The sequence below is a fragment of the Dasypus novemcinctus genome, chromosome 9 (genome assembly GCF_030445035.2).
Source record: "Dasypus novemcinctus isolate mDasNov1 chromosome 9, mDasNov1.1.hap2, whole genome shotgun sequence".
Classification (NCBI taxonomy): domain Eukaryota; kingdom Metazoa; phylum Chordata; class Mammalia; order Cingulata; family Dasypodidae; genus Dasypus; species Dasypus novemcinctus.
Genome location: NC_080681.1, coordinates 7,389,593 through 7,532,632, shown reverse-complemented (window position 1 = coordinate 7,532,632; position 143,040 = coordinate 7,389,593). Strand labels below are relative to the sequence as shown.

Sequence of the window (143,040 nt, the reverse complement as noted above, 5' to 3'; positions counted from 1 at the left end):
CATATTCTCAAAATGGGCCGGGTGTGGAGCTCACAGCTCTATGGGCAGAAAAAAGTGTGGGCAGTATGGTGGTCAACAAAATGACCACAAGGTACTAGAAGTAATTATTTCAACATGGATTGTCAGCTGCATGCTGGGCCCAATACAAAACCTGGAGTCCAAAATTGCCTTCACTAAATAAACTCGGCATAGCTGGTGAATTCACTTTCTATTAAACTGTTGTAAATCTTTGCGTTTCCCCCCAGTGTTACTTGTTTTCCCTTTAAAAAAAAAATTGAAAACCTCTGCTACTATTTATATGAACATTCTGGTACAAGTAAATTTCCACACAGGAAATGAACACATTAAGTGTAGGGTCTGAGTTTTGGCAAAGGCACACTCCCGTATAACCCACAGTCCTGTCAAGGGTAGACATTTCCATCACCTGAGAAAGCACTCTTATGCCCTTCCCAGGCAATCCCTGCTCAGAGTTCCACCTGCTCCAACTGCTCTGATTTCTATCATTGTAGATTAGTTTTGCCTCTTTTAGAACTTAGTTGGGATCATGTACTTTTGTGTTGGGTTTTGTCGGGTTGCCATTCTGATTTTGAGATACATCCCTATTCTGGTGTGTATCAGCAGTTCACTCTTTACTTTTGCTGAGTAGGTGTTCCACTGTGTGAATATACCACAATTTGTTACCCATTCTTCCAGTGGTGCACATTTGGGGTGTACAGCTTTTGTCTATTGGGAACAAAGCTGTTATGAACAATATTGTGTAAGTCTTTTTGTGGACTTATGTTTTCATTTCTTTTCGGTAAAAAAGATGTGGAATGACTAGGCCATACTGTTACTGCATATTTAAATGGATAGGAACCTTTCAGGTAGTTGTCCAAAGCAGTTGTACCGTTTGACACTCCTGCCAGCAAGGTATGCGTGCCCAGTTGCTTCTGGCTGTTGTCACAAACGACATTTTCTCTCGTGGTATGTGATAGCTACAGCTTCCAAGTGAAGAATTATTTATTCATTGGTCAAGAGCTTCTCTACTACCAGCCCTATGTATTCCTTTAATCTTATTATTTTGATCATCATCAGATTTAAGGTTATTTTGTTCTGCCTCTGTCTTGCTGATTCATCTGTTAACTTACCTTAGCTTTCTCTGACTTGATAGTCCCACACATTAATTTCCACCCCCTCTTGCCATTGCTTCTGATGGGTTTTTTTTCCTTGAGATACTGGGGCCAGGGATTGAACTGGGACCTCCTATGTGGGAAGCCTGCATTCAACCACTGAGCCACATTGGCTCCCCGAGCTGGCTTTTTTGTTTGATTGCTTGTTGTTTGTCTTTTATTTTCAGGAGGCACCAGGAACCAAACCTGGGACCTCCTGTGTGGGAAGCAGGTGCTCAACTGCTTGAGCCACATCCACTCCCTGATTATTTTTTTCCTACTTAAACCTCTGAGGCAGAATCTCTTTGGGCCCCTATAGCTCTTTAGTGCCTTACTGCTCTGCTCTACATTGGAACAGTATTGGAAAATATTGGTATGTTGCCAAATGGATAGCAAAATGGCTTAAAGTCTTAGCAGTTGGACCTTGTGATATGAGTAGACTGATTACTCCAACTAGAAAGAGAGCAAGAAAGAGAAATAGCCACCATAATGACCCTGGTTATTTCTGTGCCTTGTTTAGTTTGTCACAAGAACATATGTTTGGGAGGGACTTTTGAGTGATTTTGTTCACAGGTACATTCTTCAATTCTTCTTAGCTTGGTCAGTGAGAGATGTTGTCAAAGAGTGTTAGATGTTAGTATAGTGTAAGCAGGTCTTGAAAATATCACATGCTTTAAAAAGAAATGCGTGAGATGGTGGCGATGGTAGCAAAATGTTGTGAACGTAATTAACAGCACTGAAATACATGTGAATGTGATTAAAGGGGAAATGTTTAGACTGTATATATGGTGACGGAATAAAATTTATTTTTAATCCATGGAATTATTAATACACAGTGTACCCCTAAGTTAAATCATGGACTATAGTTAGTAGTATAATTATAAAAATGTGCTACCATCAATTATAACATGTTCCACCTACCAGTGAAAACTGTTAATAACAGGGTGGGATGACAGGACTCCTGTATTTTATGCATGGATGTTCTGTAAACCCACAACTTCTCTAATAAAGGGGGGGAATGAAATGCGTAGACTAGCAGCAGGCGCATTTTCTGTGTCAACAGCGATGGAAGTTCTCTGGTTAGGCATTAGCTCTTCAGCTCCTGGAGGGCACAGTACCCTCCGCACACAAGTTGGCCTTGTAACCCTTTATGACCCACGGCGAATGGAGAAGAAATGCAGAGGATTTTCTTGCACCTGCAGAGGTGAGTTCTCACGTGGTATTTCCTAACTGCAGGATTGTTTATCCCCGGGCCGGCAGCCCCAGGCCCCTCAGAGCCTCTCGGCATTTCAACACGGGGATGATAATCAGTGTTACTGTAATGAGTCAAAACAGACAGTTAGGTTTTGTTTTCTCTGAACAGGTAATAGAACACATTTTAAAAAAAGGTTTATGTATTTCTCCCTCCCCCTGTTACTTGTGCTCGCTGTCTGCCTTCTGTGTCGTTGTGCACTCTCTGTGTCTGCTCATCTTCTCCTTAGAAGGCACCGGGAACTGACCTTGGGACCTCACACGTGGAGGGAGGTGCTTAATCGCTTGAGTCACCTCCACTCCCTGTTCACTGTGTTTCTCATTGTTTTTCCTCTTTGTGTCTCCTTGTTGCATCATCTTGTCGTGTCAGTTTGCTGCGCCAGCCCTCTGTCTTGCTCGCCCTCTCTGGGAGGCACCGGGAACTGAACCTGGGACCTCCTGTGTGGTCGGCAGGCGCCCGAACGCTTGAGCCACCTCCGCTTCCCTATAGAATATGTTTTGAAATTTTTCACTGGGCGTATGAACGCTAAACAGCTGTCCAGTTGGAAGGGCTGAGTGCCCGTGTCCTAGGAAGCCCCCGTCCCCGGGACGGAGTGGTCGGCCTGCCCCCTGCTGCTCCTCAGCCCCCCTCTCTCCTCCCCCGCCAGGACGACAACTGGGGAGAGACCACCACGGCCATCACGGGCACCTCAGAGCACAGCCTCTCGCAGGAGGACATCGCCAAGATCAGCAAGGACCTGGAGGACAGCGTGGGGCTGGACTGCAGGCGCTCGCTGGGCGTCGCCGTGGCCGCCGCGCTTGGGCTGCTGGTGTTCCTCACCCCGATCGCTTTCCTCCTGCTGCCCCCGCTGCTGTGGCGGGATGAGCTCGAGCCCTGCGGCGCCGTCTGCGAGGGACTCTTCATCTCCGTCACCTTCAAGCTCCTCGTCCTGCTCATCGGGACCTGGGCGCTCTTCTTCCGCCGGCCGCGGGCCGCCGCGCCACGCGTGCTCGTCTTCCGGGCCCTCCTGCTGGTCCTCATCTTCCTTCTTGTGCTTTCCTATTGGCTTTTCTACGGGGTCCGCATCTTGGACGCCCGGGACCGGAACTACCAGGGCATCGTGCAGTACGCGGTGACCCTGGTGGACGCGCTCCTCTTCGTCCACTACCTGGCCATCGTGCTGCTGGAGCTGCGGCAGCTGCAGCCCGTCTTCACACTGCAGGTGGTCCGCTCCGCCGATGGCGAGTCGCGGTTCTACAGCTCGGGGCACCTCAGGTAAGCGCGCCACGGGCGAGGTGGGACGGGGCCCCCGCGCCTCGTGGGGGGAGAGCTGTCCTCGTCGCTGGAAGCCGGGCGCCAGCCCTGGGCCGACTCTCCTCCTTCTGGTGTCAGAGGAGCCGCGCGGGTCCAGGGGGGCGTGGGGCGTCCCTGCACCGTGACCGTGCTGGCCCGGGAGTGGGGTGGAGCAGCTCCTTGGTCTCGCCCACCGGAGATTTGGCTGTGTCTGTTCTCAGCGTGGTCGGCAGCCCCGAGGGGGTGGAGAAAGGAGGCGCACAGGGACGGCGGCTGACCTCGCCCCCGAAATTGGCCTGTGGACACTGAGTAGGGGGCTCCAGAGTTCTGCTTTGCTCAACACCTGGATGCCCTGTTGTTCCACTGTAGTTATTAATTGCACCCTCTTTCCCCATTCCCAGAGGTCTTGGTTTGGCCAGTAAATACATGGTCACCCTAGTGACCCTCTAGTAAAAAGTCAAATGTAGATGAGAGACTCTGAATGTGTAGGGATGAGTGTCTTAAAAATATCGGCTTGAGTAAAAGAGATCGATTAGGGTGTCATACTTTACATCTGTGCAGAAAATATATTCTGTGGTTAAGGCTGAGGATCATCGTTAATTTTCACTTCCCTTACACACTTTGTGTGGACTCGTCTTCACAGACCCCCCGACGCGATCTAACTAATCCCCGTGTTACAGATGAGGACACTGAACCCAGAGGTTTAAGTAACACGCACAGAATGAAACGGCTAGCCTCGCCTCGGGTTCACTCGGACCGCCGGCAGCCACGGCTGGCTCGGTGCTCCCATGACAGCCTCCTTTGCTTTGGGCCAGTGGCCTGTTTTTTCCCATTTTCTGTGAACTCCCTGGGAATAGGGGCTGGACAGCCTCTGTGCCCAGCGTGGAGCACGGCCCGGAGTTGGCCTCAGGCAGTCACCGCATGAAGGAATAAGCTGGCGTGTCTGACTTCCAAGCACGGGGCTCTTCTGCCTCCTTAGGCAATATGTGCCGGTCGGTGTAACCTGCTTGGCGCGTGGTGAGGGCTTAGCAAGTTGGAGCTATTACTGCCGTGGTGTTGGAGTTGGCAGAGCGGCTGAGATCAGCCAGGGCCCCTCAGTGGGCATCGGAACAGTTGGCTTTGTCGTGCGTTTGGCTGGGACACAGACACGTGGCCCAGCCCGCCTGGAAGGTCAGGTCCCACTGCCAGACCAGCTCAGGCCGCTCCGCATTCCTCCAGCGCAGCCCGTACCACCTGAGGACTGGATGCTTTATTGCTCGCGGGAACTGCCACCCTGACAGATGCATCAGGGAAGAGGTTTCTTTCAGGCAAGAATCTGGTGTCTCGTGTTCTTTGCCGATGCCTGCAGGGCTCTGAAGGCAAACGGGTCACCGGCATTTATCAGTCTCCGATGACTTTCTTTCCAACCATGTTTTACGTTGGAGAATGGCCAGGCAGACTTGGGTTGAATGTGTGCCATACATTGGGTTGAATGTGTGCAGAGCCTGGGGCTGGGGCTCTGGGGACTGAGGGGTGGCCGCCTCCAAAGCTCTGTGTCGGAGCTTCTGGGCAGAAGAGCGTCGCAACCCAGGGAAGGGAGATAGCTGCTGAGACAGTCTTGGGGACAAGGTGTTGGAACACGGGCGTGGATTTCGGGCAGCAGCAGCAGCAAAAAAAGCCCCGTGCGAAGCAGATCTCAATCAGGACAGGTTTTGCTGGTGGTTAGGGCAGTGGAGGGAAATCTGGCGTTGGCCACAGTGGAAATCAGCAGCACTGGGGACGCTACGGCGGTGTCGTAGCCAGGCGCAAGGTCTGCCGTGGTTTGGGTTCTGCTCTTTGGAGCGGCAGCCCGAGGCGGTGTGAATCGAGGCTGTGGAGGTGGAGAAGGAGGAGCGGTCTTCTCACCAGCTGGACCAGGGGCGCTGGGTCCAACCTGCCCTCCACGGGCTTCCCCGTTGGTGGGATGAGAGCTCTGCTCTTCCCTGGAAGACTGGTTGCTCTGCACAGGAGACTGGGATGGGGCTTGGGAGTGGGGGTGTCGGGGGAAACAGCCCCAGGAAGGTCTGCCTGCTCCTTGGCAGCAGCCCTGGGCTCTCTGCACCCCTCTGCTGGTGAGGGGTGGGAGACGCAGACCTGATGGGGCTGCGTCACCTGAAGGCCAGTTGCAGACCTCTCAGTCTGTCCTCACCGTGACCAGCAGCTGCCGGTTTGCACTTGCTAACGCCGATGCCAGCAACCCCAGCTCCCCCCCGGGGACACCCAGAGGGTGGCAAGTAGCCAGCAACCCTGGGAGGGGGGCCTTTTGGGGTGGTCCTGGATCTTAACTCCGCTCTTCTGGCTTCCTCCTCCCCCTGCCTGTTAACCGGGCTCGCTTTGTCCCTCACATCGAGACCCCTGGGTGACGGGGGAAGGACGGCTGGGGACGGGAAGGTCTTGGCTCACACGTGGAGTGGCCGGGCAGGGCCGGGTCCCCGTGTGGCAGGCCAGTCCGCGAAAGCTGGGGCAGCCTTGGCGCCCGTCCCTGCTGGCGTTGTGTGGGCTCCGTCACCCGCCGGTCCTCGGGCTAAATTTGATCTAAACCCAGCTGGTGACGGGAAGCGTCACTGGGCAAGAAACAGAACTTGTAAGCGCCTTTTATGCACTGTAGAAACTGACAGGAGGGATGGGGGAGCTGGAATAGACCAAAGAGTGGGTTTCGGGGACCTGAATAAATAGCCCCCATCGGACCCAGCCAGAATCACCAGCCGCCCCCCTCTGCCCTTTAAGGCCCTAAGCTCGGCCCCCCACGCGGAGGGGCAGAGGTACGGTAGGTTCTTTCTTCTGTTTTCAAAGATGATTCTTATTGAACTGACAAGCTATTTTCGAGCCCAAAGGATGCCTTCTTTTTCTTTGTTTGAAAATAGGCTTCTCGTTAGCTCTCATCATGGGTCCTCTCTGAGGCCCGGCTTGTTGGCAGAACTGGACTTTGGGGTTTATTTGAAAACTTTCAGAAATATGAAGGCTGCTGTCCTGGAAAGCGAGTTACCGTAAATAGACTAGGATGCATCCTGACCTTTGCACGGTGCCTTTGGGGTGACAAAGGGCTCTTCACATGTTCAGTCTCCTGCACTCCTGCTTGCCTGGCACGTGGCAGGCACCGGCGAGGAATCGCGCAGGTGATGTCGTGGTGTCTCCACTTACAGGGGAGGGTCCTGGGCTGCAGCTCAAAGCCACAAGGGCCAGGCAGCCTCCTGTTGCATTACGCCCCTTGCCCCACTGTACTTCCTACAGCACCTGGTGTCAGCATGGCTGTTGTCACTTGTCACTTTTCTTGGTCCCTTTTCTCACACTGAGTTGCTAACTTTTCTAGGAATCGAAGTAGGGTGGGTGATTAGCATCAAAGTTAGGAATCTGACTGATGCAGTACTCATGTGAGCGGAACACGCTGGGTTCTGGGCTTCTAGGATCTGGGCTTATGTCATATAAAAGAATTTAAGGACACTCCATAGGGTAGGCAGGGGAGTAAGGAGTTTATTAAGGAACAAGAAAAGAAAAACACGGGAAGTGGATGTGGCTCAAGCAATTGAGCTACCGCCTACCATATGGGAGGTCCTGGGTTCAGTTTCTGGTGCCTCCTAAAGATGACAAGCAAGGCAGTGAACTGATGTGACCGACTGGTGCAGCGAGCTGATGCAACAAAGTGATGCAACAAAAAGAGACACAAGGAGGAAAACACAATGCGAGATAAAGCAAGGAGTGGCGGTGGCACAAGCGATTAGGCACCACCTCCCTCCCACATGGGAGGCCCTGGGTTTAGTTCCTGTGTCTCCAAAAAGGAGATGAGCATAAAATGAACAGAAATAGCAAGCTCCAACAGTGAGAGGTGGGGGTGGGGGGGAATAAATAAATAAAATAAATCTTAAAAAAAAAAGAAAAACAGTGCACAATCTGAGACGTTGCAGGTGTGCCACAGGGTGAGACGCACGTGGGGCCCCGGGTTTAGCCTTTAAGAACCTCCCTCCTCCCCCTTCCTAACGTTGGGGAGGGGCCCCAGCTGTTCGCTCTTCTGATTGGTTGCCTTACAATCCCCCCAGGGGACCCGTGGGGAGGCCTGCTGTTTGGAGGTATCCGGGGATTCCCCTCGACCCCAGAAAGAGATCCAAATGGGTCCTCGTGGCCGGGGTCTGTGCAGCTGCCTCCGTGGCAGGGGGCTTCCGGGCGGGGTCTCGTGGCCTGTCCCCTGCCCGCCGTGTTCCCCGCCGGCCTCGGCTGCCTGCCCTCTTTCCCTGCACTAACCTGCCTCACTCAGAAGAGGGAAGAAACCCAGGAGAGACGGAAAAAATGCCACTTAATTTTCCTAATTAATAGTTTCTCAGTTTTGAAGTCTTTAAAGGCAAATACTGGGACCACTGGCACATGGAAGGCGGGATCTGGGATATAGAACCAGAGTGACGATAAGAACCTAGCGAACGCGGACACCGTCCTGTGTCCCAGGCCTCTTCTCGGCGCTTAGCAGGTGGCTCGTTCAATCTTCACAACCATCCAGTGAGGAAAGTACTGGTGTCCCCGTTTGCAGGGGGAGAAACTGAGGCACAGGGAAATCAAGTTGCCTCAGTGCGCGCCGTCTGCAGTGGGGGAGCCGTGACTTGAGCCCGGGTTGTCTGGTTCAGGAGTGAGCGTGGCCTCCTCCCCGTCCTGCCGGCCTCTGAGCTGAGCGTTTCCGTCCAGGTCACTGCCCCGAGAACGCACCGACAGGCACGTGAGCATTTCCTAGGTGTTTGCCCTGTGCCAGGCCAGTGGGCGCTAATGTTGTGTAAGCTCTGTATTTCACTTAATCTCTCAGTTCTGGAAAGAAGGGAGTGAAGAGGACGTCAGTGGCCGGCTGCGCTCTGCGGGCCACGCCTTAGCCCGCGGGTTCTGTCAGTCAGTCAGCAAACAGAACCAGTGCTTAGAACCACTGGAGGGGTCGAGCCTTTGGCCCGCGACCTTAAGCCTCCAGCCTCTGTGGACATGATATGCTTCCTGTGTCGTAGAGCGGAGCTCTGTAACCTCTCGCTGTGTAACTCCCGCCCCGCAGCGCAGGGGCTTAAAGCCACCACCCTTGTATCTATCGATGCTCCTAGTTCTGCCTGAGAGGACGCTCCGCCGGGAGCTTCCTCCGCTGTGTGAGCGCACCTGCTCACCTGCGGAGTCAGCCTGCGCGCATCTGCTCACCTGCGGAGTCAGCCTGCGCGCACCTGCTCACCTGCGGAGTCAGCCTGCGTGCACCTGCTCACCTGCGGAGTCAGCCGGGGCTGGGCGCTCTCCTCTCGTGACTCTGAGGCTCTCTTCCCACCCTACATGAGGCCTCTCCTCGTTGTTCCCTTGTTAGGGTAATAACTGGACTTCTCACGTGGAGACTCGGTGCCTCCCAAGAGCACAAAAATGCTTCCAGGCCCTCCTGGTCCAGCCTTGCTCCCGCCTCGTGAGCGTGGGCAAAGCAGGCCACGGGCTCAGGCCACGTTTACGCCGATTTAAGACAGGATGGGAACGCTGCCCACTGGGGCCCATCGGTGTGCTCTTCATTCTTACTTTGCATAAAGCTCTGGCAGATTTAATTGTTTCTATACCTCAAAGTCCAGAAGTAACAGACGAGGTGGGTGGGGTGGGAGCTGCTCTGAGGAGGCTGGAGAACGTCAGTGGAAAGTGATAGCCGTGATAGTCGCCAGCAAAGGAGAAAGGCAGGAAAAGGACAAAGGCAGCTATCACCCCCACTCCCCTGGGAAAGCTGTCTTTGAACAATGACCCATTCTTTAAGACTTTCATATTGCTAAAGCTCTATTGTTCCTAACTCAGCCCCAGGTTTTAATGATTTGGTTTTAACTAGTTGGTTGGGATTTAAGCTCGCTTTATCCATCGAGACTGAGACTTATCTTATAAATTGGCGTTCACCGTGGCCTTTTTTATCGAAGGTCTGGTTACTGATCACAGACTCCTGGGCTTTTGAAGAAGTGATTCTTCGAATGCTTTTCAAACAGTGGAGGTTTATGACTCTGCATGATTGTCGCATTGTGTTGAAAAAAGAACATTGCACTCACTGTAACGTCTGCTCCCGCAGCCCCCGGAACCCACGGGGGTCACAGCTCAAGCCTGAGGAAACAAAGCTCCTGCTGTCCTCCCTGCAGCTCACTCCCGCGTCCTCCCAACTGGAGTGGGAGCCTTGCTTCTCTCAGCGGCACTCTGGTTTCTAGTTAGGACAGAGAAAGCGCGCGTCCCCTGGGTGGGTTGAAGTTAACCGCGGTAATTCTAGGACACACCCAGCTCCCCTGGAAAGTCTGTGTCTGCCATTCCCGGTCAAGTCGTAACCCGGCCAGCGTGACCACCCCGCCGGGCAGCCTCGGCCGCCACGCTGGGCTGTGGGCCCTCCCTCCCGTGTTCCAGGCTGACACCGATACCTGGGGAGGGCCCCGAGCCATTGGCCGTGATACCGGGCAGTATTTTCAGATGACCCCGGAGCTTTTGGTTCCTGTCGTTTGCAGCCATGGTTTTAGTGCGTTCTAATTTTCAGCACCATATGTTGTTACTTACATAACTCCTTTTCAGTAAAGATATTTTGTAAGCTCTGCCAGCCCCCCTCCTCGCCCCTTCTCCCTAAGAAAGCAGAGGATAAAAACCCTGTGGGAGCCAAAACGGACTCGGCGGGAAAGGCTTCTGCCCAGGTCCGCTGGGCGGTTGGAGACTTTGGGAGGCAGGAGCGGAGCTGCCGTTGGTGGTTGGCGCCTGCGGTGCTTCCTAAAAGTGCCTTTAATGAGCGTGGAAGGTGCTGGACACTGAGCCCTGGTGTTTGCACAGCTGCCTCCCTGCAGCAGCCGCGGCCTGGAGGGCGTCCCCCCCCTGGCTGAGGCACGGAGGGGCAGCCCCTCTCAGAGCCGGCGGCAAAGAGGCCGAGGCCAAGGCCAAGCCCGGGACAGGAAAGCTGGTGTCGGCCGCCTTGCCCGGGGCCGGACAGCAGGGAGGTGGCCCGCACGCCTTCGGGGCTGTGCTGTCCCTTCCCCTGAAGGGCTGGGGCTGGGGGCGGGCCAGGGTTCTCCTCACACTCCCGGAGTCAGTGGGCATGACCTGGTCCGGGACGCGGCGGGGGCTACCCCTTGCTCGAGGAAGCAGCTGCGCAGCGGCCCGCCCCTTGTCGCACGGCCCCCCTCTCCTGTGCATCCAGCCTGGCCCCGTCTCCACGAGCAGAGATCGGTCAGACGGGCCGGCCTTAGGCTCCGGGCTCTGGGTCGGGTGTTCCTGTAGCTTCCCCGGGGCCAGAGGTGCTGTGTGGAGGACCGTGAGGCAGGATGAGGGCCCCCTCGGTGGGTCGGGAGATGCCCTTCACCCCTGTAAATACACTTCTTAGGGAACACACGTCACCCAGCATCCAGAGCCCGCGGCTGTCTTTGATCCTGGCGTCTGCGACGTTGGTCTTTGTGGGATTTTCTAATTTAAAACTTCGAGCAACACTCTTGCCCAGTGTATCGTGGCTGGCCCCCCTTTTGGGCCCGCCCTCCACCGTCATCCTTATCCTTTTAAGAGCACCATGGATCTTCAAAATTCTAGTTAAGTTTGTTTCTTACAGAATCAACACCTTGTTAGCTATGCGGGGATTTCATCCAGTTCCGGCCAGGGTGCCAGACCCGGCTTCCCTCAGCCACAATAGAGGTTTATGCCCTGTCAGGCAGGGACTGCTGCCCCAACCAGCAGGACGTAACTAGAGAAGAATGACCATCGCCACTCTGAACCCCCTTAAGATAAGGGCGTGGACTCTCTGGGGGAGGGAGGTTGAGGCAGGTTAGAACAGGAAAGTGAGAAGATGAGCCACAACATGGCCGACAGACAGCATGGCCGACAGACAGCATGGCGGAGACCTTGACCTTGAGGTCCCAGTTGGGGCTCTTTCTGGGCCAAGAGGAGTTTCCGATATTCCACACAGGCCTCACCATTGGCTCCCACCCTTGGTGGGGTAACCAGTAACATCTGGAGCCCCTCTTCCTAGTGTTAGCAAGGGGAGGAGTAATTGATAGCTTAAAAGGTGACCCCACAAGCTGAAGTCTGCTTTCTTTGCCTAAAAGAGCCCTCACCAAATCTCGGTGCATATTTCCAGCCTTCTCTCCCATTTCTCAGCAAGCCCATTTCTCAAAAAATTATTTTTAGTGGCCTAACTAAGAAAAGAAACTTGGGGCAAGCTAAATTTCCACCCAGGCCTGGGTAGGCGCGGCATGGGTTGGACCGGGCAGGGGGATGGCGACGTGGTGGGGGGTGCTGCCGCGTGGAAGCAGGATTGCGAATTCTCCAGACAGGCTGGCAACAGCTCAGAGGAAGGGTCTCTCGTAGGCACCCCCAGTGCAGGGGGAGGTCTGCAGGGGGTGACCAGCTCCCTGGGTCATCTGCTTAGAAAGAGGCTCCTCTGTCAGGGTTGCCCCTCAGGACAGATGTCATGGGCAGAGTGTCCTGGTGGGTCATGGCTGTATGCCCGAGAGGAAGGGGAGCACGCCTCTGACAGCTTTCGTTGTTTAGTGCCTGAGACCAAAAGAAGCCGGTCATTGCCAGTAGCGGGTGGCCACTTCCATCTCACAGGCTCTTCCTCGTGCTCATAGAGTGGGCTTCTCTTGGTGTGGGTTAGAGCGGGTGTTTTCCAGGGTCATTCTGTATTACTTAAAGAGGGCACAATAGAAGGTGTGGAGAGGTGCTGTGAGATGTGGGTTTTCCCCCAGTCTGCACTTCCATGACGACCAAGTCCTGCTGATTCTACCGCCTTCGAGGTTTGGAGTTGGATACACTGGGGTTCCAGTCCCATTTTCTTCATCCTTCAGTGGGGATACGCTGCAGAGCTGTGCACAGCCTGATACTCAGCCCGTAGGTCAGGGACACTTTCCAGCTTGTGAATACTGACTAAAACAACTTGGTCACCAAAGCCTCCAAGTAGCTCAGAAGCCAGCCACCCCGACAAGCCAGGGCCATTGGCACCTTCCATACTGGGGTGGAGACACCAGTAACACCAGAGGAGCTTGCAGGGCGAGCAGGACAGATCGCTGCGTTTCTCCTCTCTGGTGATGGGCAGTGCGCCTTAACTTCTCAAGGGCTCAAGCAGCAAGTGCTTGCCTCCTGCTCTATAACGAGAAAGCCCCAGAAAATCCAATGTGTTTCTCTAGATCATTTGCAGTCTAACCCAAACCTGTCCGTAAACACAAACTAATTCCAGTTTTGGTCCCTCCTCCTCAAGGAGATCGTTGCCAGTTATCTGTGAACGATTCCTGTAAGCTGACTTCTCAATTGCAGCTGTAGGACAAACATTTTCATTAAAAGGCAGACAGGTCAGAAGATAGAAACCTGGTCACTGGCATCCGGGAGTAATTATATTTGCTTCCCTGGGGCTCGCGTGAATGTTGCCGCAAGTGGCCCCCGACTCTTCCATCAGAGAGAAGTCAGTCTATCTTCAAGTCCTGGGAACGGTGGAGCCACGGATTCAGGTAGATGTAGCTCCTGCTGATTCTTCTTGGGAGAGACAGCAATCAAATACAACGGGGTGGGCAGCGGGCTCTCACGGGCTGGGCGTTTTCACAAAAAGCTGGATTGACTTTCATTTCGGGTCCTGCATTTTAGAGTTTTTGCAAAGACCTGGAAGCAGGCTCCCAAAGGCAGCTTCCTGCACGGGCACACCGTGAGGAGGGGGTGACCCTGGTACCTGGTGGCCTTTCTCACCAGCATCCTGTGGTCTTCCCAGCCTGCTCTGCCCCTGCCCACGCCCTCCAGGCTCCGGCCCCACCTGTTCCCTCCTCCCCCTTGCTTGCCCCCGCTCTTTCCTCCCTCTTGCTCTCATCCTTGCCATTTATCTGGAGCCTCAGTCCTGCTGACTTGAGCCCGGCCTTGCCCTTCACCTGCTGCCAGTCTTGCCCCGTTGCTCGCACCCTAGACGCTTAGGAGGGTTCTGGAGTCCTCACCTTTACAGCCATGTCCACAAGGACCTTTTTCATCCTTTAAAGACTTACCTAGAAAACTCAGCACGGCCTCATTAGCAGAAGGGTCCTCTGTCACAGGCTCTGTCACGTGCTCTGCCAGAGCCCTCAGGCTGTACCTCCTTCTTGGGAGCTGTCACCAGAAGGTCTTGTTGCATTCACATCAGAGCAGGTGCTCGTAGTTCATAACTGCCTTTGGCTGGGGTTGGGTAGCTAGATACTAGGGTATTTTTATGAGTGTCAGTATCCCCTAGTTGGATCACAGAGTTACGAGTACTTCCCCTGAAAGGAGGTCTCTGCATATTTTACTCTGTGACTGCGTAACTCTTTTTAGTGCTTTTTCTGTCAGCACATGCCTCGTAATCAGAATAATGACCACTGGCCTACAGGTGGGGCATTAGCAGGCTAATTGTGTTCACGTGTTTCACCCAGGAAGGAAGCCATTTTTGTGATGGACCTAAAGGGATTACATTCATATTTGAAAAGAAGCTAGCTAAAACTTGAAAAGGCTTATTTTCCCTTTCTCTGGGAGAATTTCATAAGAGAAGTTGTTCTGCGATTTTCCTCTAGTATCTTTATCTGCCTTTGGCATTAGGGCAATGTTGGCCTCATAGAATGACTTAGGTAGTGTTTCTTCTTGTTCACATTTTTCAGAGAGTGTGAGTAGGACTGGTATTACTTCTTGGAATGATTAGTAGGATTCACCTGGGAAGCCTTCTGGTCCTGGGCTTTGCTTTGTTGGCAGGTTTTTGATGACTGGTTCAGTTTCTTTAATTGTAATTGGTCTGTTGAGATCTGTTTCTCCTAGAGTCAGTGTAGGTTGTTTGTGTGTTTCTATTTATCCATTTCAAGTATACTGTCTAATTTGTTGGCGTGCAGTGTTCAAAATATTCACTTATGATCCCTTTTGTTTCTGTGGAGTCAGTAGTAATACTCCCCCATTTATGATTTTATTTGCATCTTCTGTCTTATATTCTTGTCAGTCTAGCTAAGGGTTTACCATTTCTATTGATCCTTTCAAAGAACCAAATTTGGTTTTGTTGATGTTCTCTATTTTTTATTTTCTATTTTTTATTTTGGTGTTAATCTTTATTATTTCTTTCCTTCTGCTTGCTTTGGGTTTGATTTGCTATTCTTTTTCAAGTTCCTCCAGGTATACAATTAAATCTTTGACTTTAGTTCTTTCTTCTTTTCTAATATAAGTGTTTAGGACTCTAAATTTCTTTCTCAGCATTGTCTTCACTGTGTCTCATAAGGTTTTTTTAAAATATATTTTTATTGAAATATTCATACACGAGCATGCATAAACAATAACTGTATAGTAAAGGTTGTGAACTTACAAAATAAACATGTATTATAACATGCAGGGGTCTCATACATCACCCTTCCTCCAACACCTTGCATTGTCGTGAAACATTTGTTACAAGAGCATCATCAAAATATTATCATAACTCTAGTCCCTGTCTTACATTTGGTGTATTTTTCCCCCAACCCACCCTATCTTTTTAAAAATAAATTTTCATTACAGAGGTGTAAACTTGCAGAACAGTCATGCACATGTGTGGAGTTCCCATACAACAACCTTTCACCAACACACCACACTGTGGTGAACCATTTGTTACAGATTATGAGATAATATCATCAGACTATTACCACCAACCATGGTCCATAGCATACATTTGGCACACTTTTTCCATACCCCCCATTAACACAGTATGTCTTTGGCATTGATATCAAAATATTACAGTATTGCTGCTAACCACAGTCCATAGTTCACACAATTGTATTTTTCCCATGCTTCTCCACATTCCCACCACCCTGTAATAGTGATGTACATCTGCTCTAGCTCATTAGTTTTTGATATATTATGTTCTCATTTTTACTCCTCTTAAGGTATTTATTGATTTCCCTTGTAATGCCTTCTTTCACTCATTGGTTGTTTAAGAGTGTTATTTAACTTCTGTATATTCGTGGATTTTCTAGTTCTCTGCCTGTTATTGATTTCCAGCTTCATTCTGTTATGTTCAGAGAAGAGGCTTAGTATAATTTCAATGTTTCTAAATTTATTGAGACTTGTTTTATGACCCAACATGTGGTCTATCCTGGAAAATGACCATGTGCACTTGAGAAGAAAGTTTTTCTTGCTCTATGGGGGTACAAAGTCTGAATAATATGTCTGTTAGGTCTACTTCATTTAGCCTATTATTCAAATTATTTCCTTATGGTCTTCTGTCTAGATGTTCTATCTATTGGTAAGAGTGGTTTTTTGAAGTCTCCAACTATCATTATAGAGATGTTGAATTTTCCCCTCATTTTTGCCAGAGTTTGCCTCATGTATTTTGGGGTGCCATGGTTAGGTACATAAAAGTCTACTGTCCAATATTAGTGTAGCTATCCCAGCTTGTTTTTTTTCTTATTTCTCCCCACTTCCCGGCTCTTCCCCCCCCCCCCTCCCCCCCCCGGTCTGGTCTCTGTGTCCATTTGCTGTATTTTCTTCTGTGTCTGTTGTGTTCTCATTTGTGGCTCCAGGAACCCATCCAGGGGCCTTCCCGAGTGGAAGAGAGGCAGTCATTCCCTTACTCCCCCTCAGCTCTCTAGTTCGCTGCATCTCATATTTTCTCTTCTCTGTGTCTCTTTTTGTTGTGTCATCTTGCTGCGTCAGCTCTCTGTGTGGGTGGCACCTCTCCTGGGCGGGCTGTGCTCCTTCCCATGGGGGCAGGTGGGGGCGGGGGGAAGGATCCCTTTACCCCAGCTCGTTTTTGGTTAATATTTGCATGGAATATCTTTTTCCATCCTTTCACTTTAAAACTATTTGTGTTCTTGGGTCTAAGCTGAGTCTCTTGTAAACAACATATAGTTGGATCATGCTTTTTAAACATTCTGCCAATCCTTGTCTTTTGATTGGGAAGTATAATCCATTAATATTCAGTGTTATTATCGTCAATCCAGTACTTAAGCCATTCGGTGCTTTGGTTTTTATATGTCATATCTTTTCTTTGTCTCCCTTTTCTTTTATTGAAACCTCCTTTTCTGTGTAGGTGATTTTGTGTGGTGTTTCTGACTGATACCGCTCTCATTTGTTTCTGTATATTTTTAAATTTCTTTTTTTTTCATTACTCTGTGGTTTGTATTTTACAACTTACATCTCTAATCTAATTTGAAATGATATCAACTTAGATTCACTATCATACACATTCTGTACTTCTGTTCCCCTCTATTTCCCCTCTTTATTTTGTTTTTGTCCCACATTACCTCTTTATATTTTGTGTGCCCATTATCAGGAAATAGGACTTTTTCTTGTTCAATTGTATTCTGACTCTTGTAGTAGGATACAGTACTAAATGGGTTTTGCATTTACCCTTTTAGTAACCTTTACTGAACGTCTTTATTTCTTCTCACTACTCTTTCAACCTGTCTTTTCCTTTCAACCTGCAGAACTCCCTTTAGTAATTCTTGTAGGGCAAGTCTTTTGTTAATGAACTGAGTTCATGTTTATCTATGAATTTTTTAAACTCTCCCTCATTTTTTGAAGGCCAGTTTTGCCAGATAAAGAATTTTGGATTGGGAGTTCTTCTCTTTCAGTAGCTTAAATATATCACATCACTGCCTTCTCACCTCTATGGTTTCTGATGAGAAATCGGCTTTTAGTCTTATTTAGGACCCTTGTTTATGATGAATCATTTTTCTCTTGCTGCTCTCAGAATTCCCTCTTTATGTTTGGCATGACATTCTGATTAGTATGTGTCTCTCTTAGGGTATATTCTATTTGGAGTATGTTTTGCTTCTTGGACATATATACTTATGCCTTGGATAAGAGTTGAGAAATTCTTCAGAAATTTTTGGTCATTATTTCCTCAATTATTCTTTCTACCCCCTTTTCCTTCTCCTCTTCTGGGACAATCATGATTCATATGTTTGTGTGCTTCATTCTGTCACTCACATCCTTGAGACACTGCTCAATTTTTTTTCTATTCTTTTCTCTATCTGTTCTTCTGACTATATGATTTCAATTGTCCTTTCTTCTTTTTTACTTTCAGTGACTTTTAGTATATTCAGTGTTTTGCATTCATCACCACAAAAAATTTTAGAACAATTTCATTATTCCTAAAAGAAAAACGCCACCCGCTTAGCAGTCACCTCTCAATCCTTCTACCCTTCCCCAGCCCTGCATGACCACTACTCTAATTCCACCTTTATAAATTGATTATTTTTATATAAATGGAATCCTGTAATATGTAGTACTTTGTGTCTGGTTTCTTTCACTTAGTATAATATGTGGTTTTGTTTTTGTTTTCTTGCCTGATAATTAACGTACATTTGTTCAATTTGAAAGAAAAACAGTCTTTTATATGTAATATTACCCATATTCATATTTCACATGAGGTTTTACTATAGTATACATTCCCATGTTACATTGTTTGGCTTTCCTTCTAGTAAATACATGATCTTAATTAGACTTTCCCTTTCAAGCACTGTCATCCCCATGTAATAGCCCTGCTAGTTAAAAACACTGTGATGTGCTTTCTCCTTTTCTGTTAGTTTCCAAATATTAACAAACAACCTTTTTACCCATTCTGCATAGATTAACCCTCAACTTTCCATTCTGTACCCTCATTCTCTTCTCTGGTGACCTAGATTCTAGTACAAACTCTACAGGTTTACACAATATGTTTAGTTCATAATAGTGCAATCATATAGTATTTGTCCTTTGGTGTCTGGCTTTCTTCACTCAACGTAATGTCCTCCAGGTTCATCCATGTTGTCACATGCTTCACGATTTCATTTCTTCTTAAATATTCCATCTGCATAGTATTCCATCATGTGAATACAGCATAGTTCATTTATCCGGTTATCAGTCAATTGGAGCCCTGGGTTGTTTTCATCTTTTGTCAATTGTGATTAACGCCACTATGAACATAGGTGTGCAAATGTCTGCTCTCAGCTTTTCTGGGTATATACCCAGTAGTGGTATTGCAGCGTCATGTGGCAAATCTATATTCGTCTTCTTTAAGAACTGCCAAACAGTCCTCCACAGTGGCTGTACCATTCTACATTCCCACCAACAGTGAATAAGTGTTCCTATCTCTCCACATCCTCTTCAACACTTGTAAATTTCTGTCTTTTTAATAGTGGCCATTATAGTAAGTGTGAAATGGTATCTTATTATAGATTTTGATTTGCATTTCCTTAATCACTAGTGATGTTGAGCATTTTTTCATGTGTTTTTTCACCATTGGTATTTCTTCTTTGGACAACTGCCTTTTCAATTCTTTTGCCCATTTTTCAAATAGGTCATTTTTCTTTTTGTTATTGAAGTATAGCATCCCTTTATATATCATAAATATTAAACCCTCCTCAGATATGTAATTTACAGATATTTTCTCAATTGAGTTAGCTGCCTTTTCAACCTTTGGGCAGAGTCCTTTGAGGTACAAAAGTTTAATTTTGAGGAGGTCCCATTTGCCTATTTTTTCTTTTGTTGTTTGTTCTTTAGATGTCAGATCCAGGAAACCAACATCTACCACAGGTCTTTTTTTTTTTTTCTTTTTAAAGATATTTGCTTTATTTATCCTCCCCCCCCCCCCCACACACACACGTTGTTTGCACTTGCTGTCTGCTCTCTGTGTCTGTTTGTTGTGTGCTTTCTGTGTCTGCTCATCTTTTTAAGAGGCACTGGGAACCGAACCTGGGACCTCCCATGTAGGAGAGAGGCACCCAGTCGCTTGAGCCATCTCCACTCCCTGCTTATTCTGTCTTATTGTATTTCCTTGTTGTGTCTCCTCATTGCGTCATCATGTTTCGTCGTCATGTTGTGTCAGCTTGCTGTGCCAGCCCATCGTGTAAGCTTGCTGTCTTGCTTGTCTTCATTTTTATTTTTAAAAGATACTTAAATTACATAAAATGTTACATAAAAAATATATAAGAGTTTCCCATATTCCCCACTCCCCACACCTCCCACCTTTCCCCACATTAACAGCATTGGGGTGGCACATTCACTGCCATGGATGAACACATTTGGAGCATTGCCACTAATCCTAGATTATAGTTTACATTGTAGTTTACACTCTCTCCCACTCAATTCTGTAGGATATGGCCGTATATATAATGACCTGTATCTGTCATTGCAGTGTCACTCGGGACAATTCCAAGTCCTGAAATTGCCCCTATATTACACCTCTTTGTCCCTCTCCCTAACTTCAGCACCTCCAGTGGCCATTGTATCCACATCAATGATATAATTTCTTCTGTTGTAGAATCATAGTAAGTCTATAGTAGAATACCAGTAAGTCCACTCTAGTCCATATTTTATTCCCCAATCCTGAGGATTCTGGGATGGTGATGCCCACTCCACCTCTAATTGAGGGGGGTATTCAGTACGATACGGCTGATGGATGGGACTCTCTTGCTTGCAGTTGTAGACTCTCTCAGTTCCCTGGTATGGTGGTTGTCCATCCTTTCTTCCTTTAGTTGTCCTGGATGAGTCCAATGAAGAGTAGATTTTGCAACTCCACTGAGGCTCAGGGTCCAGCTGGCTTATGGACAGCCCAGAGATTCAAGTCTCTTGGATGTACACCTCCCAGCTCCAGCACCAATTATAGGTTCAAATAAAGGGGCCCAAAGTGTCGAGAAGTCATATCTGAGTCCAATTCTGTCACACAGGAGCACAAACTCCAAAGTAGTGCCCACTGGTGAGGCACCAACCGCCAGAGCTGTCTGCCATTACCATAGGACCTGGTGTCCCCAGAGCCCCCAGGAGCTCCACTATTTGGGGTACTATCTACCTTGGCTGTCTTTGAGAGCCTGCTGAGACGTGCATAAGTGTTACCTCTGGGAAGACTCATTTTGAAGTCTCTTAGCCATATAAGACTCATTTTGAAGTCTCTTATCCGTATAAACTCATTTGTTGTTTACCTCTCCCCCCTTTTACTCAAGCTCTTTTTCCAGTTGCATTGCTCATTGGTGTTTGGTAGTAATTCCTCAGTGCCAGGGAAGCTCATGTCCCACGTTGAGGGGAAGGTAATGCATTTCTATGCTGAGTTTGTCTCAGAGAGAGGCCACACTGAGAGCAGCAGGGAGGCTCTCAGGAGGTGACTCTTAGGCACCTTACAGCACTAGGCTACACTGCAACTTCAAGGACAAAGGCTCATAAGGATAGTCATAATTATCAAGGGCATATCCATGGCCTCTAGTCATTGCCTCTGTACTTGGGTGATTGTTGCTGTTCCATTAGAGAATGTGACAGCGCTCCCCAGGATGGAAATTCAGTATTCTTTCAGTTGTTGTGTGACTCTCTACCCACTGTGGCAATGCCCCAGGAAAATTTGAACACATTTATATACCTTATATGTTTGCCCTGGTGAACTTCCTCCCATGCATCCCCCATCGCTGACACCCCACATCCATGATCCTCTCCTCCCATAGTTGTAACCCTTCTGTGATCCAAAACTTCTTAAAAAATGAAACACAGAATATTGCCAAATACAATTATTGGAAAAATGAAATAATAATAATTGGTTTAAACGTAAGAAATAAAATACATAATAATTGAGAAAAACTGAAACTAAAATAAAGTTTTAAAAAATTGGGATATTAAAAAATAATGAAAATTTTTTTAAAAAAAATTTTTTGACGTTTCGCCTTTCATCACTGTAATATCTGTCATCCTGTATGTCCTGCTACCACAGATCTTGAAAACGTCTCCCTACATTTTCTTCTAGTAATTTTATGGTCCTGGCTTTTATATTTAGGTCTGCGATCCATTTTGAATTGATTCTTGAGTAAGGCGTGAGATAGAGGGTCCTCCTTCATTCTTCTAGTTACGAATATCCAGTTCTCTCAGTACCATTTGTTGAAGAAACTGTTTTGTCTTGGTAACGTGGACTTGGTGGGTTTGTCAAAAACCAATTGGAAACAAACAGAAAACAACAACAACAAAAACAGCCATTTGGCTCTAGAGGTGAGGGTTTATTTCTGGACTCAATTCTATTCCAGTAATCAGTGTGTCTTTATGTCAATACAGTGCTGTTTTGACCACTCTCGTTTTGTACTGTGTTTGAAGGTCAGTCAGTGAAAGTCCTCCTACATAGTTCATTGTTTTAGGATGCTTTTGGGCTATTTGGGTGCACTTTCCCTTCCAAATAAATTTGGTAATTGCCTTTTCTATATCTGTAAAATAGACTGTTGGAATTTTGATTGGTATTGCATTGAATCTATAATCAGTTTGGATAGGATTGACATCTTCGTGGTATTTAGTCTTCTAGTCAATGAACACAGAATGTCTTTGCATTTGTTTAGGTCTTCTTTGGTTTCTTTTTGCATTGTTTTGTAGTTTCCTGAATATTGATCCTATACGTCTTTGGTTAAATCGATTCCTAGGTATTGAGTATTTTTGTTTCTACTGTAAATGGAGGTTTTCCTGATTTCCTTCTCAGGTTGCTCAATAGTAATGTACAGAACATGGCTGATTTTTGTATGTTGACCTGGTATCCTGCTGCTTTGCTGAACTCCTTTATTAGCTCAAATAGCTTTGTTGTAGCTATTTCAGATTTTTCTAAATATAGGATCATGTCATCTGCAAATAGTTACTTCCTCATTTCCTATTTGGAAGGTTCTTTTTTTCTTGTCTAACTTGTCTGGCTAGAACTTCTAGCACAACACTGAATAATGTGTAGACAGTGGGCATCCTTGTCTTGTTCCTGATCTTAGAGGGAAAGCTTTCAACCTTTCCCATTGAGGATGATGTTGGCTACGGGTTTTTCACATATGCCTTCTATCATATCGAGGATTTTTCCTTCTATTCCTGTCTTTCAGAGTGTTTTTTATCAAGAAAGCATGCTGGAATTTTTTGAATGCTTTTTCTGCTTCAATCAAAATGATAATGTGGTTTTTTCCCCCTTCAGTTTGTTAATGTGGTGTATTACATTAATTGATTTTCTTATGTTGAATCACCCTTGCATACCAGGAATAAATCCCACTTGGTTATGGTGTATAATTCTTTTGATATGCTGTTGGAGTCTATTTGCAAGAATTATGTTGAGAATTTTTGCAGTGATGTTCATTAGAGAGATTGGTCTGTAATTTTCTTTTCTTGTAGCATCTTTTTCTGACTTTGGTATAAAGGTGATGTTGGCTTCATAAAATGTGTTGGCAATTTTCTCTCCTCTTCAGTTTTTTGGAAGAGTTTAAACAGGATTGGTGTTCATTCTGGAAATGTTTGGTAGAATTCATCTGTGAAGCCATCTGGTCCTAGACTTTTCTTTTTGGAAGATTTTTGATGACCATTTCAATCTCTTTAAATGTGATTGGTTTGTTGAGTTCTTATATTTCTTGTAGAGTCAGTGTAGATTGTTTGTTTCTAGGAATTTTTCCATTTTCATCCAGGTTATCTTGTTTGTTTGCATACCATTTTGCATACTATCCTCTTACGATCCATTTTATTTCTCTGGGGTCAGTCATACCTTCCCCCTTTTCATTTCTGATTCTATTTATTTGCATCTTCTCTCTTTTTTCTTTGTTAGTCTAGCTAAGGGTTCATCAATTTTATTGATCTTTTCAAAGAACCAGCTTTTGGTTTTGTTGCTCTTCTCTATTGTTTTGTGTTCTCAATTCCATTTATTTCTGCTCTAATCTTTATTATTTCTTTCCCTCTGCTTTGGAATTGGTTTGCTGTTCTTTTTCTAGTTTCTCCAGTTGTTCAGTTAGGTCTTTGATTTTAGCTCTTTAAGGATTTGGGGCTATGAATTTCCCTCTCAGCACTGCCTTCACTGTGTACCATAAGTTTTGATAAGTTGTGTTCTTGTTTTCATTTGTCTCTATATATTTACTCATTTCACTTACAGTTTCTTCTTTGACCCACTGATTAAGAGTATGTTGTTTAGCCTCCACACATTTGCCAATTTTCCCCTTTCCCATCTATTACTGATTTCCAATTTTATTCCATTATGATCTGAGCAGATTCTTTGTATAATTTCATTCTTTTTATTTTCTCTCTCCTTCCCCTGACCCCCCCACCCCCAGTTGTTTGCTCGCTGTGTCCATTCTCTATGTGTTCTTCTGTGTCTGCTTGTATTCCTGTCAGTGGCACCAGGAATCTGTGTCTCTTTTTCTGTTGTGTCATCTTGCTGCGTCAGCTCTGCATGTGTGCGGTGCCACTCCTGGGCACTTTTTCCACATGGGGCAGCTCTCCATGAGGGGCGCACTCCTTGCGCATTGGGCTCCCCTACGCGGATGACACCCCTGCATGGCCCGGCACTCCTTGCGCACATCAGCACTGCACGTAGGTGAGCTCACCACACGGGTCAGGAGGCCCTGGTTTGAACCCTGGACCTCCCATGTGGTAGGCGGATCCTCTATCAGTTGAGCCAAATCTGCTTCCCTCATTCTTTTCGTATTTACTAAGACCTGGCTTGTGACCTAACGTATGGTCTGTCCTGGAGAAAGCTCCATGAGCACTTGAGAAGAATGTGTAACCCACTGATTTGGGATGCAGCATATTTGTCTTAGGTCTAGCTCGTTTATCATATGGTTTACGTTCTCTGTTTCCTTGTTTATCTTTTGTGTTTTGTGAGTGGTGTGTTGAAGTCTCCAGCTAATATTGTAGAGATGTCTCTTTCTCCCTTCAGTTTTGCCAGAGGGTGCATAGGTATTTATGACTATTATTTCTTCTTGGTGAATTGTCCCTTTTATTAATATATAATGGCCTTCTCTATCTCTTATAACTTTTTTGCATTTAAAGTCTGTTTTGTCTAATATTAGTATAGCTACCCCTGTTCTTTTTTGGTTACTGTTTACTTGCAGTATCTTTTTCCAGCCTTTCACTTTCAGCAGATTTGCATCCCACGATCTAAGGTGAATCTCTTGTAGTCAGCATATGGATGGCTTGTGTTTTTTTTGTTTTTTGTTTTTTAATCCATTCTGTCAGCCTGTTTCTTTTGATTGGGGAGTTTAATCCATTGTCATTGAATCATACTACTGTAAATGCATTATTTACTTCCACAATTTTATTCTTTGGTGTTCATCTGTCATATCTTATTTTCATCTGTCTTTTACTCTTTTGGTTTTCCTTTCTGCAGTCTTGCCTTCTCCACTCTCCTCCAAGCCTCTCTCTCCTGTCTTTTTCTTTCCAGCTGTAAGGCTCCCTTTACAAAGGTGGATACTTTTTTTGCGAACTCTTTTAGTGTCTGTTTATTTGTGAATATTTTAAACTCACCTTCTTGTTTGAAGAACAGTTTTGCTGATAAAGAATCCTCAGCTGGCAATTTTTCTCTTTCAGTATCATAATTATACCACTGTCTTCTCACCTCCATGGTTTCTGATGAGAAATCTGCACTAAGTCTTATGGGCATCCCTTGTATGTAATGGTTTGCTTCTTCCTTTCAGCTCTCAGAATTTTCTCTTTCTCTTTGACATCGCACATTTTGAGTAGTATGTTTTGGAGTATGTCTATTCAGATTTATTCTAATTGGGGTATGCTGTGCTTCTTGGACATGTAAATTTATTTCTTTCATGAGGGTTGGGAAATTTTCAGCCATTATTTCCTTAAATACTCTTTCTGCTTCTTTTCCCTTCTCTTCTCCTTCTGGAATTCCCATGAAATGTATATTCTTGTCCTTCACGTTATCAATTCCTTGAGCCCCTGATCATTTTTTTCCATTCTTTCCTCTCTCTGCTCTTCTCTCTCTTCAATTTTAGCTGTCCTACCTTCTACATCACTTATGCTTTCTTCTGTCATTTTCAGTCTGCTGTTTTATGACTGTAATATATTTTTTTATCCACCTATTGTGTCTTTGATTCCTATAAGCTCTGTTATTTTTTTATTCAAGTTTTCATCTTCTTTGTGCTTGCCCATATTGTCTCTCAACTCATTGATTTTATTTTGGAAATTGTATGAACTTCATTGAATAGTTTTCTCATATCCTGTGTCTCATCTGGGGCTTTGATATTTTCCTTTGCTTGGACCATTCCTTCCATTTTCTTAGTATGGCTTGTAATTTTTGCTGATGTCTGGGCATGCAATCATGATGGTGAGTTTACTGTGATGCTGATTTCTTTCTCTTTCATTGGGATTTAATGGCAGGAGGCTGTGTGTTACTGCTGTTCTTTGATTCTTGGTTCCACCTGTTCTGGGTCTTTAGGATTGTCAAATCTCGGCCATGGACCCAGTAATGGGTTGCAGACCCACTTCCTAGGGACTTGGGGAGGGAGGATATAAAGGCTGGATAAAGTCTCTCTTATTTACTTTTAATTTCCTCACATACACTTCCTTGGTCTGCAAGCAGGTGGTGCTCTTTGGCAGCACTCTCAGTTCAAAGCCTAGTCGCCTGTGCTTGCTGCAACATCAACCGCAACAATGTGACAGAGGATCCTGCCTCAAGGCTATTCAGAGCCTCACAATTCAAACTTTCTCAGAGGCTGCTTCCCAGACTTTGCTGGCAGCCCCCTCCCTTTTCCTGTATAGGAAACAATTCCACTCCCCTCTGCATCCTTAACAACTAGCCCCAGTTAGTAGAGAGGGTGACTGAGAGGGTCACATTTCTTTACTCCTGTGCTGGCTGCCAGTATAAACAATGGTGCAGCTGCACCTGACCTGAAAGTGCTCGTGGGATACAGCAGACCAAATTTGTTGGCCAAAAGCGGAATCAGCCTTAGGCTGTGTCCCTTTCTAACCTGTTTACTGGGCATGCAGATCCCTGCTGCCTCCTCTGTCTCTAGCCACTGGCCAGAGACTAGAGAATTCAAAGCTGTCTGCTCAAAGTGTGCGGGGAAGGGTACTGGAGGCTGCAGCTGCAGCTGCTACTCATGGTCTTTCCACTGAGATTGTTTTCTTTTGCTGCTCTCTCTTCTGGGTGGTATCCCACCTTTCCCTGGTGTCCTGACCCCTATAACATCTTTTCTCCAGGCTGTTTCTGCCTGTCCTTTAGTTATTTTTCTGGTGAGAAGTGAGTCCTGGGTATCTCTAATCCTCCATCTTCCAGAAGTCCTCCAATTGTCCTGTCTACTACATCGATGATTCTTTCTTCTCCCTGTTCAGATCTGGTGTTGTATGCCTCTAGTGCATTTTTAATCTCTTCTTTTATGCTGTTCATCCCTATAATATCTTTTATGTTTCTTTTTAAACTTTCAAATTCTTTCTTATCTTCACACATTGTCTTGTTAATATCCTTTAGCTCTGTATCCATATTTGCCTTCATCTCCTTGAATTGATTTAGGAGATGTGTTTAAACTTCTTTGATTGGCTGCTCCAAATTCTCTGTCTCCTCTGAAGTTTTCATTTTTTCCCTTGACTGAGTCCTATCTTCCAGTTTCTTAGTGTGGCGTGTAATTTTTTGTTGTTGTTGCTTATATCTGGGCATCTGATTACTTTGATTTGTGTATTCTGAAGGTCAGTTTCTCCCTCTTGCCTAGGGTTTTATTGTTGATTGGCTTTGTGTTAAGGCTGTTCTTTGATGCTTGATCCAACTTATTCTGGACCTTTAGAGTAGCCTGTGTTTAACTGTTCATATTTTCTCAGCTCTTCTTTTCCCGATCCTTGCCCTAGATATGTGATACAGGCTTTAGGTTGTACTTTTTTATGTAATTATTTCACTTCCAGGAGAAAGTTTCCTTTCCTCTGTTCCTTCTCAAGGAATCTTGATCTGTTTGTTTTTGTGCAGAATTTTTTCCCCCAGCTCCTGTGATTTGTTTAAATTCTCTCCTTTACTAACACAGCCTTTTCCTTACCCTTTTCAATTCTGAGACCAATCCTTTCTTACAGCAGCAGTTTAGTCCCCATCCCATGCCCTCTTTTTCCTTTGTGGGGTTTTTCTGCCTCCAACATCTTCCCTCTTACGGTATCCCACCCCAGGGAGCTTGCTGGTGTCAGTCCTGAAAGGTCCATTTTACGTTTAGGTGCTCTAACAGAGACTGGATTGAGTGTGCACAGCTCTTGTCAGTGTTCTGCCATGGTCTCTCCCTCACCCCCCACTTTTTTACATGGTGCTCCTCAGCCACCTTCTGTTTTACCCAGGGTCTCAGTGGAAGTAGATCCATGTGTCTGGATATGTGTGGATTCTGACTCGCTGCTGCGAGTGGCTCTCTAGCTGGGGCATGAACGACCCAGGCTGTGCTGCTGCTGTGCAACTCCCAAGCTGCATGGGACCAAGCAAGGGCGAGGGGCCCAGGCTGGTGGCCCAGGGGATTTCTAAAATCTCCTACCTGATTTTGGAAATTGTTTTTCTTTTTCTTCGGTTCAGCATTTGTGGAGCCCTGCTCCAGTCTCTACTATCCTCCAGAGATACAAACAAGTGGAATTTGTCCTTTTATTAGTTGATTCTGAGGGCAGACTTCTCCAGGGGAGATCTTCCATCACCATGTTAATGTCACTGCTTTCCAGTTCTTTTCAAGAAATGTAGCACAAGGGGGGCCCCTCTTCTCTGTTGCCATGGCAGCCATATAACCATTGTCAATGACAGTGGAAATGTTTTTGTGGCTGATTAGACACAAAAGACCACAGCATTTCACATTCATCTTCTTTGTCCTAGAAAGAAAATAGGTCAGTAAGGCAACACGATAAACAGTGAGTTTCAAATTAAAATGTGGCTGTGGAAATCCCTCAGTCATTTGCTGCTCCAGAGAAGGAATATCCTTCCATGCATTCAAATTTGGATTGGCCTGGCACAAGTAGAGTTGAGGTGGTTGGTTTCCCATTGGTGACAGCCTCAGCTTCTTCTGATCCTAGTATTCCATTATCCGTTGTCTTTTTATGTGTCTATCCGGGATACCTGTATTTGTGTTTTTTAAGTGAAATCTCAGGTGGATTTCTGTTATACCTGTGCATGGAAGGTTGTATTGAAATGTGTTGTTAATTGAGCTCAGGATGTGCCTTGTGAGAGTGTTTCTTGCCATGTGTTTTCAGCGGGGCCAAGTCCACAGTCTACACTGCAGGCCTCTAATACAAGGTTTCTGCATAAGGACAGTCTGTGATTATGAGGGTGGTGAGAGAGGTGGCAGGTTTCTCACCAGCTTGGTTTTTGTTGCTTCCCTTCTTCCCCAGAGATCACCTGGTCTAGAGAGTTGGGGCCACTGAAAGATTTGCTTTTGTTCCTCTTGAGGCCCTTTTTGTCTCTGAAGTTCCATGGTTTTATGAAATATCTTCCCAGGACTGATCCTGGACCAGTGAGAATTCTAGGGTGGAATGAACATTAAGCCAGCAAGGACGCGCCAGAGGGCAAGTCAGAGGAGAAGGTCCCGCTTGCACGGAGGAACCTGCTGCCCCAAACCAAGTGTGGTGGCTGTTGGTGGGGTGGGTTCAGGGAGATCAGCGGGGACTGAGGAGTTGGACAAGGCCTCCTAGAAAAATTGTGTTCTGGTGTGGACCTTGCTGGGGTGCCATTTTCAGAGGCTACAGAGGAAAAGAGGCAAGAATCATGGACCCCAACATTCGCTAAGGGAAAGGGGGCTCCCTGCACCCTGGCATTGTGAGACCGCGGACGAGGCCAGCGCCAGGGTGCCCTGCGAAGGAGTCGCTCCAGTAGGTGTGGAAGTGTTCTTTCTTCTTCTGGGAAGTCAAGTCATACTTAGTAGTGTGTTGTTTTTACCCTAAGTCAGTTATCTTACAAGCTCAGCTAATCCAGAATGCAAATCAGGAGCCAGAACCGAAGTGAAAAAGGCCTTAGACTGTGGATTGAAAAAGACATCAGGCTCCCATGCTAAACCTGGAACCACGTAGCCAGGGAAGAGCTCCTCACTGGTGTGTCTCGTTAAGCCTATTTTCTCTGTTTTTTACCCAAGTTGAGAAAGTATGAGTACAGGAAGACGATTGCCAGAGGCAGGTAGGTTGACAGCAATTAGGAATGACTTTGAGAACCAATAGTAAGGGAGAGAAAAGGAAAAAAATGTTTAAAAAAAACAGCAGACGTGAGTATCCAGACCGCACTGTGCTGCGGGACCTTAAGCCTGGGAACAGGTAGCCTTCGCCTCCTGATTGGACCAGATGCCTTTATTGTAAACACCGCAAAGCTCAGTGGTGAAGGTGTGTGACAGTCATCCCACGTCCTCCACAAGCGCCCAGTCCTAGTTTGTTTACTCTCTTTAAAATGATGAAGAAAGGTATGTTGGATTCAAATCCAAACTGTCACAGCCATTTAATCTTTCAATTAGGTACTCCACGCATGTGTTGTTTCCACTTATGTGGCGCCACTTGCTAGCTGGGTCAGGGGTCAAGCAGACCATTTTCTCAGAGTGTGAACGACTCTCAGAGGCGGTGAGAGATTCTACCCTGAGAGCCCGCAGCTCCTGCGTCCGCTCGACAGCCTGCAGGCCGCCAGGCCCGTGGCCGCTTCTGAGTCCTGCCGACGCCACTGTGACACGACAGCGCTGGGGGAGAGAAGTCCGTCTAGGTTTTCCCTTGTTCCACTCTCCTGAGCAAATGGTCGAAGCTACAGGACATCGACACGTCCGGGGCTCCTTCCATCCAGTGTGACCCACCCCTTCCCTGAGCGCTTGCCAGTGGCCCCCCAACTTTGCGCCAAGCCATGCCGCCGGGTGGGCTGTAGACTGCCTGTGGGCTGTGCCCCTGGGATGGGGGCGCCCCGCGGGAGCTGAGGGGAGCAGAAGCCGCCTCTTCAGGCAGGGCGGAGCACTGAGAGGTGCAGCTGCTGGGCAAGCCGTTCGCTCGGGGCCTCCCGGCCCTGGGGTACCCTGGGCTCCTTCTTGTGGCCTGGCTGGAGAGAAAAGCAAAACCCAGCAACCACAGGCCCGTTTTGCTTTGAAGACAGACCTGAGAATAACCTTGGAGAATTGCCTTGTTATTTTTAAATTTTGACCAAGGGAAATAATTTTCCGTTGCAATGCAGGCTCCTAGCGATGTCTTTCTGCCTGTACGCAGGCGTGGGGTGAAACGGTTTGCACCCCAGTGTGTGTGTGGATATAAACGGGGACTAAAGGCCAGAGTCTCCCGAAAGGCAGGCTGCAGGGCTGGTGTGGTGGTGGAGGTGCGCGAGAGAGTACGTGCATTAGTCAGCCAGCGGGGTGCTGATGAAAATACCAGAAGTCTGTTGGCTTTTATAAAGGGCATTTATTTGGGGTAGGAGCTTACAGCTACCAGGCCATAAAGCATAAGTTACTTCCCTCACCAAAGTCTGTTTCCACGTGTTGGAGCAAGATGGCTGCCGACATCCGCGAGGGTTCAGGCTTCCTGGGCTCCTCTCTCCCTGGGCTCATTCTCTCCGGGCTCAGCTGCTCTGCTCCTCTGTGTGCTTACTTCCCCGGCTCCAGCTCAAAACGCCAACATCATCAAAACTCCAACGTCAGAACTCCAACTAATTCCTCTGCTCTGCCATGTAGTTTTCTCCAAGGAAGCAGGGACGCAACACCCTACTGACATGGATGGCCCAATCAAAGCCCTAATCATAACTTAATCACACCCAGGTACAGACCAATTTACAAACATAATCCAGTATCTTATTTTGGAATTCATAAACCCTCCTAAGCTGCTATAGTACATTTGTGTGAATTTTCAGGGGGGAAGCAATGGCACATCCCAGGGGCTAGAAGGAGATGAAGTAGCACATCTCACCTTAGGAACACACCACGACAGCTGCGTAAGGAGGCTCTGGAGGCTGCTGACAGCCGGAGATGGGTTACCCCGGCTTCAGAGCTGGGTGAGCACCAGCACTACTGAAGCACGCAGGCCTCTGCTCCAGGAAGGCCTCCTCGGGGAGGCTGCTCTTGCACCCCACCCTACCCAGGCTTCTGGAGGTCCTCCAGTAGTGCTGGCCCAGCCCCGCATGTCAGCAGGAGAGCACGCTGTCCCATGGCTGACGTTCTGGAGGCGGCTGAGGAGACGCTCCTTCCATCCCATCCTTGTACTCCCTGTGCTCGGCAGGTGTAGCTGCTAATGTATGAGAATTGTGAGTGAGCACTTGAGAAAGGGAACGACTAGGACTCTCGGTTATGGATTTAAGACTTCCATTGTTCTAGGTGGGCCTCACCAGATTTCTCCTGACAGTGCTGACCAGCCTCCCCTGAGCATGCGTGTCTGGGTTAATATATATATGTATTTTTTTTTTAGGAGGTACCGGGGATTGAACCCAGGACCTTGTACATGGGAAGCAGGCGCTCAACCACTTGAGCTACATCTGCTCCCCTCTAGATTGGCATTAAGCACCAGCTGAATGCTCATCACTGATAAAGGCTGTTGGGGATGTCCCTAGGAAAACTGTGCCATGACTGCTCGCAAGGAGATTCGCTGGCTGCCTTCCAGGTCATTTTTTTAGTCTTGTGTTGAACTCTGGGAGCAAAGGCCCAAGGGGCGCCGAGGGGGCAGGTTGACTAAGTGTCCAGCTGCCTTGCCTTGGAGCCGCTCTGAGGGTGGTGGAAAGCAGTGTGGCCATCTGGAACCCACCCATATTGGTGCCCCGGTTATTATAAACTAGCTTTGCAAACAAGCTTTGTACGCTCATCTGCTTAGCGGAGAGCTAAGAAGGTGGAAACAAAGGGCGAGATAGGGATTTGCAGTGCTGAGCACAGTGGCAGGCATCTTGGAGGGCCGGGATGTCGAGGCGCAGCATCTCTTGCACGTTTGTTAACAGAGACCACGTGTTCCAGGGGAGAGCACCAGATGGAGGTGGGTGAACCCAGATTGGAGACCCAGCTCTGCTGTTCATTAGGTGTGTGCTGTTATGCAGACGATAGATTTCTGGGCTCCGGTTTTCTGTAAAACAGGAGTTGCGTCAATATCCACCTTAAAGGACGGAGGGTCAGATGAGGTGATAGACCCCCACTGTCACTGCAAGTCACTCTTGGAAGTGATGAGTGTCCTGCATCTAAGCCCGGGGCCTGGTGGCCTCAGTGCCCTCCCCGCGTCCACTCCCCTGCCCGGTGGCGTTAGGCCTGTCCTGCTGACCCAGCTCCCCCCATGTGGTGGTCAGTGGAGCCCTCAGCTGCGGGAGGGCAAGCAGTACCCGGCCTGACGCCTGGCGGGGGGCTCCCAAGGCCCAGCTTCAAGGCGGGCTCGCCCTGAAAGCAGCCGGGCGCATGTCTGAGCAGTGGAGGGGGTTGGGAATGCCCGTCTGAGCAGGGTGATGACGGAGGGGCCGTTTGCTGGTCTCGGTTGTGCATACCTTGGCCCCAGGATCGTCTTCGACCCCCTCACCCGTCCGTTCTCCACGCCAGCAGCACCGTGATCACCTCTTGCCCGCCTTTACACTCTGAGAGCATGCTGTGGGGACCCCTCTGATGGGCCCACGGATGGGAGGGGGCTAAGCGTGTGCCTTCAGACACAGCCCTGCTGGAGCCTTTGTAGTGCCTCCTTCACTCCAGCTCCTCCTCGCTCTCCAGGGGTCCGGCAGGTGCGGGAGGGGATGGGGGGACATCGGGGCGGGAACGTGCTCTCCTCAGGCCTCTGCTGACGCCGAGGCAGCACCCCAGTGGGCAGAAGGCCTTGGGCCCTGGAGCGGTGTCGGCGGGGGCTGGGGAGGGGGCGCTGGCCGGGCCAGGGGCCGACAGGGCGGAACGGGAGGAAGCAGGGCTGACCTCTGTCCGAGTCCAGCTGCTTTGAAGGGGGCTCTGCCCGTGAGGAATTAATCCTTCCGGCCTGTATATACCGAAGTCCCGGGATTCCTTCCACTAAGGGATGTGGGGTGTAGGGGGAAGCCCTGACCAGGGCTGGGAAACTTGGACGTGCCTTTGGGAGCCCTGTCCCGTCAGCCTCTTGGGAGCCTTGGCTGCGTCTTGATAAACCGGTGAGACAGAGTTCTGTGTAATCTGTGCAATTGTAAGGGATCAGTTGTGATTTCTCCCTCTCAAGTGTCGGCTAGATGTGAAGTGCTGAGGACATAGGCTGGGGGAGGGCACAGGAGGCTCTCAGCATCAGGACTCAGTTTACCTTTCACTTCTCATCCCAGAGGCACAGAGGTGCAGCGCATCCCAGAAGCCGACTATGTGAAGTTATCCTTGGGGTTCTGTTACTTTACCAGACTCAGAAAGAGGATTTTCCGGCTCAAGCGATTGGGCTCCCACCTACCACATTGGAGGTCCCGGGTTTGTTTCCCGGTGCCTCCTGGAGAAGGTGAACTGGCACGGCTGGCAGGTGTGGGAAGCTGATGCAACAAGGTGACACAACAAAAGAGACACAAAGAGGAAAGACAATGAGAGGCACAACAGACCAGGGAGCTGAGGTGGCTTAAGCGATTGAGTGCCTCTTTCCCCCATGGGAGGTCCCTGGTTCAATTCCCAGTGCCTCCTAAAGAGAAGACGAGCAGATACAGAGAGCATACAGCAAATGGACACTGAGCAGAAAGCAACCTCGAACAGTGGGGGTGGGGGGATAAATAAATAAAATGACTTTAAAAAAAAAAAAAAGGATTTTTTCCCTTAGGACCTGCTGATGCAATTGAAAAGCTTTGCATTAATGCTGCCCCCTTTTCCCTCAGTATCCAGCGAGCAGCATTGGTGGTTCTGGAAAACTACTACAGAGACTTCACCATCTACAACCCCAACCTCCTAACAGCCTCCAAATTCCGTGCGGCCAAGCACATGGCTGGACTGAAAGTCTACAACGTGGACGGTACGTGCCTTCCCGCGGTTGCCGTGGTGGGGGGCACGGTTGGGCCCGCTCCCCAGCTTCAGCCTCTCAGTCCCTGCTCTGCCTCCTCTCCCTGCCTGTCTTTAACGGCACCCTCTCATGTCAGACCAATTTTGTGAGCTGTTCGGGCATGAATGTTCATTTACCGTCTGCCCGCGTGGGCGCTTGGTTCGTTTGGGGCTGTCGTGGTTGAGAACAGCTGTGGCGTGTCCGCCTTCTGCTGGGAGCATCTCCCAGTGGCAGCACCTAGGAAAGGGCTGCTTTTTAGAGCTGATTGGGGTGAATTTCCCAGACACTCAGTCAGTGAAGACTGGAGGTCAGAGGGGTCTGGGCACGCGGCGAGCTGTCCCAGGCATGTCTCGGTCCTGGCCAGGAGCCACAGCAGGTGCGCGGAGGCCACGTGAGGCCAGGCGGGGCAGCAGCACGGCGCTCCGGGGTGTGGGCCGGTTAAGTGCAGGAAGCAGGATGCGGGGCCGTGCCGCGCTGGCACGTGGGCCAGGGCAAGCGCCCTGCCGTCCCCGAGGAGGACCGAGTCGTCAGCAAAGGCCAGCGATTCATAGCGTCAGTTTTTGGCAACGAAGGCCTCACCTTTCTAGGGGGGCGGCGGGGGCGGGCTTGAGAGGTACGTCCCCCCGTGACTCCTGAAAGACAAGTAAGCCCCACCTGTATTCTGGAAACTCCGCAGAGGTCCCCACTAGCTAGGGAGGTGCCGCGTAAGGAAGCACGGACTCGGCCTTCTGAAAAGGCTAGATCAGGGGACCATAGCTGGCAGGCGGACGTCCGGGTTAATCAACAGAGCCTTTTGCACGGCCTTGGGAACTGGTGCTGCCTGTCAAAGTGGTGGCTGCCGTGCCCGTGTCCCCGGACGTCCGTCCTTCTCCTTCTGTCCTCGCCCCCCACCCCGCTCGTTTGCTCTCGTTGTCTTGCTGCTGGAATGTGATGTTCAGCTGCCCCTATGGCCACACTGAAACTCTGCGACGGGGGTAAGTGTCATCTCCAGCGCTGTGACCTGGGGGAGCATCTCGGCTATGGCTGCTCCTCATCCCCTCCTCCTCCTCCGGCTGCACAGGGCAGGCTGGGGCCAGGAGGGCTTCCTCGCCCTGTGCCTCAGGCATCTCGGACACGGGCCGGGGAAGCGCTCCTCCTCCTGGGAAGGCGCTTGGGGACTCGAGTCTACTCCCAGCCGCCCGCGGCGGTGCGACCGCCCGTGGCGCTGGTGCCCTGCCCTGGCTCTCGGCCTTGGGGCGTTTAGTCTGTGCTTCCCCTCTGCCCCCTGCCCGCAGGCCCCAGCAGCAACGCCGCAGGCCAGTCCCGGGCCATGATCGCCGCAGCCGCCCGGCGCAGGGACTCCAGCCACAACGAGCTGTATTACGAAGAGGCCGAGCACGAGCGCCGGGTTAAGAAGCGGAGAGCAAGGTATGGGGCCTGCGCCCCGGCGCAGCTCCCGTGCGTCCCTGCCGCGGGGGTGAGCCCCGGGACGGAGTAGCGGTGGACCCGCACAGCCCGTGGGAGCCCCCCCTCCTGCTCGTGTTTCTCAAACGGCAGCATGCCCGAGCCTCGCCTGGAGGGCTTGCTAGAACACGGTCCCGGGCTCCCAGGGCCTCGGCTCCAGCGTCATGGGGCGGACCCCGGAATTCCTAGCAGATTCCTGGGTAACGTGAAGCGCTGCTCCTCGGCCCGCCCTTTCTATACCCCAAGTCCTTGTGGTGTTCAAGGTCTGAGCACGTTAGCAAGCTGCTTGCCTCTTCCTCCCTCCCGGGGCTCCAGTTCTTTCTGAGGCTCCGGTTCTTTCTGAGGCTCTGGTTCTTTCTAAGGCTCCGGTTCTTTCTAAGGCTCTGGTTCTTTCTAAGGCTCTGGTTCTTTCTGAGGCTTCGGTTCTTTCTGAGGCTCCGGTTCTTTCTGAGGCTCTGGTTCTTTCTGAGGCTCCGGTTCTTTCTAAGGCTCTGGTTCTTTCTGAGGCTTCGGTTCTTTCTGAGGCTCTGGTTCTTTCTGAGGCTCCGGTTCTTTCTGAGGCTCTGGTTCTTTCTGAGGCTCCGGTTCTTTCTAAGGCTCTGGTTCTTTCTGAGGCTTCGGTTCTTTCTGAGGCTCCGGTTCTTTCTAAGGCTCTGGTTCTTTCTAAAGCTTCGGTTCTTTCTGAGGCTCCGGTTCTTTCTAAGGCTCCGGTTCTTTCTAAGGCTCTGGTTCTTTCTAAAGCTTCGGTTCTTTCTGAGGCTCCGGTTCTTTCTAAGGCTCCGGTTCTTTCTAAGCCTGCTTCTGTCCCACCAGCCACCTCCCAGTGCGTGTAGAGCTCTATTTTTTAGCACCCGTAGACTTGAAACCTGCCCAAGTTTGAAGGGTCTTAGACCTCTTTTCCTCTAAACTCTTCTGCGTCAGGGTGGGAAAAAGGACTGAGGGAGCTGCCAAGCTCCCCAGCACCCAGCCAGAACTGAGAGCGGAGCTGACCTCCGCGGTCTGGCTCCGTCCCACATGCCCCCTCGGCCTCCCTGCTCCACGCCCCCCACAGTGATGGCTGAGGGGCGGGCGGCTTGGCAGCAGGCGGGCCTGGGACGCGGGGGGGGGGGGGGGGGGGGGGGGCGTTCCCGGTCCCTTAGCACGCCGCCCAGCCCCGCCACGGGCGCCGTCCCGCTCACCGTGCCGCCCCTCGCCCCCCAGGCTGGTGGTGGCCGTGGAAGAGGCCTTCCTGCACATCCAGCGGCTGCAGGCCGAGGAGCAGCAGAAGGCCCCGGGGGAGGTGATGGACCCCAGGGAGGCGGCCCAGGCCATCTTCCCCTCCATGGCCCGCGCCCTGCAGAAGTACCTGCGCACCACGCGCCAGCAGCACTACCACAGCATGGAGAGCATCCTGCAGCACCTGACCTTCTGCATCACCCACTGCATGACCCCGAAGGTACGCGCGCCGGCAGCCCCCGCCCAGCTTGCCGCGGAGCTCCGCGAGTCACCCTGGAGCGGGCAAAGACCAGACGCTTCTCTGCAGCGCCATTTAATTAAAATGCACGATCTCACTTTTATTATGCTGTCTTGGTACAGTTTTTTAAAATTATTATTTATTTCTGCTCCACCCCCACCCCTGTTGTTTGCACTTGGTGTCTGTTCATTGTGTGTTCTCTGTGTCTGCTCGCCTTTTTTTTTAGGAGGCACTGGGAACTGAACCCGGGACCTCCCCTGTGGGAGAGTGGCACTCAATCACTTGAGCCACCTCTGTTCCCTGCTTGTTGTGCCTCTCATTGTGTTTCCTCCCTGTGTCTCCTCATTGCATCATCTTGTTGTGTCACCTCACTGCACCAGCCCATTGTGTCAGCTTTCTGTCTTGCTCAACTTCTTTAGGAGACACGGAAACCAAACCTGGGACCTCCTGTGTGGTAGGCAGGCACCCAACTGCTTGAGGCACATCCACTTCTCTTAGAGGTGCAGTTTTTTTGTTTGATGTGTCTTTCAGACGCCTTCAGATTGAGGCAGAGGAACGTATTTCACTTAAGGGCAATAGAGAGTAGTGGTCAGGATGCTTTGAACACTGGAGCTGCAGTGACTGCATCAGCTAGCTGTGTAACCTTGGGGAGATAGCGTGAGGGCTCTGTGCCTCAGTTTCCTAATCTGAAAAATGGGGATAAGGCTAGTATCTGTCTCATGGGGTTGTTGTGGGAACTGAAAGAGTTAATTTGTGTGAAGTGCTTAGAACAGCATTGTCGTAAGAGCTCAGGAAATGGCTGTCATTCTCAGTGGTAGAAATAATCCCATTGCTTCATTAGGCAATTTGAATGTTCTTTTGTGTTATAGTATCAGCACGCTTTTAGGATATTTCAGGGAAGAGCCATGCACCACTAAGGAGTGTGGTCAAGGAGGCAGACAGAGGAAGGGCTCAACAGATAGCCTCTGGTCGAGCGGAGGGGGGCTCGGGTGCTGGCTCCACCACTCGGTTGGTTGGTGACTTTGACCATTTCTTTCCTCTTCTATAATAGCCTCTGCCTGTTCGTGTTGTTGGGTGAGAATTATATCGACTGTGGCAACTTGCCATAGTCAAACAGAAGCGAATAAATGCCCTTGGCACACAGCACACACTTAACCTTTGGTAGCTGTCGGTCCTGGACCGTGTTTGCCAGCACGTGCTGGCAAGGTGGAGGGGGCAAGTCCGCATCTCCACTGCTGTCACTGTCAAGCAGTGACAACCACTGAGGACAGCACTGCAGAGATACTCAAGGATTTCCATTTTCTTTGACTCGGTGGAATCCCATGCCCAGGAGTCATCCGAAGGCAATAGCACAATCAGAGACGTACACAGAGGTGTGTTTTTCTTGCAAAATGATCCATAATAATTCCAAAGTGAAAAGAGCCATGGGGCGGTGGCCTATAAGTTGTGGCATATCACCTGTTGAAAAGTGGGATAGTACTCCTGAGAGTATTATTAGGTTGGAAAAAGCAGAGTGCAAAATAGAATAAACAGTCTGGTTACAAGTCAGGAAAAGACATCTGCCTGTACAGACAGATGACAGGTAATATGCTGACCTGAAGCATTTTTCTTTCTTTTTTTTTTTTTTTTTAAAGTTTCTTGGCATTTAAAGCATTTTTTTCTAGGTTAAAAATAATAAATATTCAATGTGTAAACATCCCAACATAAAATGAAGTTTTTTCACTCCCCTACCCCACAGAATTCTTACTTATAAAGGCTTGGCATGTATTTTCAGGTGAGTGTGTGTGGATATTTTTTTTTTTAAGAGAAAAAAATGGAAAAGAGAGGGGTTATACTCTCTATATGTATTTAGAAACTTGCTTTTTTTCAGTTAAAAATATCCCTTGACTGTCTTCCTATGTCAGTACTGCAAATCTAATGCTTTCTCTTTAATAGCGGCAGCTTAATTCCACTATTTACCATGATTTGTTTAATTGCTTTTTGATGGACCTTTGGATTGTTGGAAGATTTTTCATTCGTCTAAGCCACGGGTTGGCAAACCAAGGCAGGCATGGCCTGTTTCTGCCAGTCAGCTTTCATTGTGACGCAGCCGTTTATTTTCATATTTCCAAGGCTGCTTTTGTGCTCCCGGCCAGAGGTGGGGTGGTGTGGCAGCGGCTCTCTGGCACACAAAGCCTAAAAGAGTGGCTGCCTGGCCTTTTACAGACAAGTTTGCTGGCCCCTGTCTACGGTCATGTGAATATCCTTTTTACATACACATTTGTGCAGGTGTTTATGAGGGGTAAATGTCTAACAGAGGAATTATTGGATCAAATGCGTAGACCCTGCCAAATTGTCCTTCTAAGGGATGTTACTTTCTCTTCTTTTGCCCCCAGGGTACGTGACTTTATTTTCCCCCCCGTTGGCAGCACTGGGTGTTACCATTCTTTGGAATCATTGCCCATCTGATAGGAGGAAAATAGAGGTTTTTAAATTTTTAATTTGTTTCTTTAATTATTAATGCAGTGGAACGCCCTTTTGCATGTTCATCTGTCATCAGTATTGATCCTTCTGTAAGTTATCTTATTAACTTCATTTCTCTCTCTGTTGAACTCTTTTCCTTATTGATTCAGAAGAGTGATTCTTCTGTTAGAAACGTGTTTTGTGTTGAGGATGTGGGCTCTGCTTTCTGCCTTTGGATCCATGCCCCACAGATGAGAAATACACCTGGGGGACTAGGAAGGGGACGGAAGGAGATCCCGCTTAAAACCCATCCTTGCCCCGTGTCTAGGACCCGAAGGATCTAGCCCAGCGTTTTCCTGTCTCTCTTATGGCTTATGCTTGCTTCATATTCTCAAAGCGCCATCAGCCCATGGGACTGAAACCCCCTCTCAATTAGAGACAGAGGGGGCATCACCATCCCAGAATCCTCAGCCTTGGGGAATGAACGATGGACTCGAGTGGACTTATGCTATTCTACTATAGGCTTATTGTGATTCTAGCAATGGAAGAACTTCTATCATTGATGTGGAGGCCATGGCCACCAGAGGTGCTGAAGGCAGGGAGAGGGAAAAACAGGTGTCATACGGGGGGCATTTTCAGGACTTGGGAATTGTCCTGAAGCACGTTGCAATGACAAATACAGGCCAATATGTATCTTGTCATAACTTACAAAACTGTGCAGGAGGGAGTTCAAACTGTAATGTAAACTCTAATCCACACTTAGTGGCAGTGCTCCAATGTGTGCTCATCAACTGTAACAATTGTACCACACTAAGGAAGGATGTTATTAATGTGGGAAAGCGTGGGAGGGGGAGGGTGCGGGCATATGGGAATCCCCTACCGTTTTTATGTAATATTTATGTAATCTAAGTATCTTTTTTAAAAGGAATTTTAAAAGTATTAATTTCTTTTAAAAAGCTAAATCAGTGCATTTATTTGTTTAATACACGCACTATTGTGATTGTGTTCCTACTGTGTGCCAGGCACTTTGGAAATTCAAAACAAAAAAATCTACATAGTTCCTGCCCTCCAAAAGAATAACGTCTAGTGTTGGGGAATGACGAGCAAGTCAGTGGCAGTTATTCAGAAAGGAAAATGTCGCCCTAGAGTCCTGCCGGGTAATTGCGGGGGCTTGAGGAGGCTCAGGGGTGTGGTTTGAATGAAGATGTAAAGAACAAGCAGGCGGAGCTGCAGGTGCAAAGCCCAGAAGTCAGAGCCCTCCAGGGAGCTCAGAGCCCCTGGAGCAGAGCACTCACGAGAGGGAAGGTGGGCACCGCCCATTGTCATCCCTCGGCCTTGCCAGTGTGCCCCCGGTCCACCCGTCAGTGCACTGCCGGTACACTTACGTGTGCCAGGTATCAACCTGTGCTTTCTAAGAGCCCCCCATTTAAACCTCACAGCAGCCCGATGAATTAGGTACTTCTATTAAATCCACTCACCGATGGGGAACCAGGTAACAGGTTAAACGATTTGTCCAAAGTCACACAACCCAGGTGGCAGAGAGTGCACTTCTGCATGGGCAGGTGCCTTCGTTTAATTCATCTGCCGGCGTTGACTCAGCGCCCCTTTGTGCCAGGCCCTCGCCCTCGCGCTGAGAAGCTCTCAGGTTAGCAGGAGGAGGTGGATCTGCAAACACGTAAAAGTGGTGACGCGTACAGGGGGCCCATGCCCTTGGGGTGGGTTGGGGGGTCAGCCGTGGCTCCTGGGCACATGTGGGCACCAGCTCTCTACCTTCCTTCGCCTGCGTGGCTAGCACTGCCTCCGGCCTGCGCCTGGAAATTGGCAGAAGCGAGTGAGAAATCCAAAAGTCTTCCCTCTCTGGGACTGCCTCCTATGAGGGTCCGGTGGGAACTGGCCTCTGGCGTAAAGCCTTGGTTTATCTGGAAAGCATTTTTCCTGGGCCTGCGAATGCAAAGCCGCCTGGGAGTCACCGAGGCAGGCCCTGCTTGGAGCTGGGAGTTTCCTCCCCTGACCCGCTCTCTCCTCTGTTTTCAGGCCTTTCTAGAACGTTACCTCCGCACAGGGCCCACGCTGCAGTACGACAGGGACCGCTGGCTTTCCATGCAGTGGAGGCTCGTGAGTGACGAGGCCGTGACCAACGGACTAAGGGATGGGGTCGTGTTTGTCCTTAAGTGCTTGGACTTCAGCCTCGTCGTCACTGTGAAGAAAATTCCGTTCATCGTACTCTCCGAAGAGTTCGTAGATCCCAAATCGCACAAATTTGTCCTCCGCTTACAGTCTGAGACGTCGGTTTGAAAGTTCTATATTTGTGGCTTTATATATAGAAGTATATATATAAAAGAATCTATAGAGAGATATATGTATGCCAGAGAGGTGTCTCTTTTCCTTTTCGTTGGATTCTTCCTTGCTGACTGAAGCTGGCAGTATCCTGAGTATACTGAGAGACCAGTATCCTTTGACCATCGGCACTTTATTTGGAAGGAAGCGGGGGACGTCCGCCCTGGACCTAACGGCTGGCGATGGCCAACTCTTGGAGATGGGACTTCTCAAGACACAGGTCCCTGGAGTTTCTCTGACAGCTGCAAACCAAATCAGAGCAGGTGCAATCGTGGGAACCTTGCCTTACAACCCTGTCTTTCCTCCGTCACCACATCCTCCCCCTGCTTCTTTTTGACCCACTCGTAGACGTCTAGGGGACTCGTCTTGACTGTTCCAGGAAACCAGACACTCCATGCCTAAGTGTGTATTTGTGTGTGTGAACGGCCAGCACCACAGCCCCCTTACGGAGCCACGGGCCATGCAGAAAATGCCTTGTTCTTTGTTGCCTTGGGTTCTTCCAAGGAATATCACAACAACAAAAATGTGTACCATCAGTTTACAGCTATTACATGATTTGATTTGATGCTTTCCCCCCAAAGAGAAAACCTCCCTGCCCTGCCTCTCACCCCGCTTCCCTCCTGGCTGGAAGCAGGCGGCCCTCTCCTCATCCCGTGGCTGTCCACCCCATCCCCCTCCACCCCCCTCCCAGCACATCCCTGCCCCCACCCTGCTGACAGCTCTGACCAGGAGTCTGTCTGCAGAGCTCTCTGGGGCCGGGCTCTCTGTCTGTCCCTCTCTATTTGCACAGCCCGGGTCTGTCCCGTGATTGTCTCCTTAAGGGAAATCTAGGAGTACCCGCCAGGTAGCCCACAGGGAGAGCAGCCCGGCCGGAAGGTCGGTGTCCAGCCGAGGCAGGAGTGCTCGCCCTCCCCGATCTCCCCACTGCGCCGCACCAGCCGGGGCGAGGAGCCTAACACTGTGACGCCGGCACGGGCAGGTGCGGCTTAGCGCCGTCCAGTTTCCTGGGGAGATCACTTCTCACGAAGCTTGATCCCCAGCCACCCTGCCGAGAGAGACCAAGCGGTGCCTACCACGTGGCAGCTACCCGCGTCCAGTCCCTGTGTTTTCGGACCATTGTCACTGTGCAACTGATCACCTCTCGTGGTTACTACCAGTGAAGGAACTTGTTTAGCCCCTAATGCTGAATGTTACTTTCCATAGATGGTGAAGCAGGGAGAAAGCAGATGGGCAAGCTGTAGAGTTTGAAGCAGGGAAAGTTAGGGAGCCACCCTTTTGGTCCAGAATTATCCGCACGTGATATGCTCCTTAAACACCACGGTGTCAGCGGGCTTTCCCCTGGCACTGGGTGGTTGTGGGCACAGAGGCCGTCCTGCTCGAGCCCTGCTTTTTGGGGCTGCTTTCAGAGCCTCCGTTTGCCCTCCCGTATCCACAACAAACTCTTGACAAGTATTCACACTCGTGCTTTTGCCAGCACTTCCCTTGCTTTAGTACAGGATGACACCATCCAATCTCTTCGTGTGCACGTGTACCCTTACCGTTTCATGCCTTCTGGAAGTGGGACAGTATTTTGTATACCATTTTTAAAATAAAAACCGGCATTGGATATTTGTAATACCCAAGTACCTGAAAAAGAAACCAATGTTCTGGAATCAACAGCCTTCAGCTCAAAAAGGGAATACCAGTGGTATGTCATGGACCTAAGATGTATTTGTTAACTGCACGGTTCTGTTCATGAGACACTCATAACCATCGGATCATGGTGCTCTGGTTCTTAGTTTTCGCCTGTAGGTCCCTTCAAACTGGAAATCCCTGATGATGATGTCTTTCTTTCTCAGGAAATATATTTTGGGAGATGGGGTAGAAGATGGTAAATGTGTATGAGACTTTGGCTGCATAAGGATTTAATGTCCCAGACTATAGAATGTGTTGCTCACAGCAGTTGCAAGTGCCATAAATGTATATGCATGTATCCTGCTCAGTATTCTAAAATACTGTGCTTCCAACCCTGTCTTAAATGATCAGTCCAGAAGGGGTTAAGTTGGGTTCATTTACTTTCACCTCTGGTGTGTGCATTCCCAGCAGGGTGAAATAAGGTTTAAATTAAATCCCTCTCCCAGGCTTTGCATAGAAGAATGTCAGACTTTCTAAAATTACTGTTTTTGTTTTAAATTGAGTATCGATTTTTTTACACTGACTTTGTACTGAGTCCTTTTGGAAAGAATAACAAAATAAAATGCAGAATCTTTGTAAAGCCTTTGCACTTTCAAACTCTTAATAGTCTGAGCTACTGGTGCAGTGGGAACAAATGGAAATGGCATTAAAACTTTTCAGGTTTCAGAAAAAAATGTACTTTTATTCCGCTTCTTGGAACCAATAGGCTGTTCTTTTTTAAAGGGAGTGAATCGTGCTCTGAAGCCAATAGAGTGTACATCCACGTAACAGGAAACAGGATTTTGTTTGCCTTAAAGGTTTATAGATTTTCTTTGACATTCAGCCTAAGTTAGGAAGGTGTGAATGTTCAGTGTTGAAGAGTAGACGATCTTACTGTCTGGAGTTGCTCTTCCTGGACAATGTTTTATCCACTAAATAACTTTTTCGTTTTGAAGCGTACTTTTAAAAATGTAACAATGGTCACATCAGTTTATGGTCCATGAACTGAGCGTTAAAAAAAAAGTCTGCATTCTTGGAGTTGGAAGGGTTTTAAGGTTATTTAGTTCATCCACCCTTTGTGTGTTCAATTAAGCTGAAATGAATAGTATTTTTATTGTAGTTCAAAAAGTGAGCCCCAAAATGTTAAAGCTATTGTCCTGTGATTGTTTGACTGCCAAGCTTTTGCCCATCTCTTTCCTCCCTTTCTCTCTGTCCTTCCTTTTTCAAATCTACGTACGAGACAAATTCTATATAGCAGATGGTAAGCGGTGGCGGCCCCGGCGTGTCTGGTGTGCTGCAGCTCCTTGCCCAGAGCCTGAAAACCCTTTCTGTCGGATCAGGGTTATGGGCCGACCTTCCTCTTCACTGTAGTGCGTTAGCGTCGAGTCTGTTCAAGTTTGACATCTCGTCTTGACTTTTGAGCGCATGTAGTAGATAGAGCTGTAGCTCAGTGGGGTACCTGAGCCTACTGGGCTGACAGATTGGTTACCTTCCCTTTCTAGCCCCAAACCACAGACCAAGCATTGAATCACTGAGTGAAACTGGCCAGGTCAGGTCTTTGGTTTCTGTCCTTCATCGGGATCTTGCTCTGTAAGGTTCCCTGAAAGAAACTGTATATTTGCTTGTAGGTATTAGTTTCCAAATACGTGAACATTGCTCTGAGTGTCCATTACCAGACGGATGGCATGTTTATATGTTAAGACACCCCAGCGTCCGTGTTCTCTGTAGTCGATGGGAGTGGATCAGCAGATGTCTATGCGGGTGAGCGTAGGAGGGTACAGGCTTGTGCTTCTGTGCGTGCTCTAAGTTTAAGGGATTTCCCAGGAGCACCTGTATTCTGGGAGGTTGAAGCCAGTTCTGCTCTTTCCTCTCCTTTTTTCTTTGCCTAGTTACACTGGCTTTTCTCCAAGAATAGATGGCTTTCGCACAGAATGTCTTCTGGCGAGCCCGGCTGTCCTGCTGGCAGGCCGATTGCTTTAAGACCCTAACACCCAGAAATAGAAAGAAAGGTCAAGTTCTATGATAATTACCTTTTAAACCGCACTGTCCTGGGAGCCCTGACTGTGTCTATTGCAATGTAACTTCACCACTGGGCCTCCAAAAAGAACTGGTTACTCGAAAGTTGCACAAAAATGTATTGATTTAAGTAGCCCCACCCAGGGACACTGGCCACTGTAAAGTGATGAACATACTTCTGGGTAGTGTTTGGGCTTCATGAATCATGCTACAAAAAATAAGTCACTACTGTGAATTTACTACTGCATGGACTCACAGTCGTATCCCGATACAAATATGAATTTTCTTAAGCCCATGGTGCAGCTCTTGAATGATATTCAGTGCAGTAGTGAATTGAGTTTAGACACTTCATTGAAATTCACTATATTGAGCTTTATCCAAATGGATGCTCAGAAAATTAGCTCTTGGATCTCCTACCGTCCTCAGCGGCCACGCTAGCCTCACAGTCCTTGAAGGTCGGGTCATCTCCATTTTGCAGGTGAGAAAAGGAAGGTCCGAGAGGGAGGGAGTTGCCCAAGATCTCATGGCTAGTCAGTGGACTTCCAAATCTCCATATTTGATTCCAGACCCTTAGTCCACTGTACCTTGAGGGATGCACTAAAGGCTCTATGAGGTGGCAGTTTTGGATGTGGAGGAGGGATTGGGGGACTCTGCCCTTGAACAGGCGCCTGGGTTGAGGGATTCGATGGGGGTAAGCCCTTCGGTGCCTCCACTTGGCGCCCGAGTGGCCCAATGGGAAGCTTCTCGCCTCTGCTGGCCGATTTCTTAGGAGATTGCAATGGAAAGATGTGAGAACCCCCCTTCCCCCGGGGCAAATCTGGCTGTGTTGCACCTTAAGTACAACACAGAGGTGCCGTCCTCTCGCCGCCCTTTGCTGTTGCCGTCTCCATCCCCCATCCCACCTGCAGGCTCGGGCTGGGTATGGAGCAGGAATATTTCCCGGGAGATGCGGGAAAGCGTGCTGGAGCTGGAGCTGGTCTCTGCTGTGATGCAGAACCCTCTCCCTGTGCCATGTGTCACATCCCAGCCCCTTAGGCCTATTGGGGTGAGAGAGGTTCAGAAATAGAGCCCTGAGTCCCCCTCTTTGAAATAAGTGCCCCCAGCAGGACGCTCGCGTCCCATCACCCTTCCCCACACTTACCTCAATAGTTTTCGGTAGAACAGGCGTAAAGACTCTGAAAATGCAGTGTGTTTTTCTCTATTCCAGTGTCTTGAGCCGATTGCACATAGACTATCTTTTTCTTTCCTGCTCTTTGCTCTCATTGAAGAGCAGGGAAAGGAAGATGGAGCCTCCATCCCTCAGGGTTGCTGCTCATTAGGACTTAAGACAAACTTTCAAAAGGTGGGTAAACTTTTTTAAAAACTACTGAAAAACAATTAGATCTTAGGATCGTTGAGTCCCTTTTACCAGGCACTGCACCATTTCTACTTAGTCAATTTGTTTAGTTTTACCTGTAAAATAAGTCTCTTTAATGGGTTGTTTCAGAATTCTCCAACAACAGATTTTTAAAGCCTGAAGCAGCACACAACTTCCAATAAGAGCCTGTAGATCCATGTGCTAGCTGATGTGTTTTGTCCTGTCTTAGTGAAATAAAACAGTTTTAGCCTAAGCCTTGGGGACAAATGTGACAAACCAAGCTTTTATCTGAAGTGGCACTTCTTTTGGAATGGAAGTAGTGCTTGAGTAAAAAAAAAAAATACTTGAATGTACAATTTTCTGGTTTTGTTGGCTGCTTAAATTTACCTGAACTTTCACTTGTGGACATGAGCTTTCACTCTGCAGGAACTCATCATCTAAGAGTTTTTAAATCCTAAAAAGACTTTGGCACATCAAAGCGTCATCTCTGAGGACCAGAGGCTATTGCTCAGGGAAATAGCAGTGGGACTTGGGGCCTGTGTCTGCAGGTGACAAGTTTAGATCAACTCATGCCGTGCTGATTCGACATTTAGAACAGATGCACGTCACCACCATTCCAGGGACCAGGTGGGAAGAGGTGGCAGTAACCTTTCATTTGGTAGCACTCTTTGGTTACAGAAATAATCATGGAGGGGGAGGGGGGAAGTCCAAGCTTTGGTGATAGCTTCTTATTTTTAGAATAGGTTTGCTGTAGGGCTCCATTACGTGGCACACTTCCCTGGGACCCCTGCATTGCAACGTGACTAACCACGTTTGGTTTCTAGGCAGTTGATGGCGAGTACAACTTGCAGAACACTAGTCCAGGGGCTACACCAGCAAGGGTGGGGGGACAGGGGGAGATGGGCTCACTGTGGAGGTGAACTGGCCTCGCCTCGTGCATAGATAGCTTCTTCAGCAGTGGGCTAGGGAGAAGGTCAGTCCTCAGCCAGGTCTTATTCAGAGAAGCTTCTTCCATGTGTTTTTATGTCAGGACTTCACATTTCTAGATTTAGAACCCAGCGTCCGCCTGACAGTGACGAAACCATTTGTCTCTTATCTGATGGAGTCGTAGCCCTTTGTGCAAAGATGGGGCCCAGAACATTCATGTTCTCTGCAATTAGTAAGACTGCCCTTTGTGGCCAGGTAACCAGCCACCACTCGCAGTCACCATATGCTTATGACAAAGCCTGAGTGTGATTTCCTGCATAAACTGGGCGGCGGGCTCCACTGAGACATTTTCAAACGTGTAAATGAATGCATTCCATGACCAGCAGCCATCTGCACAAGTATGTTTACTTAGAGTCCTAAGGTTTATGCTCTGAAACCTCTTCTCGTTGTAACGATGTTACGTTTGTGGCAGATATATAGTGTACAAATTATTTTGTTCCCTTTTGGGTCCTCCATTTATAGTCTTCCCTCCATCCCAGTTAACTGTAATACATTTTACACTTTACATTTTTTATACTGTAAAACTCGGAAAATAAACTGAAATCCCAAATCATATATTCTCCTTGTGATTATTTCAATCTGAAAATTTGCTCACTCTTAAGGGAACAGGTTCACTCTTGCATAATTTTGATACCATCATAATGGTTGCCTGTCAATTTTCTGTAAAAACCAAGACAACTGTAATGATAGATTGAATGGAAAACTAGAATTGTAACAAAAACTACTGGTTGTCAGGATCATTTTATGGTTAAGGAAAATGTTTTAAATGAATAGATTACTAAAAATTAAATCCTTAGACCCTAAAACTTGAAGGTGAAACAGACCTTTTGAGTGAATCATCCAGTGAAAAAATAGATCTCTGAGTAAATTTAGGTGGGAGATAAGTGTCAGACACCCAGATTTGGGAGGAGGGTATGAGTATTGGCTTGTTGCTTTGAGGGGTGGTTTGGAATTCAACTTAAATTATTGATTTATTTTAGCTAGGTCTGTTTAAAGGGAACTTGCTTATTTGAGGAAGACATTTTAGAACTTGTCTTCTGCTTAACTTTACCTGTGTAGAGTACTGGTGAAGCCTAAAATGTTTTCTTTTGCATGAATGGGGATCAGAGAAAGTTGATTTGAAAAGATTTATTACTTTATTTCTCCCCTCCCCCTTGTTGTTTTTCACTTGCAGGGTCTGTTCATAATCCTTGTTTCTTTAGGAGGCACCAGCAGCCGAACCAGGACCTCTGATGTGGGAGGGAGGCGCCTAATTGACGGAGCCACCTCCACTCCCTGCTTTGTTGTGTCTCTTATTCTATCTCCCCACGTCTCTTGTTGTGTCAGCTCGCTGCACCTGCCCATCATGCCAGCTCGCTGTCTCTTTACGGGGGAACTGGGTTCTGAACCAGCAACCAGGCGGGAGCCTGGTCACCTGAGCCACGTCTGCTTCCCTGGATTGTTGATAAGCTCTGTTTCCCAAGATCATGCAATTTATAAATCTGCACTAGCAAATCTTACTAGAGAGAAAAGTAAAGTCTTGTGAACCAGAAGACTCCTTCGAGTCTCTTTTTCATTCTTAATAGAGCTATAGACTTTAGATAGGGTTTTTGAGAGCCTCAGAGGACAAACTATCAGATGATGGAAGTGGAGTGAGGGATATTGGAAGGACCGGGTTAAGCCACTGCCTGCCCACCAAGTGCCAGAGACGGGCACCAGCCATCCCTGCATGGCAGTGTCCCCAGTTTTGGAGTGCCTTGGTGACCATTACTGTCAATGTGTCTACAAACATCTAAGGATACAGCGAGGTTGGCACGGACAGTCCGAACTGTATTTGACTTTTGGGTGTGTTCTCTGTCTTACCATCTGAATATATTTCTGCAGTTCTGAGAATGTATAATATTTCAGACAAAATAAGGAAGCATTCTGTAGAACTGACACAAGGGGCTTCAAACATGTTTTCCTTTTCTGGCTTCCTGCTCGGCTCTTCTGTGTCACCCACTCAGGTTTGCCTCTGTCTCTGCACATGGTAAGCTTTGAGGGTACGTGGGTGGAAGGTCTGAATGAACAAATGAATGAGAACGTGACGGTCCACTCAATTCTAAACTACTAGCTTGTAAGCCTGAGCATATATACCGACCTTAGGGGAATCACTGGGATTTTGCAGGGCGCTTGTCATCACTGCTCTCAAGAGTTCAGACTGATAAAAAGTTTGAAAAGATCCTCAGTTCACCTTGTAAGCATTTGGGTCTACAGATGCATTAAAGCAAGTGCAAGGGCATGTCGGCGGCCGTGGTCATTCCATCCCTGGAGCCTGCGGCTTGGCACAGCTCCTGTCCGTCCCAGGCTGCTTTGCTTCCCGTCACGTAATGGCTGCATTTCAGGGGATTTGGATCATCTGAGGAAAGAAGGCATCCATATTGGAAACTTTCTTACTAGCCAAGGAGAATATGTTCCCTTTTTTTTTCCAGAAGGTACTGGGGATTGAATCCAGGACTACATGGGAAGCAGGCGCTCAACCACTGAGCTACATCCACTCCCCCAATGACAGTTGGTTTTTTTCATTTGTTTTGTTTTTTGAGGAGGTACCAGGGATCGAACCTGGAATCCCCTAAATGGGAAGCAGGTGCTCAACTATTTGAGCTGCATGTGCTCCCCTGTTCCTATTTCTTTAGCAACTGGCTGTCCTAAGGAAGTCTCAATAGATGATACTATGTTACCAAAAACTTACTGGGAGAAGACTGGCTTTTGATAAACACTAGATTTGTTTTTGTGCATCCTGCTGGGAACAATGGCTGTTACATTAGCCTTGCACAGTGCTTAGAGAGTACTTAGGCAAACAAGATCTGTTAAGTACCTGCCACAGTTGAGGCAGGGTGGATAGAGCAGGGTCAGCCAGAGCCTCTTTCCTATGGTTGCTTTCACACTCACAGGGGGAGGAGGCCATACAGTAAAAGTACAGTAAATTGGAGGTTCCATTACAGAGCTCCACACGAATGGCAGTGAGGGCTCAACAGAGGGGCGTGACAGTCACAGAGCAGGTAACTTGGAGGTGAGGTGGTGGGGGATTGCCAGGCAGCACAGATGGGGAAGGGCAGGCACTGCAGTAGGTGAACGGCGACCTGGCGGTCCTGGGCAGCCGAGCACCAAGTGCAAGTTCCGAGATGACGGGCAGGTGGCTGGAGGCGTGGTGAGCGGCAAGGCTGGTCTAAGGTAGACTAGGGGCCGCTCAGACTGTGTCCTCCCAAGGAATTGACTCCCCTCCTGGCCACCTCGCTGCTTGCCGGTGGGGCTCACAGGCTGCTGCTGAAATAACAACGGGTGCCAGGATCCCAGAGGAGGCAGCACACATCACCCCAGAGGCAGATGGACGCCGTAATCCCGAGGAGGGCTCCCACAGACAGCAGAAATCGCCGCCGGCCGCTCCGGTGCTTATCCGATCGGTCAGCCCAGATGGCGCCCGCCCATCAGCGCTACTCAGACTTCGTTTCCCTCGTGTGATGCAGAGACAGTTCAGGACGTGGGGTTTTATGAGACCTCCCTGTTTCTCTCCCCCCGCTTCACACCCGGCAGCCTAGACTGGCAGACAGAAACGTTTCCATGCAGTGCTCCTTCTTTGACCTCTTAGTCTTAAAAAAAGTTTCTATAATACCCTTGGGAATGAAGAGTTTTAAGCATGGGTGTGACACAATCAGTTTTGTTTTTCTTTTAATCACTTTGATGACAGTGTGGAGGCTTCCTGGAGGGGGAGACTACCCAGTACTTGCCATCATCTGGGTGAGAGATTGCAAACGCATTAATGAACATGAGCAGAGGAATGACGAGAGGGGGGCAAGGCTTGCTCCCCAGGAGATGTGGGCGAGAGAAAATGAAGTGGCTCTGAGGTGTTTGCCTTGAACTCTGTTAGAGGGCGATGTCCCTTCCCATTCTCCTGCTTCTATGAAAAAGGACTTTTTCCTAAACACGCTTGGCCTTTTGTCCAACCCTTTTACTGGTCTTTAGGTGGAGAAACTAACCTGGTTGGTGGGCAACGGCCTCCGTATTTCTTAGGTGAAGTTAGTCCCTCAAATTTCTCCTCTCCTCTCTACCCTGGGCCCCTATAAGCCAACAGCACATTTGATTTCCTTGGGTGGGCTGCCCTGGGAGGAAGGAAACTAGAAAGCCCTTGCTCCTATGCGCTCGTCTCCAAATCACTGCTCTTTGGTAATAATCGTGATATTTTGGACTCTGCCGACATTTTCCCCTAGTTTCCCAGTTGGTTCAGATCTTAAAAAAAGAAAAGGTGGTTGGTTTTTAAAGGGCACCCCTTTAGAACCCCATGGCTTGGCCGATCTCGGGTGCCTGTGGGAGATCGAGGTGGGCTGTCGGGGCGGATAGTTGACTTCAGGAGCCAGGAGCTTGAGAGCGAGCCCTGGCTGGAGGCACAGCCGGACGAGTCACCAGAGGCTGGCGGCGTTTGAAGCCACAGGCGGGGCGGCTGGTCCAGGGCAGTGGAAGGAGCTGCGATCCCCAGCCCTGGCTCGTGGCAGTCACCAGTGATGCTTAAAGATGCGGAGGTGCAGGCCCCCTGCTCTGGAGGTGGTAGAAGTTTCAGTGTGATTCTCATGTTCACCAGGGTAGAGAAGCCCCAGTGCAAGTCAAGTTCAAGGGCAGAGCTGCAGGAGCCACTGGCACTGACTTCCTCAGGATGTATGTGCCTGAGTATATCGGGGATTGTTTACTGAAAGTCATTTGATAATGACCTGTGACTGGTGGCATTATTAACAGTTTCAACTAATAATGGGCTCCCCGGGTGTGATGCAAACTCGGCCTGGACAGAACAAAACTGTTTTACAGCAAGGATGTGTGCACTTTAAGAAATGATTTTGAACAGAAATATATTAAAAATGATTGGGAATTCTTAATAACATAATCTTTTTTTTCTAAATAGGATGAGCAGATCTTGCAGTGCTGTTGAGCCTCCATCTCCAACGCTGCTTAGATTGATTGTGGCGTCCAGAATAGAGAAGAAAGGGTGTCCTGGTTCAAGCAGTAAAGAGGATTAGGGGAAATCAACTCATGTCCATTTCGACACTGTCTGAGAAAAAAAAAAGGAATCCTTTGCCTTAAGTGTAAAAATCAGGTTATATTTATATCCCTTAGAAGTGCTGTATGACCCTGGGAAAATTATTTGATCCCTGGTGTCTCAGTTTCCTCATCTGTAAAATGAGGATAATATCTACACATAAGAACATCTCCAACATATGGAAACTGCTGAGCGCAATGTTCCAGGCACACAACAAGTGCTCACTAAGTATCAGCTTAAAAAATTTTAGACCAGCAACTAAACCCCACCAGCACTTACAGATATTCCCGCTTAACACTCAGTGCTTCTAACCTGGGAGCACCAGGGCATGACTGAAAGTTAATGCACATTACTGAAAATGAAGGGGTTTTCCAAGGCTGGGAAGCCGGCCACTGTCACGCTGGAACAAACTCTTTGGCTGTTTGAAAGATTAGCTTTAGAGATTGCATTGAAAATGTACTTCCTCCAGAGCTTACTTGAGGTATAGCTGGACCTGGCTGAATAGCAGCCCAGCCCAGCCTGCGAAACATCTGCCTTGTTTGGGAGAGGGGAAGAATGAATACGGGGCCTCCGTAAGCTCTGTTATCTCACAGGCAGGGGAATTTTGGATATTATGGTTAATCAACGGTTCACCCTTCAATTAAGTAAATGGTCGTTTATCTATTTTGTGCTGGGCAAAGCGCTAGTTGCAGGGGATAAACTTCTTGCCCCCAAGGAGCTGGCAGCTTAGTGGAAGGACAGGCGTGCAAGTAAATGTAACAAATCGAGCAAGTGCCATGGCTCAGGCTATGCACACAATGCCCCGAGCTCAGAGGAGACGGCGCCTTCAGGTCACCTGGGCAATTGACTGGATGGTAACATCACACAGGTCTGACATGCCATAAAGAGGGGGAATGAGTTTAGGGGAGAAGATAATTTAGGTTTTGTTGTGTCGATTTTGAAGTGTCTGTGCAACACCCAAGCCAGGATGTCCAGAGGCAGTTGAATGAGTAGTTCTAAAACTGAGAGACTCAGAATTGGAGATTATTAGCACATAGGTGGTAGTTGGTGGTATGGATGAGATTGCCTTGGAAGAATGAGCCGAGCTGAAAGAGAGCCCATGAAACACCAACATTTACAGGGAAAGCTGAGGGAGACGGGCCAGAAAGAAAAGCCTAGAAGATCAGAGAGATAGGACAGGAGCCAAGAGAGAATGAGCAGGATCTGAAAATCAAGAAAGGAGTTTCAAGATCATTTCAATATTTTCAAAATATGAGTTTAATTACAGTGTTTCTATTCCATGAAAGGACTGTCTTATTTTTAAAGAATTTGCACAACGTCTTCCACATGTGTTAAAAGGAGAGAATAAATTAGAACATTGTAAAGCACACTTAATGCTAAAACCATTGAACACAATATATTAAGAACTTTTATGACAGTTCAGAAGGCACTTGGGGATTTTTTCAGTGCCTCGGGGCATTCCTATGAAATCCAATTACCATTGAACTGGTCAGTGGTGCTAGTGCCGATAAGGAGAGAAATAACTGACTTTTGGATAAACCAACGTTCATTCTAAATGGAAAGGCTCACTGGCAATGACTGGGAAAGGTATCCAGCTCCCAGTTCAGGCTGGCAACCAAGCTGACCTAATCAGAGACATGAACCCATCAGAAAAATTAAGAACCTCTAATCCTCCCAGATGTCCCGACCCCTGTCTATGTAAGACGCCATCCAGAGGGAAGTTCAGAGAGCAAGCCAGCCCCTCTTCCCTGTACCCTAAACCACTAGAAATGATGATGCTTTCAAGGCCCTCAATGGCCACCCGAGGTTTGGGTTTGAGTTCCTCATGGCCTGACCTACATTTTAAATCATCGAGCCGAGTGAAGCTGATTCATAAACTTGCTTCCAAGCCTGAGCCCTCCCTAAGAAGGGTCGTCCTGGTGAGAGAGCCTAACTCGCTTTCCAGGCGTGGGGGCTAAATGCATTCGTCGTGTGTCTTTCCTGGGCTCTGAGGATAAGGCCACGTCACGCTTGTGAATAAGCAAGCTGTCAGTTCCATTACTGTCATAGGCAAAGACAACAGTCACCTTGAGTAGAGGTGTCAGGGGATTTTTCTCCCCAGACTGCCAGATTCCATCACTGCCGGGACCCCTGGTAGTCTGGCAGAGAACAAGAACTGTTTCCATTGCCATTAAGACAGTCAACATGGGAAGAATTCCCTTCCGGTCCCTGCTAGGTGGGCTCTCTGCACTTAGGAAGGCATTCTTTGCTGAATTGTACTGCTCCTGATGGCAAGGGGTGGGAAGGAGAAGTTGGAAAAGGGAAGGTGCTGGCTGGGGGTGGAGCAGGCTTGCTGCCGACACCTTCTGCTATATGGTGATGAGCAGACGTGAGGGTGTCTCCATTGGGAGCTGGGGCTACTCATCATCATCGCTGTCCTCCTCCTCATCAGAATCCTCGTTGTCATCGTCGTCGTCATTGTCATCATCGTCTTCATCTCCATTGTCGTCATCTTCGGTATTTATCTTCCCAGAAAGCACATCCTCAATCCAGTCTTCCAGCTCCTCGGCAGTGGGGAGGTCATCGTCGTCGGGAATGTCCATCCAGACGCTGTCAGCCTGCAGGGAGGGACAGAGCAAGTGAGCGAGTGAGCACAAGACCGCAGGGTTGCTAGGAGCTCCGATGAGTGTGCCCCAGGTCGCTTCTCTTTACCAGGAGTGTGGGCACGTTGTAAATGGAAAGGGCAAGCTGCAGACTGGCGTGTATAGTATCCCATACGTGTAATATAAAGGAAATGTGTATTTAATCGTATATATATGAAATTTCTGGTAGGACACCCATGAAACTACTGCCAATGTTCTTTTAGGAAATGGGACTAGTATCAGGGCAGAGGGAAATACCTTTCCTTTTCACTTTATACCCTATATTTCTGTTTTTAGCTGGAGAAAATTATTGTTATTAATAACTGATAAAGCAGTTTACAAAATCAATGAATGTAGTGTTCCCAGGTGGTTGAGCTCCTCCTAAGAGAGCTAAAGGATGCGGGGAGCAGATGTAGCTCAGGTGGTTGAGCACCTGCTTCCCATGTATGAGATCCTGGGTTTGATCCCCAAGACCGCCTGAAAAATAATTTTTTTAAAAAGGATATTGCTAACTGGTTCATGTTCACAGGACATTCCACCACTATTAGTTATGGCTCTCCTGGATCATCTGTGACTACTACTTTCTGTCCTTTATGTGCCTGGTTGTATCTGTCCAGGTTTGTTTGCTAGGGAGGAGTTGCATCAGATGTGGTGGTCGAGGCCTCAAATTCCTCCGACTCTGCCAGCCCACCTACTAGCCTTTTCCACCCTCACTTCCACGTGCCCGAATGGTTCCTGCCCTGACTCCTCCCTGACTCTTCCTTCCCTTCTGCAGCTTAGCCTCTGCCTGGAGTCTGGGCTGTAGGATGATTGCCTGCACGGGCTTCTAGGTCACAAATGTCTCATCACTCACTATGCACTGGCAGCTCCAGCTGCAGATTTCCCTTGCAAAGGGGCCTTGTTGTGAGGCTTTGGGGAGAAATAACAGAAGCCTTTGCTCGTTTACTTGGATGGGAAGTTCCAAACAGTCAGTGAATCATGGCGGGCTGGCTACATAAGCAAGGAATGGTGCCAAGAGCCACAGAACCCCAGATTGGGCTGAGTACAGAGAACAGGGTTGGGTCACAGTGGTGAGTCTCCTGAGCTCTGGACTCCCATCCATGATCCTACAGCTTAGACTGAGGGTACCCCAGCAACCTTTCATGAGAGATACTCACGTCTGTCACATTCACCACCCCAATCTGTGGCTTGAATAGGTCAATCTTGAAAGTCTTTTCCCAATAGGCAACGAGCTGCAGCAACAAAGAATAAGATCAGACAGCAGACAGAGAGCCTGTCCAGTTAAAGCCACTCTTCGTGGCTGGCCCCACCTGTGATCCCATCTCAGTTAAACTAGGTCACCATCAATTAAAGCTTTCCAAAACAGTTGCAGGCACTTAGGAAATTGAAACCTTGGTCCCTGCCTCAAGCACTTTTAGATGAACATTAAAAAGTGATGTCAGAACACAAACTATGAAAACATGTAATATAAAAGCTTCTATAGCTGTAAGGAAGCACGTTACAGAGACGGTCCAAAGTTGATTCCCAAATTACTTGTGGCTCTTTTATTGTTTATGTGTGGCAAAAGAGCCATTTCCCTCTGTTTCTGTTTCAGTGTCCCATTTTAAAAGTACCTTACCTCGTACCTCTTTGCTAGATGAGATTGCTGGGAAAGCAGTTATCTGCCATAAATTGGTATACAAGTAAGTAAGAAGATGGCCTTTGCATTTCACCTGGTTTTGAGATCCATCTGGACAACTCTCTGACTCAGCAGGACTAAAGAGATAAGGGGGCACAGGGCTAAGAAAGTGTAGATATAGAGGTAGAAAATCTCCTAAGCCAACATCTAGTCTGATGGGGGGTAGGATATGCAGGAATCTGAAAATCAGAATAGTCGGAAGATTTCTCCCTTGGAAAAACCAAAGGAAACATTTGAAACAGGTCAGGAGAACTGCCTACCCTCTGCAAACTTGCATAGCGAAATAGTCCAGATAAATGGGAAATGCAAACAGGCGGAGGCTAAACAAAGGTATGCTCTATGGGGTCTTACACAGCCATGGTTTTGTTACGACTACCCGTGGTCCCATTAACCTCAGGTGCCATGAAGTCTCTGCCTTTGATTCACCCATCCTCTGCGGAGGATTGGTTTTTAGTATCTCTGAGGTCAATAAAGCCCCTAATTTTTCTCTCTTAATTCATAGTATGCTTGGTCCCAACAATATTTCAACTAATGGCAATTCCTGGAAGAAGATCAAGTTATCATTTAAAAGCTAATGATAACTAAACTTGTACTGATTACCAGCAGTTAACTGTTACCTACATCAGTCAATAGGCCAAGTCTTGGCATTGCGTAGACCTGTGCTGGCAAAGCACACCCATCACTTGCCAGCCTTACCCTTTCAAGCTGTCATTTGGGATGTATAATAGGGATGAGGATTATAACAGTGCCCATTTCATTGGGTTGCTGCGAGGATTACTTGAGATGATGCATGTGTAATACTTAATAGGGTTTCAGACATGTAGTATAATGTATTGGTGATGTTCATTATTACCACTAGTTCATGTATTCTACAAACTCCATTCTTTTTAAAATGAATCCTAATCAAAGCTTTCTGCCCATGGATTGCTGATGCTAGCAAGAATTTGGACTTTATAGTTCTTGAAACTTCAGGTTATGTTAGACATGGTGCTAAGTCCTGGGGAGAATGAGGTGAACAAAATGGACATAATCTCTGCCCTCAAAGAAGTTATTCCTCCTCTCCATGACGTTCATAACTCTATGAAAAATGGTCATCTCTGTTTTTCATTACTTAGTAACACAGGTTGCCTCAAAATGTTGGTCCATACCCAAAAAATGAAGGAGGTTAGAAGAAGGGGTGGGTGTGGGTGGGAAGCTATGGAGCTGCTGCCAAAGGAAATTCACCAAGCTCACTTGGCTGGGTTCCTTGGAGAGTCTCCAACTCCTGGTCTCCAGGGAGTATGAACAGTAAGTCAAACCACTCCAGGGTTAGCCCCAAGCCCTTAGCTCAAGGTCGGCCCAATGGCCAAGTTCTCCCACCAAGGATGAGGCTGCTCTCTGCGTTTCTATTTCACATCCTCTTTCATGCTTCAGGGACTTCACTGAACACAAACATGGGGCTGCAAAGAGAACCAGGGATGGAGCCACTCACCAGAGGAAAGTCATCGGGGTCGATCCATACAATGCTCAGATCGGGGTTGTCGGTGTTGTCCCTGGCAACCTGTTTCAGGATCTCCAGGAACTCATAACCATCTGAAACAGAGTTCAGGAAGACTGAGTAACCCCTGCCTACACGTGGCTTCTAACACGGAGAGCAGAAATTGCAGTTGTCCTACAGGGATTTCTTGGGCCATTTAGTGCCTGTCCTCAATTATAGGATTATTCTATAAAATGAGTCAGATGAGAACTCCAGCCAACAGCAGCATAAACAAAGGAAACAAGGCAAATTTTAAATAAAGAAATTACAAGTTCACCAAGAACTGGCTGGTTCTTGTCTCAAAGGTCAAGCTTCATTCACTAATCTGCCTGTGGAAACAAATTGACAGGGCCTTGGGTCAGGAAGCTCAAAGCAGACCCCTGCCTGGGCCTCGCTGCCCCTGGCCATTTCTTGGAACAGTGCTCCCCACTAACACTTGTTCTATGGGCCAATTGTTACATGGCAATTTAAACTGGATCCTCACTTTTCTGCAACTCTGAATTCCTAAAACCTTCAGACTAAGCAAGCCTCTGATTTACAGCTGGTTTCCTAGTTTCCCTTTCTTTGTGAGTGTGACTGGATAATGCTTTGAGAGAGTAACTGGGTTTCCCCCTCTTGGACCACTTCCTTGTGCTCTGCCCTCTCCCTATTCAGTCTTTCCTGGGGGGGATCCCAAGGCGGATTTTTTTCACAAGAAAAACAGAGACAAACCTTATACATTTCAAGAACACAGACATTTTAGCTTCAAAACCCTGAACTTGAAGGACTAGGAGAGCAGAATTTATGCCCAAAACAAAACTTTTAGAAGCACGTGTAGAAAGAGAAAGCATCCCCAAACCCTCGGCACTTCCACCTAGTAACAGGGAAATGAATTTAGATCCTGGAAGGTCCTGGAATCTGCGCCTACCTGGGTTGTGCAGGTGGGTATAAATGTCCACCTATGGAAACGCCACAGTTTCAGGGATCTCAGAGGATTGGGGTCCCATGCTTTGCCTCTGAAGGGAACTCGGGGAACATGGACATCCCCAGGATGCCGTAGAGGGCCTCCTCTTGCAAGAGCCCTGGGGCAGAGACGTCAGTCCCGGGGTTTCCACGATGGGCCTGAGAGAGCCTCATGGCGATCCTCCACCCTGGGCAGGGCACAGGCTGGGGCACAGGTGGTGAAGGACCTTGCGTGCCCCGGCGACTTCTCTGCGGTTCTGAGGACGTGGAGGAAGCCGAGAGCGCAGGCAGACGTGCAGCAGGGATGGAGAGGACACATGGGGAGCTGATGGGAACGGGGACCAGCGCACGACAGAGTGACAGACTGCGGGGGCCAGTGCGCGTCAGCAGCGATGACTGAGCAGATGTGTACCCCACCTATACCCCACCACCGACGCCTGGGAACCAGTACGGCCCAAGACCCCTAGAGATGGTGGGGGCGGGGGACCATGAGTCGTCAGATTTGGTTTCTACCATCCAGTGCCATACAGCTCAAAATAGAAATTTCGGTTCAGTTCTAGACAGTAATGAAAGTTACGTTTCTTGCACAGCTGAACTTGTGGCCTGAAAAGTATACCTTCCACACAAGCAATTCACCAATTGCCTAATATCTAGTGCGACGACTGTGCTTTCTCTGCAAAGTTTTTCTTCCTTTGCCCAGGATTCCAGCCAACTCAAGTTCCTGCTCCGTGGCCTCTGCTTAACAAGCCTCTGCCCTCCCCGGGCACCCTGGCCTTTGTTTGGCTACTTCAGATGCCTGGTGAAAGGTTTTTGTCTGTACCTCCTCATCTTTAATACAACCCAGGCAAAATGCTTACTCCTCTTAGCAGCTGCGCCTTGAGTCAGCAGTCACCCATCAGACGGGGTCCCCGCAAGCATTAGGACCTGGAAAGCAGAGCGCCCTCTAATGGAGAAGAGGCTCTTCATGGCCTCTGGCCTCTTCCTGCCTGGGTGGGTTTTCAGCCTTTGCTCTTGATTGTATTGAAAATTAGATTGTGAGACAGACACCTGAGATTCACAGGGCTCCGTGCCTTTTTTTTTTTTAATTATTTCTCCACCACCTCCCTTTGTTGTTGCACTCCCTGTCTGCTCTCTGTGTCTGCTCATCTTCTTTTTAGGAGGTACCAGGAAACCAAACCTGCGACCTCCCATGTGGGAGGGAGGCACCCAATCACCCACATCTCCCTGCTTGTTGTGTCTCATGTTGTGTCTTCTCATTGCATCTCCTCATTGCATCATCTTGTTGCATCAGCTTGCTGCACCAGCCCATTGCATCTCACTGTCTTGCTCATCTTCTTTAGGAGGCACCAGGAACCGAACCTGGGAACTCCCATATGGTAGGTGGGAGCTTAACTGCTTGAGCCACATCTGCTTCCCAGGGCTCTGTGCTTTAGAGTTCACTAATCTATCACTGAAGGGGTCTGGAGTGAGGCCCACTCCTGCTTCTAGTAGTGGGTAGAGTTGTTGCTGAGAAGATCAAGCCCCCTCCAGTGTCATCAGCTGCTCTGTGTGGACCCTGCGGCCCCTCCCCTGAGGCTTTGTGTGTCACAATACACAGACCACAAGGGGTGAGTCCTCCTAAGCACAAAGAGTTACGTCTTCAGCAGACAGCTAATAAATGAGGTGATGTTGCCAGCACTCTGGAAGAAAGATGAGAACCAAATTTAAAAGTGGCCTTGGTCAATCAGAAATTCGTGAAGAGGAGGAACTGCAGCCATGCAGAGGCAAATTCAAGTAGAAAGCAAACAGGATGCAAAAGACTAATTCACATCATGGAAAGCGGGGCACGATCTGCCTGCCAAACTGCACACTGGGTACAAGGCAGTGCTGTGTTTCTCTGAGGGAAAGAAAAGGCCCACCTAATGCTGGGGTTTTTAAAAGAAAAGTCACAGATCTTATAAGAACCTTTACTAGTTTGCATTCCAGAGCAGGTTCAGAGATAAGAAGAAAAAGACTGAAGGAAAGGACCGAAGTTGGGTTCTGCGAGATTTAAAAAGCAAGTGGACTGGAGTTTTTGCATAAGCAAGAGAAGTCAAAATGTGGCTTCATGTCTATTTTTAAGCATATGAAAGGTGTTAGCGAGGAGAATGTTCTTTATGTCCACTGAGGAACAAGGAAAGCTCAGAGAACCTTCACAGCCAAAGACGTTTTATCTGGATCAAGGGCAGTGTTTGACCTTCAGGTGATGAATCCTATAATAGGCAATGGACCGTGACCCTGGCTATTTTGAGAACAGCACAGAGCCCCATTCTCCAGGGAGGCAGCACGGCACGATGCTCAAACATAAGGACTCTGGGCCAAGCCATCTCGATGCCAACCCTGGCCCTGCCACGTAGAGCGTGACTTGGGGCAAGTTATTGAGCATCGCATCTTCCTCTGTAAAACAGGGATGGTGCTGACGACGGTACCTGCTGCACAGGGCTGTTGTGAGTGGGACGAGCTAGCATCTCTGGAGCGCTCAGACAGGGCCTGGCTCGGAGCGAGGCTGAGCCGCTGACCTTCCTAAGCGGTCTGAACGCAGCGAGCGGGGTGGAACCTTCTGAACCTGGCCGTTCACCTGTTCCTTCAACACATACGTAGGACGGGCAGGGATCCGGGCACAAGGACAGGGTGGGACACAGTCTTGGAAATGTTCACAGAGAGTTACACTACCAAGTCAGCGTGTGGTTGGCCGGCTCCTCGGCTCCCGTTGCTGGCTTTGCTGGAGGTTTCAGGCTTGGCTGTGCCAGAGCGTGTGACTCTCAGAACCTGCTGCAAGGCACGCCTTAGACCAAGGCTTGCTTCCCCTGCGTTTAAGTCACCAGGCTAACCAGGACGCTCCTGAGGCTTAGATGCCCCCCAAGCCCCTCCCACTTCAGCCCCCAGCCTTGGGTGTAGACCAGTTGGCACGGATCCTCATTCCTCTGGAAAAGTGAATTGGGCAGCTCAACAGGTCTCGCGTGTATTCCGTTGTTAAGATGGCAGGTTCGAGAGCTCGGTTTCTTCCCAGGGAGAGCTTCTGTTTCTTTTTAAACTAGCAGGTGTCCTTGGAGGGAGACCACCAGCTGCAAGTCCTCCTCCGTGTGAAGAAAGCCATGTTTCACTTCTGAAATTCAGTATTAAGCGCAGGACTAGCGCATGGCTGGAAGTACATGAGTGAAAGAACAAGTGTGATGTGAATAAACATTTCCTTTGTTAGTGATGCACCCAGCTTAGAGGTCTTTTAAGATTGCGGCCATGACTTGTCAGGAGGAATAGCCCATAATTCAAAAAAGGAGATAGAGAACAGGGGGGAGATATTATTTAGAGATTTGTAGGCCAGCAGTTATTTAGACACGGCGGCATGGGGCCTAGACCCCGGGTTCTTCATCAGAGAAGCATCGGTTCCCCAGCCAGAGGGCCTCCAGACATCCCCGAGACCCAGGCAGACAAACACCGCCCCACGGGGGCATCTGTCTGGCTTTTCTTTTGCATGTTTCCAGATTGAGACTCTTCCACCTCCCTAAAGGCCCATTACCACATTGATAATCCTGACAGTCAAGAGTGCTTTTCTAGCATCCAACTGAAATCTCCTTTTTCACAGAGGTTTACTTTCCCAATTTCTTCCTTTACAGAGACAAGGTATTGTTCTTTATACACAGGAAAGTCGTATCCATGCCACCCCAACCTTTAATTTACGAGTACTTTTTTTTTTTAGGTACCGGGGCCGGGAATTGAACCTGGGACCTTATAGGTGGGATGCCAGCGCTCAACCACTGAGCCAAAACAGCTCCCCTGAGTTGGTTTGTTCATTTGTTTGCTCGTTGTTTGTTTTTTCGTTTTTTGGAGGCACCAAGAACTGAACCTGGGACCCCCCATGCGGGAAGCAGGCGCTCAACCGCCTGAGCCACATCCGCTCCCCTGTGAGTACTTTTTGAGTGCTGTGTGCCAAGGACTTTTCCGTTTCACCTCCACCTCTGGTTTGATGGGGTAAGGAAAATGTTATTACCTCCCCTTTAAAGGGGGCGGACCTGAGACCCAGAGAAGGGATGTGTCTCGCCGGCATCACGTGCTCGCAAAGGGGCGGGGCCAGGATTCTGACCCAGGTCTGCGGTCTGCACAGCCAGGGCCGTTTCTGCGGTCCACGGCCCCTCTGAGCTCCCACCACTGCTGCGAGTGTTGCTGCCCTCGTCGTTCATCCACTTTGTGCTTGACGTCCCCAAACCCAGGGCAAAGCTCCCGCCTCAAAGGAGCAGGGGCTGTGGCCCGGAGGAGCGGGCCGGGGGGCAGTCCCTACGCTGGGTGGACTAGACCACGGCCTCTCCCGTGGCGCAGTCGGGGCAGAGTCCCTACCTTTACCCCCCACCCAGGCCGCGGAGCCCCCTCCTCCCACAGCCACAGCGGGAGGGCTCGGTGAACCCCGTGATGCTCGAGGGGACGGCAGTCCCGAGATCGACCTAAATAAAGAAGAGAGGCATGGAGCTGTGCCAGCTGCGATCCCTTCCCTGCCAGCCTTGAATCCTGGGGTTCCACCACCCAGGGCCGAGGGCTGCACGTTCAGGCTGAAGGTTTCCCACGGTGAGCACGTGGCCTCTGGGAATCGTATCCTGGGGTGGCCGACCCCGTGATTATGCCCCTCCCCCTTCCAGGCAGGGACTGGTGGGAACGGAGACAGCACCAAGCCCTGGGGGACCAGTTCCAGGCGAGACGCAGCCATTTCGGGAGCATTTGGCAGAGGCACGAGTGTCCCAGGCCCACAGAGCACTGTCTACCCTGTCCTGGCCTCACCTCCTCGTGACCCAGCTCCTCGGGGCGCAGGGTGTGCTGATCCCATCCAGACATGGAAAGGAATCCTCCCCGGCTGTGTCCCACATGCTGTTACGGGGCTCGGGGGTCTCTCACGCATGGGAAGGGAGGCTTAGGTTTGGGTGAGCCAAGCTCTTAGCAGGCGGTCTTGCCACTGCGTGTGTGATCAGGTGAACGTAGACAAATCGGCAGCGGGCAGCATCTTGCAGCTCGGAGGTTGAGCCTGGAGAGAGCACCCGGCCTGAGTTTGAAGGCCATGGGCAGGTCACTCAACTTTTCTGGAACTTCCACTTCCTTGTCTAAAAATGGAGAGAAGAGCTGCCTCATTTACCATACCTACCCATTGATATTAGTGATGCAAAGATAGTGAGGCACATGCAAAAGAGTCTGTAAAGGTTCTCCCTGTCTTCTTTCTTTCCTGCCCCAGCCCCATCAACTTCTTACTCACTTTACGTTTTCTCACTGCTTTCATCCTTCATGGGTGGGATGACTCGTGTTTCCATCAGGCAGGTGAGTGTCCACATTTACTCGGCGCAGGGCCATGTGCGGGCCCCGAAGGTGTGGAGGGCAGGAGACTGCTGTCAGGAGCCCCTCGGAAAGGCCTGGTGGGACTTCTGGTTCCAGCCCACCTGGTCAGGTGGGATTTTCAAAAAGCAGGGCTATGGCATCTCGACCTGGGCCCTTCAGGGAGCCGCAGGAGGTCAGACCCAGCCAGAAGCTCTCCCCTGATTCTGAAGAGTTGCCCAGAAGTCCCCCCTAAGACCGACATCCCCTGAGAGCAGGAGGACAGCCGCCGGAGTCATCTGGGTATGCACTCTTACCACAGTGCTCTTTCTCTGCGCCATCTTCCCGTATACCCAAGACCCCAGAAGGGTGGAAAAGTCCAATGATACAGTGTGGTGATGGAGAGGAACCTCAGGTGGCGGCTAAAGAGCCTGGGCTTAAACTGGACTTCCTGGGTGTGAATCCCAGTTGCACTGCTTGTGTGCCATGTGACCTTGAGAAGCTGTTTAACTTCTCTGTTCATTTGTTTGCTCACCCGGACTCTGGGGCGATGATAACAGTACCTCCCACAGAGGGTTGTCATGAAGGTGAAATGCGTCGATGTCTGTTCACTGCTTGGAACGACATTCAGAACCTAGTTAGTACCAAATGTTAAATCTGATAAACCAAATTTAACTTGGAAAGCACAAGTAAGCACTTAGCATTCCTATTTGAGACAATTGGTCTCAAAAACATTATACAAGAAGCTGAGCCCACTGAAGCTTGAACAGGGAGAGCTTGGAGACGTTCGCCTCAGGGCCCATCACTAATTCTGTTTCTTACGCACAGACGGCAGCTCGTCCTTGCATTTCCAGCTTGTTAGCGCTAATGTTCCCGGCGCGCTTGGAGGATATTCATTCGGCGCGCGCTCATGTAGAAATGCTGCTTTGCAAGCTTTTCATCAAGTCTTATAAAGAAGATGTCAGCCTGATGCAGACACATCTGGGGGCCGCAGGGAAGAGAGTCATTCATTTTCAAACCTGTCAAAGGAGCAGCTCCTGCAGCTGGCATTCTGAGTGCAGGAGCCAGAGAGGAAGGTTCTAGAGCAGGAAGATGGGACAGCACCACCAGGCAAAGGGCAAGAGCCAAGAGCTGGGGAAATGTCCTCCCCAGCCAGGCTGGCCAGGCAGCTGGGACAACTCCAGGGCCAAGGAAACTCTCTCCAGAAGAGCAGACATGTCTCCTCCCAGGGAGGGCTGCCTGGCCTCAGTTTTCTACAATCAGTGATTACACGCTCTCAGCTGTAAATGTCGGGACACTTAGGAGAAGGGAAAAAAAAGGGGAAACCCTGGGGGGAGATTTTTGTTGTTGTCATCACATAATCTTAGACTACAATCTAGGAACCTTACTGGACAGCAGAAAGGATGTTTGACTTTTTCTCCATTATTTGTGCTCTCAAGCTTCCATGAGGTTCCATCCTCTTCTTACCTTCTTCTTCCCTCCCCCTGCCCTTCCTGCGTCCGCCCCTTACCCTCATGAATTTGCAGCACCATTGCACATGCTCAGAGCCTACAGCTGGCCAGGGCATCCTCCCTGAGGCAGTGTGAGTGGGTGGGGCCTGCCCAGCACAGCCCTCAGGAAATCTAAGGTTACATTTCTGCATTGCCTCTATGTGTGACCTCTGAACTTCTCTGGGTCTCCGTTTCCTTGCCTTCCAAATGGTGGAAGTGGAGGGGGTGGAGAGGAACGGCAGAGAGAAAGAAGAGTGGAGCATGGCCTTGTGATTAATGACACGGGCTGGAAAGCCCGACAGCCCACAGCTAATTCCAGCTCCACTGCTGCCCGGCAAGTTCACCTCTCTAAGCCTCAGCTTCCTCAGTTATAAAAAGGGGAATAAAAACAGACCCTCCCTCATGGGGCTGTGCCACATTAGCACACAATAAGCATCATCACCTTCATCAGAGTGATTTGGGTCAAGTTATCTAACCTCGAAGACTCATTTGAATTTGGGATTACAATAATCACACCTATGTCACGGGTTTAGGGATGAAATGAGATAGTCGACATAAAGCTCACAGCACAGCTGCTCGATAGCTGTTAGCTCTTTAAGGAGTGCTGTATCATTTCCCTGGATGGAGCCTTTCTTTGGGTTTGACTGGGGCCATCGGCCGTGCATCGCTTGTTGGCAGTTGCAAAGGTAAATTGGAAACTGTTGGAGTGAAAGCCCTAGCCCTGCAGCCAGCCCCCTCTGCTCCGCCCCGCGTCACACATCAGCTAAGGACGGGTAAATGACTAACTGCAGAGTCGGGGACTTGCACAGGAAAGCTCTTTCCAGCCTGGTGCCGGCAAGGCCCTCCCTGGCTGAAGGGACAAGTTTCAAGCTCCTACCCCACCCACGCCACCCCCACCTCGGAATATTTCTTACAGCTTCCCGGTAACAAGCCCTAGCTTGGGCTCTTTGGATAAAAGGCACATCTTCGGGCCCAGGGATATTTGTGCAAGGAGGCGGTGAAAGTAGTTTCGGGAGCTCGGAGTCCTCGTGGCAGCAATCTCGGTCAAACAGGTTCCTGCAGCTTCGGGGAGGCCGCTTTGTTCCATTGTTCCTGAGAGCCAGCCAGGCCCCCCCCCCCCCCCGACAGTCCCGGCAGGGGCAGGCGGGGAAGGAAGCCCCTGGAGCCTGGCCAGCGGGCCGCAGTGGATGGCAGGCTCACGCTGCTCACACAGCACCAGGGGCCCGGCTCTGTTTGATAATGGCTTGTAAACCTTAGGCGACTGGCGGCCTTGGCTGTTTGCTCCCCCGTCTAGGGTGGAGGGGGCCAGGCCTGTGGGAAGAAGCTGGAACCACACACTGGCATGTTTTGGACAAGCACCAGAGCTCCTTAGGAGGTTTATGTGAGTCTACGATGAGGAAGCCGGGACAGCCGTGGACACTGAAACATAGAATAAAAGTGGAGAAAATGCTCTTGGATAATTTAGAGCATATGGGAAGTGGATTTTGCTCAACGGATAGAGCATCTGCCTACTACAGGATTCAAACCCCGGGCCTCCTTGACCCGTGTGGAGCTGGCCCATGCGCAGTGCTGATGCGCACAAGGAGTGCCCTGCCACGCAGGGGTGCCCCCCGCGTAGGGGAGCCCCAGGCGCAAGGAGTGCACCCCATAAGGAGAGCCGCCCAGTGCGAAAGAAAGTGCAGCCTGCCCAGGAATGGTGCCGCACATGGAGAGGTGACACAAGAAGATGATGCAACAGAAAGAAACACAGATTCCTGGTGCCGCCGATAAGGATAGAAGCGGTCACAGAAGAACACGCAGTGAATGGACACAGAGAGCAGACAACTGGGGGCGGGGAGGGGAGAGAAATAAATAAAAAATAAATCTTTAAAAAAAAATTTGGAGCATAAATTTGGATTTGATTCAGTGGAGTACTATTTGAGTATAAAAGAATGAAGTATTGCTGTATGCCACAACGTGGATGTACCTTGAGAATATTATGCTGAGTAAAAGAAGCCAGTCTCTAAAGGCCACATATTGTTGACCCATTTATATGAAATGCCCAGAATAGGCAAATCCATATAGACAGAAAGTAGATTAATAGTTGTCAGGGGCAGGAGGAATGGGGAGTTACTGCTAATGAGTATGGGGCTTCTTTTGGGGTGATACAAATGTTCTGGAATTGAACAGTGCCAAGGACTGCACAACATAGTGAATCTACCAAAAATATTGATTTGTATACTTGAAAAGGATGAATACTAAGGTATGTGAATTATATCTCAATCAAAATTGTATGAGAAAAATGAGGATTGATTACATCTGTAAGGAGCTATGGAGGTTGCATAATTTATTACACACACAAAAAGTTGGTCTGACAGTAAAGAGTTTGGCACTCAATCTTGGTCAGTCATCTGCCCATCTAATTAACTCACAAATATTTATTGAGCACCTCCTAGGTGTCAAAACCCTGTGTGAGAATCAGGTATGTGTTAATGAACAAGACAGTCTGTCTCTCCTTTGTGGTCTGCCACCGACTCACTGTGTCCTCTTGCTCAGTATATTTGACTTCTCTGACCCTTGGTTTCCTCTTCTGTCCAGCAGAGTCATCTCTAGATTCCTCCCTTCTGATCTGAATGCACAGGGGCTGAGGTCTTAGGCCAACATGGTATAGCTTCGCATTAAATGGAGCACCAGCCCTGATGGTGCCTCAGCAGTGGCCTCAGAGTTCCATAAAATTCCAGGTTCCAGCCCTCTCTGAAAGTTCTGACGCAGCAGCCTGAGGAGGCATTGGCACTCGCAGTCCTGGGCACCGTCAGGTTTTGAGCCACTGCCCAGCTAGCCTGGGTGCTAATCCACCCTACATGAAATAACGAGGCCTTCTCTGGTTGCTTTCTGGATTGTCCCAGCTCTCCCAACACACACTTCAGAGTCTCCCCTCACCCCTTCCCTGAGCAGACACACATCTCACAGAGAGCCAGAGAACCAACATTTTACCACCTCCAAAATTCAGTTTTCTGTACTTTGCTCCCGCTGGTGTTTTGTTTTGTTTTTTTAAAGTGAAGCCAGGGAAAAGTTGTCTAACTTCCAAAAATAAAGCAAAGTTACTCATCTATCTATAGGGTCATCTTGTGCTTGAGAAATCAGCTGCTTGTTTTGCCCAGTTCTCATTATTTGGGGGAATATTTTCAATTCAGTTTCCTAAGCACAGATAATATTTTACAGATCAAAAGGCAGCCTTATTGTTATTCCAAGATAGGACTGAGGTTTGCATAGGCTAGATCACAAAACTGGCAAGCAAACTTTTAATGTGAAAAGAAATTCTCCACCCCTCCCCCCATACACACACATGCACACTATAAAGATAAAGCTGGGACACTTTCCTCCTCTCCCCAAAGCCCGTGCTTCTTAGTTTGGGAAGCTAAGCAGAGTAACTTGGGTACTGGCACGTCCACTCCCTCTTTCCTTGGCAGTCGCACCCAGTTTAAAGCAGACTCTCCCAGCGGGCGGCCCCCAGGGGTGCCCAGTGTCACGCTGCCGCTCTGACGGGGAGGGTGCGGGAGGGCTGAACTCCTGCTTAAAGGGCGAGGGACGGGGTCAAGGGCTCTTACCGGGGTCGCTCTTCTCCGCGAAGGCCACGATGTGGATCCCGTTCAGGTCATCCTCCTGTGGAGGCAGAGGCAGAGCTTACCCTCCAGGCGGTGAGCTGCAGGGGCCGCGTGGGGCCGCGGGCGGCGGGGGAAGGGCGGAGGGGGCGGCGGGCACGAGGGCGAGCCCACAGGGAAGACGCGGGCTGCTGTGCTGGGGGAGCGGCCGGGGGTGACGGCGGGCGCGGGGTCTCGATGAGGGCCTTGGGGACATGGGGCCACGAGACAGGAAAGCACCAAACACACGAGACGTTCGCACTAGAGTCTCGCCCCCGTCACCTCGTGGGTCCAGGAAAGCAGCAGGGAAAGAAGGCAAAATGGGGGAGAATGTGAGCCTGGTTTTCCAGGGATTTCTAAGGGCAACGAGTGCTTCCAAACGTGGCCCAGTGAGTGCGGCTGTCGTGTCCGCTTGGGGAGTTCATCACCCGCAAAGACAACCGGCGACGCAGTGGGCTACGGAAACTTCTGGATGCTGTTGACAGATGCAGAAACTGTCCCCAAAGAGGCCACCGGCGGGAGGCTTGGTGGTCAACGAGGACGGGAGGCCTGCTGTGTTCAGCCGAGACTCCGGCACCAACACGCCCCCGCTGCTCTGTTGAGAGCCCCCCAGGGCACCTCCCGCTGGACGGGCAGAACAGGCGCCACGTGGGGCCCGCGGGCCAGAGCCCAGGGTTGCCTCGGCAGCCTGTCCGAGCGCCTCGGGAGCAGGGGGGCCCGCGAGGCCTTCCCACCCGTGCGGGAGGCTCAGGGAGAGCCCAGCATTTGAGCCTCGGGGCAGGTGGAGGGTGAGGGGCGGCGGTGGGTGCGGGGAGGCGGGCAAGGACCTCGAGATGGCCTGCAGGTCCGTGGGGCAGGCAGGGCCCTTCCACACCCGGCGTCCGGACTGAAGGAGCCTGTGCCCGGGGACTCCTTCGTGCTGATTATGCCTTGAGAAGGAGGAGAGAAAGCTTGGAAGGGCCTCTGTGGTAAGAATCGGGATCCTCGGGGGACTTTCAGAGGAAGGTGTGTGAGAATGAGACCCCAGGGACAGAGCTGAGTGAGTCCTGACTGCCACAGACAGGGGAGACGGGTCACTGGGCAGCCCGCGTCCTATCGGGGTCGCTGAGGGGTCCGAAGGCCGGGCGTCGCAGCCCTCCCCCGCTTCCCGCTTCCATTTCGATTGATTTGAATGCCGGTGCAATCCTATCTAAATGCTAATTTTTTTCCCCTCTGAGTTTGGAAAGGACAACACTGCCAAAAACGCAGAGAGATTAAATGGGAAATATTATTATTAAAGACGAGACCGTGGGCCCTGCCTTGGCCAGATTCTCTGGGGAATTGAATTTTGCAGGTGCGTGTGGTGTGTGTTCGTGACACAAACAGAAGGCGAGCCCGGGGTTTCGCTGTTTTACGTTTGCCATTTTCAGACAGAACATCCTGCTGAGTCCTCGTTAGGCTGCGTCTCCGTCCCCTGCCATCATGCTGGAATTGTGGTGTTAACTCGTGAAGGCTCCCTCTCTGTGTGCCCTTCTAGATCGCCCCTGGAAATAGGTTTTAGAATTAAGAATCCGTATTCGTTCTCGAAGACGCTGCTCATAACACTGCCCAGCCCGAGAGGGCCCCCAGTCAAGGGAAAGGGGCTCTGTCTTTGAGGATCTCAAAGATTCCGCACACACACCCTTCACTGAGCACGTGGTAAGAGGGAGGCCCTTGCGAGGTGCCAGGTGTGTCCACGTAACAAACTCACAGAGCAGAGGACCCACGGGTCGACCCACGGGTCAGCCCACGCGTCGGGGTGGGCGGGGGGAGGCTTATTCCCACGCAAGACTCAAGCGACTTACCGTAGGCCACGGAGCTAGTAAGTGACATAAATGGGATTCAGACCCATTCTGTCTTGCCCCAGAGCCCACATTCTTTCTTTTTTCACCAATAGCAGCATAACAGGCTCCACGAATCGGTTGTCACTCTGCAGGGTTTGCAGAAGATGTTGCAAACTCAGGTCAGTGGCTCTTATCTAAGTGGCAAGAGGCTGAGCAGGGGCCGATACATAACGCGACCAAGCACCAGATGCCTTAAAGAGCCGGAGAGTTGGGAGTTCTTGCTGGGGATTCCCCAGCATTTCAGACGTCTGTCTGTCACAGCCTTGAGTACCTAGACTGGCATTATTTCCTTTGAGACTGCCTATCAACTCAACCTGATCTTCTAGAACCGGACAGCAACCTTCATTTTTATAACCTAGGTGCTGAGCACAATTAATGTTTACTGACTTCAAGGAAAGACATATGGGAATTAAAACCTCACCTACTCGTTGAAGAAAATTAGATACTCTTAGAAATACCAAGAAGAAATGAAAGGTACCTATTACCCACCACTCAGATATAACCACTGTTCATATTTTAATTCCTTCCAGGCTCTGTGGAATGATTGCTCCTGATACAAAGCAAAGAGGGGCTGTGAAAACCAACAGGCTCCCAGAGTAAGAGGCCACGGAATGACCTGGGCTCGGCTGGGTGTGCCCTTTCCTGAAACGACTCTGCTGTTGCAACAGAGGGAGGATTCTTTGAGAAGGAATTGCCCACTCCCATCCCCTGTGGGTTTTGCCCAGGACTCTGGCTGACTGCTGGAAGGATGGGGAGTAGGTGGGAGGGTGGAGGCTCAAGGGGAAGGACAGCTGGCACTGGGCCTGCACTGCTGCCCCACCTTGACATTCTTTGAACATTCTATGAAAAAACGAAATAAGAAGCTATTCCATTTGCACACAGCAACTATGACCACACCTTGATTTCTCCAGTAATAATGCAATGAAACCTTTTCTATGGTTTGGTGCTTTTGAAAAAAACCTGCACAGTTGGAGAGAGAAAAAGGTAAATAAACTTCTGGCTGGCTTCCTTATCTTATTTAAATATTTTGCAATGTCTGCGAAGTGGGTGTGGAAGATAAAGATTCCTCAGTTCATTGACTGGTTACTTTCCCACCTGTGCTCAAAGGGCTGCCGCCCAGCAGCCCTTGGAGATGGTGGTCTTTGGAGCAGTGCCTGCTGGGGGGGCTTGGAGGGTGAGTAGGGATTACGGGGCTCCCCCACCGCCCTCCTGAGAGATTGATTTCTGCTGCTTTTTGAAGGATGTGAGGATGGCCCTGGAGATCCTGGATCACCCCCTCCTGGTGGCAGACTTGGATGAGGGGCCTAGCGTGGTTTAGGTAAAACATGGGGAAGTCAGGTTAGCATTCCAGCTGGGATGTTGGGAAGGAATAAACCATTCCAGTGGCCCTTTTCTCTCCTTGGTTAAATTCAGTACACAGCCCTTCTCCAATAAGAAACAAAAATGAATATATCATAATGTGGAAAATATGAGCCATCATGGTTATTTTATATGACAGCAAAAGGCTGTCACTTTTTCGTTAAGTGAAAAGTGCGGGTCAGTGAAGCCAGACAATGAACTTTCTTTTCAAGCATCTGCTCTCAAAGCAATTAGCAGTGCTGCTCTGAGATGATGGGGGGCGGTGGGGAGGCGGGCCATAGGCTCTCTAGCTACCAAATCTCTTCATCTTGGGTGTGATATTGCTGTGCCCATGAGGAAAATCCTAGGTGAATGAGTCCACGCTTTTGTATTCTATCCCTTCCAGGAGCCTAGATAACTGCATTTCTTTTCTCTTAGGGAGGAAAGGAAAAATAAAAAGCTCCAAGGATTAAGAAATTGCAGAGCAGCAATAATCACTTTCAATTGAAAACAGTACCCGTGTGTGGCAGGTTGAGTTGTGTACCCAAGGGAGGAAACGTGTCCTAAACCTCAGCCCATGTCCCGGTGGGTGTGAGCCCGTGTAAACAGGACCTCGGGAAGCTGCTGTTTTCATGCAGGTGTGAAAAGCTCCATCAGGATGGGTCTCAGTCCTAGCACCAGAGGACTTTGCAAAGGGAAGATGCAGGCAGGACCAGAAGGGGGAGAGTCAAGGGATTCAGACACTGGAAGAGGACAGAGAGGACGTGGCCACGGGACAGGAAAGCCAAGGACCCCAAGGCGCCTGCCAGCCAGAAGGCTGCTGACCCTGGGAGGACGGCAGCCTCCAGCCGCTGGAACGGAGACGTAACATCTCGTCACCCAGCCAGCCCATTGTGTGGTATTTGTCGGCAGCCAGAGACTAGGACACTGAGTCATGAAAGACAAAGGCCAAGGACCTGTTCCAGGTAAAGGAACACTCTAGAAACATACCCACCAAATGTAGCTGGGCCGTTCGGAATTGGATCCTGAGCCAGGAAAAAATTAAAAATAAAAAACCGTTCCCTTGCTATAGAAAAGGCGTTAGTGGGGCAACTGGAAAATACGAATAAGGTCTATAGATTAGACAGTAGAATTGTATCAGTGTTAATTTCCTGATTTTGATCAGTTTGCTGATTGCATTGTGGTTACGTAAGAAACAGGCCTTCTTTTTAGGTAATACTGACTTAGTGATAAAGAGGAATTATGTCTGCCAGTCTCTAACAAGTCAGAAAAAGTAGAGAAAGAGAAGGAGCATGATAAAGCAAAAGTGGTAAAATGTTAACAGTTGGGGAGTCTGGGTGGAGACATAGTAGAATTCTTCATACTATTTTCACAAGTCTGAAATTCTTTCCAAGTAAAAAAATTAAAAAGGAATATTATTTTTAAAGCACTGGAATGCTCTTTACTATTATTATGTTAAAGTATGATGACACAATTCTTTAAAGGTTAATTTTTAAAAATATTTAAATGTTAAGAAATTATGTTTCTATTGTGCTGGACGGTTCTTAAATAGTCCACTCTTTTAGACTGGGTTGTTTGCCCTTCAGTGCTTTGTGAAAGGTTTGCTTTACCTTCAGACATCCAAGTAACCAGTGTCAGGTTACTCCAGGGTTCTAGTCATCCATCACTTCAGACTCTGAATTAAAGAACTAACAAATAAATGCTTCTGTGTCAGTCTCCTTCCCTCCTCCTTTTGGGGAAGAGGTGCCTTTTGGAACATGGCCCACTCTAGAGAGACATACTGGAAAGAACATGAGATTTGATGCCAGGTGACCTGAATTTAAGTCGCAAGAATTAATGCTTATCAGCTCTGTGTCCTTAACCATATTGATTAACCACATCCATATGACCATTGGTTTCCCCATGTGTGAACAAGGATTAAAATAATAATAATTAATAATAATGCGTTGTACATTGCTTGCTAGAGCTGTTGAAAAGTCCAAAGAGAAGGACATATGAATTGCTTTGAAGAAGGCTCCACAGACTTTGGTTGTTACTGTTTATGGGATTTTGGGTAAATCTTGGAGGATTTATACAATAGTTCCCAATACTATTTGACCCACCTGACAAACTATTCTGTGACTCAGCTGTTTTTCAGGACCTTCACTCGACATTTATAAAAACAGCTATCCTTCATTAATTTAGTGTCTACCGTGTCCTAGGCACTCTACACCACTTGTTCTTGTTTTTAAAAGCCCCAGTTTTAGAAAGGAAACTAAACTCAGAAGGATGGTATGACCTGATGTAGGACATAAAGCTACTAGGCAAGGTGGCAGATGCTGGATTTGAATCCAAGTCCCTCTGACTTCATAGCCATCTACTACCTGGAGTGTCCAATGAACTGAAGGCAGTAGTCGCTTTGGGAAATGAACTCAGAGGTGGAGTCATTTTGCCTTACAGGTAATACCAAAGAGACTTAGGTTAGATCTATGGAGAAAAGGGTTCTAACTGAGTATGATGTTGCCCATGTTTCAAATACTCCACCATCCACACTTTCACCCCAGCAGAATAAGGCTTTAACTCAAGCTTCAGGATTTTGTCAATGGAGCACTCCTCTCACAGAATACACCCATCTTTACGAGGCAGAAAAAGTAAGAAACTTTCTTACCCATATTTCAAACATATCTTCTGGGCGCAGACGACGTAGAGTGGGTCTGGGGGAAAAAAAAAGGAGGTGCTTCCTTTAGTGGGCATCGCCAAGGCAGACTTCACAGCCCCAGCACAGGAACATGCAACGCAGACCTGGGTGCATTTGCAAGAGCAGAAAGAGCCCTGGAAACCTGCTTTGCCCTCAAGAGGATGGCGCTGCTCCATTCTGTGGTGTCGTTCAAGTTTGGGCCGACAACCACTCGGGCCTCTGGACTTCCTCTTCGCAGCCCTTTCATAGATCCTTTTAGTCCAAGGATTATAAAGTGTACTATAAACAATGGGTCAGAGGGCACAAAATTAGCTCATCCCCAGGGTGAAGAATCCATTTCCCCTACAGCCTGGTACCACTGCTGATTGCCCAGAGCAAGGCCGGAATGAAGAGACCAGAGAGAGAAGCAGGAAGCCTTGGTGATCCCAGCCCAGAACTGCATGGTCATCCATCAAAAGCCCTTTGGGGATGTTTGACAAAGCAGGTAGGATCTATATTTGGCTCATCATTTCATTTCTTTCTGAATGTTGGTAAATCATGCTTGACATTCAGAAGACTAAAGAATTGACATTTGTCAGAAGACTAAAGCTCATCATGCAAAGAATTGACATTTGTTCCTCCAGCCCCTACAGGGGCTAGGACTGTCCTAGTGATGGGACCTTGTGCTCTAGGTTCAATGACCAAAGGTATGAATGTGCATGGGAGGGTGGATGGATAGGGTAGTGAATCCACCGCCGTGTTGCATGTTCCAATATCATCCCTCCCTCTAGAACAGGAGTTGGCAAACCACAGCCCATGGGCCAAATCTGGCCAGCCCCTCCTATTTTTGTTACTGTGAGACAGTCACACCCATTTGTTTATCTGCTGTCTATGGCTGCTTCATGCCATCTGGTCCATGATGCCTGAAATATTTACTATATGGCCCTTTACAGTAATGTTTGCTCATCTATGCTAAAGCTATTCTAAGTGGTATCAAACTTTCCCAGAAGTTCTAGGACTAAAATGCTAATGCTTGGATAAATTACTTAATTTCTCTGACCCCAATTACTTATTCTGTAAAACTGGGATAATAATAATTAGCCCATAATTCTGAGGATTAGATAAAATACCTTCCAGAAAGCATGGTACTTGGCGTATAGGAGGCCGTCACTAAATGGTTATCGCTATTATTGCAGACTTTTGCTTTTATCCCTCTGACTTTGAGCCAAGGGCCAGTGGACAGTCTTTACTGTAGCAGAAGGGCTCAGCTTCAAGATTTTATTGCACATGGAAGACACTCAGGCTCTCTCTCCCACCCAGCATATCAACTTGCCTCCTGGGCACTGCCCTGTGGGTCCAGCAGGCACCCACCCTCCACAGCCCTCTACTAGAATGGGGAGTCAAGGGAAGCTAGCAGGAGTGGATCCAAGGTTTGTGAGCTCCAGCCTTCACCTAGTGGAGTCAACGGTTGTGAGGAGGTGTTCTAACCATGCCTGCAAGCATAGACCCATATTCAGAAAAGGTAGCAATCACCCTGCCATTTACCAATGACCAGCAAAGCCATGTTACTGAGTCTGGTCCTGCTGGGGTACTAACTAGAGTAACTCAGTCCTTGAATCTGTTCTGTCAGGACTCAGAGGCTCTTCTCCACTCTCCAGGCCCAGGACCACCCCAGCCCCTGCATGCCATCTTGGACACCTTTGATGTTCCTTCACAAACTCCACAAGCTCCTCTTCTGTGTAAGGTTTGTCTGGGATTGCAATGGGCTCGTCCATGAATGGCTCATAGAAATCAACTTCATTCATCTTCAAGGACAGTTTCTTTGCAACCTGTAAAAAATACAAAGAAGATACTGATTTTCTTGAATGCTAGTTTAGAGTACCAACGGGTTGCCTACCTGTATGTTTTCTGACAAAGCCATGAGAATATATGTGTGGTTTTAACTTAAATGTTGGAAGTGCTAGGAACGCATCACCTGAGGCCTGGGCTGGATCAATCCCCTTTTGTGATCAAAGAGGGCAGATGGGGAGAAAAAGGCTTATCTGGCAAAGAAGGCCAAGCATATACAGAGAGTGGTCCGAATGGAACCTGGAAAATTTAATTCTCCTATCACCATCATTCCATTGTATTTGCCAGGGCTGAAGGTGGAAGCAGAGGTCAACGGAGCATGCTCAGTATCCTGGGATGTGTGGATTTGATCCAACCAATTTTTATTGAAGAGGAAAGTGATAGAAACAGTTTAAAGCACACAGGTACTCAAAATCAGTGGTAAAACCATTCATCTGTCCTTGATCAGCTCACAGATCCTAATTGTTTTTGAGGCTGAAATCTCCCCGTACTGGGCTTGCCTGGTGGTTTTTCAGCCCTGGGAACTGCCCGGTTTGCAGCTGATCAACACTGGGTCCTAGTCATAGGTGACCAGCAGTCCCAATTTGCCAAGAACAGAGGAATTTCCCAGGTCAAAGAACTTGCAGTGTTAAAACCAGGAAGGTCTCGGACAACCCAGGATCAGTTGGTCAATCTATACCAAATAAAAGGCCTGAGGAAGCACCCACAGCTTCAAGACTTTTCCTCTCTTGACTAACGGGGCCATACTGTCCCGTCAGGGCAGAATTGTTGCTGTGTTTGCCTGCAGAGCCGCTGGACTCAGGACCTCTCTTTGTGGAATGATCTGAGAGGCTTGGAATGTGCAAAGCTCTATAAAAAACCAAAAGCCATTCTTCTCTAGAGCAGAGCTGTGGTCCAAGAAAGCACAGGGATGAACAGTGGTTCCCTTGAAACTCAAGAGGAGTTGCCTAGGAGCTGACGCCCTGCAGTGGCAACCAGTGGTGCAGTGACCCAGGATGGCCGTGACTAATTGGGAAGGGGGGGCACGGCGTGCTGCATAAGCAGTTACAAAAGGAGGCCCATCCGAGGGAACTCTGACGTCTCTCCAGTTTCTTTCCTAAAGTGCTATCAATTCCAGGTCATGGTACCTCAAAAGACAACATTTCTTACAGGACTTTAGGGAAAGAGACTCCAGCACCCAACTCCGAGCTAAGGAAAAGAGGCCCCGGTAAGAGCTATCGTTAGGAAAAAAGGGACTTTAGTGTCATATTGACTTCGTTTTGCGGGACAAGGAGGTGTGTTTTTCTTCCTTCTGACTTTTGCCTCTCTTCTATTGCAGGGAGGGGGTGTGGGTAGGAGTGCCGGGGGTGGGGGAGGGGAGACCCATGCAAACATGATCCGGGTTTACTTACATTTCTTTGCAAAGCTGGGCCTAGGGCAGAGTGGGCTTGAAAACTGACATTGGATTCTGTTTTTTTGCATTCCCTTACTACATATTCTAGGAACCAGGAAACTGCTGGTATGAGACGGGAGGAGGGTGACTGGGTAAACTGAAACAGCAATAATAGCAAAGCAAGGAGTTGTATATAATGCTCAGGCACAAGGGCAAAGTGTTTCAGGTGCATTACTTAATGGAATGTAGTTAATTAATTAAACCCTCCCTTTGATTACATGAGGTAAGAGCTACTACTATACTTATTTTACGAATGATTAACCTGAGGCACAATTTGGGTAGGTAATTTGTCAAGATCGTGTGCTTAGAAGGAGTAGAGTTAGAACTGAAACCCAGGCAGTGGAGCATTCTAACATACCAGTTTCCTCGGATTCCAGCTTCCCTCTCATTAGAAAATTACCTTCTCCTTGACACTGTAAAGAAATGAATATCTGTCCTTGTAAATGTTACACTGGCACTGCACCATGTTTCTCTTGTAACGTGTCATGATCTCATCAATGCATCCCCATCACAGCCTGCGATAATTAAGTCTTCCTGAGGGTGGGAATGAGCTCATCAGGGCCACACAGCAAGGAAAGCTGTGGACCCGTGCGTGTGAGCCGGGGGCGTGCGGGCGATGGCCGGCTCTGCTCCCTGAATACCAGAATGTGGGTCCTCAGGGTTAAGGACATGATTATAAAATTTGATCACATGTTCTTGAGTTTAAGTCTTGGGGACAGTTTTCCAAAGGCCTCTTCCCTACATCCCAGCATTATCATTTCTGATTGCCCCCATCTTGTATCCTTTCTTTCATTCTTAATTGAGTCGTGCATGGTAGGAAGTTAATGACTGAAGGAGATTTGATTGATTGAGCCATTTATTTATTCCCTTATTCCACAAATATTTAGTGGGTTCTACTGCATCCAAGGCACTGTTCTACGAGCAGAGCTGACTCCTGGATGTTACAATTATGTTAGAATGGATTCTATTAAAAGCCGAGTAGGTCCTTAAAAATGAGTTCTTCCATCTTCTTTTATTTCTCAAGTTGGGATAGGTTTTGGCATAGACAAGAAAACCACGAAGCCTATTTCTCTGACATTTGCACATGTAGGGCTTTGGAGAAACATGCTTTCCCCTACCAAGTTAGCAAGCCATTTCAGTTGTTGCAAATGAAACCCATTCGAAGTGAAGTTATGCCAGCTCAACATCTATCTTCTCCTACAACTTTGGTTTGATAGTCATGGCTTCCTTTGGCCCCAGTGTGGTTCAAAAGAGAACATTATTTTGCTTCTCACTGTTTACTCAGACAGAAAGGAATGGGCCAGGGGAGGTGATGTGTGATAAGTAGGGACAACACGAGTCGGGCTGTAGGGTACAGAAGCATGGACACCGTCCTGGGCCCTCTGACCCTCTCTTGCTCCAGTTGCTTCTTCAGGGCAGCAGTGCCCATGTATGGCTTGATTTAGGATTAGGATCAGTAGATCAGTGAGGTCCCAGTCCTGGGTGCCCCCAAAAATTGCTTGGAGAACTTTTAGAAAATGCAGATTCCTGGGCCCCGTCACAACCCTAAAATTTCCAGCTTTCGAGGGGTGGGGCCCAGTGCTCCATAGTTTAAAAAACTCCCTGGGGACACCAATACAGATGATTGTTAGACTCCGATTCCTAAAACTTCAACAGTAGTTCTGACATCTTATTCTCTTTATAGTTCTCCAACTTGTATGAAAGAGTTAACTGGTTTGTTTACTAACCTTTCTGCCTCTCCCATTCCTCCCTGCCCCTCCCTCTCCCCTCCTTCCCAACCACAAAACTCTAACTTCTAGAAGGACAGGAATCTGTTTTCCTCAGTGTTTATACCTGGCAGCTAGAGGACTGCCTGGTACACAAAAGGTACTCATTAAATATTTGTTGGGTGAATGAATACATAGATGAAAGAAGCCTTCAGTTGAATGTCCTAATTTTAACATGTAGAAAATAGGACTCATCTCCCCATCTTATTTTCCTCCAGAGATTCTTTTTCCTAGGTTCCCTGATGTGTGTAGCAGCTTCACAGCCTCTGCTGTTTTGGAAGTGAGATGTGCAATCTTAAGTTATTTTGGAGTCTTCTCTGTTTCTTCTCTCTTTCCTTTCATCAATGCCAGGTCCTCTCACCAGCTCATCCTCTGTCGTTTGTTTTTTTTTTAAACTTCGTAACTGCAGCCAGTACGTCCTTGGACCTTGCCACATCTGGTTTCAATCCTCTAAGCACCTCCCCCTCCTCAGAGTCCCTCTGCGATTCCCTAGAAGGTGTCTCAGCCACCTCCTGCCTTCCATTACTTGCTCCCCTCTTCTGCTCTAGCACCCCCTGCTGGATGCTCTGCTGTCTGGCCCCCACCAGCCCTCCTAGGGCACTACACCTCTGCCCTCCCCGTCAATGCAAGATCTTAAGTGCCAAAATGGTACCGAGTCCTCTCTGTGCAACAGCGCCTCCCTCTGTGTTCCCCATAGAGGTAGAGAGAGTGTGTCTGTCTCTTTTAAAATGTTTTGAAATCTCACAAGGCTACGTGAACAGTGGCACGTATGACTCAGTGCCTTACAGAGTTTTTAATGAAGCCGCCTTTTGAATTTTTAATTATAGCCTGACCTCACCTTCCTCATGGGCCACACGATGAAGCCAAACGGTTGGGTCAGGAGACTCTCCTAAAAACAGACACTACCCTGAGCTCAGAGTTGACCCACCCCTCTGAAAACTAGAGCTTTGGTGCTTGGCCGAGCTTGTTAGCTTACTAGTCTCTTCCCTTCAGAGGAGTTCATAGCCAGAAACGACCTCGCCCACTCTTGGCCTATCACGACTGAACGTCAGTGATGGTCTCGGTGGAGGTTTCCATACCTCCCCTTCTCTATTGATGTTCTATCCCAACCTCCCGTCCTCCCTGCTGAGATACCGGCGTTCTTATTAACAATGCTGATAGTAGCTAGCTAACATTTACTGAGCGCTTCCTTTGTGCCAAACGCAAGGCTAAGCATTTTACATGGATTGTTTCTCTCTCTGGAGTATAGTAGAAGAGAGCTTTAGAGTCAGACTGACCTAGGATTAACTCAAGTTTCCCCACCCGTTAACTGTGGGACCATGAGCAGGTCACTTAATCTCTTGGTGCTTTCAGTTTTATCCTCTGTAGAATGAGAATGCTAATCCCTCTCTTACAGAGGAGTACAGAAGAAAAAGGAGAAATTTTTAGCACAGAAGGAAAATTCTTAGCACAGAGCCTGGTGCATGATAAGTACTTAATAAACGATTGCTGTTCGTTTTGGTATTCTTGCTGTAGATCTCTTTCGATTCTGCTCCAACCACTTAGAGTAAACTTTCTTCAACACTACTTAGTTTCCAGACCTCTCTTCTGGATTATGGGCTTGAGAACAGGGTCCATACCCATGAGTTGAACATGAGCTCCTTTCGTTGTGCCCTTTCCCTGCTATGGCAACTGGAGGTTTCCTTTTGTTTTTCACAGAATACTTAAATTCTTCTTAGTATAAAGGCCCTTGAGCACTGCTTACCAACTGCTGACTCCTCAGTAAGCCACTGTCTGATTAACCTTTACTTGGCTTTGATTAAGAATTTAGTTGGAAGGAAGTGGACTTGGCCCAGTGGTTAGGGCATCCGTCTACCAGTTCAAACCCCGGGCCTCCTTGACCCATGTGGAGCTGGCCCACGTGTAGTGCTCCCTGTGTAGGGGAGCCCCACGCGCAAGGAGTGTGCCCTGTAAGGAGAGCCGCTCAGCGTGAAAGAAAGTGCAGCCTGCCCAGGAATGGCACCTCACATACGGAGAGCTGACACAACAAGATGACACAATGAAAAGAAACACAGATTCCTGTGCCACTGACAACAACAGAAGTGGACAAAGAAGACGCAGCAAATAGACACAGAGAACAGACAACCGGGGTGGCGGGGGAAGGGGAGAAAAATAAATAAATCTTAAAAAAAAAAAAAGAACTTAGTTGGTCCTAGATTTAGTAGTTCCAGAAAATATGGTGACTTGGGGCTCTCAGTGTGTGTGTGTGTGTGTGTGTGTCTTTGTGTGTGCGTGCGCGCGCGTGTGTGAGTACCCTGACTCTCAAGGGTGGAAACAGGGTCTCCTACTAAATGGTGTGGAATGGAGAAAAGGACCCGAATTTGGGGCCCAGATTGTCCCAAGTTGGGATCTCAGCTCTACCATTAATTTACAGGAGACTTTGGCTCTTACTTAACCTCTCTGTTTTCTCATCTGGGAAATGGGGATTCTTATCTTTCATGGTTATTTATAAAATTAGAGATAATATATTTACAACATTTCAAATTGTGCCAATATCTAGAAACTACTCCATGAACCATAAGCTTGTTAATAGTAACAGGAGCAAGAGTAGGCCCCAAATAAATTACCCACTGATGCCAAGTCCCCCCAGTCTGCTGAATTTTGGCCTGTAAATCACTTGCCACAACCAGAAAATAAAAAGTGATGGAATTATCAAAGAGTACATCAAGGACATCTCCTGAAGAGGTGGGTAACTTTTTGAGGCACCCTGGGTAAGGCGGTAGATGCCCTCCTCATACCTTCACCCACCTAAACCCAGGAGAGGGTGAAGCTTTAATCCCAGAGAGGAGGAGGGCGACTCCTAAGGGAAAGGAAGCAAGAGCTCAGCGGCTGGGCACACGGGGCTCACACGTTCATAGAGTCTGAGAAGATAGGGTGGGCCAGGAGTTTTCACTGGATATGTTTAGAAATATCCTTACATTGTCTGAATTCATCATCTCTATCCTCATATCTCATTAAATAGCGATTTTATTGCCTTATTTCTAAAGCACCTGGGGAGAAAGGTAAAACAGCTGGTTAATATTGCTAAAAGAAAAGAGAAAGTGGTGGGAAGTTCTCCAAAATTTAATTCTTCATGCTTATTAAAGTACTTAAATTGGGTTTTCATCAGTACTTACCCCTTTGTCAAAGGTGGCAAAAAATTTGATGTAAGGCTGGAAATGTTCAGCTGCCTCTTCAAAAGCCTTGTAATCTAAGAGGGAAAAGATGAAAGGGGGAGACATTTTCAAGATGTGCACTCCAGAAACTCCTCTTTATAAATAATGTACAGAGAGTGGGGAGCCAATTAATCCTGGCTGCATAATTACTTAATAGATATTATTTAGATAGATAATTATTTAGTAGTATTTAAACTCAGTTTTCCTCAAGGAGTCTGAATTGACTGGCATTCAGTTACCCAAGAGAAGAACTCTTTACCACACTTTTTGGAAAGTGGTAGATAGAAAAGAGAAAATGAAGAAAACAGAGAGAGAAAGGAGAAAAGGGAGCAAAACAAGAGAGGGCAAAGGTAAGAAAAAGAAATAGAAAATTCCAAAGAAAAAGCCCTTCACTCAAATTCATGCTAGTTAGAGTTGTGCCCCATAGAGATACATAAATGAGCCCTTAGTAAGTAGAAAATTCACCTCAGTTTGTAAAGTAATCTCAGGAGTACTTGTGTTGGTGAATTCTAGTTTTAATTTTCCTCTTTTTGTGTAAGTTAATTAAGCCTAAGCTTGACTCTGGTCCCAGGCTGGAGCCCAAATTGGCCACGGTAGGTATGAGAGCACGTGCATGTGGCAATGCTGTGCCTTGCTACACCTAGACAGGCACTTGGTAAAGCTGTTCATGTGTAAGCCTTTGATGTAAAGGTAATGGTGATAGCGATGATTGAAACGGGAAAGGCTTTGTTGTTCTGAATAAATTCCATCATCCTCAGTCAATGATCCTATCACTCATTTTTTAACAAGGTTTGGATTTTTTCCCCCCATTTTATAAAATCCCATATCTTTCATCACCATAGGTCCAAGCTTTTGCTGGAATTCTGGTAACATGCAAACTTTTCTAATATTCTGTCCAAAAACACTTCAAGAATACTGCTCACCCAAGGGATCCCAAGATGAGTAAGACAAGGATACTGATCTCAAAAGGATTACAGCACAATGTGATACTATAGAAGTGATAAGTGCAGCACACACAGGTGAGAGAGGGGCTAAAGGACTAACAAGAAGCCTGGACATACTGATACACACCCACACAAACTCATCCTTATAAAAATAACTAGGTAGTCAGAAAAGATAGCATATAGCCCAATGGTTGGGGTAGAGAATGGAAAAGAAGGGAAAGAGATGGTGCTTGGTGGGAGAATTTGGAGACAAACTAGAGAGAAGGTGGGAAGAGTAAAGGAAGTGGAATGATTAAAGCATTACCTAAGCCTTCCCTGCCCGAAGCAACAGTGGCTTATTCAGAGGCTCCTGTTCCCACCTTCCCTGTCCACGTTCCTGGTGAATCTCTGCCCGTTTTCAAGAACTCTTACCCTGATGGAAAGAATAGCTTAGCCCTACGTCAAGAGCCTCCCCTCTACTCTTGGGAAGCCAGTCTGTATCCCTATTAGGATGAAGAAGGGTGGAATCAGGTGGTTGCCCTGTAGCCTCACCCAAACTGCAGCTTGTCTTCTGCTCCGTTTGAACTCAGTGATCTCCAAATTGTTTCATCCCCCATGTCCTGTTGGACGCTGACCAGCTCCTCCCTGGCCCTTCCCAGTCTGACCCCAGCTATCTTTCTGGAATAGACCCTTGAACTATCCCAACTTCTAGCCCACTAGACTTATCCTCTCTCTTCTCCATCTCTCCAGGTTTTTCACACTGGATAACTCTTAGCTCCAGATACCCTCAGTGTGGCATTCTTAATCATTAGCTCAGTTCCCCCAAGAAGTTCTTTGCCATGCTCTCTCCACAGTTGCGTCCACAGCTATCTGCTTAATCTGGATATGTGCCTTCATGCCCAACTTCCTTGGAAGATGCAAAAGTTTAACAGGATTTTAAATCCATCAAATTATCATAAGAAATATCAACCTTACATTTGCCAAAGTAAAGAATGGTAATAGCTGTAAGATTGAAAGAAGGCTCACAGTCTTGAAGGACAATTTAGAGACCGAATTATCTGAATTCTGTTCAAACTCCAGAAAAGCATGCTCATCAATGAAGGAAAACACGAGGTATGCTGGCATGAAATTTGTCACCATCTAGATATGCACGTAAAGTCTGTCAATCAAGACTTGTATATTGCCATTAAACATCTAATATCAAAAATATGCATTCTTGGATATAAGCATAAGATTCTTGTTACAAAATCTAAAATTATTTTGTTTGGAAGTTTTTACAATTCAATATTTTATGTTTTTCCTATTATTTTGTATTTTCTTATTATATAGCAATATATGTGCCTGTGTATTATTATATAATAAATAAATTTTTAAAATATATTTTTCTTAGCCCAAATTGCTTCCCATTTACCACCACATACTGTACAACCATGATCATATTTTATGTGTGCCTTGATCTGGGAAAGTTTGTGAGGTCTCAAAAGTATAGCACAGTGGTTAACTGTATGAACTCTAAAGTCAGATTCCTGGAATTTAAATCTGGCTCCACCATTAACTGTGTGATAGTGGGTGAACTATTTAAAATAGTTTCTGTTCCTTTATTTCCTCATCATTAAAATGATAATAATAATATCAGTAAGTACCTCACAGACTTGTGAATATTAAATTAAGGCACCTACATAGGGCTCTGAGCATTGGTTATAGCATATGATATATGTTAATTAAATGGAAAATATTATTATTAGTTTAGGGTAGGGAGAAAAGGAACTAAAAAGGGTGTTCTAATCCTAATCTTGGCTTTGTCTTCTTTCTTATCTGTCATCTTGAGTTTAATGAAGGGGAAGTGTGGGAAACCCTAAGGATGGAAAAGAAGGGAAAAAATTGAGAGGTGGGGACTGAAAAGGAAAAAAAGCAAATGACAGGGGAGGCACTCCAGATTCATTAGCACTTACATAGTAATGTTCAAATTGAAATAAAGTCACCTAAAGTAGAACTGAGGCAAAACTCCTTGTCTAGCTCCACGCCCCCCCCCCAACATACCTATTTTAAGCGCTGTGAATGGAGGTCTTGATGAAGCAAATGAAAAGATGGTCAAGTTGGGGCACGAGAGAGAGCGAACTGGTGGATTATTGTTGATGAGTCAACTAAGGTTGCTAGTTGGCAGATGGGGTAAAGAAACAGCTTTGCAAATAATTTCAAAATATTTTGGAGTTTCTAGAAATAGTCATAAGCAGCCCATATTTGCTCTTCCCACATGTCCTCATGCTACCAGATTCTCTTTCATATTTACGCCCTCCCCTTCTAACGCTTTCCTCTCTCAACCAGCAAAAGACTTACTCATTGGACCCGTGCTGCCAAAGCAGTTTTTAAAAATGTGCCCAAGTCATTACCCTTCTGGTCCCTTCTCCTTGCTCTTCCTGACTCCACCCACTAACCCCTCAGCCCTAATAGGGGCTCTTGTGATGCTATGATAGGTTCCTGTGCACACACAAGACCTGGCCACAAAGATTCCAATGGGAATATGCCACAGGGCGTGACTGGGCAGGCAGCCTCCGGGGTCAGCTGTGGGCTTGGCCAGCAATTTTCCATATTGTGCTGCAGCTGCTGAGCCCAAAATTTCCTCTAAATGCTTTCCAAGTAACTTAGAATCTCTCCAGCTGGGGACAATAGAAGCTGCCAATGTGAGGGATACAACTTTTGTTTGCCCCATTTTAGGGGAGAATTTCACTGGGAGGCGGGCAGATGGGAAAAGTGGAGAGAGAGCCTTTCTCTTTACTGTAAAACACTCATCCCATTTTAAGGTCACTTACATGGTGCAACCTTTTTTTTTTTTTTAAGATTTATTTTATTTATTTCTCTCCCCTCCCCCCACCCCACCCCAGTTGTCTGTTCTCTGTGTCTATTTGCTGCATCTTCTTTGTCCACTTCTGTTGTTGTCAGCGGCATGGGAATCTGTGTTTCTTTTTTGTTGCATCATCTTGTTGTGTCAGCCCTCCATGTGTGGCACCATTCCTGGGGAGGCTGCACTTTCTTTCGCACTGGGCAGCTCTCCTTAAGGGGTGCACTCCTTGCGCGTGGGGGTCCCCTACACGGGGGACACCCCTGCGTGGCACGGCACTCCTTGTGCGCATCAGCACTGCACATGGGCCAGCTGCACACGGGTCAAGGAGGCCCGGGGTTTGAACCGCGGACCTCCCATGTGGTAGACGGACACCCTAACCACTGGGCCAAGTCCGCCGCCTACATGGTGCAACCTTAATGTTCGTTTCACCCAACTCCCCCACCCCAATCTGGCTTGCATAATTTCAGCATGTGTTTCATTGCACAGGGTGCAGGGAAGATTCCCTCCATTCTCTCCAACCCAGGATATGGTGATCACCCATCCTTTTTAGGGATATCATAGTATATCTCATTGGGAATGTAGCCTTTAGACTCACAGGCAGGGCTTGACCAACAACTTACATTCTGAGTCCTCACTCTTGAAATAACCAATGAGCTTGATCTCGTCCTCAATGCGTTCAAAGGCTTGGACTTCCAATTTGCTATTGATGATCTCCACTGGGTCTTCAATGAGCTGAAATGCCACACACACACAAACACACACACAAATACATTCAAATAAGAGGACTATCCCTTCACCAGTAGGGAAACCAGGATTTGGAGTTAAGTCATAGTGGATTTCGTGGTTGGTGCCTCCGCCTCCATCCCTCCCTTCCCCCAGTGGGCGGTAGCAGTGTCTTTTCAGGAACTGGCCTTAAATCAAGGATCCAGCTGATTGGTCTGGGAATAATCCTATTCTTCTTGCCAGCTTCTAATTCAGGAACAGGCATGTGACCCAATTCTGGCCAATAAAACTTCAGGCTAGATTTGCTGAAAGGTTTCAGAAAATTCATCATTGCTCTTCATTACTCTTAAGAAAGCATTGGGAAGCCTGGGTTTTATTTCCTCCCACTGGATATGATGTATGAGCTGCTGCTTACGGCCATTTTGCAATGGATGTTCAACAAGAGGTCCATTTGTACAGGGATCTCTGTTCATAAGCATTAAACTTCACAGTATTATTGAAAGTAGGAGTTTATCCATGGATAAATTATTTTATAGTGTTGTTTTTCTGTCTGAGCCTATGGATCTGAGGGTGAGAGTCAATGTACTATTGGAGGACATTTTAGTCCTACCTCTTCATTATTCTGCCCTGAGAATGACTCAGGGTAACTCAGCTAATGGTTACTCCTCTCCCTACTTATTTTCAGGTGCTTATCTACCTCTCATGCTTCCCAGTTCCTCTTTGGCAGCTCTGGAACAAAGCCAAGGGAATTTGCCAGTAGTAAAATAGTTTCTAAGGTAATTTAAGAACCAGCTTCCCAGTAGAAGTAAGTAATCCTGTGATGCAGGCACGCTTCTGCTTTTATGTGAAGCCTGAGAAATCTGTCTTAGACTGGGTAAGGTTCTCCAGCATCTGTATTCTTAGTTTGGGGTTTTACCTCCCCCCTGTATTGGAGCCCAAATAACTCCATTCTGGGACACTGTGCATATGTGCTTACATCCAAGAGAAACTCCACCAAGACGTCGGCTGCAAACTCGCCATCAAACTCAATTGTGCGATCACCCTTCAGAACATACAGGCTTCCTTCTTCATCAAAACCTGGAAGAAAGAATGACGGTCATCTGATGTAGGAAGTGTCATCGTGCTCACCAAAGTCTGGCCTAGAGTTCCCATGTGACAGTGGGGTCAGGATCATTGAACTAGCATTAACCCAGGACTAGTTTCCTCAAAATAACACCTCTTCGGCACTCCCAGAGTGTGACTTGAATTTGAAATAGTCAAGAAACAAATAAGGGAAGCAGACTTGGCTCAGTGGTTAGGGCTTCCGTCTGCCACATGGGAGATCTGCAGTTCAAACCCAGGGCCTCCTTGACCTGTGTGGAGCTGGCCCATGCGCAGTGCTGATGCGTGCAAGGAGTGCCCTGCCACGCAGGGGTGTCCTGGTGTAGGGGAGCCCCACATGCAAGAAGTGCGCCCCGTAAGGAGAGCCGCCCAGTGCGAAAAAAGTGCAGCCTGCCCAAGAATGGCACCGCACACAAGGAGAGCTGACACAACAAGATGACGCAACAAAAAAGAAACACAGATTCCCGTGCCGCTGACAACAACAGAAGCGGACAAAGAAGAACATGCAGCAAAATAGACACAGAGAACAGACAACCAGGGTGGAAGGGGAGAGGAAAAAAAAAAAAAATTCCACCTGAAGTTTAATTTTAAAAATATATATTCTCCATACTACTACTGCTTTAATTTTCCAAAACACTGCTGACAGCATGCCATTCTCCTTATTAAAAGTTGTAATGATTCCACTGCCCACCTGGCACTTTGGCCTGGCATTTAAGTCCCTCCACAATCTAGGGCGAACCTTATCTCTTGTATGCTCCCTTGGGTAGACCAGCACTTCTTTGAGAACTGCTCTCTTAATCTCTTGTGTCATTCCCTTTGTTTCTTGTCCACATGCTCATATGAAGGATGAGCAAAGGAAATGTCACAAAGCATGGTTCTCTGCACTTATGTTCTCCTGTTTCCAAAACCTGGAGTGACACCTCTCTTCCCCTCCCACCATGGTCAGCTCCTTCAGGTGTCAGCTTAGGACTCATTTTTCCTAAGAAGGCTACTCTGAGCCCACTGGGCTCTTGTCTTTATTGGTTCCCCCTCAGCCCCATTTATGGGTGTTCACTATCACCGTACGCTCTCTGAGGGTAGGATCACTGCCTTCTTGGTTTTCCAGTGCCTTGCACAGAGCCTAGACACATTGGGTCATTCCATATACGCTTGTGGATGGAACGAACAATTTGCTCTTCTGTTCAAGCTGAACTCTACGTGTCTTCTTTTCCCAGTTAGCTGGTAAATGCTGCAAGGGCAGATTCTGAATCATCTCCTTTTCTACCTTCTACCAACCTTGGTGTAACCTTTGGTTTAACAAATGCTTGCTGGAAAACTGCATGCCCCCCATCAGGAATGTTAAATAACTAAGGCCCACATTTAGTCCAATTGCATGGCACCCTTAATTCCTTACATGGATTGTTTTCAAATTCTGTATTTAGCTGCAGATTGCTTTCTCCAAATGAACGCTTAGGCAGAACTTTCAGGGAAAGGGAGAATGGGCTAGCGTCTGCCGTGCCCCTGGGCACATCTGAGGAGCCCCTGACCCACTGATGAGCATCATTTGTAAGTCAAAACGAGCAACATCGGCGGCAGACTTGGCCCAGTCGTTAGGGCGTCCGTCTGCCACATGGGAGGTCCACAGTTCAAACCCTGGGTCTTCTTAACCCATGTGGAGCTGACCCATGCGCAGTGCTGATGCACGCAAGGAGTGCCCTGCCACACAGGGGTGTCCTCTGCGTAGGGGAGCCCCACGCACAAGGAGTGTGCCCCGTAAGGAGAGCTGCCCAGTGCAAAAGAAAGTGCAGCCTGCCCAGGAATGGTGCCGCCAACACAGAGAGCTGACACAACAAGATGACGCAGCAAAAAGAAACACGATTCCCATGCTGCTGACAACAACAGAAGTGGACGAAGAAGACGTAGCAAATAGACACAGAGAACAGACAACTGGGGTGGGAGGGGGGCGGGGAGAGAGAGAAATAAATAAATAAATCTTAAGAAACAAAACAAAACAAAAAAACGAGCAACGTGTCAGGAATCCTTGAAGTCAGGATGGCAATTCTCAAAAAGTACCAGAGAGAACATCAGCCTGTGTCCTGCTGTTTGATTTTGTTCTCAGTAAAACCAGTTAGGAAGCTATTGAAACCATTCAGGCAGAACCTGAGGGAGGTCAAACTAATGCAAACGGCAAAGGTGATGAAGATGAAGCGTAAGGTTCACAAAGCCCAACTACTGTCCCGTAAATCTGAGGATCAGAAATACAGAAAGAACCTGTCTCAGTCTTCCAGGCTGAGCCTGGAAAAAGTTGCATTGATATGTAGTCCCATCGCATCCTCTGCTGGGAAAATACCCACTGGCCCATTCCTATGGGTGCTTGCCTCAGCTTGTCCTCCCTAAACTCTTAGGTCACTTTAGATCACTGGAACACTACTGGTTTCTTCTAACAAAATTTACTAGAAATTCTCCAAGTTTCAATTTCTCATTAAGGTGATGGGAAAAGAGAAGTCTAAGGAATCAGTAGGCTACTGGGGGAGGAGGCAGAGCTCATTAAATTACTTAGAACTCTAGGGAAAGAATTTAGCAGACTTTACTCCCCTGCTCCAGGGGAAAAAACATTCCTTAATTTATCTCCAGGGAAAGAGATACTCATACTAACTCAAGGAATTATTTGTAATAATTCATTATAATTATTATAGTTATGAGTTCTTCCTTGTGTCTCACCTAGACATTTTCTCTCATAATTTAAAATTTTTAAAAACACGTCTGGTCCTCTTGGAAATAAAATAGAAAACAGTTGTCTGTAATTCTCTAGGATAATGAACTTTTATGTACCTGAAGGTATTTATTGAACCACCACTAATGGTATTTTTTTTTCAGTGCTTACTATTCCAAATCCAATTAACCTTTCTTCAAAGGTCTTGTTTTATAACCTCCTGCTATTTTTTAATAGCCATTCTTCACTGGCCATGCAGAAAAAGCCCAATGAGCAGAACCTGTGTGTGGGTGTTTAAAAATCAGAGGAATTGCATATATTTCCTCTCTTTGGTATTATAGGTGTAAGAACATTATCGTGCACTTGCACTTAGGCATGACATATTGACACGGGAGATTACAACTTCCCCTGCGCAGTCACTTAACCGTGCCTTACCTAAACCCTTCCTGTCATCATTGATAGTGCCCATCTGGGGGTTAGCCTTAAATTTAGAAACTTCTGGGATCCCAGAGTCACTACTACTACTGCCATCTTTTGTTGGCTTCTTCAGCCAAAAGCCAGGAAATAAAAGGTACTGGAAGAAGAGATTCTACCTCCCTCAGGAGATCACCAGAGTAAAGAGGTCAAGAAGCTGGCCTTTTCTGCCTGCTTTGGGAACTGAAAAGAAAGGCTGGGATCTTCAGTATCAGTTTCTCCAGGGAGAAACCCTCTTCATTGGACTGATGCCAAAACACACCAGATGATTCATGTGAAGTTGTGTCAGTTCAGGCCTCTATTTACTTTTATGAAATTCCTCCCCAACTCAAGACTGAGATATGCAGGATGATTTTATATTTATTAAAAAATAGTCCAGTTATCATGCAACTGCACTTTTTTTTTTTTTTTTTTTGCTTCACATACATATGTGAAATCACACTTACCAAGTTTCTTGGCAAGTTTGGCTTCTTTCTTGGCATCCACCATCACAAAGCCTATATCTTTATGTTCTAGGACCTGGGCCACGAGCTTAAGGGAAAGACACAAAAGAGAGTTAAGTGGCTGAGGCAGAAACATGGTAGGAAATATCACAGGATAATATTTTGATGTACTGAAAGGAGGATTTTCCTCTACACTTCCTGCTACTCTGCGACCAATTCACGCAGCAGCTAAGGAAGTCTCTGCTTAGTGCCTCAGAGAAGGATGACTCAGCAGAATGCGGAGAGCCAAGAAGAGAACGTCTGAGATCAGGCCAAAAAATTAAAGATCTGGGAGAAAATATTCACTGTCTCACACACTGTCTTCTGTTCTGCCCTTGAAGTAGATAAAATCTGAATTGGGAGAGAGCAGAATCAGAAAGGAAGCAAAGAGTACTTGAACACCCATGGATACCTGAAAAACTGGCCCTGAATGCTGCCCAGACACCAGGTGAGCCTGGGAGGGGTGGGGCATGAAAGGATACCAGATAGGCTAAGGAAGCTTAGCATAAAAAAGGTCTGTGTCCCCAATAGGCCAGAATAGCCCTCAAGTTCCCCTATCCCCGTTCTTCTGGAGGAGGAATGTCCCTTGAGGCCTGAAATGGCTTCTCAAGGTTTCCTGCAACCTGTTGAGAGGAAGAGGTAGTAGAGGGTCTCCGGGGTGGACATGAGTGTCATGTGGTAGGGAATGCAGTCTCGGGGTGAGGCTGGGGAGTGGTCAGAGAGGGGTCAGAGAGCCCTCATCCCCAAAGGTGAGGAGGACACAGCAGTATCCTCCACAGGCAGATGGCTGAAAACTACTCTGGGCGGACACCAGTATAGAAGATGACACCAAGCGAAAGACTGTATTGAAACTCAGATATGAGGAGGTAGGGAAACCCTCAATAACAGATATAACCCTGCCATCTGGTTGACAGGGGCTTGAAATAGAAATAGAGTGAGGAAGCTACCAGAGACATCATAAGATAGTAATATTTGCTTATTAAAATTACATTTCCATCTTGTCAAACTTGTAGTCTCTTTCCAAATTTGGGAAGTTTTCAACCATCATTTCTTTGAGTATTTTTTCAGCCCTACCTACTATTCTTTCTCCTTTCAGGACTGAGGACAAAAATGTTATATTTTTGTAATAATTCCACAGGCATCTGAGGCTCTTCCCTTTAAAAAAAAAAAAACTCAATTTTCTTTCTGTTTTACAGATTGGGCAATTTCTATTATTCTACCTTCCATTTCACTGATTCTTTCTTCTAACCCCTCATTCTGCTGTTAAGTCCATCCACTGAGCTCTTAGCAATGGTGATTGTACTTTTCATTTCTAAAATTTCCATTTGGTACTTCTTTACATGTTCTACTTCCTTGCTGAGACATCCTATTTCTTTTCTGAGATGATGTTTCCATATGTTTCAGCATGTTTGTAATTGCTGATTGATGTACTTTTTTTGACAATTGCTTGAAAATCTTTGTCAGATATTTCTAACCTCTTTGTCATCTCAATATTTTTATCTATTTATTGTCCTCTTTCATTCAGTTTGAGATATTACTGGTTCTCAGTGTGTTGAGTAATTTTCAATTGAAACCTAGACGTTTTTGTATATGTTCAGTGACTCTGGATCTTATTTAAACCATTCATTTTAACTGGTTTTCTCTGGCAATGCTCTGGTAGAGGAAAGGGTAGGGTGCTGCCTTATTACTGCCAGGGAGAAGTAGAAGTCCAGATTTCCTACTTAACCTCTGTTGGCACCCAATTAATGGGAGGCTTTTTGTTACTGTCAGGCGGGGGTATGAATTCTGATACCCTCCCCCCCCCATGGTCTCCACTGACACCACAGGGTAGGCATGAATGAAATCCCAGCTGTCTAGTTGACCTTCTCTGACACCATCCCAGTTGGGTTGTTGGAACACCTTGTTACAGCCTTAAGGAAGTCCAGGCTCCTCACCAGCCTTTGCTGGCAGGAAGGGGTGGGGCCACAGCTTTTCAGAGAGTGGTTATTGTCTAAAAGTTTGTCTTGCTAGGCTGCCTCTTTTCTTTGCTTAGAGAGAACAGGCTTTTGTTGGGGACTTTTTTGTCTGCACTTATTACCCTGTTTGAGTTGGGTTGCTGCCTTCTTCAGCTCTAAGTCTGAGATACATGAAGCAAAAGGAAATCCTAGGGAACTCATCTTGTGTCATTTTTTGTAATATGATTTTTTGTAATATGAGGCCTCTTTACATCTTTCAGAGTTTTCTTATGTTTGTTTTATATATGATATATAAGGTTTCTAGTTGTTCTTAGTTGGTGGGGGGAGATAAGGAAAACCATATCTACTGCATCTTTCTGGAATTGGAAGTCCGTAAGAGTATTTTTAAAATACAAGTCAGACATGTCATGTCCTTGTTCTTGCTCAAAACCATCCAATGGCTCCTATCTCACTCAGATAAAATCCTGAATTCCATACTGTGGTCTCCAAGGTCCTATGTGACCTGTCACATACTATCTGGCCTCACTTCCTATGGTAAACTGAACTCTGTACCCCAGGGGGAAAAAACATGTTTTTAATCTTAATATCATTCCTGCGGTGATGAACCCATTGCAAATAGGACCTTCTGAAGTTGATATTTTTAGTTAAGGTGTGCACAATTGAATCAGGATGGGCCTTAATCTTATTATTAGAGGACTTATAAAGAGAAAGCCATAGAGGAGCCAGAAGCCAGAAGTCAGCGAGAACCCAAAAGACAAAGGAGAGGACACCGCCATGTAATGGGAAAGCAAAGGAGCCACAGAGATTGCCAGCCCTCCAGAAAGCTACCAAACCAGAAGGAAGCAAGACTTGTGGCCACTGAAACCATGCAAAAATAAATTCCATTGTGTAAGCCAACTCATCATGTGATATTTGTCATAGCAGCCTGGCAGACCGATATACCTCCTACTATTCCAAGGCTGCATCTTCCTCCCCACACACTGAACCTGTACACTTTGCTCCTGCCATTCTAGCCTCCCTGCTTTGCTCTTCATAGCACTAACCACTTTCATTTATTGGTTTTTAAAATGTATTACCTGTCTCTCTCCACTAGTATGTCAGCTCTTTGAGTGGAGTTACTTTGTCTGTTTTGTTATCTGGGATGGTGCCTGGTGCACAGTAGGTGCTTAGCAAATATGTATTAAATTAATGAACAGTTGCTTAATTTGAAGGGCAGCCCTTGATTGTTAACTGTGGAAACTAGAAATTGGCAAGGTGAAGGTCAAGAAAACGGAATCAGCAGGCTTCCAAGTGGGTGAGCCCCTGGGTTAGACACAGGCAGCACTTGGGGCAGGGACTTGCACAGACTGTCTGTTGCTCTTTCCCCAGGTTGTAGAGCCAGAGACCATCAGTACAGCCTGAACCTGAGTGAGCTGCCACAGGCGACCTCTGTGTCCTTCAGTGTCCTTCTTTGGGAAGTGGGGAAGAAGGCTCGACAGCTGCTCCGAGCCCTGGCACTCTGTGGCTAAAAGCAGTCAGCCCCCCTGGCTCTCTGACCACCTGGTACTGATCTCAGGCATGAGAGGTTTTGGAGATGGAAGTTGGTCAGGCTCTGGAGCAGGTGCCTGCTCAGTGGTTAGTACATTGAAGGTGGGGGAATGAGATTGGTCAACCATGGTGACAGGCAAGCAAAGAGAGCGACGATGAAAAGGTTCTGATTATGGCTAGGGACAGAGCCTCTAGGAGTGGAAGACAGTCTCCTGGTCTAACGTGTGGCTGCTTTTAGACTAACTACCGTCATTGTGTGCCCACGCTGTGCCCAGCATTCACTATGCGTCATTTCTTTTTTTTTAATTGTATTTCTTTGAAGACACTTAGGTCACAAAAAATGTTACATTAAAAAATAAAAGAGGTTCCCCTATACCCCCCCACACACACACACACCCACACTCCTCCCACATCAACAACTTCTTTCATCATTGTGGCACATTCATTGCATTTGGTGAATACGTTTTGGAGCACTGCTGCACCACATGGATTTGGTTTACATTGTAGTTTACACTCTCCCCCAGTACATTCAGGGCGTCATGGCAGAATATGTAATGTCCAGCATCTGGCCCTGCAATATCATTTAGGATACCTCCAAGTCCCAAAAATGTCCCAGATCATATCTCTTCTTCCTTCTCCCTGCTCTCAGCAGCTACCATGGCCACTTTCTTCACATCAATGTTACAATTTCTTCCATTACTAATCACAATAGTTCCATAGTAGAATACCAGCAAGTCTACTCCAATCCGTATTTTATTCCTCCATCCTGTGGACCCTGGGATAGTGATGTCCACTCCATCTCTAAATCAAGATGGGGCTTAGATTCCACATGGTTGATGGATGTGATTTTCTTGTTTGCAGTTGTAGGCACTCTGTTCCCTGGTGTGGTGGTTGACCATCTTCACCTCCCTGTTAGCTGACCTGGGTAAGTCCAATGAACCAGAGAGTAGGAGTTGCAACTCTGCTGAGGCTCAGGGCCCAGCTGGGACATGGCCACTCCAGAGATTCAAGTCTTCTGAGTATACACCAACCCCAGCACCAACCACAGGTTCAGTAAAAGTGACAGAAGAGGCATGTGTAGAAAGGACACATCTGAGTCCAACTCCATCATGCTCAAGAACACAAACTCCAAAGTAGGGCCCACTGACAAGGCACTGAACTTTCTTTTGGTTTTTCTAAATTAGTATGTATTCTATTTCTAATCTTTAAACCTATCATTACTATTTCATTTTCCTGCTAATTGAATTTGGCTGTATATTAGGCTTCATTTTTTAAGAAGTTTGGACCACAGAGGGTTTCAACTATGTCAGGGGAGAAAAACTGGTGTGGGGTGTTATTGATGGGGGACATGTGGTTGGGAGGAGTTCTCCAGGGCATGTTCATAGGGTATATAAAAATGTTCAGATAGTCATTGGGTATTTTCATAGTAGTTACAGTTATAAATGACAATTGAGGGAGTGCTGAGTTCCTATCCAGGGGAGCTCTGTTGCATTCCCCAATGGAAAGCAACAATCCCCCAAGTACAAGGGCAAAGACCAGCGAAGAAGGGTGGTCCAATGATGAGCCCTTGATACTGATGACGATGCTTATGAGTCTGTGTGCCTGAAATTTCAACTAGATCTAGAGCTACAGGGTGCCTAAGAGTTACCTCCTGAGAGCCTCCTTGCTGCTCGAATGTGGTCACGCTCTAAGCCAAACTCAGCATGAAAACACATTACCTTCCCCCCAGCATGGGACATGACTCCTGGCGATGAGCCTCCCTGGTGCCGAGGGATTTCTACCAATCACTAACTGGTGATGCAACTAGAAAAAGACCTTGAATAAAAGGGGGAAATGGTAAAGACAAATAAGTTTACATGGCTAAGAGTCTTCAAAAAAAGAGTCAGGAGGTCATCAGAAGGATTGTGCTTACACATGCCTCAGCAGGATCCCAGAGACAGGAGATACAACCCCAGGTACTGGTGCTCCTGAGGGCTATGGAGACACACAGGTTCTATGGTCATGGAAGATGGCTCTGGAGTTCATTACCTTGTCAGTGGGCCCTACTTTGGAATCTGTGTTCCTGAGTATCATTTCATTTAACACCACAGTGATGCTACGATGCTCTTCAGGGCCAGGACTTAGGGAAGGCAAGCAAGGCCCCCAGGGTGCAAAACTCTAAGGAGGCGCTCACTCTCAGGGTTGTGCAAGTGCAGGACCAGCACCTGAGAGTGAGTGTCTCCTTAAGTTGAGTGCCCTGGATTCTCGCAAGTCCTGGCCCTGGAGTTGGTACTGCCCCCATTTTATAGAAAAGGAAATTGAAGAATGGAGGGCAAAGTCGTTGATCACCATCATGCAAGTTCAGACCCACAATGCCTTATCCAAAACCCTCAGAGTCCACTGTATATCAGAATTCAGGTTGTTGTGTTGTTTTCTTTTTCTTCTGGTTTTACAAAGGCAATATAGTACAAACACTAAATTTTACATAACTGATCATGGTCTGGGCAGGAAGTGTCAAACACACTAATATTTCTAAAGCAGAACTTATTCATATTCACACTAAGCAGGATACAAAAAAACTAAAAAGAATCTCCCAGCAATTCAGGTCAGTTTTCACAGGCAAGTAAGCGTCCTGTAAACTTATAAATGGGTTTTTGGTTTCCAGGGCCTTTAGGACTTTGGAACTGTGGCTAAGGGATTGTGAACCTACAGGAAATGGTAGAACCAGGATTAGAGCCTGGGTCTATTTGACGCTACAATCCACGCTATAGATCCTCCTCCTTTCTCTCCCATGATTACTTCATTCATTTCCCTCCTTATTCCCATGTCTTCCTTCATTTTCCCAACACCCCTGGCTCTTCCCTTGGATTTCCTCTCCTGTTGTAACCTCTCTGAGGTCTCCCTTTGCCTCTTCATTCTTCCCTCCCTAGCCTTCTGTAGCAGTTTGAGAGTGTTCATGAATTCTAAAAATAGATATTGGATTATGTTTGTAAACTGGTCTGTTCCTCTGGGCACATTAAATTGTATTGGATTCAAAGGTTTCACTTTTACTTGATTAAATAATGAGTGAGGCTTTAATTGGGCAACATCAGTAGGATGCCCCCTGGGCGAGCAGGGGACTCACAAATAAACTGCAATGCAGTGAAGGGAGTTTGGAGTTTTGATATTGGAGTACCAGGAAGCAAACACACAGAGAAGCAAATATGTGAGGAAGGAGAGAAGGCTCTGTTAGAGGCAGAGGCTGTGGGAAGAGAGAGGAGCCATTTGCCTGCTAGTTTTACAGCTGACCTTGTGGAGGGAGCACAGGAGCTGAGCCCCGAGAGAAATGGAGCCCCAAGAAGAGAGGAACCCAGGAGGCCTGGACCCTGGCAGACGTCGGCAGTCGTCTTGCTCCAACACGTGGCAACAGACTTTGGTGAGGGAAGTAACCTACACTTTATGGCCTCGTATCTGTAAGCTCCTATCCCAAATAAATACCCTTTATAAAAACCAACCAATTTCTGGTATTTTGCATCAGCACCCCTTTGGCTGACTAATGCACCTTCTTACCTGCTCAGATTCTCCTTTGTCTGTGGCTCCTAATCCCCCTCCTTCCCCTAATGCTGAGAGCACGGAGAGCCACTCCTCAGAGTGTCCCCGGAGGCTTGGGGGTGGGGTGCCCAGGAAACAAATGACACACACACCTGCCCCTGCAGCTTTCCCTCCTCCTGGATTTCAGCTGGGACTCGGAAAGGTTTAGAATGAAAGGCATACCGTCAGTGCTTATGTTATGACTCATCTCGAGCTTTCCTGCGATGCCTCTACACGCCAGTCTTTCCGCAAACCTGGTTTTAGTCTATTGAATTTAATCTACCAGAGAAGGTCATTTTCAAATGCATTTTCTGGTTTTCGGTGTAAGCTGCTCTGTCCTGCTTGGAGCTGTCAAAACTTAACTTCAGAGCGTTGCCTGATCTATCATTCCAAGTCAGTGATGCAGGGATTGAATAACGTTGGGGTGTAAGTTTCCCTGCTCCTAGGGTACGCGCTTCTAACCGCGGTTCCTGGGCTTTGCCTGGGTGCTGGTTAAAATGGAGCTTCCTGGGCTCTGGCACTGGAGAGCTGAGAGCCGAGCGGGGCGGGGCTCAGGGAGCTACATTTTTATAACCCAGCACCACTCCCCAGGATTCTGAAGCGGCAGGTCTCACACCGCGTTCTGAAAAACGCAGCTCTAAGTGGTTGTCAGTTCCTCCCAGCGTGATACGGCCCAGTGCTCTTCCACTGCGGCCCGTGGAGCCCGCTGGGCTTTCCTGACCCCCTACCTTTGGCGTACAAGCGGTAATAATAGTGAAAGTATAAGAAATGGGAGAAGAAATAAGAAATTAACCCGGTGGAGCAGACGTGGCTCAAGCAATTGAGCACCTGCTTCCCAGATGGGAGGTCCCGGGTTCGATTCCCAGTGCTTCCTAAACAAAAAACAAGCAAACAAATGAAAAAACCAACTCAGGACACCCTGATGTGGTTCAGTGGTGGAGCGCCAGCTTCCCGAATACAAGATCCTGGGTTCAATCCTGGGCCCCCGGTACATGAAAAAAAAAAAAAAAGAAATTAAAATTAACCCTGAGGATTAAGGAGAATTTAACTCTGCCCTCTCCTAAGCAAACACAGTCACATGTTGTTTGGTTTTAGGTGGATGCACGTTGTGTGCCTCTCGGAGGCATGGAAAGCATGGCATCGCTAGTTACCTTACTGAAACGTACGTGACTTTTGAAGGTCTGTGAGTGGAAGGTACTCTCTCAGATGAACTCAGTTCCGTTTCTTGATTTCCTGTTTAGCTGAGCACAGCCGATCGCTGCCCTCTGCCTCGGATGCTTTACAGAGCCGGCGACCACAGTGGGGCCAGGAGCCCAGGCTAGCCGAGACCTGCCCGCCGCCCCTTGGCACTCTTACGCTCCCTGCAGCACCCGGCAAGCTCGCCTGCCCCCGTCCCCCCGCGAGGCCAAAGCCCGCCCCACTCGAGCTCTGTCATCCCTTCCAGCAGCACCCTTCAGGGGCCTAAGCCAAGGGCGGCCAGGCCTGGCAGTAACCGCAGAGGGCATAGGGACCGCGTGGGAGAAGCCCGGAGCCTTCCAGGGTGACGCCTGACATTACCCGGCGCCCCCAGAACCAGGAGGCCGGCAGGACCCCCTCACCTCTCACACTTTCCTCCTGCCTGTGCTCCACCCTCTTCTCTGCCCCAGTGCTGCCTTCTCCCCTCCCCTGCAGCCCAGCTCCAGCTCCCTTCACATCAGCCCTCATGGCTATCTCCTCTCTGTGAATTCCAGGAGGCTGTCACAGGGACACCGCACTCCGGCATTTATTTTGTAATGTCTGTAGCTGTGGATTAAGTCTCTTCTGCGGTGAATCTTCCCTCCCCCACTCTGGGGTTCTTCTGTGCCTTGCACAGTTGCTGGGAGAAGCTCACCTACTTGGGATGAGTGGGTGGACTGGCCCGAGCACTTCACCTTCCCAGGGCTTGTGGGCCAAATGGGGGGAGTAGCAATTGCAACCAAGTATAGTGACTGAGAGTCGCAGATTGGAGGAGATGAAAAAAAAGTAGAGCCAGCATCAGTATCGTGAATTCCCAGAATTCTCTTTTCAGACCTAAGTGCGATGTCGACTAATAATCTTTCCACTGCTGATTTTGTCTGGTTGGTTGGTCATTTCCACGTGCGCTTTCCAGTGGCGCTGCCCTCCCAGGGGACAGGGCCATCTCCTGTAGACAGTTGTGTGGTGATTCCTGGGCATTGGTGCAATGCTTATCTTTTCCAGAAACATTAGGATTTGCTTTGACCATTGCTGATTCTTCCAAGACAAAAAGAGCTTTTTAAAAAAATTATGTAGCTAATACACATAGTTCGGCTAGCATATCCTTACTCTCTTTTAAATTTGCACCATGTAGGTATTTACTGCTCTTTCATTAGATGGTTATCCCTGTAACGATGGGCTCCAAGTGTACTTCATCTTTGAAGGAGTAAATGGCGTAGCGGTAGCAAGTATATCCAGTTATTGAGAACACATTTTTTGGAATCAGAGACCTCAGTTCCTGACTTAGTCATAAGCCCATGCTGTGACTCAGCTGTAAAATGTGGACAGTTACAATATCTATTTCACACAGCTGGTTGAAGAGTAAGATAACCCCTGTAACGTGCTTGGTACAGTTCTTGGCATGGAGTAAGTGCTTAGTAAATGTTAGATTCTTTTTTCTTTAATATTATGACAGCTGGATAGGGTTCTGGAGCTTAGGCCAATTCAAAATACCGAAGCTTAAATTATTGGAATGGAAAGAGAACAAGGATTACCGAGGATCTGCTATCTTCAAGGTCACGTGCTAAAGCCAAATATATAAGACACGTCCCAACTTCCAGGCCCTTGTGACTGAATTAGGGAGATACAGCATGGCCGCCTGAGGAAGCTAATAAGAAATAACAATACTAAATGGTTATGGTAAGTGCTAAAGGACTAGGACAGAAAACAGGCGCTATGGAGATCTAGAGGCTTCTCTTCCACTGCATTCTGGATGAAGTCTCCGATCCGTAACAGGCCTGCTGTGGCCCCTTCCCTCTCCAGCCTCACTGGGTGCCACGCCCCCTCTTAATGCCCTCTTCTTTCTTTCCTCCAAGCATGCACCTCCTTCCTGCCTCAGGCCTTTGTACAAGATCACCTCATACATCTGCGCAGGTTGTTCAGTGCATGACATGCCTAACCCAGAGGAAGGTAACTCAGCCCCAGCTCTGCTCCCAAGCCCTGGGCCCTGGCGCAGGGGCAGCTGCCTGAAGAGAACGGCTTACTCTAATTCACCAGGAAGCTCCGTGTACTTTGAAGACCCTTCTCTCCATTCTTTGTCACCTCCTACTACCCTAGACGTCTTCTCTTAAATGTCAGGTTCTCCAAAGTCTCTCCCTGACTGGCAAGCTAAGTCACGGATCCTTCTTACACCTGCTCGTAGCACCCTGTGATGTGTCCTTCATGATTCTCTTGCAGTTCATAGTTACATACTCACGCATATGATTATTTGTCTATTTGATGGTCTACAGGCTCCATGGGGGCAGGGCCCATGCCTGTTTTCCACCCCCATGCAACCCCTACTGTGGAGCATAGAACCTGGGCAGAGCAGATCTTGAGAAATATTAGTTACAAGTGATGGGGAGACTGCATGGGAGAGAAGCCAGCCAGACCTGGAGAGAGGAGCGTGCGGATGGACGGAGGAGAGCAGCAGCAGCCTCCCAGGGAGGGGAAATGGCGTGCGCACAGGTTCGATGATGCAGGTGTGCAGGGTGTGGAGAAGACGCTGGCTGAGGGGGCAGAGGGCTTAGAGAGGGCGCTGAAAGCAGTACTGTGTTTACGGCACATTAGTAAAAGGGGACGAAGGACTTTAACTATTGGAACTAGAAGTTCTCATTTGGGACATGTTTGGGGAGAAGAGCAATATAACTAATCTGAGCTCGGCTAGGGTTGATCTCAAGGCAAATGCCACACAGGTAGGAAGAAGAGTGGAAAGTAAGGGAGGCCGGTGGGGAGACTGATGCCCTGTCTGGGGGGGAGATGACTCGAGTCTCAGATGACGGCAGTAGCAGTGTGGAGAAGAAATAATTTATGCAGGTGGTCTTACAAGGAGAGACCCAGACAGACCTCTCCTTCGTTGGCTTTGGTGAGAGAAGGGAGGAAGGTCACGGTTGAGGAGGAGGAAGATGATCCAAGGGTCTCCAAGTAGGAAACAAAGCAAAGGGCAAAACTAGCTGGTATTGGGAGGACATGCCAGACATGAGGACAAGGTTCTCAGCTTGGGATGAGAAGCAATGAGTTCACGGTGATGCCAGGCCAGCCAAGAACTGGAGGTGCTGCCCTAGAGCTTGCGGGGGGACCTGTGCATGTGAGAGTGGGTGACATGTTCAGAGAGGAGGGGGCACAGAGAAGGCACCCACAGAGGGTGCACACGTCAAGGACTGGCTGCGTCATAGACAGCAAGAGCCCAGGGGGCGGGAGAGGAGCTGGGGGAGAAGTAGGAGGAAGACAAGGATGACTCCAAGGTCATGGGAGGAGAGAGCCTCAAGAACAGGGGCTCTTAACCAAGGGTCTTTGGGGGGTCTGTGGAAAGATGTCAGGGGGTCCGTGAGCTTGAACTGAAAATTCAAAAGAGCTCTATTCTTGTGGGGACATGTAGGTGCAGGTGTGATATATTTATTAAATAACACAGTAGAGCGTGGACTTAGCGTGATTTTTGTTTTGATGTAGCATGTTGAGTGCAGTGGATTTACTGCCTGCTAAAGGTCCGTAAGGATGGCGGAGATGGTTTTATGACACCGTGGGGAAGCTTGAATTTCTAAATGTGTGCCAAAAATGACCGTTTGAACAGATGTGGAACCGTGTTAGGTTATCAGATATTGAAATTATGGGAAAGTTGTAAAAAGTAACTTTGAATAATCCCAATATTTAATGTAAGGACACACCAGTGTTGAGCATCCTAAAACTATCAGCCGCTCCATTCTGAGAAGGGGTCCGTGGTTTTCACCTGACTGGCAAAGGCGTCCGTGGAACAAACCAAGGTGAAGAGCCCCTGCTCCAGAAGAGAGAGTGGACATGCCCAGTGTTCCAGGGGGCCAGGAGAGGTGGGACCCCCATGTGGTGTCTCGGGTCAGAACTTTTAAAGTGACCTTTTAGAGAAGAGCTGGGGGGCAGCCAGAGCGCCGGGGCGTCAAGTGGCTGGCAAGGACATGTTAGAGCAGGTGCGCAGCGCTTGGGCAAGAAGCTCGCCCACGAAAGGGGGAAGCTAACACAGCCGCGAGGGCGGCACGCTCCCCGCGCAGCAGGACTGCCCCACCCCAGGGCCTGGGGCCACAGGGCCTGGACTCGGCCAGGGCCCCCATGTCTACGGAGGCCCCTCCACGTCCAGCCCCTCCCTCAAGGAATTATCAGCCCCAATTCCAGGAAAGATAGGAAGGAAGTTACATATCATTTCCTGAGTGCCGCCTTCATGGAGGAGATGAATTTACGTCATGGTCAGAGTGAAGAAGTGGGGTGGAGAAGGAAAGGGGAGTGATCGCTTAGCGCAGGGAGGCGAGTGCGAATTACTTTCCGCAGGGTCAAGAATTGGGGTGGGGGGGGCAATCAGCAACTGAGGAGCCTGGAGGAAAATGTCACCAGCCTTTGCTCGAAGGGAACGTCCCTTGAGACATCCCAAGAAGCCAATCAGGCCATCAAAAGCGCCCTGGCTGTAACCCTGCCCTCTCCACGGACGCCAGGAGTTAAACGGCCGTTTCACCCACTGGCCCTGGCACCGGCTGGCGACGCGCCGGGTGGTTGGACAGCTGTTCGTCCTCCCGTGGAATCGGAGCGCTGACGTTTATCTCCGGTAATCTCCTGCCACTTGCCACCGCCCACAAAGCAGGCTATGTATAGCTGGCGGCACGTGATGTGCCCACGGAGGAGGCAGGCCGCGGCGCTGGGCGGCTCCCTGACGACATTCCAGGGGACACTGGGGCCTCTGGAGGCTGCGAGGCGCGGCCTTGGGAAAGAGCTCGGGGTGGGGCCTTCGAGTGCATTTACGGGCACCTCGGGCACTGTCGCCTGGAGGGTGACTTGACTTCAGGATTGGTCACCGACAAGGAAGAGACCTAAGGGTCAAAGCTGTGCTTCTTCTACCCACAGGCTGAGAGGTGCTATAACACGATGACAGCAAGAAACAAGAACATCGGCACTTACTATAGGCCGGGTCCCTTCCAACTACTTTACCTAGGTTATCTTATTGAATCTTCATAAAAACCCGTGAAGTGGAAGATTATCAAGGAGGAAAAGGAGGCACAGAGAGGTTAACCAACTTGCCGGGGACCACACAGCTAGGGAAGTAACAAAGCTGGGATTCCCTCCCAGACCCTCTGCCTCCAGAGCCCAGGCTCAGAAGGACCTGCTTCCAAATGCTGGCTCTGCTGCCTGCCGGTTGGGAGACTCTGAGCAGGTCACAGCTTCTCCTGTCTCCATCTTCTAATCTGAAAAATGAGGCCTCCTTTTTGCAGGAGTGACACTTAGGCCTGTGCTTAGGGAATGTGTGTGGCCTGTAAACCCACGATGGGGCAAACCCTTCACACTAAGCCGGCAGCTCTGGACCCCGCGTGTGCATCGGCATTACCTAGAGGAGGGCCTGGGGAAACGCAGGCGGCAGGGCCCACCCCAGAGTTTCCCATCCTGCGGTTCTGGGTGGGCCCCGCAGCTGGCCTTCCGGCACGTTCCAGGGACGCTGAGGCTGCCGGCCCTGGGACCCGGCTGGGAGGACCTGCTCTCCCACGGCCTGTATCACACAAGCCACAGCCTTCTGCTCTGCAGCCTTTCGTGAGCTCCAGACAGTCTGCGGGAGGGAGGCTGGTCCTGAGGTCAGGTTGTTTCCATACTAAAAATATCGTCGCAATGGGATTTTTGAAAAATGGATTTGACTGCTGGGGGGCGAGGCTAATTTTTCTCGATGGAGGTCGGCGTCTGAGAGCCTGTGGCTCTGCAGTCTGGCCGCCCGAACCCCGCGTCCCCTGTAAGCCCCACCCTCTCAGGGAAGGAATCGCACGCAGGGACCCCTGCCCTCTGGAGCTGGAGGGACAGCATCCCTTTTCCAACCGCTCAGCCTTCCATAGGTGGTGCTCTTCGTTTAAAAACAAGAAGGGGGCAGTGTGGTCCACCTCCCGGAGAGCGCGCCTGCACGTAAGACCCTGATGCTTACACTGCTCGCTTGACAGTGCACATTAGGAAACAGGACGGGGCCTGAACGCCAGGAAACTGCACTAGTGTTTATTCTGACGACATCTACAAACGACAGCAAACGCCACGAGTAACTAACCGGCGTGGAGATGGGAGGGTGCCTACGTGCTTTCCCCTCCAGGGGGATTCTGAGAACGGCCCTCTCTTTACTCAGCCCTGCAGGTGCAGGTAGACCCTTTGCCTGCCGCCTCTTCTCTTCCTAAGAACCCCGTAAGCCTAGCAATGGAAGAACTCTTGTCACGAGGTGGAGGCAGCGGCCACCGGAGGTCCTGAGCGGAGGGAGAGGGAAGAAGAGGTGTGGTAGGGGGGCATTTTCGGGACCTTGGATTGTCCTGAATGACACTGCAATGACGGATACAGGCAATTACATATCTTGTCCTAACTTAGAAAATTGTGCGGGAGAGAGCGTAAACTCTAATGTTAACACAATCCACACTGAGTGGCAGTGCTTCGATGTGTGTTCATCAATTGTAACAAAGGAACCACACTAAAGAAGGCTGTTGTTAATGTGGGAAGGTGTGGGAGGGGGAGGGAGGGGGGCATATGGGAATCCCCCATATTTTTTATGTAACATTTATGTAAATCTAAGTATCTTAAAAAAAAATTTTTTTAAGTATATTAAAAAAAAAAAAGAACTCCACGAGGAAGACAGCCTGGTTTCCATTTCACATAAGAAGGTGCCCAGCCTCCAGGAGTGCGGCAGGTGTGTCTGCCCCCACAGCCCGGGGCTCTTACTCTGCCGTGCAATGTTGCAGGCTCACTTTTCGGTATTGCACCCACTTTTTCCTTTGAGGCCTGGGTGTGCTTCTGTTTCCTTCATAAATAAATCAGTGGGTCATGGTCAGGCTAACCAAGGGTCGGTGTCCTAAGCCGGGGTGGCTGTGTGGGGGGTGTGGGGCGGAGGCACGTGAGCGGCACGGGGCCCCCTCCCGGCACACAGCAGATGGTGAGGAGAGGCCGACCTGGCACAGCCGGCAGGCAGCCGGCGGTGCTCCTGGAAGCGGCGCTCTGGACGTGCAGAAGCGGCCCTGGCTCGCCCAGCCATTCCCACTGCAAGATGGCGCCCTGGCCGTTCTCCTGTGTGACCGTCCAAACAGAAACCGCTTCTCTGCGGAGTTCTGGCCTACCATGTCCAACTTGCAGAAGAGGGGTGCCTCAGAGCCTGCCTTTCTTGGAATAAATAGCTGGAGAGGTGTGCCAAGGCTGACCTGATAATCATACAAACATACTTGGTACTGTCCAGGAAAGCTCAAATTGTGAGACAGCAAGGCTGCTGCATTTAAAGGAGAATATTGTGATTCTGAAAAAAAAAATGTGCAGTTTTTAACCTTTTTTTTAGACCTTACTTTCATTTTATTGCTTTTATTATAATAGTCCTTATAATAGCGACTTTCATGGCATTTTGCGACCCCATTTAAAAATCTACAAATTTGAGGGGGTTCTCCTTCATGGATATGATAACTAGATATCCTATTTAGACTAAAATTTTATGGGAGTAGCGGAAAAAGAAGGCTCCAATGTTCTAGAAACTTTTGAATCCACAATGTATTTTCGACTTTGTAAAATCTCTGTTTCACTATTAATTCTGTGTGGGGAAGGAAGAATTCAGCTATAATCAACTCAATCCACACTCTTACGGCAGCACACCTTGTCTCACCCCAAGTACCAGTATTATTACTGAAAAGTGCACAGCAAACTCTCATCAAATAGTTTGGCGCCCCTTGGGCTCTATGTAGAACTACAGTTTGAGAGTGAGTCTAAGTATACATCTTTTGAGAGAATACTGGCTCTGTGCAAGGATTAGTTTCCAAAGCTACACCAAAATAAGCCTGACCTCATCTGATTTTTCAGAGTGAAGCAGGTGCAAGTTTGGAGAGGGCCATCTTTGGGCTGTTACCAGTTGGAAAAAATACCTGAAATCCTGCTTGTGTTCTATTCTCTGCTCAGTGTCCCCGCGTCACTCCATCTGTAGATTTACTTGAGTTCAGCAAGTCCATTTTGCCTCCCTCTCCTGGGGATTGGAGATGCAGCCCCCGGGACATTTGCCAGTGCTAAATAGGTTTGGAATGCAGGGTCGGCCTTCTGGAGCCCAGCACTTTCTACCACACCATGTAGACATTTCAGATTGAGATGCCCGTGACCACAACAGCAAAAAACACAGTGTAACTCACATTAGATGGGAATTAAGAATGGATGACAGACGGGTTCCCAAATTGGACAGATTCAACCCAACTCTTAACAATTCTACCCCATAGTGAAAAGACCTGTTTTTTTTTTTTAATTTAAAAAATAAATTTAGTTTAATTTTAAAAAGAGATCAAGGAGAAATGTTTTCCAATATAGACTTTCTTTATCATAAAGCTTTGCTTTTTTCCTTCTCTTTCCTCCATCCTTCTGTTCATCTATCCATCTAACAAACATTCATGAAATCCCCAGGAGGTGCTCAGCATTAGTCCATTCACTCATTCTATTCACATAGTTAGCCCAGCTGTGCAACTAAACTCTGCTTAAGAGTGAAGGAAAATCCAGAATAGTGGGGAGCAGTGTAGCTCAGCAGTTGAGCTCCTGCTTCCCAGGTACAAGGTCCTGGGTTCAACCCCTGGTACCTCCTAAAAGAGAAAAAACCCAGAACACAAACTGAAGACGCTTGTCCCTTCGCAAGCTGGCATCACTTTACAAACGCGAAGCAATCCCTGCTCCGTGGTGTAGTGAAAAGAACATGGCGTTTGGAACCAAATAAATGGGGCTCAAGTCCTGCCTCGTGGTCTGCCACTTTGCAGCTTTGTGACTTTGGGCACATTTTACTTAACTCTCTGGGCCCATTTCTTTGTAATGTGAAAATACACTCTGAGAATTAAATAAAATAGCTTATGTAAAGTGCCTGTATTGGGCAGGGTTTACGGTAACTTTGTAATGAGTGCTGTCTCCCTCCTCCTCCTCCTCCTTCTGTACATTCAACAAATACCGTACAGTGCCCACTTGGGGTCGGACAATGATCTTGGTGTAATGGATAAAACAAAATCCTTGCCTTTGTGAACTTTATATTCCTTGGAGAGGGGGTTGAGTGGGACAATGTGCCATCTCAGGTCAGGTGAGTGCGTTGGAGAAAAACAAAGGAGGGTAGAGGGTGTAAAGGGAGTACGTGGAGAGTCTGATTTGTATAAGTAGTCGGGGATCATCTCCGTGATGAAGTGACATTTAAGCACAGACCTTATCATTCCTCAAAAAGAAATCAATCCTTAAATATCAGAGACATGTCATCTGCATCTTTGTCCGTAAGCTATGTATGAATATTTGATGAATGAACGAGAGGGGACTTAGTTTCACCTTATAATAAAATGCTCTGAGACCCTTTCCCCTCACTTCCCTCTAAACATGCTAATGTTTTAGCTTCCCACATTCATCTGTCTCCAGGTTCTCAGAGTTCCCTCTCTTTTGGGAAAAGGGCCAGTACGAAGCAGCAACCGAACAGATGTACTTCCTCTCTTTCTGAAGGTAAATCCTGCCCCTAAGAGTGCTTAGACGCACACCTTCTGAGCTGACGTCAGGAAACTGGGCAGTTCAGCTGGAAGTCTCTCAGGGAGGTTAAAGCTTCCCAGTGCCCAGGTCATCCTCTGCTAAGGAGGTCCACAGTCTTCATCTCTATCTCTGAGAGTGAGGTGCCAGTGTGAAGAACCCTGGGAAGCCTGATAAGTCCCAGAGCAGACTTGAAATCCTGCAGACCAAGAACCAACTTCACATCACAGCCCTTCTCCAAATCAGAGGTGTGCTGACAAGGTCAATAGCATTCATTTTCATTTAATGGTCCGAAAGCCAAACGGGTGCTACATGATTCTGGTCATATGGAAAAATGTCCCAACCAACAGACCAGTGCATTGGTCCTCAAACTGTAATGTACCTATGAAGACTCACTTAGCAATCGTGTTGAAATGTACAGTCTGATTCTGAGTTGGGGCTTTGAGATTCTGCAGTTCTCCAGGCACTCTTGTTGCTGGTCTGGAGTTCACATTTTGAGCATCAAGGCTCTCAATGGTTCTCAAACTTGCCTGTTGATTAATATCACTGAGAGTTCTTTTTAAAATTGTAGTATCTGGACCTTCCCCCTCACTGCAAAACCAGCTGAATCAGAACCTGGGTGGATGGGGCCCCGACATTAGGATTTTTTAAAAACACCTTAGGTGGACTTGGACGGATAGTTGTGTACCAGTGTTCATAGCAACATTATTCACAATGGCCAAAAGGTGGAAGCAACCCAAACATCTATCAGCACACAAATGGAAAATCAAAATGTGATGTTTTGGAGCTCTCTGTACCCTAGAAAAACATGTTCTTAAATTTAATCCATCCCTGTGGGTGTGAACCCACTGTAAGTAGGACATTTTGATGAAGTTACTACAGTTAAGGTGTGGCCCAACTCAATCAGGATGGGTTTTAATCCTAGTACTGGAGTCCTTTATAAGCAGAATAAAATTCAGATAGACAGGGAAGCGGACTTGGTCCAGTGGTTAGGGCGTCCGTCTACCACATGGGAGATCTGCGGTTCAAACCCCGGGCCTCCTTGACCCGTGTGGAGCTGGCCCATGCGCAGTGCTGATGCGCGCAAGGAGAGCCCTGCCACGCAGGGGTGTCCATGCGTAGGGGAGCCCCACGCGCAAGGAGTGCGCCCCGTAAGGAGAGGCCCAGCGCAAAAGAAAGTGCAGCCTGCCCAAGAATGGTGCCACACACACGGAGAGCTGACACAACAAGATGACGCAACCAAAAGAAACACAGATTCCCATGCCGCTATCAACAACAGAAGCGGACAAAAACAAGAATACAAATGGACACAGAGAACAGACAACGGGGGTGGGGGGTGCGGAAGGGGAGAGAAATAAATAAAATAAATCTTCTAAAAAAAGAAGAAGAAAAAAAAATCAGATAGAAAAATACATGGTAAAAAAGAAGCTAAAAGTCAACTGAACCCGGAAGAGAAGGGCGAGGCCAGGAGAGGCGCCATGTGCATTGTCAGGTGACAGAGGAGCCCAGGACCAAGAAGCCCTGTCAGCCAGGTCCAGAGCACGCGTCTTTGGAAAGAACGCATCCCCTTGATGGTATCTTGTTTTGGACTTTTTCCTGGCCTCCCGTGAGCTATTAAATTCCTATCATTTAAGCCAACCCATTGCATGGTATTTGTTTGAGCCACCAAGGAAACTAAAACCACAAACAAAGGAATATTACTCAGACTTAAGAAGGAATGAAGTTCTGATCCATGTCACTACATGGATGCTCTTGAAGACAGCATGTTGCGTGAAAGAAATGATTCACAAAGGGACAGATATTGCATGGTTTCATTTCTATGAAAGAGCAAGGATCTGCAGCTCCATAAAGAAAGTAGAGTACTGGTTACCACAGATGGTAGAGGAAGAGGAGAAATGGGTAATGGATGATGGATAATGGGTTCGGGGTTTCTGATTGGGGTTGTGGGAAGTTCTGGTAATGGATGGTGGTGAAGGTGGTAGAGGACTGTGAATGTGGTTAATCCCTCTGAATGGTATGCTTGGGATTGTTGAGATGGGGAAGGTTATGCTGTATATATGTTTCTACAATTTTTTTAAAAAGAGCAACTGAAGAGTATATGACATTTGAATGCAACACGTGATCCTGAACCTGGGAGAGAAAAGGCTTACAAGGACGTGCATTGGGACATATGAAAAAATTAGAAAATAGACTGAAAACTTTACATCAATGTTAAGTTTCTTGAACTTGGTAACTATAAGGTGGTTACATAAATAAATATCCTTATTCTTAGGAAATGTACATAGAAGTATTGTGTTCAAGGAGCATAATGTGTACAACCTACTCCCAAATGTTAAGAAAATAGATAAAGAGATAGATAGATGGATTGATAGATAGACTCATAAATGGATAAATGGAATGATGTGGCAAATACAGCAAAATGCTAAAATTGGTCAATGCAGGTATGGGAGGGGGAAATATGTAGGAGCTCTCTGTATAGGTTTTATGTTATTTTTGGAACTGTTCTGTAAGTTTGAAATTATTTCCAAAGAAAAACAAAACAAAAACTCCCTAGGTGATTCCAATATGCAGCAAAAGTTGAGAACAGCTTTTTACTTTGTAAGCGACAGGTGAAGGGAATTAGCAAGTGACAAACATCAGCTATATTGTGGGGACAAGGCATTTTACATACATTAATCTCCTAAATAGTAACTGACATAAAAATAGTAACACATGACACTTGTAAAGCTCTTATAATTTTACAAGAAATTCTTATTCACCTGCTTTCATTTAATTATCTTAAATCGTTGAAGTCGAAACTGCACATTTGATTGTATAGATGAGTAAAATGGGCTGAATCTCTGTGACCTGCCCAAGATCAAGTAGTGGGTAAGGAGAAGAAAAGCCCCTCAAATCCAGGTGTCCCGTGGCGTCCAGGCCTCTGCTTTCCCCAAGTGCATGTACCTCCTCTGAAGGTGGATGTGTAAGGAGGGCTGATGCTGGGACCGACTGCACAGTCTGAGGAGGCTGAAATCACTCCCAGCCCAAGGTTACTTGATACACAAATCAATTAGGAGACCAAGACTTAAACCAAGGAGAGAGCACAGCCTGTTAAGGGCCCTGGAGACCCTCTTCTGTCATAGAAGCTGGGACTCTGCCCCTCATCTGGCCCCCACATAGGACACCGGAAAATCCATGCCAGGACCATCGCCTAAAACCTAGTGGAAAGTAATGTGACTACAGCTCTGGAAAATTGCTCCTAACAACCAGCCTTCCTGTTGGGGCACAGGTCATCTTCCAACAACTTTTAGGTGGTGGTCCTGTCATTTAACATCCACAAGGGCTTGGCAGAGCGCCCTCGGGCAGGTCGTGTGTGGAGGGCAGCAGCGTATCCCCACAGCTTTTATCTGGTGAGCTAAAGTGGGATCTCCTTAAGCAGGAGCAGCAGAAGGTGCCCTCTGAGGGGACACCCAGAAGCAGCCTCAGACCTTGAGCCCAGGCTGACGACTGTTGAAAAAACAGCAGCAGCAGCAGCAGGGCAGCCTGGCATGCAGCTATCAGGGACGATGTGGCTATTTTTGTGCCAAGACCCCAGATTGCTTGCCAGTCCAAGGGACCTGGTCCAACCCAATAAGCACTATGTAGCGTCACTTAATGGATGAAGCCATTTCTATTGTTCACAATGTGGAAAGCTTCGCTTGTTCATCATTCATTCATTCATTCATTCATGCTAATATAACTGTCTTCCAGGAGCAATGAATATTTGATGAATTAGTGGAAAAGTAGACACTTCTGTTCATGGAGTCACTAGAAGTATTTTCATGTTATAAAACACCCACTTGCCCTAGAGAAAATCCCCTGTAGCTTCCCTTAATCTAATGAATGTATATTGGCTTCAGGTTGGTCTCTTTCATCACTCCCCCTTGCCAACCCTGTAAACACACATACTCAGTCAACAGCCTCAGCTCTGGATATGAAATGTGATGGATATTGTCTAAAGATCCTAATACTGAGCTCTGAAGGCCATGCATTTCTCCTTTCCCCTTTTCTTCTAGAGATGGTTCCCATTGCCATAAAATTACTTCTATGTAAGTGTGAAGCTGACTTGTCCTTCCTTCTTTTTCTGGTTGGAACGCGGCTTTCCTTGAGGAAGAGTGGTGGAGAGGAATGGATATGGGCCTTGGCGTCTAAGGTAAGAAGGCGGGAGGGGGAAGGGGAAGGAGTGAATGACTCCCATCTCCTCTCCTTAGGTCTTTTGGAGAATGGCAATGCCATTTCCAGACAGCTCAGGGACTGAGAACGTGGTGCCATATTGTTTATGCCCAGCCAGCTCAGGGTTCTTCTGACATCAAGAGCACATTCTGCCACATTTTCACACCACCTGTTCATTCATTCAGTTGTGTTTTTCCTCCACAGGCAGCTAGCTGACCTTGCCCAATGTGAACTTGATTCCGTTTTTGTTTTCTCTTCTCCTGTTACCAAGTTTGCTTTAAATTCTGATTGCCCTCAGGAGGCACCCAATCTAGAAATTCCACGCATGTCTCCACTGGGAGAAACAGTAAGTCCCAACGAGCCTCAAGGAAACTAGAAACATTTCTCAAAGGGAGTGAGACTGAATCGAGCTTGAAAGTGTGAAAGAGACCTATTTTGATAAATGGTGTTGAGGAAATTGTTGAACGTACCAAGCGCAGACTGAGCAAAGAGAACAGAGGGAGAGCTGAGCACGGGGCATGAAGAAGCAGCGCCTGTGGGAAAGGCGCCACCTCTCTGGGGCCCAGCTGGCGATCAACAAGCATATGGATCTGCATCACCAGCCTCTGAGCGCCCTGCGAGTGGCCTGGTTTCCTCAGTCCTCAAAATGATGGGGTTAGGCTGGGTTGTATCTAAAATCCTCCCTGAAATGGGGAGTGTGGCTGGAAGGGAGCACTTCCGTGCGCCAAAAGCTGTGCTCTTTCCACACTAGCTCCTTTTCTCCTCACGACAGGATTATCTCCTCTTTACAAACAAGGAAACCAAGCGTAAAGAGGGCTTTTACTTGCGCATTGCACCCAGGTCTCTTTGACCTGGAAGCTCATTTTAGGGCACACCATTTTTCAAGCATTCAACCAGAGAGAAGACTGGTGATGGTGGAGAACTTTCTCTAGCAATATTCATAGAATTTGACATGAGCAGCTGCTGCATGGCAGTTTCAAAGGGAAAGGGGAAGCAGGAAACAAAGGAGCAGAGAGGAATTGAATTCATTGCCCATATCCTCCCCTTGTGCCTCTGAGCCCGGTGCTGCTAAATAGGATTTGGCCGATGTGGTATGGCTAAATTTATTATCTTGGCTGAAGCTGCAGGAGATGGCATGCAAAATTGCAACTTCCTTTATAATCTGTGTTGATACCCTGGTAGAAAAATGGGGGAAAGACATGGAAAAATAATTCATGGAAGAAAAACATAAATGGCAAATGATTTCATGAAAAATTAAATTTAGCTAATAAAGAAATGTTCGTTAAAACAACAGTGAAAATGTAACTATCAGAGATTTTCTTCAAATCTGAGAATAGCGTCAAAATACAAAAATGGAGAAGTTATTTTAAAAATATGTATGGTCATACAATGGAATATTATGCCAGCATTAAAATCACATGTGCACAGAAAATAAGACTATTTAATGGGGTGGAGCATTTACAATACAATGGAACTACAATATAACATAGAAAGGAAAAAAACGCACAATGCAATGGAAATGAAAAAAGCAAGAAACAAAGCTATATAAATGATGTAATCCCAACTGAAAAATGTATGTTTATGTGTAGAAAATTAAACTGGAAAGAAATCTCCTGGAATGTCAACCGTGTTTATTTCCAGGTTGTTATTTTTATTACCTTCTTTATCCTTATCCGTATATTCTAAAATTTCTAATTGAGAAGGTACTGTATCATGGATGAAGGTGTCCAAGCAGGAATCACAATTACTGGCTGTGTAGTCTTGGGCAAGTCACGCTACCACAAGGTCATATCTATGAAACGAGGGGCTTGGAACAAACCAGGTGATTGCCAAGGCTCTTGTGAACTCTACATTTTAATCATTCATTCAGCATTTATAGAACATTTGGATAAGAATACGTACCATATATGGGCCCCTGAGTCAGACCCAGGCCAAACTGGAAAGCAAAAGAAGAGTCTGGTGCTTCCTGGAGTTAATTTGCATGCTCCTCTTGTGCCTAAGGTTAGTAAACGTACATTCTCCCCCTTCTCCTCTTCCACCTCTCCAGCACTGACCTCAGACTCGGACACATGGAGAGTAAACGATGGCACCTCAAAGCGCTGCTTCCCCAGAGCAAAGCAGATGTACTGGTATTCTACTACAGACTTACCACGATGCTAGTAATGGAAGAACTTTTATCACTGATGTGGAGGCAGTGGCCACCGGAGGTGCTGAGAGGAGGGAGAGGGAAAAACAGGTGTAATATGGGGCCATTTTCAGGACATTGGAATTGTCCTGAATGATGTCGCAATGACAGATACAGGCCATTATATATTTTGTCATAACCCACAAAACTGCACAGGACCGTGTGTAAACTATACTATAAACTATAATCTACCCCCCCTCCTTTTTGTTTTTAAATGAAAAGCACCAACCTATGGAAGGCTGAGCAGTTACAAAAGGGATGTAGGTCAACTGATAGAGCATCCATCTACCATATGGAGGGTCCAGGGTTCGATCCCCAGGGCCTCCTGACCCATGTGGTGAGCTGGCCCACGTGCAGTGCTGCTGTGCACAAGGAGTGCCGTGCCACGCAGGGGTGCCTCCACATAGAGGAGACCCATGCACAAGGTGTGCACCCCACAAGGAGAGCTGCCCTGCATGAAAAAACACAGCCCACCCAGGAGTGGTACCACACACATGGAGAGCTAATACAGCAAAATGATGCAACAAAAAAGAGACGCAGATTCCCAGTGCCACCTGATAATGCAAGCGGACGCAGAAGAACACACAGCAAATGGACACAGAGTGCAGACAACTTGGGGGAGGAGAAGGGAAGAGGAGAGAAATAAATAAAATAAATCTTTAAAAAAAAGGAAAGCTAGCTCCCATGCCTTCTGAAACCCTTTAGAAAAAAAAAGGATGCTCTCCCTCCAGCTCCGGAGGGCAGGGGTCCCTGCGTGCAATTCCTTCCCTGAGAGGGTGGGGCTTACAGGGGATGCGGGGTTTGGGCGGCCAGACTGCAGAGCCACAGGCTCTCAGACACCGACCTCTGTTGAGAAAAATTGGCCTCGCCCCATAGCAGTTGTAACAGTTTGATATTATTGATGAATTCCAAAATGAAATATTGGATTGTGTTTGTAATCTGATCTATATCTGGGCATGACTGAGTTATGATTAGGGCATTGAGTCCCTACCCCTTGGTGGGTGGAGACTTGCAGATAAAAGTCATGGCAAAGGACAGAGTTGGGGAGGTGGTTGATGTTGGAGTTTGATGCTGAAGCCTTAAGATGGAGCCCCGGGAAGTAAGCTCACAGAGGAAAGAGAAGCCAGCCCTGGGAAGAGAGGAACTCTGAACCCAGAGAGAAGCAAGACCCTGGAAGGGTGAAACCCAGGAAGCCTGAACCCTGGCAGACGTCGGCAGCCATCTTGCTCCAACACATGAAAATAGACTTTGGTGAGGGAAGTAACTTATGCTTTATTGCCTGGTATCTATAAGCTCCTACCCCACATAAAGACCCTTCAAAAAAACAGCCAATTTCTGATATTTTGCATTAGCACCCCTTTGGCTGACTAATACAGCAGTCAAATCCATTTTTCAAAAATCCCAGTGCAGCGATGCTTCTAGTATGAAAACAATCTGACCTCAGGACCAGCCTCCCTCCCGCAGACTGTCCAGAGCTCACAAAAGGCTGCACAGCAGAAGGCTGTGGCTTGTGTGATACAGGCCGTGAGAGAGCAGGTTCTCCCAGGCAGGACCCAGGGCTGGCAGACTCAGTGGGGCCCGGAATGTGCCGGAAGGCCAGCTGCGGGGCCCACCCCAGAACTGCAGGATCGGAAACTCTGGGGCCATTCTCTATCTAGTCATAACTTACAAAATAATGCAGGAGAGAGTGCAAACATAATGTAACCTATAATCCACCCTTTGTGGCAGTGCTCCAATGTGTGCTCATCAATTATAACACATACCACACTAAGGAAAGATGTTGTCAATGTGGGAAACTGGAGGAGGGGGAGGCGGTGGGCATATGGGAATCCCTTGCATTTTTTATGCAACATTTATGTAATCTCAAGTCTCTTTAAAATTAATTCATTAAAATCTTAAAGAAATCTTATCCTAAAGGAATAAGGCCCCAGTGGCCAAATTTTAGGACACAGGAGAATAAATAGGTGGAAAAACGCTGTAGAGCCATCAGAACCCTTGCTCACGCGAGCCCCCTCCCGAGCCTTGCCGACCTGCCTGGTAAAACCTCCTGGGTTCACAGCCCCGCTCAGCCCTGACGCGCCCTCCGCCTCACTCTCGTGGCTGGGCTCCCCTCTCCCCTCTCTTATGAACAGCTCTGCTGTTACGGGGGCCCCAGTGCACTGCGGCTTTTTGTTTATGTATCTTCTTCCATATTTGCCTAAGAGCCGCTGGACCCTCATTTTCCCGGATCCACACCATCTACTGCACTGACGAGTAGTCAAGGACCCCCAAGGGGCCTGCTGCATCTTTTCATTGCCACCTCTTAGAGCAGACGGCCTGTGCCTGACTGACCACGTTGCCTTTGGGTTGATACAGGATAGTACCATCCTCATGGGATGAACCTCTAAGCCCTCGACCCAAGATTTCCAAACTGCAAGAGGCAAGTCCTCATTGGAGAGTGAAATCAACTGAATGGGTTGGGACCAATATATTCTTAAGTGAAGCAGGACAGAACAGGATAAAATGGCAAAGAGTTGTTTTTTTTTTCCATAAATCTAGCACCCCCAAGTAATAATGATAGGTGTTGTCCCAGGAAAACTTTGTTTCAGTTGTGTGTGTGTGTGTTCATGTGCGCTGGGTCACAGTGGGTTACAACAAAAGAAAATTGTCACAAGCCCCTTCCTCAACTACTAGAAGAGGAGCCCAGACCCTCTGTTTGCGGGTGTTCAGCAGGACGCCTCCTCTTCTCCCCCACCCCTCCCCACCCCACGGCCGCAGCCCCTGGAACTGGCAGGATATTTTTCTTAGCGCAGGGCCCCGGAGAGTAGGAGGACAAAGGTCTTGGCCATGAAGAAGACTTAAGGCTGACACCCACCTCTCCTCCCACCCGTGGGATTCCTGGAGCCATTTGTGTCCCGGATCCTGAGAAACAGAGTTTGCACCGTCAGGTGGCTCAACAAATGTGCCCTGCCCGTGCCTCCTCCCTGGGTGGACCTTTGCGTACAGGGCCCCGGGCCCTGAGCTCCTCTGCCCTGCGGGTGCCGGTGCCACTGTGCCCAGGCCCGGGGCTGAGGGGCCCTGCTTAACCACGACTCTCCCGATGCTTCGACACAGGGTCTCTGGCAGCTCTTCGCACACATTGTCCTCTGATTCCAGGACTGGAGCGGTGCAGCAGCTAAAAATGCCTTCCCCAGAGCTAGTCTGTGACCTTGGGCACCTTAGCCTGTCTGTGTCTCGATTTCCCATCTGTAAGTGGAGGTAGGGTTTGTATCGACTTCACGGGATTATGGTGAGAATTAAACCAGCCAACACGCGAAGTGCTTAGAATAGAATCTGCGCATAGTAAGCATTCAGCAAATGTTAGTTCTTATTATTTTCGTCATCTAATATCTCTACGATAGTTATTATTTTTCTGTATTTGTAGATAAGAAAATGAGGCTCAGAGAACTTTAGTAACCATGTATCTAGGAGAAGCAGAGCCAGAACTTAGGTCCAAATCTCCTGGCTCTGAGGTCAGTGCTCTTTTCCCCTCTGATGCCCCGTTCCCGCCCCAGGAGCCTGCGGGGCATCAGACAGCCTCCCAGGGTTCACTTTCACCTCCTCAATCTCTGCACCTGCCCACACTGGAGAGGGCTTCCTGATTGGAGCTGCCTAGGGCGGTGGTGAGCTCAGGGCAGTCTCCTCTCGAGATTTTGCTCGGGGGACCCCGGTAAACACAGATTAATATGACAGGGACTCATCCTTCCTGAGCCTAGACTAGCTGGATGGTGAAGAGCGCGTAGGTGACGTCCTTGGGCTTTCAATGAACTTTCCCACAAATGCCTCTCAGTCACTGAGTATCGCACTTTGAGGTGGATATGGTATCATAAGTGAAGATTTCGTGGGCTAAGCAGCTATATGTCCTGGCTTTATCCCCAGGCTGAGATGTTCCCGTTTATATAGTGCAAAGATCTATGCAGTGTTCCTGCTTTCTGTTACACCTGCCACCGCAGAGGGCTGGAGCTTTGGCGGTCAGCCCCCAGGGTGGAACTGCCCCGGAGATATTCTTGTCAACTACACCACTGCATACAAATCCCGTAAAATAGATGCTTGTCTGATGATCAAAGACTCCTAGATTCTGAAGTGTCTTTTAAAGCACCGAAGATATTTTAATGTCTTTGGGTAGGTCTGTCTGGGTTTTATTGCCGTCAACCTATTTTTTCCTGAGAATTCAAATCCATGTAAATTTTATATGGTAATTCTGCTCCTCAAAGTCTTTGGTTAAGCTGAGCTCGCGGCTTGTGCTGGTCAAAAGCCCCTCACGCTCAAGTAGCCCTTTTCAGAGGCTTGTGTCAGGGACGGGCATGGGGACTGATGAGGAATCTTGGTGCCTCTTAGAATTCTTGGCACCCACAGGTCCCCAGAAAGTGTAAGCGATCTGAAGCTGTCCAGGAGTTGCTGTGGGGACAGTTGCCGGGTATTCACAGAGGATTAGGAGATGGACCCAGTGCCAGGCTGTCGCCAGGTCATCTATTGTAGATAAAATAGGAAACTGACTTCAGCATCTGTCCTAAACTCACACCAAGAACTTTCTGGGGAGAAAACTTCCCCTTAATGAATGTGCAGCTCAGAAGATCTCCATACCCCTGTATTCTGTACTGTTAACGGAAACCAGATCATAAGGAAGGAAAATCACTGAGGGCTAGCCCCCTTCTAGCCCACAAAGAAGTCCAAGGTCCAATGACTCTTTTCTCCAGGATTGTGGCAATATTTGAGAGGGGAAGAGTGAGGAGTCAGCACACTGAAAGAAATCCACTAAGAACCCCTGAATTTCATTTCAGCCCATAGTTTTAATCCTCTCTCAGAAAAACAAGCAGTGGGGAAAAGAGTCCCTCCATAAATCAAGAGGACTTTAACAGAGACCCATTCATCGTGACACACTTTTAATTATCTCTCTTTTTAAGAGGAGAACCCACCTCTCCTTGTTCACACAGCCCAGTTTTTGCAACAAGAATCTTCTCAGATTTAAGTGAGACCAACGCAGCTAGACTCGAGGGTATATTCTCTGCACCCTCAGCCCCTATCCCAACCCCTGGCCAAAGGCTCCCACCCCCCAGCTCCCACTCCCCCCCTTGGACAGTCCTGCCCCTCTGCTTACCTCAAGAACAATTTCTTTCAGCTGGAACTGTTTCTGCGCCACCTTATCGGAAGACACCGGCTCATGGTAGTAGAGGCACAGCAGGTCGTACTTCTTCAGAATCTGCTTGAAGTTCTTCTCCGTCAGACTCACCACTCGGTCCTTCCCGTCGTAGGTGGGGAAGTTCAGGCCCTCCTCTGCCCTGCAGGAGGACAGCACCGAGAGCCCCACGAGCAGCAGGTGAGTGCTCTGCATTGGGGAGACGTTCCTTCTCTTTCTCGGAGAGACCTGCGCAGAGGGGACGGGGCCTGCGCGCGGGGCCTGGCTGAGCCGCGTGGGCCTGGGCTGCCTCTCTCCTTTGCCCTCCTTTGCTGGGAACGGGCTCTCACCTCCTCGGGGCCAGCTGACCCTGTGATCGTGGGCTCAGGACAGGCTGGCGCACACATGCGCGTGGGGCGTCCGTGCCGGAGGCCGAGGCCCAGATACCATACATAGCTCTGCCCAGCCCCTGTCTCCTCAGGAACTCCATTTTTAGGAGGCAGTTGTTTCAGGCTAAAAATAAGTCCTGCGACGAATCAAAACGATAGCTAGGGCACCGCTGAGGGATTCTCTGATACTGTCGGTTGGAGTGGTGGAGAGGCAGGAAAAAGAAGAGTTTGGGAAAGTAGCACCCGTGAAATGAGGAGGCCGGACGGGTCAGAAGAGAGAGATAAATTCGAGAGGGAGGAAGAAAAAAGGAGGTGGGGGGCAGCCAAGGGCCTTTGGCACCGCTAAGCCAATGCAGAGGTTAGAACAGACCAAAAACCACTTGTGGATTGTGGAATTGTTCATTTCCCCAGGGCGGGTCACTCAGCCTGTCCCCAACCTGCTCGCCGCTGGCCGGAGAGCAAAGAGGAACGGACGGTCGCTGCACCTGCCGTTGCCTGCCTCCAGTGCTCTTCTCGTAGAAACCTCCCCTGGCTGCGCTGCGTGATACTCTTGCGTCCGCGCCAGTCACTGGGCGAGGGGCGTCAGGACACCCTTTGCCACCAGCCCTGCGTGTCAGGGCTCCAGGCACCCCAGCCAGCCTGGGCCGCAGTCCCCTGCCACCCCTGCCCTCAGCGGCACCTCTGCCAGTGCCAGGAGAGAATCCGTCCCTACTTGAAAACGAAATAGTTTCAACAGCCTGGCTCAGAAACCCTGTTAAGTTTTTTGCTACCACCCCCGTCATATTTGTTTTTTACATTAACCCCTCATGTGGTCATTTTTTTTGCCCACTTCATTTTCATTAAAGACAAATGTTGTAGAGGGTCTCAAAGCCATATAGCTCAGTGTTCAAATCTCCGCTCTTCCTTTGAAAAGCTGAATGGCTGCTGGAGGGTGACTCGCCGTCTCTGACCCCTTATTACCTCCTATGTGAAAATGGGAATTATTATAACTGCACTGCAAGATTTGGAGCCTATGGATGGAAGAGGATGTCACCGAGTAGGTAGCCGGTATATTCCATTCTCACTGGTCATGGTGGAAAATTGCTACTATAATGATCAGTTGCCTGGTTCTAGTGTTTATGGTTTGTGGACCCTTTCCCATCCATTTCTCCTCGAGGCCAGTGGGCAGCTGGGGCTGAAGTGGTTCGTGCTCATTTTACAGTAGAAGTTACCGATGCAGAGACGTTTAGAAACTCGCCTGGGAGTTCAGAGTTTCCAACTGCCTGCATGAGAAACGAGCTTTGCCACAAGCCCTGGACCTGCGGTTGCTTTGCCTGAGTCTGGGCAATTCCCCTGCAGACAGTCCTCTTTTTAAGTGGCTCTTAAGAAAAGTCAACTGTTGCTCAGCCGCGTCTCTGCTTTTTACAGTTGGCCATTGCTCTCTTATGAGACTGGCCAAATTCTGTCTTCCTTCAGTTGAGAAATCAGCTTTGGAGATAGAGAGGATCTGTTCCTCACAATTTTTTTGCAGGGGATGGAAAATGAGAGGCTCAGAGACCTGCTTCAGGGAGGGAGCCGGATGGCCTGTGGCCGGGAGTCGGGCTGGCCGGGGCTGCCTCCCAGGGCAGTCTCGGAAGACTCATCTCTTAAATCCTTGACAGCATTTAGTTCTTTCTAATGCTATAGTCTCTATGTTTTCAAAAGATGGAGCCAAGAATAACCAAGCTGAGGTGCGGTTAGCTTTCCAAGTCACTGGCAAGCGTGAGAGATCTCGGCTTTCTTTAGAAAATTTAGGAGGAAAATTTCTCTGAGTGAAACAATGTATGTCTTGTCTTTTCGAGGCCAGCTTCTCCAAACCGCTCCCAGTTGTCTTGATCTCATTGGGTTACCTTTATTTAGAATTTGCTCCACTTTTCTTTAATATAGAAGACCTTTTTTTTTTTAACGGAAGAACAGGGAGATATTTAAAGTCAGAGTCTTTGAATCTCCCACTGGCTTACGACTAAGGAAAACTACCAGGGCAAAGGGATAATTTTTAAAACGTAGCTTAACCCTCAAGTCTGGCTTACAACCCAAAGTACATTGAAAAGAAAAGAAACAACAACCCACTTGTGGGAAGTTCCTGTGTCCAGATCCCAGACTCTATTTGGGGCTCTGCAGCCAAATAGAGGATGGATGGCCCTGCCGCCACCGTACGCCGCTGTCGTCAGTTTCCCTCCGCGCATCCACGGAGAGAGGTGCCCTGCTCTTATTAAGAGGGAGCTTTTCAGGGTCAACTTTTCCTGTACCAGCCTTTTCTCAGGCTACCTTTTATTTTCCTATTTTTGTGTTTCCTTTGCCTTACTGCCCACCACCATTATTTATTTTGTGGACAGGGAAGAGCTCACACGTGTCAGAGTCAAGGCTGTATTTTGTCAATTGCTATCTCCTTCCAATTTCCACTGCCGCCCAAGCCCGTGTGTTGTGTGATCTAATTTTTGTGATCTTGCCACTTTCAGGATTTTATTGTTTTGTTTTGTTGAACAAGAAGGGGTAAAACAAAGCAAACAAATCAACAGAAACAAATGTTCATTTTTGGCATGCTATGTGATGTAAGCCCCTCATTTTGCTGATAATTTCCAGTGTTTCATCCGGTGAGTGGGCATCACCTAAGATCCCTTAATCTAACTGTATTATTGGTCAGCCAAAAGGGTGCTGATGCAAAACACCAGAAGACTGTTGGCTTTTAGAAAGGGTATTTATTTGGGGTAGGAGCTTACAGCTACCAGGCCATAAAGCATAAGTTACTTCCCTCACCAAAGTCTATTTCCACGTGTTGGAGCAAGATGGCTGCCGACGTCTGCCAGGTTCAGGCTTCCTGGGTTCCTCTGGGCTCAGCAACTCTATTTCCTCCACAAGGTCAGCTGTGGACTCTCAGGTGAACGGCTCTGTCTCTCTCCCTGGGGTTTCTGCTGTGTCTAAGGAGCCGTCCTTATCCCTCTGTGCTCTTCTCCTGGCTCAGGTCGTCTCTTCCCAGGGCTGGCTTCTCTTTCCTCTGTGTGCTGACTTCCCGGGGCTCCAGCTTAAGACTCCAGCATCAAACTCCAACATCAGAAACCCTCACCTCCGTCCTTTGCCATGTCTTTAATCTGTGAGTCCCCACCCCCTGGTGGCCCAATCAAGGTTCTGATCATGCCCAGGTACAGACCAGATTGCATACATAATCCAATATCTGTTTTTGGAATTCATAACCATATCAAACTGCTACACTCACCTAGCCCCTTTCATTTGTTTCTCTTTGATAAGTGGCAGAATGAATCTGTGGCTGTGACTTAATTGGATCCTCACAAAAATTCCATTTTATAGATGAACCATGATATGTAGACAAGGGCTTTTATTTATTTAATAAGTAAACAAATTTTTATCGGGCGTCTTTTACATACCAGACACACTCATGGGCGTCAGGGCTACACTGTAAACTTGGAACTCACTGAGCTTATGTCCTAGAGGGGAGAGAAACACTAAACAAACAGAAATGCACGCGCGCGTGTGTGCAAATGATGTCAGGGAACACTCTGAAGATAAACTGAGCAGGGCAAGAGGAGAGCGAGTGCCAGCGGGCAGGGGTGGCTCTTTCGGGTGGGTGGGTGAGGAACGCACTGTGAGTCGGGGCTGCGGGAGCAGAGGCCCCCGCAGGTCACGGAGCGAGGCAGAGGGCAAGCTGCTCAGGAATCCAGGTCCAAAACAGCAAGATCAGTTTTCTCACTCGACTCTTATTTATCAATGAAACCTACGTGCTGCTACCCGCATTCAAAGGGTCCGAGGCAGGGAACCTGCCAGGCTGACGCTGAGGGCTTTAGAGAGCGGACCAGGGGGCCGGGGGGCACCTGTCCCCTGGGCTGACTCTGCCAGGGCCTTCCTGAGGAACCCTGCTCCTTCCTGCTCCTCCCGCTCTCATCTGCTCGGGCTTTCTGAATTTAAAATGCTAAAGATTCGTTACCCCCACAGAGAATTTCGTTTTACTAGCCCAGGCCTTGGCGCAGCGCACCAGCCTGAGGACGTCTGAGGGCTCTTATCTGCAGAGGAGGGTTCGCAGAGCGTGCCCCTTGGACAAGTCCAAGCTTGCCTCCTGCTCCACGCTAAAGAGCTCCTCCCAGGCGTCGCCGCCTCTAAAGAGGTCCAACTTTGGCTGAAATGCTCCACCCAGTGGACAAAGCGGGATATGGCATCTCTCTTTGTCTGGTCCCCCCTTAGGCCCCTTCTGCTGGGAATACAGCCCTTGGCCGGCGGGCGAGAGCCCCAGATGGAGAGAGCCACGTGGGCCCCGGGCCCCTTGGCTTCAGGCCGTCTCCGGTCAGTTCCGAGCAGGCCCCTTAGCCTCCTGGCAGCCTCCAGGCCTCCTTTGCCCTCAGCTCTGGACATCAGGGCCTCAGGAGCCCCCCCTTTCCACCCCCCTTCCTGCCTTCCTGAGCAAGAAACTTCTACCGTGACCCAAGCAGAACGGGGTCAAGGCCAGGCCCAAGAAGGGTCCTAGAGCCGACTGCTTGCGAGTCCAGGTTCTGACAAACGTTATGTCCTCAGGGAGACCCTCGGTGTCGTTTCCCTGCCCCCCACCCCACACACAGATCACGCCTATTGGAGCAGGCTCAGCTTCTGCTCCTCAGCGCCCTGCACCACCAGCTCGGGGCCTGTAGTAGCTCTCATTAGAGATCATTAAATAAATGGTTTTTAAATTTAACAGACCCTTGAGTATCACTTACTCCGTGCCAGGCCTGGTTTAAGCACTAATTTACCATATTTGTTTTTCTTAACAACTCTGCGAGGTTGGCAACTGTATTATCCACATTTGCCACGTGGGTAAACTGAGGCACGGAGCAGTTAGGTAACTGGCCTAAGGCCACGGGGCCAGGAGCGGCCAAGCTGGGGTTTGAGCCTGGCAGGCTGGCTCCCTGCTCTGGCCGATGATCTCCCAGGAAGCTCACGGAGCTGGCGTCACTTCCGAAGCACAGACGGCCACCTGCACGGCCACCTGCTCGGGACAGGCCCAGGTGTGGGTCTGCGTGGAGGAGCGGCTCCACGGGTGTGGGGTGCAGTGTGCTTTCTGTGTGTACAGGAGAAAAGGTGGACTAGGAGCAAGCCAAGTCCCTGGGTTCAAAAGGTTGTCCGTATCAAGGGACTTAAATCCCATCCAGCTGGGTGCTACTTCTTCCATCTCACAGATGAGGAAACCGAGGTCCCATATGGTCAAGTCATCTGCCCCAGCTACACAGCCGGTAAGCAGCGGAGACTGGACGGGACCCAGGTCTGCCCGGCTCGTCAGGACCCGGGTCTGCTCGGCTTAAGGGGGGGAGCGGCTCTTCTCTGTCTCCCTCAGGGAAAAACAAAACATGGGAAAACTCAGATTACATAGAACTTCTGGGACAAAAAAACGAAGAGAAACCAGGTATTTTGACTGGAGAGAACAAAAGAAACAGAAGGAAGGGAGGGGGGGGAGGGCAAAGAAAATGAGGAATTTAGTTCAGAAGAAAATGCAGACAAGAACATAAATGGAAAGTGCAAGGTTAATCTGTCCTGACACTAGAGGGAGGAATATAGACATCTCAGGCAAAGAAGCAGGACAGAAAGTCTAGAGGTCGGACCAAGTGCCCAGGGGAGGTGTAGTGGGCAGGGTAATGGCCCTCCGAAGGGGAGCGACGTCCAAGGGCTGACCCCGGGGGCCTTGAGGGCTGCCTTTCCTGGCAACTCCGGAGATGCGGTGAAGGACCGTGGCATGCAGAAGAGGTGATCAAAGTCACCACGACATTACACAGAAGCAAAAGCCCAGCTTGCCCAGATTCTCGGCGAATGACAGCACAGGTGAGGAGGAGTCCACGGTAATCACGAAGGTCCTTGTTGGAGGGGGCAGGAGGGATCAGAGCCAGAGGAGGCTGGACGAGGGCCACACGACAAGGGCGCTTGGCAGCTTCCAGCAGCTGGAAAAGGCAAGTGTGTTAGTCAGCCAAAGGGGTGCTGATGCAAAATACCAGAAATTAGTTGGCTTTTATAAAGGGTATTTATTTGGGGTAGGAGCTCACAGATACCAGATCATAAAGCATAAGTTACTTCCCTCACAAAGTCTATTCTCACATGTTGGAGCAAGATGGCTGCCCATGTCTGCCAGGGCTCAGGCTTCCTGGGTTCCTCTCTTCCAGGGTCTTGCTTCTTCCTGGGCTCAGGGTTCTCTCTTCCTGGGACTTGCTTCTCTTTTCTTTGTGAGCTTACTTTCCAGGGCTCCAGCTTAAGGCTTCAGCATCAAACTCCAACATCAAAAAAACCCCTCAACTCTGTCCTTTGCCATGCCTTTTATCTGTGAGTCTCCACCCACCAAGGGGCGGGGACTTAACGCCCTAATGACGTGGCCCAATCAAAGCCCTAATCGTAACTTAATCACACCCAGGTACAGACCAGATCACAAACATAATCCAATATCTATTTTTGAAATTCATAACCATATCAAACTGCTACACTCTACCCTCTGAATTCCAAAAAGACATTACAATATTCAAAAAAACCTTAAATCAGTAACGATGCAAGAACTAAATCATATCACAATCAATTTAAAGAAATACAGTTTGTCTTGGGGCAAAGTCCTGTCTGCTATAGACCTCTGAAACTTATAAAGCAATTTATCTGTTTCCAATACACAAATGGAAAGACAAAGGATAAACATTTTCATTACAATAAGGAAAAATTGGAAGGGAAACATGAGTCACGGGTCCTCCACAGCTCAGTAAACCTGCAGGACATCCTCCATTCGATTTCAGTCTGATAGTCATTCTTAAGATGATGGTTTCTTCTTCTTCAAGCCTTATGGGAACCCATCCTTTCCACAGTCTTGCCCAGTGGCCATTTTCCTGGTTCCACCCTCATCAAGCATCTGGTTCTCGCCAAGCTCCAGACGTCGCCCTTGAAGAGTGCTGGGGTGATTGCCACACCTTACCCAGTCTTTGGGTTAGAGTCTTAACCCCCCTAGCACAGTGCTGTGAAGACACCCTTCCCCCTAAACTTTGGCAAACAGGCTCAACCCACTCAGAGCAATGAGTTGACCATCTGGCCTTCCCTAATCCACGGGGGACAGGCCTACCCCTCTCAGACCTGTGGGGTGCTGACCTTAATTGGCCTAACCCCTGAGGAATGTGCTCCACCCTCTCTGTACCCTGGAGCAGCAAAACTCCCCCCGAATATCCAGTGGGAACATCCACCCTCTTCAACTGCTGGGGCAAACTCACCCACTCTGTACACATGGGTGGGATTCCTCTTGGCCCAAGGTGATGTCCTAATTCCAGATCTCAGCTGCCATGGTTTTCCTCTTAAAGCTGTTTCTCCTCAATCTCTCCTTTCCATGTCCTTTCTATTCCAGGCTGACAGCAGTTTTGTTCATACAACTCTCTCAAAAACCTTGTTGGTTTAGCATGTAGGAAGTAGGGGTCCAAGCCATCGGACAGTAAGACTTTCCACAAGTCTTTCCTAGATAACTGCATCCTCAATCCTGATTTACAAGTTCCAGGTTTAGTTAAGTCCTACCATGGGGTACTTTCATCTGGAAGCCTGATTTCCAGAGGCTTGGAATTTCCAGAATCAGTTTCTGTTTTCTTTGTGCCCAACAGTTCAGTCCTCAGTATATCTCTCTTCATCTAGCATTTTGCTGTAAGCTGCAAGCAGAAGCCAAGCAGCATTCTCTGGGTTTTCTTTGGAAATTTCTTCAGCTAAATACCCAGGCTCACCATTTTCAAATTCTGCCTTCCATAAAACACCATGAGTTAATCTTGCTAAGTTCTCTGCAACTTTAAAACATGGATCACCTTTCCTTCAGTTTCCAATAATAGTTTCATCATTTACTTCTAAGGCATCATAAAAGTCTCTTTAGCATCCATATTGCTATCAACAGTCTCTTCAAAGTGATCTAGGCCTTTTCCATCAAGCATCTCACAATTCCTTCAAAAAATATCCTTTACCTATTTATAAAACTGTTCCAGCATTTCAGTAATTGTAAAAGTACTTCCCCATTCCTCTGTACCAAATTCTGTATTACTCAGACAAAGGGTGCCGATGCAAAATACCAGAAATTGGCTGGTTTTTATAAAGGGTATTTATCTGGGGTAGGAGCTTACAGATACCACCAGGTCATAAGCATAAGTGACTTCCCTCACCAAAGTCTATTTTCACGTGTTGGAGCAAGATGGCTGCCGACATCTGCGACTACTCAGGCTTCCTGGGTTCCTCCCTTCCAGGGTCTTATTCTCTCTGGGTTCAGGGTTCCTCTCTTCCCAGGGCTTGCTTCTTCCTGGGTTCAGGATTTCTCTCTTTCTGGACTTGCTCCTGTTTCCTCTGTGAGCTCACTTCCCAGGGCTCCAGCTTAAGGCTTCAGCATCAAATTCCAACATCAAAAACCCTCAAATCTGTCTTTTGCCATCCCTTTTGTCTGTCCACCCCTTGGTGGCTGGGGACTCAATGCCCTAATGACGTGGCCCAGTCAAAGCCCTAAGCATAACTTAATCACGCCCAGGTACAGACCAGATTACAAACATAATCCAATATCTATTTTTGGAATTCACAACCATATCGAACTGCTACAGCAAGGAAATGGAGTGTCCCTGAGACCCCAGAAGGCACACAGCTCCGCAGACCAATTTCAGACTTTTGGCCTCCATAACTGTAAAATAACAGATTTGCATGGTTTTAAGTCACTAAAGTTTGTGGCAATTTGTTGCAGCAGTAATAGGAAACTCATACAGATGGAAATTAGTGAAAACTCACTCCAAAAATGCAGAAAAGCCACCTGACCTATGACCTTAGATGTTTTACCAGTAAAAATAATTTACATCTTCATCTAGCCCCATTGCCTGCAAAAAAATAGATATGGGAGAACAGGTCAGCACTGTATAGCTGACAAGGTGCTCTTATATTTATACTTCCTTTTGATCCCCACTTCAGGAGGAAGTGATACAACCATTTCTTTGGGCAAGTCACTTCACCCCTCAAGACCTCCTGAAGAAGGGAGAAAACATGGATTGATATTCTCCTGCCCTTTGACATTATATTTTTAGGATGTATCCAGGTTTGAACCTGGGACCTTATACCAGGGAAGCGGGCGTTCAACCACTTGAGCTAAATCTGATCCCCTTGACTTACTTTTAATTCTAATACACAATCACACAATACTCCCCCTAGAAATTAATTTTAAAATGTTGTCATACTTGCATAATATATTAAAACAAAATTGTTTTCAAACATTTTTAGATGAGGTATTATCGCAGACTCTATTATAAAGTTCATTTTAGTATCACTCTAATGATATTCAACATATATGTAATAAATATAAATTTAAATTTCCCAATGTATAAATGACTCATTCTGTTTAATTTAATTAAACTAATTATGCAAGAAAAAGGTTGATTTGTTTCAACAAATACATTTTTAAATAGCATATTGGTTTAGGAAGCAAATGCATATAAGAAATGATAACTGAGCTTTTTTCTTATTAATTTATTTTTAATTGAGGTATAATTGCCATACATCAAGCTATACACATTTAAAATGAAATACTGTATAAGTTTTGACATACGCATGTATTCCTGAAATCATTACTACAATGAAGATAGTGAACACGCCCATAAAAGTATCCGCCTGTCCTTTTATAATCCTTCCCTCCTACCTTTTCCTGATACTACTCACCTCCCTAGCCCCTAGGAAACTACTGATCTCCTGTCACTATAACTTAGTTTTCATTTTCTAGAATTTTCTGTAAATGGAACCCTTATATGTATTTTTCTTTATCTGGCTTTCACTCAGCATAAGTATTTTGAAATTCATTTATGTTGTTATGTATAGTAATATTTCGTTTTTATTGCTAACTAGATTTACATTGTATGGATATACACAATTTATCTATTCTCTATTGGTGGATGTTTGGGCTATTCTACTTTTAGGCTATTATAGACAAAGCTGCAATGAATACTAAATTCAGATCTATGATCCATTTTGAGTTAATTTTTGAATATAATATGAGGTATGGATCAAAGCTCGTTTTTTGGTTTTTGGTTTTTTTTGCATGTGGATATCCAATTGTTCTTGCACCTTTTCTGAAAAAGACTGTCTTTTCTACATTGGATTTCTTTTGCACCTTTGTCAAAAATTAGTTATCCATTTGTGTGGAGGTCTGTAACTGGGTTCTCTATTTTGTTCCTTTGATTTATTTATCTTTCTTTATGCCAATATCACACTGCCTTAATTAGTATAGCTCTGAAAGTCTCGAAATCAGGTAGTGTTTGTGCTCCAACTCTGCTCTTGCTTTTCAAGTTATTTTGGCTATTCTAGCTCCTACACATTTCTATGTAGATTTTAGAATCAGCTTGCCACTTTCTACCAAAAAAAAAAAAATCTGTTTGGATTTTGATTGGGATTGTGTTGAATGTATAAATCAATTTGAGAGCATTGATGTTTTTAAATATTAAATTTTAGGAATACCGTTATCCTGCTGACCATGCCCTCCATTTGGATACTTCGATTTGACCTCCACACCCATTTATTTGGGACTTAATTTAATTTCTTTCAGGAAAGTGTTGTAATTTTCAATATACAGGTCTCACATCTCTTAGCAGCCGTATCTGTAAGTGTTTCATGTTTTTCATGCTATTAAAAAATGGGCACATTTTAAAAATTTCCATTTCTGTTTTTTTTTGAGAACAATATAGAAACACAATTGATTTTTGTATATTGATCTTTTGTCCTGAAAACTTGCTCAACTCATTCATTAGTTCTAGAAGCTTCTTTGTAGAGTCCATTGCATTTTCTACATAGAGAGTAATGTTATCTGCAAGTGAAGAGTTTTATTTCTGCCTTTTTTTCTTTTTCTTGCCTTATTGCTAGAACTCCAGTGAAGTGTTGAAAAGACCTGGTGAGAGTGGACATCCTTGTCTTGTTGTCTTGTCCCCCTGATCTTAAGAGACAAATTAAGTCTTTCACTAATAATACTGACGGGAGCTAGAGATTTTTTGAGATGCTCTTTATCAGGTTGAGGGAATTTACTTTGTTTCCTAGTTTGCTAAAAGTTTTTATAAGGAAGGTTGTGGATTTTTGTCAAATGCTTTTTCTATATCTTTTGAAATGAACATATGATTTCTCTTTTTTCCCTTTGTTAACTTGGTGAATTATCAAGTTGATTGATTGGTTTTCAAAAGTCAAGCCAATTTTAGATCCTTAGGATGAAGCCCATTTGGTCATGATGTGTTACCATTTTTATATTCTTTTGGATTCGATGTGCTAAAATTTCGTTGAACTGTTTTGCGCCTGTGTCCATGAGGAGCAGTGCTCTGCAGTGCTTTGTAGATCCAGATGACTTTCTGGCACTGTTTTCCTTCCCCCTGAAGGATTTCCTTTAACTTTTCTTGGAGGGCAGGTCTGCTCCTCATGCTTCCTTCGCCTCTTGTTTATCTGAAGAAAAGTCTGTATGTTGCTTTTGAAAGATATTTTTGCTGAGTAAAAGTTCTAGGCTGACAGTTGTTTTTTTTTCCTTTCAATGCCTTAAAGATGTTGCTCCACTGTCCTCTTGCCCGCATGGTTTCCTACAAGCAATAGCTCTTCTCCATAGCTTTGTTCCTCTGTATGCAACTTGTCCCGTTTCTTTCTGGCTACTTTTAAGATTTTCCTTTTATTGATAGTTTCTGTCATTCTGATCAGTGGTTTAGTGGTTTAGATTTCTTCATGTTTCTTGTGCTTGGGGTCTGTTGAGCTCCTCAGATCAGTGGGCTTATGGTTTTCATCAAGTGTGTTAAATGTATGGTCGTATTTCTTCAAATATTTTTCCTGTCTCCTCCCTGCTTTAAGGACTCTCTTATACAACTATTAAGTGACTTGAGGCTGCCTCACAGCTCTCAGATGCTCTTTCCATTTTCTAAAATTCTGTCATTCCTCCCTGTGTTTCATTTTGGATAGGTTCTACCTCTATATCTTCAAGTTCACTAATTTTCTTCTTCAATGTATAACCTCTCTTTAATCTCAGCCAGTATATTCTTCATGTTAGACATTATAGTTTTCATCTCTAAAAGTCAGATTTAGGTCTTTGTTATATCTTCTATGTCTCCATTTAATATTTTGAGCATACAGAATACAGTTACAATAACAGTTTCCATGTCTTCATCTGCAGTGGTGGCTTGGAGTTATATCCCCAGAAAAACATGTTCTTAATCTTAATCCATTCCTGTGGGTGTCAGCCCATTGTAAGTAGGACCAATTGATGAGGTGACTTCAGTTAAGGTGTGGCCCAGCTGAATCAGGGTGGTCTTAATCTTATTATTATGGGCCTTATAGGGAGGGCCACAGAAAGGGGAGTCATAGGGGCAGCCAGAAGTTGGAAGTCAACAGAACTCGAAAGAGAAAGAAGATGACACCAAGTGCATTGTCACATGATGGAAAGGCAAGGAACCCCAAAGATTGCCAGGCAGCCAGAAGATACCGACCCTGGGAGGAAGCCAACCTTCTAAGCTCAAATCTATGAGACAATGCATTTCCGTTATTTAAGTCAGCCCATCGGATAGTAATTGTTTTAGCAGCTAGGAAAGTAAAGCATCTGTGATTTCAAACATGCACCATTTGTGGGTAGATTTTAATTATTCTCCTCTTTATGGGTCGTATTTTCCTGCTTCTTTAATAACATTTGATTGGGTCCCAGACCTTATGAATTTTACTTTATTGAGTGCTGTATCTCTTTTATTTTCATAAATCTTCTTGAACAGTTGATCACCTGGGATCTTAATTTTAAGATTTTCTTTGAAGGATCAGAGCATCAATTAGACTAAATATAGTTATCCTCTAGGCCTAGAGCTGTAGGGTGCCTAAGAGTTACCTCCTGAGAGCCTCCACAGTGCTCAAATGTGGCCACTCTCTAAGCCAAACTCAGCATGTAAATACATTACCTTCCCCCCAGCATGGGACATGACCTCCAGGGATGAGCCTCCCTGGCACTGAGGGACTATTACCAATCACTAACTGGTTTCGCAACTAGAAAGAAACCTTGAATAAAAGGGTCAACTCAGACCAGCAGAATATCTCGACTTACATGTAGGATCATGTGTTAAAAACTGCTTTTTGACCTTGAATAAAAGGGGGAAATAGCAAAGACAAATGAGTTTATATGACTAAAAGTCTCCAAAAAAGAGTTTGGGAGGTCATCAGAAGGGTCACGCTTATGCATACCTCAGCAGGACTCCAGAGATAGCCAAAGTAGGTACAACCCCAGGTACTGGTTCTCCTGAGGGCTACAGAGACCCACAGGTTCTATGGTCATGGCAGATGGCTCTGGAGTTCAGTGCCTTGCCAGTGGGCCCTACTTTGGATTTTGTGTTCCTGAGTGTGATAGAGTTGGACTCAGATGTACCTTTCTCCACATGCCTCTTCTGCCACTTTTACTGAACCTGTGGTTGGTGCTAAGGTTGATGTATACTCAGGAGACTTGAATCTCTGGACTGTCCATATGCCATCTGGGCTCTGAGCCTCAGCAGAGTTGCAGATCCTACCCTCTGGTTCGTTGGACTTACCCTGGCCAGCTAACAGGGAAGTGAAGATGGTCAATCACCACACCTGGGAACCAAGAGTGCCTACAACCACAAGCAGGAGAATTGCATCCATTATCCATGTGGAATCTAAGCCATAGAGGTGGAGTGGGCATCACCATCCCAGGGTGGAGAAATAAAATATGGATTAGAGTAGACTTAGTGATATTCTACTATAGAACTATTGTGACTGGTAATGGAAGAAATTGTAGCATTGATTTGGAGACAGTGGCCACGGGAGTTGCTAAGGGCAGGGAGAGGGAAGAAGAGGTGATATGGGGGCATTTTTGAGACTGGAGTTATCCTAAATGATATTGCAGGGACAGAGGCTGGACATTATATCCTGCCATAACCCACTGAATGTACTGGGGGAGAGTGTAAACTACAATGTGAACTATTATCCGTGCAGTGCAACAGTGCTCCAAAATGTATCCACCAAATGCAATGAATGTGCCACAATGATGAAAAAGGTTGTTGATGTGGGAGGAGTGGGGTGAGGGGGTGGGGGTATATGGGAACCTCTTATATTTTTGAATGTAACATTTTTTGTGATCTATGTATCTTCAAAAAAATACAATTAAAAAATTAATGGGGGTGGGGGAGGGGGGTGGGAAGGGAGGTATATGGGAACCTCTTATGTTTTTTAATTAGTGTTTTGTGTATTCTACTAACTTTAAAAAAGATAATTAAAAATTTTTTATATTTTTTAATAAAATAAAATATGTATCCTCCACAATTGAGGCAAGGTTCTTCTGAGTAGTCTCTGAAATGCCCCCCGTGAGTTTTAAGGTTTTCCAGCCTGGCTAGTGGGAACAGCAGGCACTAATGCTGGCTCTGTGTGAGCACAGGATACTGTTCCCTCTAGCTTCATCCTTTGGGGTGGTTCTTTTCCCCAGGGTTGTATAGTTTCCCCATGTGTGCACTGATGAGTGTTCTGCAGAAGGTATGAGGGGCCCTCTGCTGACCTTCAAGTTTGTCTCTATGTGTAGGGCTACCCTCTCTGGTGCCTGTGGATTTGAGCCTCCTGGTTCTGCCTGGACTCTTGCTCTGTCTCTTCAACCCAGGGATTCCACTGGACTCCACTGAGACAAGGCCTTGAAACTCTCCAGCAGGAGGCTGGGGCAATGGTAAGGCCAACCTTGACTGCTTCTTATCTCCCAGAGATCTCTGTCTTCTTCGCCTCATGTCCAGTGTCTTAAAAACTGTTGTTTCATATATTTTTCTGTAGGTTTTTTGGCAGTCAGCTTGGAAGGTATGCTGATTTGAAGCTGGGTAGACCCCTGAAAATCATGTCCTTAGAGCTCGTCCATTCCTGTGGGTGTGAACATCTTGTGGTTGGACCTTTTGATTGGATCACTTCAGTGAGGAGTGGCCCAGGGTGGTTCTTAATCCTCTTACTGAAGTCCTTTATAAATGGGAGGAATATGGAGACAGAGGGGTGAAAAGCTACAGGAGCAGAGAGAAAACCCCCAGAAGAGAGAACCCCATAGAAGCTGAGGGAGAGAGCCACGCAGCAGAAGCTGAAAGCAATGAAACCTGGAAGAGTGCTGCCCCCCCCCGTCTTCAGAGAGGGGTCCTTGGGAGAGAGCATCTCTTGGTGATGCCTTGATTTGGGCATTTCCATGACCTCGGAACTGTAAGCTCCTAAGTTAATAAATCCCTATTTCAGAGTCAACCCATTTCTGGCCACCTAGCCAGTTAAAACAGAGAGGGAATCAGTTCCTGTTACTCCATCTTGACTGGAAGCAGAGCCATTGAAAATTGAAATTTAGTTACCACCAAAAATAGACAAAAACTGCTTTTACAATCTGACATTCATGCACTTAACTCATTTAATTTTTTAAAGATTTATTTATTTACTTTAAATCTGTTTTATTTGTACCCCCTCCTCCAGGGGGTCCTCTCATCTGCTCATTGTCTGCTCACCTTCTCCAGGGGCATGAGGAACTGAACCTGTGACCTCCCACGTGAGAGGCGAGTGCCCAACGGCCTGAGCCACATCCGCTCCCCACTGTGCATCTGCTGTGCATCTGCTGCCTTGTAGTGTCTAGCTCATGGGGGCTGGTGTGGTAAGGAAATTGAGGCACAAAGGGAGGAAGTTACCTTGCCCAATCCCTAAATGGTGAAACTGGGATGCATGGGGTGCCAGTCTGGCTCTGGAGCATGCTCATCGCAACACTGCACAGCCCTGTAAGTGCTCGGGGCAGCTTTGTTTCCTACAAATAGTGGCTTTGGCTTCACGGCCCCTAGCCAGCCAACATAAATATTGGTCCCTGTGTTTCACAACAAGCTCTGATCTTGGGAAATACTGATGAATATGTTATCTGTCCTTCTAAGGCTTAGAAGGCTGGATCAGGGGTTCTCAGCCAAGGGTGACTTCCCCCAGGAGATATTTGGCAATGTCTGGCATTACTTTTTTATTTTTACAACTCAGAGGTGTGGTGGATGCTCCTGGCATCCAGTAAGTAGGGGCGAGAGATGTGGCTAAACAGCACACAGTGCACGAGATAACTCCTCACACAGCACGGAATCATCTGATCCAAAATGTCACTAGTGCTGAGGGAGAGGAAACCTGGGCTGGGCTGAAACAGGGTCCTCGAGGTGCTGCTTGAGGTCTCCCCCCTTGGACATTAACCTGGAAACAGTCCTTGTCAGCGTCTTTGAAACCGATGGCGCCCACAGAATTTGGAGACAACGTGACCCGCTCTCATGCCTTGCCTGGCACGTGAGCCCTGCTTCTCACCCTGGCTCTCTAGCTTTTGCTCTTTACAGCTCTGCCTCCTTCCCTGGCAGCCTGTGGGATAAGGCCACCCTATCCGTCCCTGTTCCAGGGCAAGTATTCCCGGCAAGCCCGGCCCTGTGGCCTCTCCTGGACCAGTGCTTTAACGGGGACCTTTGGGGGCTCTTCCTGCCTGCCCTGTTTGCTGGCTCAGCAGAGCAGCAGGCCGTTTTCTGAACGCCCCTGGTGACCCATCCTCAGCACGCGTCCAGCCTGGCGTGGCTCAGGGCTCGGGCGTCTGTGATATTTTGGCGTGTGGCAGAGTTCTTGAGTGCTAAGGAGGGAGTAAGCACAGTGCCATGGAGCTTGGAGAAGATCTTCCCGGGCTGATGCAGCCACGCCCCGGAGTCGACAGGCTGCCACGAGCAGGAACGACACCTGCTAGGTCATAGCTGAGCTGCGCTCCAGGAAGAGGCACCGTATTGCACCTGTGACGTGCGGTTTCAGTTTATAACATCCAGAAACTTTCCGTTGCCTCGCCTTGCAAGAGCGAAGGACCAGCTACTCCTCCTTCCACTCAACCAAAGCCAGTTCCCAAAGTGGGCAAGTGGCAGAGGCTCGAGGAAGGGCCTCATGGCCCCAAATATCTCCTCCACCTGTTTGCCAGTAACAAATTCCTACACGCTGAGTCAGTATTATTCACGCTCACGTTTTATAGGTGAGAATTCGAAGCTCAAAGAAATCAAGTGACTCTCCCGATGCGACATAACTAATGAGCCAGATGATCCGTGTGCATAGATTTTGAATTCTTTATTCCTTGCTGTATTATTTCCAAGAGAGTTCATAGCCCTTTAAAGTACTGGGCAGGAGTAGTTCAATTCTCTAAGAGTCTAAGTGATAAGGCTAAGTCCCCACTGATAAACCCAAATAGAACTGTTCTAGACATGAAAAAATAAAATATCTGAAAAATAATCTAGATAGGATTAAAATCAGTTTAGATATTAGAGAAGAAAGATCAGTAACCCCTAAGGCATAGTCATATAAACTACCTAAAATTAAGTACAGACAGAAAAAAAAAATGAAAAGAATCACACATCCTGAGTTATTTATGGGGCAATATCAGGTGGTCTACCACAGAAATAACTGGAGTCCCTGAAAGAGTGAAGACAGAGGCGTGATTAGAAAAGCAATATCTGAAGAAATAAATGGCTAAAACTTTATGAAATTTAATGAAAAATATAAACCTACAGATCCAAGAAGTTTACCAAACCCAAGAAGAGTCAAATTTCTGGAAACAAGTGAAAACACGAAAATATTAAAAGTAGCCAGTGAAAATACATTAATAATAAAGAAACAAAAGTAAAAAATGACAGCAAATTTCCTGCCAGAAACTCTGCAGCCCAGGAAACAGCGGAGAAAAGTGATGAAAGGAGAAAACTGTCGACCTAAATTTTTTACTGAAAAAACAAATCTTTCAGATACAGTGCATAAAGGAGGAATGGATTAAGAAAGAAAAATAAATTTGGGGGAGTAATGGAAATGTTCATTATCTTGATTTGGGTAAAGGTTTTGTGTGTGTGTTTTTCATACACATACATCAAGTTGTACTTTAATTATATGCGGTCTATTGTAGATATCAATTATACCTCAATAAAGCTATATATTAATTATTAATTAAAAGAAGGAGCTATGAAAACTTTTCAGATAAATAGGACTGAGAAAATGCATGACCCGTAAACCTGCTAATGGAAATTCTCTAGGAAGGAGAATGAAATTTGGAACTAGCAGATGGAAATTTGAAACTAAACAAAAGGATGAGTTCTTGAGGAATGTAGTTAAAAGGACCGTTTAAAGCAATAATAATATAAATGTACTGTGCACATAGCATAAGTAGAAGTAAAATGTATAATAACAATAGCTTAAAGGACAGGAGGTGAGGGATGGAGGTATACTGTTATAAGATTCTTATACTAGCTGTGAAGTAGTATTTTGTGTGAAGACACAAAAGTGTCAAAGTTAAACTATGTAAAAAGAAATACTAAGTAGCCCTAATCAAAAGACAGCTGGAATGGCTATATTCATTTCAGAACAAAGGGTATTACTAGGGGTTAAAAACAGAGATTTCATAATGATAAAAGGGTCAATTCATCAATTGACCAAAGAATCCTAAGTGTGTATGCATTTAATAATGCAGCTTCAAAATAACTAAAGCAAAACCTAATAGAAGTGGAAGGAAAAAGAGACAATTATATAGACTAATATAGTCCAAGATTTTACAATTCCTCTATTAGAAACTGACAGAACAGGCTGAAAATTAATAATGATATAGAAGTCTTGAATAACACTATTCAACTGACTTGAACTAATTGACTTATATATAGAATACTTCACTCAGCAACAGCAAATGCGTTCTTTTTAAGTGCACATGGATTATTCACCAAGGTAGACCACATTCTGGGCCATAAAACAAGTCTCAGTAAATTTAAAAGGATTTAAATCATACAGACTATGTTCACCAATCCCAATAGAATTAAATTAGAAATAAATAACAGAAAGATATGGAAAATCTCCCAAGTATTTTGAAAATAACAACACATTTCTAAATAGCCCAAGGGCCAAAGGTGAAATCACAAGGGAAATTAGAAAATATTTTAAACCGAGTGAACATGAAAACCCAATATCAAAATTTGTGAGACACTGTACAGCTAAAGAAGTGCTTAGAATTTTATAGTACTAAATGTTTATATAATAAAAGAAAAAAGATTCTAATCAATGACCTCAGTTTCCACTGTAAGAAGCTAGAAATAGAGCAGAAGGAAAGAGACAATAAAAATAAGAGAAAAAACTAATAAAACAAAATCCAGGAAAACAAGAGAGAAAATTAATTTAAACAAAAGATGGTTCTTTGAAAATATCTATAAATTTCACAAAACTTTATCCATACTAATAAAAGCAAAAAAGAAAGAAGACACAAATTACCAAAATGAAGACTGAAAGGAAGAAAAACACACAAAATAAAGGAAAAAAAAAAAGAATGCAAGGAGGAGCATCATTACAGATCTTACAAAATTCCTCTGAAGATTCCAATTACCAAAGCCCTTGCAAGAAGAAATAGATAAGTTGAATAACTACATCTATTAAAGAAATTGTATTTGTTGTTAAAATCCTTCCTGCACAGAATACTCCAGGCCCATATGGTTTCACATTTAAGGAAGAAATCATTGTTAATTCTCTACAAATGCTTCTGAAAACCAAAGGAAAGGGATCACTCTTCATTTTATTAGGCCAACATTTCCCTGTTAGCAAAAACATAAAAAGATAAGAAAGCAAACTTCTGACTAATGCCCCTTCTTAACATCAAGACAAAAATCCTTAAAATCATTTTAGCAAATTAAATCCAGCAATATATAAATATGTTAATACATATTTTTAAAAATCAATCAATATAATTCAACATATAAGCAGAAATACCACCACCAAAAAGACGTCATATGATCATCTCAGATGGATAAAAGCCATTTAACAAAATTCAACACCTGTTGTTGATTGTTTTAAAAACTCCCAGAAAATGAAAAACAGAAAGTAATTTCTTCAACCAGAAAAAAATGATTTCCAAAACCTACAAATAAATAACCTCATACTTAATCGTAATAGACAGAATACATTATTCCTCCTAAGATTAGACAAAAATGTTAGTTCTTATCACTGTTTTTGAACATTGTCCT

At 47.4% G+C, this 143,040-nt stretch overlaps 2 protein-coding genes across 2 annotated transcripts in view; one reads left to right on the top strand and one right to left on the bottom strand.

Annotated features, from left to right (window-relative positions):
* The window catches only part of VANGL1 (VANGL planar cell polarity protein 1), a 67,315-nt gene extending 18,896 nt beyond the window's left edge, over positions 1–48,419 (top strand). Inside the window, exons 4-8 of the mRNA XM_058302999.2 lie at positions 3,047–3,654; positions 34,016–34,149; positions 35,451–35,583; positions 36,820–37,054; positions 41,549–48,419. Of these exons, the coding sequence (XP_058158982.1) occupies positions 3,047–3,654; positions 34,016–34,149; positions 35,451–35,583; positions 36,820–37,054; positions 41,549–41,809 (1,371 nt within the window). The 3' untranslated portion in view covers positions 41,810–48,419. The remainder of the gene's footprint in view (positions 1–3,046; positions 3,655–34,015; positions 34,150–35,450; positions 35,584–36,819; positions 37,055–41,548) is intronic.
* Positions 48,420–54,147: 5,728 nt separating this feature from the next.
* CASQ2 (calsequestrin 2) lies at positions 54,148–123,043 on the bottom strand. The gene is made up of 11 exons (XM_004462940.5): positions 122,643–123,043; positions 93,380–93,464; positions 89,643–89,743; positions 88,564–88,675; positions 84,140–84,213; positions 77,637–77,767; positions 75,930–75,975; positions 70,050–70,104; positions 58,679–58,779; positions 56,687–56,761; positions 54,148–55,505 (listed from the first exon to the last, which is right to left on the bottom strand). Exons 1-11 carry the CDS (start codon positions 122,874–122,876, stop codon positions 55,305–55,307), a joined length of 1,215 nt encoding a protein of 404 aa, XP_004462997.2. The 5' UTR covers positions 122,877–123,043; the 3' UTR covers positions 54,148–55,304.
* Between the last annotated feature and the right edge of the window lie 19,997 nt (positions 123,044–143,040).

Excerpts from the sequence above, each read along its gene's own strand:
- CASQ2 (XM_004462940.5), bottom strand. The coding sequence starts at position 122,876 with ATGCAGAGCACTCACCTGCTGCTCGTGGGGCTCTCGGTGCTGTCCTCC. Across the intron at positions 93,465-122,642 it reads TGAAAGAAATTGTTCTTGAG|CTCGTGGCCCAGGTCCTAGA; the intron begins GTAAGCAGAGGG and ends CTTTCCCTTAAG. Across the intron at positions 55,506-56,686 it reads GGGTGGTGAATGTGACAGAC|GCTGACAGCGTCTGGATGGA; the intron begins GTGAGTATCTCT and ends CCCTCCCTGCAG.